This window comes from Manis pentadactyla, chromosome 6 (genome assembly GCF_030020395.1).
Source record: "Manis pentadactyla isolate mManPen7 chromosome 6, mManPen7.hap1, whole genome shotgun sequence".
Lineage (NCBI taxonomy): Eukaryota > Metazoa > Chordata > Mammalia > Pholidota > Manidae > Manis > Manis pentadactyla.
Window position 1 is genome coordinate 12,842,055 of NC_080024.1, and position 144,179 is coordinate 12,986,233.

The 144,179-nt window shown below is 36.5% G+C and overlaps 1 protein-coding gene across 4 annotated transcripts; it reads left to right on the forward strand.

The window, feature by feature from the left end:
- The first annotated feature begins 14,721 nt into the window (after positions 1-14,721).
- CUL3 (cullin 3) lies at positions 14,722-121,257 on the forward strand. Of its 4 annotated transcripts, XM_036913750.2 has the most exons (17): positions 14,722-15,242; positions 18,760-18,840; positions 56,413-56,610; positions 74,717-74,830; positions 91,876-92,036; positions 93,025-93,139; positions 95,018-95,246; positions 98,190-98,335; positions 98,914-99,090; positions 100,313-100,483; positions 101,049-101,156; positions 104,676-104,800; positions 105,412-105,508; positions 106,988-107,122; positions 113,797-113,983; positions 117,742-117,887; positions 120,781-121,257. In XM_036913750.2, exons 2-17 carry the CDS (start codon positions 18,793-18,795, stop codon positions 120,910-120,912), a joined length of 2,289 nt encoding a protein of 762 aa, XP_036769645.1. In that variant the 5' UTR covers positions 14,722-15,242; positions 18,760-18,792; the 3' UTR covers positions 120,913-121,257. The 4 variants fall into 4 exon arrangements, with proteins under 4 accessions (XP_036769645.1, XP_036769635.1, XP_036769653.1 ...); XM_036913740.2 differs by lacking the exon at positions 18,760-18,840 and having other exon boundaries at positions 14,723-15,242; XM_036913729.2 differs by lacking the exons at positions 14,722-15,242; positions 18,760-18,840 and adding an exon at positions 48,062-48,175.
- Positions 121,258-144,179: the final 22,922 nt, after the last annotated feature.

A 144,179-nucleotide genomic window follows, 5' to 3' on the forward strand; every position in this document is an offset into this window, starting at 1 on the left:
TGTTTTATTTTAGTTCTGTGTCTGGGACAGGAAGTAGCTGTATCAGTTACTAAAAATTACTTGCTAATAAGCAATTGGGCAAGAACACCTAGAAATTTTGGTTGTAGAGGGTAAAACACCCTTTCTTCTAAAGTGCCATCTCCTTTTGTTCATTTGCTATGTGAAAATAAATAATCAGATCACATAGAGATATATAGTATTTGCACAGAACTCTATTAGGTTGAAAAATACACTTTCACATACCCTATTTCATTTTATTCTTAGAGCAATCATCTCAGAAATAGAGCTGGCATTATACTCTGTTTTATTAATAAAATAGTAACTTAAGATCCAAACAGTTGTGGGTAGTTGAGGGAACATATCTCTGATTAAATATGTTATTTTGATGTGTTTTCTTTAACTGAAATCTGAATACTAAATTCCATGTACTGACTCTCAGGTTACAAACTTGCAATTATAGCCAAAACCATATTTTATGTTTGACTCCTGCACATCCCTCAGATCTCAACTCAGATGTCTTTTCAAGGACACCCTGCCTCTATTCATCAGGCTGGGTCAGTCTCCTGAGTATATGTTCTCATAATGTCTGGTAGCTTTTGCACAGAGTACTTACCACAGTTGTCTCTTGCGGACATTTTTTTGTAGCATTATTTGATTACTGTTTTGTTTTCTTGGCCAGAAAGCATGTCATTCTACCATGGTATTCCTAGAACTTAGCACAGTAAGTATTCAACGAATACCATAACCTTAATATGTAAAGAAACAAATAAATGTTGAATTTTTAAAATGGAATTTAAAGTCCTAGAAGACATTCAAAGAAAAAGTAAGAATGGCGATTTCTCTTCAGAGGATGTTGATTGACATTTACACTTCAGAAGAACTCAGAAGAGTTTTAAAATTTATGTAAATGTAGTAGAGATAGAATTCAGTTTTTACTAAGTTACATTATTTTTATAACTATGGGAACTAAAAGACTACTTAAAACATTTAAAACTCTTAAAATCCATAAATCTGTAATCAATTTGAACTTATTTTTATAAATTTGATTTATTTTATGCTTTATTTATAAAATTCAGGTTATATGCTGTATTTCATTGGTTTTCCCTAATAGCCTAAGTAGCCTATGTTTAAGATTAAAGACATTTGAATCATACTACTATATTTTATTAAACTGATGTTGAGCAAGGAAGAAAATGTCTAGGAAATTTCAAGAAATGAAACTATGTAACAGTATATGTGGATAAATTACAGGAAACTTTATTCTAGCTCTTCCTTAAAAAAGTTTTATAGAGCAATAAGATGTAAAAAATTTTAAGGAAAATTAAAAGTTGACTAATGGAAGAAAAGAAAGTTTACAGGTTTTTCCAACTTTTCTTGGTCCATAGTAAAAATTAAACACCATTTAATAGAATTCAAATATGAGACATTCAAGTGTGGAAGAAAAACAGCTAAAAATAAAATATGCCTCACTAAAAATGTCAAAATTTAATGTGGAAGATTATCATTAATTTTCTTTCAGCTTAAACACTGATAAAATGTTTAAAAAAAGAAAAAATTTCTTAATTTTTCTGTTATTCACATATATCCCATACTAGGGTATCCTTAGATGTAGATAAAGATAAAAATAAATGATCAACTGCAAAAATGAAAAAAGGATTTGGGGGAAGATTCTTGAGATAATTTCTTTACTTGCACAGATAATATATAAAAGTGATAGATCTTTAAATAAGGGATTAAGAGCAAGCCCAGAGGACTGTTTGATGAGAATAGAATGGAATGGAAGTCAGGGTGTTATTCAAGCAGGAAATAGGCAAACCCATAACCTCTGAAGAGTTGGTTTCCATAGATATGAATCTCTTCCCTGGCAAGGTATAATTTCCTACTTATGTAGTTCAGATACATAGTAGCACTTTACCTTCATTAAAAGTTAAGTAGTTTCACTAAAATTTTTGAGTGTTTTATTTTGGTGCCTTCCATAGTTATGATGATGTGGATTCACAGGCACCTGACGTAAATGATACATAATATTAGAAAATTGAGTTTAAAATACTTCTCTTTTATACAAATATAAAGCACTTCTCTTTCATATTCTCGTTCCCATAATAGAAGAATAGAAAATTGAGTCTAATGCTGCTATGTTACTGACACTTCAAATAAGATTTAATTATGTTCTTTGACAAAGCAGTAAATCTTTAAATTAAAGAGTTCAGGTGTACTTAGCCCCATAAATTCTCTAAGGAAATTTAAATAGGGATAGTAAGTTTTAAACACATCTTTCTTGGTGCTTCCCACGAGGCAGCCAGTGTTGGGCCTTGACAAATGTCAAACATAAATACACCTTGAATCTATAAGAGTTTATTTCAAGCATTTGGTTATAAGAAAATTTCATGGTGTTAAGAATTTAGAAGTCAGCTTCCAGAATATTAGAGAATGAGATAGACAAAATACCAGTCAATAAATGTCATATTTTCCTTAAAAAATAGCATACACTTACTAGGTGCTTATGAAATGCTGTAGCATGTTTTAAGTGTTTAACATGGATTGAATCTTTCTTTAGTCTTTCTATCAACCCTATGTGGTTGGTGCTATTATTATTGTCCCCATTTTCTAGATGAGCAAACAGGCACATAAACAGGTTGAGTAACTTCCTAAGAATATACTGCTAGAGGATGACTGCAGCTAGGACTGTGGGTGTGCCCAGCACACTCCCTTGGGCTTTAACAATGGAGTGCACACCAAGGCCTCACTTTCACCTCCCAGGGCTACTGCAGCCCACTTTGTGCTGTATGCAAGACAGGCCAGAAAAACCAGAGCTCGAATCTGCACTGACCATTCCCAGGAGTCCTCAATCAAAGACAGGTAGAATTTGGTATAAAATATCCCAACTCCTTCACCCTTTAGGCAGGATAATTCACAAGCACATGTTATACATTGACTACTAAGAGTTCCCAAGCATAATTAAACTTTTGTTACATGCAATCATATCTTACTTGAAAACTCATCATTTATTGGCTGTCTACCCTGCCCTTTATTATTTCTGCAGTCCTTACCAGGGATTACTGGGATCACTTCCCAAGTACACTGTTTTCACCCATATCCTTCCCTTAGAGCCTGTTTTGGGGGAAACCCAAACTAAAAGGGAGCCCTAGGCAGGATTAGAACTCATAGTCTGGCCACAGAGTCTACATATTTAATCACTAAAACATAATGGTATCCTCCCAGAAAGTTGACATATATCTTGTAAAACTTGTCTCAAAACATGGTAAGAGGACAAATCATTGTCTGCATTTTATATCCCAACTGCTTATCAAGAACTATGAAGGGTCTGAGATTTTACTCTTCTTGCCAGCGAACAAATGGGCCTGCCATGGTTTGATGAAGGCTGGTGGAAGACAGGAGACTCCTGGGTCAGAGACAAGAAGCTCTATTACATACGGCAATAGCAATAGCTAAAGAATTAGCATTTGCACCAATTCCCCGGGGACAGATAGACAAACCCAGATAGATAACTACACATGCAGTAGACTGTTATAGGACAGGGCGTCTGAGGTTAGGGAAACCGAGTCTTTTATACTGTATGACAAGTGTGCCTGGTGTTTGCTCTGGAAAGACACACTATCTGTCCTTCCAGGCTATTAGCAATACAAAATTCTTTGAAAAGAAAGTCCATAATAAAGGCAATCAGTGCATTCCTCAACAGGTAGCAGATATGCAAGAGACCCTTGGAGAATTGTCTTCTATGTTCTCAAATCAGGAGAGATATTCATGGTTTCATCATGTAATGAAAGATGAATTATGCCTTACAGAGAATGGCAAAACCTAAGAAATAAGAAACTTTAAAAATTGTTTATTGCATTGTTCCTAGTCTTTACATTTTTGTTATTTTTTTCAAAGCATACCTATGTTTTCATTTGACGCCCACAATAATCCTCTCAGGTTAGTATTTTATGGCTGATGGAAAGGTGACCAGGAAGATAAGGAATTCACTGACACTCATCTAGTGAGTTGGGGAGTCAAAAGTTACACCTAAGAATTCTAATTTCAAACTGCCAAATAATAGCCCTAGAGTAAATGAACATCTGCCTAAAAAGTAAAACCCAGGATTAGAACCCAGAGTCTGGCCACAGAGTCTACATATTTAATGACTAAAACATAATGGCATTCCATTTGATGGATCTCTTTATTTCTTCAATGCTGCCCACTCCCGTGTCGGAATTTTGGAAGTAGGACTGAAGACATGAACTAGGTTGAAGGAGAGATGCAAGCAGAGAAAAGGACATAAATAAGTCCTCTTTGTTTTTTAATGCTCAACTTCCCCTTTCTGTGTTCATATTTTTCTTAAGGTGGTTTGCAATGTGTAAATCAGTCATTGCTAAAAAAAATAAATAAATAAAAGCCCCAGGAAAGCCACCGACTAGGAATTGAGCTATGAAAAAGAGTTCGGAATTATATTTTCACTCAAATGGATGAAATACATATTTATTTCAGAATTTCATGCACTTTTATCACAAGGGAAATATGCTCAACTAAAGCACATTCAAAAGCTCAAATGAATGCTACATTTTTGGACATAATGTTTATAGGATCAGGGTGCCATTGCTTATGACATATATGATAGCTGAAAAAAGTATATAGATCAAATTCTACTATATGAAATTATAGTTAAAGTGCATTATGGAAATTTGTTACTTAAAGGAATCTTACAGTGAATCCATCTTGTAAAAAACAACTGCACTTAAAGACACATTGTAATTAGTGGCAAAAACCTTAGCCAAAGAGTATAAATTCTGGGATTCTAGTGCCACTGACCTTTTGGGTCATTTGTAACAAAGGGCTGGGAAATTGAACTAGATAAACTCTAAATGTCTCCAGTTCAGATTTCTCTTACCTGGAGTGCAGTGACTAACGAACGGCATTGCCCATACACTCAGAGATGTGCTTTGACGCTCAGCTGTGCCGCTTATTGGATATTCACCCTCCTGAAAGTTATGTAACCTTCTCGTACCTTTTCTTAACCTGTAAAATAAAGATAATAGTGCATGCATCCAACAATACTTGTGAGTATTAAATTAAATTAGATAACATTTATTAAGCACTTTGTACAGTGCCTGGCATTTGCTAAGCACTCAATGAATTACAGTCAATAGCATGGTTTTTTGACATTTTCATGTATCAAGTTCACTTAATGTGAGACTTTGGATAATACATGCACAGTCTGGAATCTTCTTTTAAATAAAGTCTGAATCTCTCTCTTATGATTTACTTATGGGATGACCTTATGCAAATTACTTAATCTCCTTCTGATATGACAAGTTACTTACTCTCTCTGAGATACATTTTCTGACCTGTAAAATGAAGAAAAAAATAAAAGAATCTGACATTGACAAGTGCTTATTATTTGCAAGGTGCTAAGCTAAGAGCATTTAATGTTCTTTAAAATTTAATCCTCACAACAATCTCAAGAGGTAGGTACTGTTATTAGCCTCTTTTTATAATAATACCCAGATCATTTAGCTAATTAGTGGAGTGCTTGGAGTTTAACCCAGAGCTCTTCATCACGATTCTAATGATGCTGAATTGGACAAGACTGCTGTGAAGACAAGGTGAGCGAAGCTGAGTTGTGAAACAAGCATGTAGCAAATGTTCAGTCAGTGGTAGACCTGCCTTCATGTGCAAAAGTGGATCCAACTAAGAACACTCAGAAACTGTACTTCAGATATTTTCCTACTAGGAAGATAGTGAACATAAATGTTTTATTTTATTTTATTTTAATTTTAAGGCAATAAGTTAAGAATAGATGTGACCCAAACTACTGACTTCTATTCTCAAAGGGAAGTTTCCTTGTTACACTAGCTCTTTATATCTTCAGAAGACACATATGCCTTCGCTACCAAATAGGAAAAACAGGATTAAGAGCTAGAAGGGTCCCAGAATGATTGATAAACATTTTTTCACCAATCAACTATAAACATCTCTGAGCTAAACGTTTCAGGACAAAGTTCTCACATACCTACTTATTCCCTTGAGGAGGGTCTAACATGAACCCATGTCATACTTCATTCTTGGGAAGCATCCTGATTAATTTCCACTGTAACTTAGAGAGGAGCCAGCCTCGTATTAACAAGCAGGAGTGGAGTGAGGAAGGGAGTCCTAGGATTGCCTCTAGAGAAGCAGACGAGGAGAGGAGGAGGTCCAAGAGGGCCACAGAGTTCCGTCTCCCACGGGTCTTAAGTTCATGGTTTCTTCCATCTATTGGCTCGACTAAGGTACATGTTTGAATCTCTTGGTCAAATTATTTCCCCATGTGTTTTACATAGACATGTTGTCTTATTGGAAATCTAAGCAAAGTGATAAAGAACTTGCTTTTCCCTTTTTAAAGATCCTGCCCATCCAGGGAATTTGCTGGTTTCCAGGTACACTCACTTTCTGTGATATAATAATTAACACTAAGTTGCTGGTGGCTTATTGTAGTCTTCTTCCCACAGCATTTACTTTTGAAAAGACCTTGGATAGAGCACAAAGTCTTATCCAGTAGTGGAACTGGGGCTTTTGGGTGTAGAGTGGCATCATATGGGGTTCAGAGAGACAACACAAGGCCCTGCACATCTTGTCCCATATCTAACCATCTTACCACCTAAGCAGATGGCTAGTTTGGTCTCTCTGTGCTTTTGTGCATTTGACTTGTTTTATTTTGTCTTTGGGGTGGAGGGGTAGTTTGAAGCATAAAGGGGTCTCTTCATCACCTATCATTGCTTATGTGGGCAACCACCTCGTCCTCATTTGCCTGTAGCTCTCCTCACCTATAGATCTCTTTCAAGCAGGGAACAGAGAACAAGATTTCTCCAACCCCTCTGAAAGAGAAGCCTGCAACCCCTGAAAAGAATATGCAGGAGTCCATGTAAATGTGCATGCCCATGATATCTTTTGAAACAAGCTGCACCTTTTGTGGACGAGGTGGTTTCCCACATTCTTCTCTTTGATCTCCTTATCTGTGTTTGAGAGCTAGCATTCAGTGTAGTTGGGAGCTGAGATCATGCCCCTTCATTAGTCAAACACCCCAATATCAACACATGCGCGCTTTCCTCCACACCCTCAAACTCATGCATCTCCACGTAAAATCTCTTCAGAGATAAACAGGTGTGCTCTGTATTAACAGCTGATAGTAGCTGACTCCCAAGATCTATTGTATCACAAAGATTACTATAAACTATGCCCATTCCCCCTGTCACTGGGTGGGTGGGTTAAATATACATGTTACCTAGTCTTGGCCAATGAACCATGGGACTCCGTCTGGGAATAGTTTTTAGCTCATAACACAGAACCATAAAAAAGAGACAGTGCTTCTTCTTCCTCTACCCTAGACACTGTTGTGTCTGTAAGTGATACCTATGATGACTACCACCTTACCATCAGCCCAAGGCCAGTGCCAAGAGAATGGCCACAAAGCTGGGCAGGAGCCCTGGTATACCATGCCTGGAACCCAGACTAACTCTGGACTTCTTGTTTTGTGCGATAACAGATTTGGTTATTGCTTATGCCAGTTTGAGTTGGATTTTCTAGTACTCGTAGCAAAAAGTAATTTAGCTGACTCAGATGTGCCCTTTTCTGGACAACTTTAATTGTTAGCAGTCATCTAATTTCATAGATTTCTTCAGTTGCTCATCTACTAGATTGCTTTGCTATAACTGCATGATAATTGCTAATATTCCTTGAATTCAAGCTACATGCCAGGTATTGACATAAGGGAGAGTCTGCTGGCTTGTTTCAAAAAGTGGTATTGCTTATAGTCAATGCATTTGTAATCCTTCCCCATAGTTACCCATAGTTTCTTGTTAGCATGTATCACTGGTGAGTAACACTTGTGGCAGCCATGTAAATTCACCAAATACTGGTGGTGAATGAGTTGATCAAACCAAACCTTGTGGACCATTTCTTTTGTTTCTAAAAGTCTGGGCACAATTTTGGAAAGAACTGCCTTCTTGTCAGTAGGCATAAAAGATTGTTTCAGGTAGTACAGTATCATACTTTTGATTGAAATTTTAAGAATGAATTGAATTTGCCATGTGCTGAATATTGACGGGAGACTCATCATTTTTCAATTATTGTACAGACGTCAGGTCCAGCTTTGCTGTTTTCTTGTGCATGACAAAAGGGACAGGGCAGAGGGGAAAGAAATGAAGGGGCACAAATGATGATGAATCAGGTCACATGTAACTTACACATCCAGGGTTTATAATTTGCATGTTTTGGAAAGAGAATGCAGTATAAGACCATGAGAAGTGACAGTCAGGATACATTGCTTTGTGTGTTTATTTTTTTAAAGTTTGTGGGGTAACCTTAAGATAAGCATAATAGATTGAAAGTTTTCATTCTAGAATAGTGGTGAAACCAAATCTTAACCGAAGTGCAGGGAGGGTGTCTTACCAATTTAAAGCCTGTTGAAGATTTTGACCTGGTTTGAAAGTCATGGAACAGTTCCCATCGTTGTTTTTTTTCAGTTGTTTTTAGGAGCTTTGCTGCCCCTGAGTCACCCTGGGAGGATAGATCACTCAGGAACTTCCTCCATAGATAAAGAGACAGTGAATATGCCACAAGAAGCAAAAGTTTCAGGGAAGATGAATGCTAATTGGAAAGTGATGTGTTTGAGAGGATGGAAGCACAGGTACCAATTTAGATGACAGGTAGGCCACAGTGTAAAGAGTGGTGGGACTGGGCATTGGGGAATAGACTGAGCAAAATAGATATTGCAGTAAATACTCAAATACAGAAACTAGTAAACACTTGTCTGTCATTGACAAAATCTAGCCTGAAGTCAAAAATGGTATTAGAAATTAACCATAAAATAATCGGTAATATTCCTTGGGTTCAAATACCAGGTATTGTCCTAAATACTTCTTCTATATTATTTCATTTGATCCTCATACTAGCCTTGTGAAGTTGGCGCTGTTCTTAACCTAGTATCACTGATGACAATAAAGAAGGATCACTTAATACACTATAGAACCCAGCTTAGAATTCAGGTAGTCTGATTTCAGAGCTGACATTCTTAACCACGGTGCTATATTATTTCACAGTTTGCAATACTGGTGTGCTGGCAATGCACAGCCACTGCTAATCTATATGATGGTTTTCATGCAAATCAGAAAAGGCCCAATGGCCCTGCCTACCACCCAGAAAAGTCCAGTCCCATTTCTTCACAGCTTAGAGGGCAGTTGATATCTTTGGTCAAGGAAATACACGTTCCTTCTTTCAGGTCATGACAGCGCTTGCCAATGCACATGCTGTGTACCTCCCTACAGCACACATGAGGGGGCTTTTAAAAAAAGTAATGTACATTTTACTTTTACCAGTCAAAAGTCTTGTTCACAAGCACTCTCCATGGATATTCCTTGTTTGCCTCTAATGATCTATTCTCCACCCTCTTCATTCTGCTCTGTCTTGGAAGGCTGACCTTTATGGGCTCCATCCATGGGTTCCCTTGCCTTCTGGCTTCCAGTTAGGTCATCCAATGGGAGGCACCAGCCAAAAATCCGAGGAGAAAAGGAGAATGAGGCTGGGCATTTTGTCCCTGGGCTGCTTTCCATCTGAGCCAGTAGTTTGGTCCTCTCCAAAGGCCTCAGCTTGTCAGGCAGTCCTCTTCCACAGCTGCAGAGAGAATTCCTAGCGCTTCTAGCCTAGCAGGGGTGCAAGGCTCTACTGTTGCTAGTACTGAGATGCTTCATCATTCTTTGATCACACCCTAACTCGGCCCACACTTCTGTAAATAGTCCCTGAATTAAACTCGCCTCAATTTCCCTGTTTGAGTGAGCCATCTGTTTCCTGCCAGGACCCTGATGATACACAACGGAAATACATTTTGACTACTTTAAGCAAAAATGGAATTCAGAGAAGGCATGTTTGGAGTGTCAGAAATGAGGGGAGATAGAAGCAACAGTGTTGGAGAACAAGCAACAGGGTTGAAGAACATACAGGGGATGGCTGGAAAGCTGAAGAGCAGGAAATGACGGCTCAAGTCCTTCAGAGGGAGGAGTATTAGACCACTTGCTGCTAGTACTTGCATGTCCACCAATTATCCCTGTGTTCTTCATTCGCCTCTGTAAGAGTTTCTGGGAAAGGTTCAGACTGCCCAAGTCAATGTTATACATCTCCCTGCTGATCTGGGGAGTGCAGAGAAAGGACCAGGCCCCTTTGGCTATTGTGATAGGAAGGGGACACCACTACCCACAAAAACCACACCCAATGGGTGAATCCTTTAAATCTTTTAAAACAAGAAATTAGACTTTGAATAGGAAGCACCCCCACCCCTTAAAATGGACAAATGTCCCCATAATAATTAAAAGAATGTGGAAGCACCTTAACAATCCAAACATTGAAAGCAACTATTCCCCAAAATAAAGGTTCATGCAGAGACAGTTCAACAAGGATTTCAGTAGCAGAGGGATAGCATTTCTTAAGGTCTCATTAATGAAAATTCTTTAAAAAGTTTTTAACTGGGTTAGATATACAGTTGTTGGTTTCATCTTAACAAAGTGTCCATTTGTCCCTTTCTTAGAACTGCCCATTCAGTGGGTCTTCTGCCCAATCAATAGCTGGTCACTCAAGAGCTAGAATGTTCAGAAACTGGTAACTTCAAATTAACTTACTTGTAGAAATTAATTCATTATAGCAATCTGAAGCTAGAAGGTGACGCTTATTCTTCACCTCTACCAGCATTCTTTTGCTTTACTCAGATTTTGATTTTCTACTAGTTCAATATATAAGAATAAAGAATACAGTTTTACTGTGAGCTAAAGACAAATAGATTACTGAAGGAGTTTAAAGACAGAGTTATTTTATTATATTTGCTGACTGTTGTTTTCATAATTCAGACAATTATGAAATCTAGCATAAAATTTAGACTGTTTACTTCTGTAGCTCTTTGGAACTGTGCTTTATCTCAACCCCAAAATTAACGTACTTCACAAGTTGATGGAGCTGGGGAGTTAGGAATTTCAACATATACTTTCCTTGTCATGAATGAAAGCAATACATATTTGTAATTGTCTGTCCCCTGGAGATTTCCTGATACAGTTACTCTTATCAATACGAGGAAATACGTTTTCTTTGAAGTCCTTCTCTTCAAAATAAAATTATAAAATTATATACCCGTCTATGATTTTTAATCAAGAATTTAATCTCAATTCTGTTAAATCAGATGAGTTGGTTATATATAGAGAGATATTTTAATTTCCAAAATATTAATTTACTGGACAAATGTGGAATAAACACACTTTCCAGGCCAACTAGAAAGTTTCCAGAGCTACCAGAGAGATTATTTTATTTGGTAGGACAATGTGATGAAAAACTGAGATGGGTATTATGATAAAACAGATATTTAAATTCTTTAATTCAAGATGTAACTTGCTTCATATGCTTCTATGTCTTACAGGCTTCTTGTCTCAATGACATATATAAGGAAAATAGTAAGGACAAAGTAGGAAAGGTACATGGAGAAGACCTATAGTTTTTATATATGTTAAGTTTTCATGGTTATGTTTTCAATGGGCTACTCCTATATAACATCATCTTATAAAGCACATATGAATGCTACTACTCTAAATATGTACTGATCTAATGGACTACCACACTTACTAGTTGCCTGGTGGAGACAAGGAAGAAAGTAGATCTAGCCCTTACTTTCAAGGAGATGATAATTCCACTAAATCTTCCCTCTCCAATTTGAAAAACATACCTCTTTCCCTAACAGTCTTTGTAGGGGCCACAGTTCAGTGTCAGGACATGGTCATAAGTAGGAATGCCAACCACAGGCATGGAACATCTAGTAAGTTCCTCTTCTAGCACCGCTTTCTCTGTTAGATCACGTTGACAGAGAAACTAATATCCTGAAAGTTCATTTGCTATATGCAAGTCAGGGAACACCAATGGACATAAAAGAATAGTCTAGCACTGCTTTAAAGAGTACTTCATGTACATTTTGAGGATGCTGATTTCCTAGGAAGAAAGACCTCTGATTTCTGAACTGGAGGGTATGCTAAGTTGTTGTCAAATCGAACTTCAGTCTGTGGCTTCCAAATTTTGAGATGTGATAAAGGACTATATATTCTGTGATGACAGGTCTCATCAGTTTTATTCCCCTTAGTGTCTGACATTTGGCAGCCATCAAATTCTTTTCTTGAATATTTCTCAAATGAATGAATGAACAAATAGATGATCAGATTTCTTAATAGCAATGGCATACAAATTTATTGTGAAGAGTTATTCTGGGTCTTTGTGGATAAAAGCCTAATGAAAGACACAGTTGATAGCAATTCATTTAAATGCAGCTACATTTTGCTTAAGCAAACCAACAGATGAAAATCTGGGTTCACAATACAAATACTTTAATACAAATTAAAGGGTGCTTACATGGTTCATAATTACATGGAAACACTTTAATACTTTAGTGAGTTCCTAAATGCTGGCCCATGATGTTTCCTCAAGTTCACATTGAAGTGAGAAAAATTGGCTCATGTATTATTTTTCAGTTTGAAAAACTATCCTTTACTCAAAAATTGACCTTTTCCCCTTTCTGTGGTTAAAACACTTTAAAAAATAAAAATAAAACAACAGCTATTTTTATGTCAATACTTATTCTTTTTTAATGCCCATACTTGCCAAATAAAGTTGCCAACCCTTACTGGATTCCCAGTTTTTGGAAAAATATTTTATTGGTTTGTGAAATTCAAGTGTTGGAGACTAGCTCAGTTGTAAAGTAAGATTCATTTTACAAAAGCACATGATTACTTTTTTTGAAGCTGACATACTAGATAAAGGAAGATAGTATAAATGTGGCCTTAATTTCTCATGATAATTAGAGCCAACAGGTATTGAGTGGCTACTCTTGTGTTGAGCACTGCTAACAGGGCTTTTGACAATGTATTAATCACCTAAATTCATAGTAGCCCAAGAAGGAAGTATTATTTTTATCCCCATTTTACAGCTGAGAAATGCTAGTCACAGTCAAGATATTGCCCGCAAAGACAGAATACAGCTAGTAAAATGGCTCCAGAACATATCTTATATTACCAAGAAACTGGACAGTACAACCAACAGAAAAATGTTGGTTGTTAGTATATTCTAATGATTGTGGAAATGGAGGTTCAATCAGCATATGGATTATAAACTGCTATCCAAGCCTCTTATCTTACTTATATTTAAATCAGAGCCCTTCCCAATAGTATCTTATCAACCCAGTTCTTGATGACCTATTTTTAGCTTCAATATTTACACAGATATTTTGCTTCAAGCAACTGCCTTGTTTCTTAAACTGGTGTTATTGATTAGCAAATACCAGAAAACAAGACAAGAAAATATATTTCCAACAAGACATTTCAACCAAGTAAGGAATGAAAGCACAACACTGGTAAATTTGGTCATCAGGATGCAGTTAAGGCAAATTCAACTCACAGTAAACAAAAAGTATATTTTCTGTTTACTTATTTGAAAAACATCAAACTCCTCAGCTTCCAAATGCTGAAAAAATGATAACACCCCAGCTTTAAAAAAGGTATTTTAAAAAGTATTAAAACCTGAGCTTCCAATGTAGATACCCATCCCAACAACAGGCTATTTAAAATATCACAAACTTTAGTGGAAATTTACATATTTAGCTGCAAAGTCAGAAATTCAAGTACAACATCAATTGGAGGAAGAGGTAAATTAAGAAGTAAAATCCCTAACAACAACATGCAAAACTGATTAATCAAACTAGACCTTTTGACTACAATGACCAAAACAAAACAAAAGACATCTTCTAAAGTCACAGCGGACTGGACTCAAATACAATAATTTGACTTTCAAAACCTACAATACTGTTGGTAATGGTAAAAAATGATCTGTCAGACAGATTTCTATCATTCTATCTTCTCCTTAACACCGTTTACCAAAATATTGCACTACGTTAAGGGAATTATTTTATTTCAATGGTACGAAAAAGAGATTTTAACACTAGTAAGTCATGGGTTCCCCCGAAAATATCAGTGAATCAGTGAAGTCCTGAAGCTTCTACTGTTTAAGGAAATTTTGTGGATTACCATCTCCACCCCTAGGTCCTGAAGAGTTGTAGAATGCACATCCAACCCAAATATCTTGTTAAGCATACAGGACCCTAATTCCTGACACTGCAAGTAACTCCTGCCAAGACTGTTCTTTCAACTTCTGGGCTTCTACTAAAGAACCCATCCCTGGTCCACATGCCCCAGAAAAACATAGGAACCAGTTCTAGTACTTGGTTATTCACCTCACACCCCACGCTCCTCCCCGTGACTATCGTCTTCCCGCCCAAGCCCAGCCCAGCCCAGCCCAGGCCAGCCCAGGCCAGCCCAGAGGAGGCCCGGACCACAAGGTCCAACACTGACTCCCCAGAGTTCCCCCGCCCACTCAGCCTACGTGACCAGAACCCCCTCCCGCCTGCACCAATCGGCAACCACCTCCGTCCAGCTGGTCCCCGAAGTTTCCCTTTCAAAAAAACAGCTTATTCCTCCCCCCTCGGCCACGCCCCCTTTCCACCTCCCGCCCCTCTGGCCCCTCCCACTTCCTCTACTCCCCGTTCCCCTCCTCCCCTCCCGTTGCCCCTGCCGTTCCCCGGCTTCGCCCCGCCCCACCCGGGGCAGCGCGCTCTCCGTCATCTCGCGAGATCTGAGCGCCCCGCCGCGGCCGCCCGCCCCCGTCCCGTCTTCCCACCCCCCTCTCCCCAATCTCTCCACTCTCCGGCTTTCCTCCCTCCCTCCTCCCCCCTCCACCCTCTGGGCCGGATCTCGTCTCTCCGAGGCGGAGGAGGAGAAGGAGGAGGAGGAGGAGGAGGACGTTTGGCCTGCGCAGTGAGATGTTTGTCCGTCGCCGCCGCCGCCGCCATCGCGGAGAAGCGCGATAAAGGCAGCCGAGCCGGGAGCGAGGGGGCCCCCGCGGAGCCGCCGCGCCAGCGCAGCACCCCCAGGCGAGCCCGCGCTACCGGGGCCCGAGCCGCCGCTGCCCCCGCCGCGGCCGCCGAGGGGCCGGCCAGCCCCCCCAGCCCTACCCGGGGGCCGCGCCGCCGCCGCCGCCCCCAGCGTCGCCCCTCGCCTGCCCGCCCGCCTTAAATGTGACACCGGCGGCTCGGAGCGCGACCCGAAGCCGCCGCCGGGGAGGGGACGAGCACCATGTCGAATCTGAGCAAAGGCACGGGCAGCCGGAAGGACACCAAGATGCGGATCCGGGCCTTTCCGGTGAGTATCTCCTCCGCGCCTGGGACGCCGGGGCCCGGGGCCCAGTCGGGAGCTGCACGCGAGGCCCGGGCCGAGCGCCCCCAGCAGGCCTCGGGCCCGGCCTCCCCTCCCCCACGCCGCCGGCTGCGGGGCCGAGAGCCTTCCCGGCAACGGGGAGGCGCGGGGCCGCAGCGCGGCAGGCCTTCGGGGCCGTGCCCCGCGCCCCCGCCTGGGAGCTGCACCTCCAGCCACCCCGCTGGCGTCGGCTGCGCCCGGGGCCCTTTTGCAGGTCCCAGAACCTCCCACGTTGCCAGGGTGTAGGCCCAACCCTTAGCGCCGCTCTCCACGCTGGGTTCCTGGGACTCCCGGGCCTGCAGGGATGGGGGTTGCCGAAGTCGTCCTTGTAGGGGCATGTGTGTAACTTCTCACGTGCGGTTTCGCTGTAGTTTAAAAAATAACAGCCTGGAAGATGGCCAGCCAAACCTTTAGTATGATGAAGAGAACTGTCCTTGTCTCTTCCCTCCTTAGGAAGGACTGTACTATCAACCTACCCCCGATGCAGTGATAGTGGTTCCACATAATGCTCAGTAGTAATATAGTAATAGCATCAGGTTTATTATTTACAGCATCTTTAATCCACGATCTTCCAGAGCACTTTACAAACTCTTGTGCAGGAATTGGTTCCCCACTCATAGGAGGGTCACGGGGAAGCCAGAGAAAACAAATTAGACAATTCGTTCTCTATTTCTTAGCCCAAAAGAATGAGCTTAGTGACAGGAAACATTCTGTTTAGAAACTTTCTCAGCAGTATGTTCATACGCTTGTTGTGTGTAGTACAGAGGGTATAACTTTGGATGTCATAATCTGATTCGGATAGCCAATGGCAACCAATTAAAATGTACTGTTGTTAACAGAAACTGGACATACTTGCTCAAGTCGTACAGTATCAGGTATACGTCAAGATAGACAAACTAGCAATTGAACAGAAGATTGTAAAACAAAACCAGAGAAAGATCTTGAGTTTCTTAGAATCATAAACACATTGTGTGAGAGGAGGAAAAGGGAGTTTGTACTCAGCTTTTTAAGCATGCTTTTTTTCTAAAGGGTCGTTTGCAGTGGGGAAAGACATTCTGATGTCCTTACTTGAGACACTACCCAGAGAGCTTGAGGACCTCTGAGTTCATAAAATTTTTAAAGAATATACTTGATGCAAAATTTTGAAATTTTAGCAACGTAAATATTAATATCAGTGTGTAGGAACTTCTGCCTTTGTGTAAATAAAGGTAGGGTGTACTCAGGAGAATTAAGCGTTTTGATACTAATTAAAGGGATTTAAAAATTTTGAAGCTACTTTCTAAATAAATGTGAGAAACTATGAAATGAGAAATGCTGACAGAAAAGCAGTATTGAACTTAATAGCATTAGTTTTATACAAGTTTTCTAGGAAAAATTTGCAGTTGAAGTCTGAGTTCTACATTAGACTTTTACTAAAATGTAGAAGAGCTCACATTTGACATCAACTTAACTTATGTTAATACTCTGATTAGCCAGTTGAACCTTTATCTGTGTGTGATCAAGTCTGTAATCTCTTCAGAGTTGCCTGTTCCTACCTGTTCCCATTCCTTCCTTCATTCAACAAGTACTGAGTACTGGGTGCTAGGCACCAACCGTCCTGGGGGCTTGGGATTTATCAGTATAGCTTGAAAGACTAAGATCCCTGCTTTCTGAATTTTGTATTGTTGGGAGGACAGGGTGGGAGAGAATTTTATTAATCCTTTAGCTGAAGAGAATAATAATATGTGATAGGTTAGACATAGTATGAAAGTGATTTCTTTTTAAGTAGCATTATAGCTGTAATTTGGACCCTTTCTGTCTATAACTTGTCCTCTGTTTTTCTAAAATCCTATAATTAGATGTTCATCAGTGACTAGTGTTTGATAGTCAGCAGTTATTATCTGCTAATTTTTGAAAGTGTAAGAATTTTTCATGGTTTCACTGTTTCATCACTCATAAGTAGTTCCTACTAAAAAGAACCATTAATTTTTAAATATATTTTAAAGTCAGTTCTTTGAGCCTTTATTAAGGATAGAGATATGCCTCAGTGGTGTGGTATTTCACTGACTTATCCTTTGGTAAATGTTTGAGAACTTAACAGCTCTTTGAAATTTTCTTTTCTTCCAGGTTAGCAATCTTTTATATAACTATAGTCTGCTTGGATTGCTAGTCAAAAGTAGTAAATTCATAGTATTACATGGAAAAAACACTGCTTATGTGTATACATATTTACAACTATTTTATTCTACATTACTATTTGGATATATAGTTACTTTAATTTAAAGGAAACTGTAGTTTAACCAAAGGTCTCAAGTGCTTATTTCAGATTCTGTTTTGTAAAATTGATACATAAAAAGTAGAAAAATAGGTTTTGGGATTTTTTTTTTTTCACTGCAAAATAGGTAAATGAACTCACAGGATACTTTGTATATTTGTAAGCCTACTCCCAATACAGTCCTATCAGTAAAATCAGGTTCTATTTTTACCATCTTGAATGCATATTTTAAGTGTGCATTCATTGTTGTTCACAAGAGTCAGTTATGTCATACCAGTTTATATACAATTTGCATTTTAAGTAGACCTTTTCATAAGATCTCAAGAGAAATTGGTTGTTTTCAAGATGGAAAACAATAAGGAACTCTCTGTATTTATAAATTGTTGATGAAGGAAAAGTTTGTCCCAGTTTGTAAGCTTTCCTGCAGTGCACAAAATATATGTCATTTCATGTCTTGCTTTTTTTTTTTGGTACCCACAATAACAGCAAGGGCCACAGAACTTTTTAAAGGAAGGATGCTTCACGTAAAATTCCTGTAAACTATGGATTTGGACCAAAGAATGCTTCCCCCAAGAAGTTCCCATTCTTCTTGCCTCGCTGTGTCCATGTGTCTTACTCCTGAGCCTTTGTTCCACTATGTAGGATTAGTTGCTTTCAGATGAATCTTTTGTCTTATCTTTGAAAAGCTATTCCTCACCATCTGTACTTTCCAGAGTTTTGCCCACTTTGGCTTGAGAAACTTGATTGGATTGGAGGAGGTATGTTTGAATGGAAATGCTGGCCTCTCCTCTGATTTGCCTTTCTTGGCTTAGCCTTCAGAGTTTAGGAGACATTATGAAAGTTATTGTCTTTAGAGTGTGATTTGGAAATGGCTTCACTTAGTAGTTTATAGAAGCATGCTAAATCCGACAGAATCTCTGGTCGTGATGTCCACTCCATAATTATAGGTGAGCTTCACAGAGCCCTCTGTGGTGTGGATGGTGAATGATGTGGAAGTTACAGGTATATGGAACCCACTAAGCACCTGATGTTCAAAAGAGATGAGTTTTAAGGTTATTTGTGATATACTTAAGAACACAAAGTTCAGTGACAAATGGGGACAGTTAATGTTTTTAATGTTTTTGTTTTCTGTTTTTCTGAGCTACTGTAAAATTTGCCAGATTTGGGGGAACAGCTTTTTGATCTTCATAATAGGTTTCTCTTCCTTAGGGAAAGTAATTGTTGCCTACAACTACCTGGACCATGCATACAGGAAAGCTGAATATTAGTCTGGCAAATCATGCAGGGCAGGTAATTAACTGTTAAGTTTGTTTTTTATTCCCTATTTCTTACAGAGAAATTATGGAGTAAGGTTTAGCAAATTAATTAAAGTGTTGCTTATACTTGGACTGATTTTTATTCTGTTTAATAGTTGTGGGTTGCCAGTTGTGTTGTAGCTATTAGTACCTCCCTGGTTTTAGAAGGTGAAAAATAGAATCATAAATTAGTTTCATAAATGCATTCATTTTGCATTATCTTCCTAGATAGCAGTTCTGGGGAGCCTGGAAAATTATTAGTACCAATATTGAATTTGAAACAATTTTAGTAGAATAGAACATAATATGAGAATTTGTTCTTTTATATAATACATTAGTCATGTGGTCGATTCATTTAAACAAAATAGAGAAATCTTCATTTGTATGTTGTTTATTAAATGTAGCTAAGTAATAACAGCATTTCTGTTGTTCAGGAAGGTTATACAGTTGAGATGAGGAACAATAATAGGCCTTCCCTCTGTATCATAAACAGGGAGAACTTAGGGATAACTTTTTACTGTTACTTTCATTCAAGATTATTTGGATGTTCTTTAGTGGTATTGTTAGATTTTCATACAAGTTACTGGACAGTTGTTTTAAATGTAGTTTTAAAGATAATTGTACTTACAAAGTCAGCACAAAAGTTAAAGGTGTTACTAGTAAAAAATCAATGAGACGAAATATAAATTACAGTTAGTGTCTAACTGTTATTGTGAAAACTATTCAATCATAGTCTGTCAAAGCAAAAATTCATTCTAGGGCTTTTCAATGATGCATATTCATGATAGAAAACCTAATAAATATATAAATTTATAATTAAGGAAATGGAAATCACCTGTAACCCTACCACTTGGGAATAATATTAACTTGATGTATTTGCTTTTAATGTTTCATACTCAGATGAACACAGTAAAATTGACATACTGTATGATTTTGCCTATTGCCTTTTAAAAAACAGTACATGTATTTCCATATTAAATATGTCAAAAACATAATTTTATGTGTAATGCCCTCAGTTTGCTTAACTATGTCCCTTACACAGGTATTTTGATTGATGCCAGTGAATCCATATTTCCTCTTATAAGTAATGCAGCTGACTAGGCACATAAATATTTAAGCACATCATGATTATGGAATTACTGGGCTAAACATAATTGATACATATTATCAAATTGAACTCCGGAAAGGTAGGAATAAAAATAGCTAACACTTACTAAATGCTTATCATGTGCTACACGCTGCTCTCTGTGCTTTGCATGTGTAAACTCTTTAATTTGTACAACTCTAGAATACTATAATCAACTGTTTTACAAATGAGGCCTTGAGAAGGGAAGTAATTTGCTTAAGGTCACTATACTTGTAAATGGCAGAACTAGGATCCTAGTGCAGGCAGTATGGCTCTAAAGTGAATGCTCATAAGAATTAATTACACCTCTCAAGGTTATATCAGCTTAATTTCTACTGTGTAGCAGTGTCTTTACCAACATATCTTTAATTTCATAGGTGAAAAAGGAGTACTTCATTGTTTTGATTTGCATTTTTTTGACTACTTGTAAGAACAAAACTATGGATATGGATAGTCTGTAGGGAATTTCATTTAGTTTTACATTAGAATATTCAGTATATGTGTTAGAAGGAGAGTGACTAAAAAGTAGAGAGATTACAAGCATAATAGTTAACACTGTGGGCTCTGAACTGCCAAGGTTTGAATATCAGCTTCACCTCTAGCTATGTTATTTTTAACAGGTTATTTAACCTCTTTTAGCCTGGGTTTTCTTTTTTGTAAAATGAGCATACTAATCAGAGCAACCCTGCAGGGTTATTGAAAGATAAAAAATTGGATGCATTAGAACAGTACCTAGCACATAGAGTGGCTATTATTATATCAACATTTAGCCATGATTGTGCCATGATTTAAATAATAAAATTGAATGTTATTTTTTGCAGGTAGTTTACATTGTAATACTAGACAGTTACTTTCTGTTGTTTTGTAATACAGTTTTTAGAAATTAGATTTTGAAAAATCTGCAGGGGTTGAAGCATTCTAAACATCAGTCTGAAAGGATGTAGGTCTGGTACCACTGGAGCACTTCAGAAGAATGTTACCAGCATTTCAGGGGTAGATTCAAAACAGAAGTTTCAGTAATGACTTTCACATGATCATTGAAGTAAGTATGTAAGCTCTGTAGGTTACTTTATTGAAGAAATAAACACTCAGAGATTCAAGATCTTGGCGTGAGAGGTGAGACAGAGAACTCCTCCTAAAACCACATATTGCAAAAATTAGTTAATACAGCTAATCCGAAAAGAGCAACAGGAAAGAAGGCTGCACCAGACTGCATACACCTGGAGTACAGAGCAGACCTCATGAAACAGAGTAACATACCAAAGCCTTGATCCTGCAGCACCCAAGCCCTTCCCCAACCCCAGCTCACCGGCGGGAGGAAGAGAAACGGAGTGGGGGGGTGGTGGAAGCCTAGGATTGCTGAACACCAAGCCCTAGATATCTGCTTTGGGAGCACAAACCTACATTGCATTGTGCTCTGGTAAGTGGTGTTGGAAAGCTAAGACAGGTGGAATACTTGGAGAGACTGAGATTGCAGCCATTTGTGGAGGACAGGGATCCACATTCGGCTGCTCTTGGACAAAGGAAAGGTGGGCGGTTTGAGAGGCTTCCTTGCAGAAGGGGCGGGGTTTGCACAGAGCTTGCTGCATGGGAGAAGGGATAGGTGGACAGTGTTGTCGGGCATGCTCTGCCCAGCAGGTTGGGAACTTTTGAGTACGTTCAGGTGCTCCATCCCTCTGGCTGGATCCTCAGCTCCAACACCCCCCCACTGTGATATGCAGCCTGCTGTGCATTCCTCCTGGCCTGCCAGCACCAGCTCTCAAACCAGCAGTCCCTGCCCTGGTGTCAGGCCAGCCAAAGGGAGGCCCGGCCTGCAACAGCTACAGACACAAAGCACAGAGGCTTACACCTGTGTGCTTGGACCACTAGTTCTGACAGTGGAGACAGGCACTATAGCCAGGAAGCAGGAAACAGCTCTTTCCACCCCTGAGCCCCAGTGACATGACCCTGTGACCCCTGACATGACTCGAGAGACTAGAGCTTCTGGCACTAGAGGGCGCCACATACAAATATGAAACATCCAAGGAACCTGGTTCAAACAAAAATCTCACAAACACCACAAAGAGGGCCAAATGAAACAACTCACCAATCTTCCTGAGAGTTCAAAATAAAAATCACAAACATGCAAATGGAGGTACAGAAAAATATTCAAGAACAAAGGGACGAATTTTGGATGGAAATTCAATCATTAAGAAATTCCATATCTGAAATGCAACATACAATGGAGGGATTTAAAAAGTAGCTTCGATGTAGTAGAAGAGATGGTAAATAGAATAGAAATTAGAGAAGAGGAATACAAAGAAGCTGAGGCACAGAGAGAAAAAAGGATCTCTAAGAATGAAAGAATATTGAGAGGACTGTGTGACCAATCTAAATGGAACAACATTCTCATTATAGGATTACCAAAAGAAGAAGAGAGAGGAAAAGGGATAGAAAGTGTCTTTGAGGAAGTAATTGCTGAAAACTTCCCCAAACTAGGGGAAGGAGATAGTCTCTCAGGCCATGGAGGTTCACAGATCTCCCAACACAAGGGACCCAAGGAGGACAACACCAAGACACATAATAATTAAAATGGCAAAGATCAAGGATAAGAACACTATTAAAAGGCAGCTAGAGAGAGAAATAAGATCACATACAAAGGAAAACGCATCAGGCTATCATCAGACCTCTCAACAGAGACCTTAGAGGCCAGAAACGAGTGGCATTATATATTTAATGCATTGAAGCACTAGGGCCTCGAACCGAGAATACTCTACCCGGCAAGATTATCATTTCCATTTGATGGAGGGATTAAACCATTTTCAGATAGCAAAAGCTGAGAGAATTTATCTCCCACAAACCACCTCTGCAGTGTAATTTGGAGGGACTGCTATAGATGGAAGTATTCCTAAGGCTAAATAGTGGTCACAAGGGGAAATAGAACCACAGCAAAGAAAGTAGAACAATGAAGTACTAAACAGATGCAAAATCAAATCAACTATCCCCCAAAGTTAGTCAAGGGATAGATAGTACAGAATATGATACCTAATACATAAAAAATGGAGGAGGAGGAAAAAGGAAGAGAATAAAAAAGAACCTTTAGGTTGTGTTTGTAATACCATACTGAGTTAAATTAGACTGTTAGATAGTAAGGGAATTACCCTTAAACCTTTGGTAACTGCAAATCTAAAGCCTGCAATGGCAATAACTACATATCTATCGATAATCACCCTAAATGTAAATGGTCTGAATGCATCAATCAAAAGACAGAGAGTCACTGACTGGATAAAAAAACAAGACCTGTCTATATGCTGCTTACAAGAGACTCACTTCAAACCCAATGACATACACAGACTGAAAGTAAAGGGATGAAAAAAGATATTTCATGCAAATAATAGAAAAATGCAGGAGTTGCAGTACTTGTATCAGACAAAATAGTCTTTAAAACAAAGTAACGAGACAAAGAAGGACATTACATAATGATAAAGGGGTCAGTCCAACAAGAGGATATAACATAATCATCTATGCACCCAAAACAGGATCACTTATGTGAAACAATACTAACAGAATTAAAGGGGAAAATAGAATGCAATGCATTCATTTTAGGAGACTTCAACACACCACTCACTCCAAAGGACAGATCAACCAGACAGAAAATAAGTAAGGAGACAGAGGCACTGAACAACATATTAGAACAGATGGACCTAACTAACAGACATCTACAGAACACACCATCCAAAAGCAGCAGGATACACATTCTTTTTTCTTTTTTTTATTAAGGCATTATTGATATATGCTATTATGAAGGTTTCACATGAAAAAACAATGTCATTCACCCATGTTATCCTGTCTCCCCAATACCCCATTGCAGTCACTGCCAATCAGTGTAGTAAGATGCCACAGAGTCACTATTTGCCTTCTCCGTGCTACGCTGTCTTCCCCATGATCCCACACACACACCATGTGTGCTGATCATAATGATCCTGAATCGCCTTCTCCTTCCCTTCCCATGTGCCCTCCCCTACCTCTCCCCTTTGGTAGCTGCTAGTCCCTTCTTGGAGTCTGTGAGTCTGTTGCTGTTTTGTTCCTTCAATTTTGCTTCGTTGTTATACTCTACAGGTGAGGGAAATCATTTGGTACTTGTCTTTCTCTGCCTGGCTTATTTCACTGAGCATAATATCCTCCAACTCCATCCATGTTGTTGCAAATGGTAGGATTTGTTTCTTATGGCTGAATAGTATTCCATTGTGTATATGTACCACATCTTTATCCATTCATCTACTGATGGACATTTAGGTTGCTTCTGTATCTTAACTATTGTAAATAGTGCTGCAATAAACATAGGAGTGCATATGTCTTTGAAACTGAGAAATTATATTCTTTGGGTAAATTCCTAGGAAAGGAATTCCCGGTCAAATGGTATTTCTATTTTTAGTTTTTTGAGGAACCTACATATACTGCCTTCCACAATGGTTGAACTAACTTACATTCCCCACCAGCAATGAGGGAGGGTTCACCTTTCTCCACATCCTTGCCAGCATTTGTTGTTCTTAGTCTTTTTAATCCTGGCCATCCTAACTGTTGTGCGGTGATATCTTGTGGTTTTAATTTGCATTTCCCTGCTAATTAGGTATGTGGAGCATCTTTTCATGTGCCTGTTGGGCATCTGATTTTCTTCTTTGGAGAAGTGTCTGTTATCATATCCTCCTCCCATTTTATAATCAGGTTATTTGCTTTTTGGGTGTTGAGTTATTTATATATTTTGGATGTTAACCCCTTGTCAGATATGTTGTTTACACATATATTCTCCCATAGTATAGGATGCTTTTTCTGTTAATGGTGTCGTTTGCTGTACAGAGCTTTTAAATTTGATGTAGTCCTAGTGTTCATTTTTGCTTTTGTTTCCCTTGCTCGAGGAGATGCATTCAGAAAAAAGTTGCTCATGTTTATATTCAGGAAGTTTTTACCTGTGTTATCTTCTAAGAGATTTATGGTTTCATGACTTAAATTCAGGTCGTTGATCCATTTCAAGTTTACTTTTGTGTATGGGGATAGACAATAATCCAGTTTCATTCTCTTGCATGTAGCTGTCCAGTTTTGCAAACACCAGTTGTTGAAGAGGCTGTCGTTTCCCCGTTGTATGTCTATGGCTCCTTTATCTTACATTAATTGACCATATATGCTTCGGTTTATATCAGGACTCTCTAGTCTGTTCCATTGGTCTATGAGTCTGTTCTTCGGCCAGTACCAAATTGTCTTGATTACTGTGGCTTTGTAGTAGAGCTTGAAGTCGGGGGGCATAATCCCCCCAGCTTTATTCTTCCTTCTCAGGATTGCTTTGGCTATTTGGGGTCTTTTGTGGTTCCATACACATTTTAGAACTATTCGTTCCAGTTTGTTGAAGAATGCTATTGGTATTTTGATAGGGATTGCATTGAATGTGTAGATTGCTTTAGGGAGGATGGCCATTTTGACAATATTAATTCTTCCTATCCATGAGCATGGGATGTGTTTCCATTTATTGGTATCTTTAATTTCTCATGAGTGTCTTGTAGTTTTCAGAGTGTAGGTCTTTCACTTCCTTGGTTAGGTTTATTCCTAGGTATTTTATTCTTTTTGATGCAATCTTTGTGAATGGAATTGTTTTCCTGATTTCCCTTTCTGCTAGTTCATTGTTAGTGTATAGGAATGCCACAGATTTCTGTGAATTAATTTTGTATCCTGCATCTTTGCTGAACTCAGATATTAGATCTATTAGTTTTGGAGTGGATTCTCTAGGGTTTTTTATGTACAATATCATGTCATCTGCACACAGGGACAGTTTAACTCTTTCTTTCCAATCTGGATGCTTTTTATTTCTTTGTGTTGTCTGATTGCCATGGCGAGGACCTCCAGAACTGTTGAATAAAAAGTGGGGAGAGTGGGCATCCTTGTCTCATTCCTGATCTTAAAGGAAAAGCTTTCAGCTTCCCGCTGTTAAGTATAATGTTGGCTTTGAGTTTGTCATATCTGGCCTTTATTGTGTTGAGGTACTTGCCCTCTATACCTATTTCGTTGAGAGTTTTATCATGAGTGGATTTTGAATTTTGTCAAATGCTTTTTTGGCATCTATGTAGATGATCATGTGGTTTTTGTCCTTTTTGTTGATGTGTGGTTGATGATGTTAATGGATTTTCTAATACTGTACTGTCCTTGCATCCCTGGAATAAATCCTACTTGATCATGATGTATGATTTTTTTGATGTATTTTTTAATTTGGTTTGCTGATATTTTATTGAGTATTTTTGCATCTATGTTCATCAGGGATGTTTTTCTGTAATTTCCTTTTTTGTGGTGTCTTTGCCTGGTTTTGGTATTTGGGTGATGATGGCAGTTTGGAAGTATTCCCTCCTTTTCTACTTCTTGGAAAACTTTAAGGAGGATGGGTATTAGGTCTTCACTAAATGTTCGATAAAATTCAGCAGTGAAACCATCTGGTTCAGACGTTTTGTTCTTAGGTAGTGTTTTGATTACCAATTCAATTTCATTGCTAGTAATTGGTCTATTCAGATTTTCTGTTTCTTCCTTGGTCAGCCTTGGAGGGTTGTATTTTTCTTGAAAGATGTCCATTTCTTCTAGGTTATCCAGTTTGTTAGCATATAATTTTTCATAGTATTCTCTCATAACTTTTTTATTTCTGTGGTGTCTATAGTGATTTTTCCTTTCTCATTTTTGATTGCTATGTGTGTAGACTCTTTTTTTCTTGATAAATCTGGCTAGGGGTTTATTTTGTTTATTTTCTCGAAGAACCAGGTCCTGGTTTCATTGATTATTTGTATTGTTTTATTCTTATCTATTTTATTTATTTCTGCTCTAATCTTTATTATGTCTCTCCTACTGCGTTTGGGCCTCATTTGTTGTTGTTGTTCTAGTTCCATTAATTGTGAGTTTAGACTGATCATATGGGATTGTTCTTTCCTGAGGTAGGCCTGTATTACAACATACTTCCCTCTAAGCAGGGCCTTTGCTGTGTCCCACAGATTTTGCGGTGTTGAATTATTGTTGTCATTTGTCTTCATATATTGCTTGACCTCTGTTTTTATTTGGTCATTGATGCATTGGTTATTTAGGAGCATGTTGTGAACCGTCCATGTGTTTGTGGGATTTTTCATTTTCTTTGTGTAGTTTATTTCTAGTTTCATACCTTTGTGATCTGAGAAACTGGTTGGTACAGTTTCAATCTTTTTGAATTTACTGAGGCTCTTTTTGTGACCTAGTGTATGATCTATTCTTGAAAATGTTCCGGGTGCACTTGAGAAGAATGTGTATTCTGTTGCTTTTGGGTGTAGAGTTCTGTAGATGTCTGTTAGGTCCATCTGTTCTGTTGTGTTGTTCAGTGCCTCTGTCTCCTTACTTATCTTCTTCTGTCCGGTTGGTCTGTCCTTCTGAGTAGTGAAGTGTTGAAGTCTCGTAGAATGAATGCATTGCATTCTATTTCCCCTTTTAATTCTGTTAGTATTTGTTTCACATATGTGGGTGATCCTGTGTTGGGAGTATAGATACTTATAATGGTTATATCTTCTTGTTGGATTGACCCCTTTATCATTATGTAATGTCCTTTGTCTCTTGTGACCTTCTTTGTTTTAAAGTCTGTTTTGTCTGATACAAGTACTTCAACACCTGCTTTTTTCTCCCTATTAGTTGCATGAAATTTCTTTTCCCATCCCTTCATTTTTAGTCTGTGTATGTATTTTGGGTTTGAAGTGAGTCTCTTGTAGGCAGCATATATAGTTGGGTCGTGTTTTTTAATCCAGTCAGTGACTTTGGGTCTTTTGATTGGTGCATTCAGACCATTTACATTTAGGGTGATTATCAGTAGGTATGTACTTATTGCCATTGCAGGCTTTAGATTCATGGTTACCAAAGGTTCAAGGTTAACTTCCTTAGTATCTAAGAGTCTTAACTTAACTCACTTAATATGCTATTACAAACACAATCTAAAGGTTCTTTTTTTTCCCCTCCTTTTCTTCCTCCTCCATTCTTTATATATTAGTTATCATAATCTGTACTCTTTGTCTATTCTTTTTTATTACCTCTGGTGACAGCTATTAAACTTTAGGAACACTTCCATCTATAGCAGTTCCTTCAAAATACACTGTAGAGATGGTTTGTGTGAGGTAAATTCTCTCAGCTTTTGTTTATCTGAAAATTGTTTAATCCCTCCATCAAATGTAAATGATACTCTTGCTGGGTAGAGTAATCTTGGTTCCAGACCCTTCTGCTTCATTGCTACTTGATCATGATGGATGGATGACCTTTTTGATGTATTTTTGAATTCAGTTTGCTAATATTTTGTTGAGTATTTTTGCATCTATGTTCATCAGGGATATTAGTCTGGAATTTCTTTTTTTGTGGTGTCTTTGCCTGGTTCTGGTATTAGAGTGATGCTAGCCTCATAGAATGAGGTTGGAAGTATTCTCTCCTCTTCTATTTTTTGGAAGACTTTAAGGAGAATGGGTATTAGGTCTTCACTAAATGTTTGATAAAATTCGGTGGTGAAGCCATCTGTTCCAGGAGTTTCGTTCTTAGGTAGGTTTTTGATTACTAGTTCAATTTCGTTGCTGGTAATTGGTCTGTTCAGATTTTCTGCTTCTTCCTTGGTCATCCTTGAAGGGTTATATTTTTCTAGAAAGTTGTCCATTTTTTCTAGGTTTTCCAGTTTGTTAGCATATAATTTTTCATAGTATTCTTTAATAATTCTTTGTATTTCTGTGGTGTCTGTGGTGATTTTTCCTTTCTCATTTCTGATTCTATTTGTGTGTGTAGGGGTTTATCTATTTTGTTAATTTTCTTGAAGAACCAGCTCTTGCTTTCATTGATTCTTTCTATTGTTTTATTCCTCTCAATTTTATTTATTTCTGCTCTAATCTTTATTATGTCCTTCCTTCTGACTTTGGTCCTCATTTGTTCTTTTTCTTGTTTCATTAATTGTGAGTTTAAACTGCTTATATGGGATTGTTCTTCTTTCTTGAGGTAGACCTGTATTGCATACACTTTCCTCTTAGCACAGCCTTCGCTGTGTCCCATAGATTTTGCAGTGTTGAATTGTTGTTGTCGTTTGTCTCCATATATTGCTTGATCTGTTTTTATTTGGTCATCGGTCCATTGGTTATTTAGGAGGATGTTTTGAACCCTCCGTGTGTTTGTGGGATTTTTCATTTTCTTTGCGTAGTTTATTTCTAGTTTCATACCTTTGTGATCTGAGAAACTGGTTGGTACAGTTTCAATCTTTTTGAGTTTACTGAGGTTCTTTTTGTGGCCTAGTATATGATCTATTCTTGAAAATGTCCTTCTTTGTCTCTTGTTACTTTCTGTGTTTTGAAGTCTATTTTGTCTGATACAAGTACTGCAACTCCTGCTTTTATCTCTCAGTTGCTTGAAATATCTGTTTCCATCCCTTCACTTTTAGTCTGTGCATATCTTTGGGTTTGAAATGAGTCTCTTGTAGGCAGCATATAGATGGGTCTTGTTTTTTTGTCCATTCAGTGACTCTGGGTCTTTTGAGTGGTGCATTCAGTCCATTTATATTTAGGGTGAAAATCGATAGGTATGTACTTATTGCCATTGCAGGCTTTAGATTCGTGGTTACCAAAGGTTCATGGTTAATTTCCTTACTATCTGATAGTCTAACTTAACTCACTCAATATGCTGTTACAAACACAATCTAAAGGTTCTTTTCTTTTTCTCCTCCTTTTTCTTCCTCCTCCATGCTTTATGTATTAGGTATTATATTCTGTATTCTTTGTCTGTCCCTTGATTGACTTTGGGGATAGTTCATTTAATTTTGCTTTTGCTTAGTAATTAGCTGTTCTACTTTACTGTGGTTTTATTACCTCTGATGACAGCTATTAAACCTTAGGAACACTTCCACGTATAGCAGTGCCTCCAAAATAGACTGTAGAGATGGTTTGTGGGAGGTAAATTCTCTCAGCTTTTGCTTATCTGTAAATTGTTTAATCCCTCCAAATTTAAATGATAATCTTGCCAGATAAAGTAATCTTGGATCCAGGCCCTTCAGCTTCATTGCATTAAATACATCATGCCACTCCCTTCTGGCCTGTAAGGTCTCTGCTGAGAAGTCTGATGTTAGCCTGATGGGCTTTCCTTTGTATGTGATCTTATTTCTCTCTGGCTGCTTTTAATAGTCTGTCCTTATCCTTGATCTTTGCCATTTTAATTATTATGTGTCTTGGTGTTGTCTTCCTTGGGTCCCTTGTGTTGGGAGATCTATGGATCTCCATGGTCTGAGAGACTATCTCCTTCCCCAGATTGGGGAAGTTTTCAGCAACTACCTCCTCAAAGATACTTTCTATCCCTTTCTGTCTCTCTTCTTCTCCTGGTATCTCTATAATGCGAATATTGTTCCATTTGGATTGGTCACACAGTCCTCTCAATAGTCTTTCATTCTTAGAGATCCATTTTTCTCTCTGTGCCTCAGCTTCTTTGTATTCCTCTTCTCTAGTTTCTATTTCATTTATTGTCTCCTCCACCATTTCCAACCTGTTTTTTTTTTTTTTTGGTATCATTAATCTACAATTACATGAAGAACATTATGTTTACTAGGCTCCCTCCTTCACCAAGTCCCCCCTACATACCCCTTCACAGTCACTATCCATCAGCATAGTAAGAAGCTATAAAATCACTACTTGTCTTCTCTGTGTTGCACAGCCCTCCCCGTGCTCCCCCCACACCATACATGCTAATCATAATGCTCCCTTTCTTTTTCCCCACCCTTGTGCCTCCCTTCCCACCCATCCTCCCCAGTCCCTTTCCCTTTGGTAACTATTAGTCCATTCTTGGGTTCTGTGTTTCTGCTGCTGTTTTGTTCCTTCAGTTTTCCTTTGTTCTTATACTCCACATATGAGTGAAATCATTTGCTACTTGTCTTTCTCCGCCTGGCTTATTTCACTGAGCATAATACCCTCTAGCTCCATCCATGTTGTTGCAAATGGTAGGATCTGTTTTTTTCTTATGGCTAAGTAATATTACATTGTGTATATGTACCACATCTTTATCCATTCATCTACTGATGGACATTTAGGTTGCTTCCATATCTTGGCTATTGTAAATAGTGCAGCGATAAACATAGGGGTGCATCTGTCTTTTTCAAACTGGGCTGCTGCATTCTTAGGGTAAATTCCTAGAAGTGGAATTCCTAGGTCAAATGATATTTATATTTTGAGCATTCTGAGATGGCCGGTTAGCTCAGTTGGTTAGAGCGTGGTGCTAATATTTTGAGCATTCTGAGGAACCTCTATACTGCTTTCCACAATGGTTGAACTAATTTATATTCCCACCAGCAGTGTAGGAGGGTTCCCCTTTCTCCACAACCTCGCCAACATTTGTTGTTGTTTGTCTTTTTGATGATGGCGATCCTTACTGGTATGAGGTGATATCTCATTGTGGTTTTAATTTGCATTTCTCTGATGACGCGATGTGGAGCATCTTTTCATGTGTCTGTTGGCCATCTGAATTTCTTTAGAGAACTGTCTATTCAGCTCCTCAGCCCACTTTTTAATTGAATTATTTGCTTTTTGTTTGTTGAGGCGCGTGAGCTCTTTATATATTTTGGATGTCAACTCTTTATCGGCTCTGTCATTTATGAATATATTCTCTCATACTGTAGGATACCTTTTTGTTCTATTGATGGTGTCCTTTGCTGTACAGAAGCTTTTAGCTTGATATAGTTCCACTTGTTCATTTTGCTTTTGTTTTCCTTGCCTGGGGAGATATATTCATGAAGAAGTCACTCATGTTTATGTCCATGAGGTTTTTGCTTATGTTTTTTTCTAAGAGTTTTATAGTTTCATGACTTAAATTCAGGTCTTTGACCCATTTCGAATTTACATTTGTGTATGGGGTTAGACAGTAGTCCAGTTTCATTCTCCTACATGTAGCTGTCCAGTTTTGCCAGCACCATCTATTGAAGAGACTGTCATTTCGCCATTGTATGTCCATGGCTCCTTTATCATATATTAATTGACCATATATGTTTGGGTTAATATCTGGGGTCTCTATTCTGTTCCACTGGTCTGTGGCTCTGTTCTTGTGCCAGTACCAAATTGTCTTGATTACTATGGCTTTATAATAGAGCTTGAAGTTGGGGAGTGAGATCCCCCCTGACTTTATTCTTCCTTCTCAGGACTGCTTTGGCTATTTGGGGTCTTTGGTGGTTCCATATGAATTTTTGAACTATTTGTTCCAGTTCATTGAAGAATGCTGTTGGTAATTTGATAGGGATTGCCTCAAATCTGTATATTGCTTTGGGCAGGATGGCCATTTTGATATTAATTCTTCCTAGCCAAGAGCGTTGGATGAGTTTCCATTTGTTAGTGTCCTCTTTAATTTCTCTTAAGAGTGTCTTACAGTTTTCAGGGTATAGGTCTTTCACTTCCTTCATTAGGTTTATTCCTAGATATTTTATTCTTTTTGATGCAATTGTGAATAGAATTGTTTTCCTGATTTCTCTTTCTATTAGTTCATTGTTAGTGTATAGGAGAGCCACAGATTTCTGTGTGTTAATTTTGTATCCTGTAACTTTGCTGAATTCCGATATTAGTTCTAGTAGTTTTGGAGTGGAGTCTTTATGGTTTTTTATGTACAATATCATGTCATCTGCAAATAGTGACAGTTTGACTTCTTCTTTACCAATCTGGATTCCTTGTATTTCTTTGTTTTGTCTGATTGCCGTGGCTAGGACCTCCAGTACTATGTTGAATAGCAGTAGGGAGAGTGGGCATCCCTGTCTTGTTCCCAATCTCAAAGGAAAAGCTTTCAGCCTATCGCTGTTCAGTATGATGTTAGCTGTGGGTTTATCATATATGGCCTTTATTATGTTGAGGTACTTGCCCTCTATGCTCAATTTGTTGAGAGTTTTTTATTTTTTATTTTTGGTAGATAATAATTTTTTATTGAAGGGTAGTTGACACACAGTATTACATTAGTTTCAGGTGTACAACCCAGTGATTCAACATTTATATACATGATAATTCTAGGTACCAGCTATCACCATACCAAGTTGTTACAATATTTTAACTATATTCCTTATGCTATACATTACATCCCGGTTACATATTTATTTTACAATTGGAAGTGTGTACTTTTTTTTTTTTTTTTTGTGAGGGCATCTCTCATATTTATTGATCAAATGGTTGTTAACAACAATAAAATTCTGTATAGGGGAGTCAGTGCTCAATGCACAATCATTAATACACCCCAAGCCTAATTTTCATCAGTCTCCAATCTTCTGAAGCATAACAAACAAGTTCTTACATGGAGAACAAATTCATACATAGTGAATAAGTTACATGGTGAACAGTACATGGGCAGTCATCACAGAAACTTTTGGTTTTGCTCATGCATTATGGACTATGAACAGTCAGTTCAAATATGAATACTCATTTGATTTTTATACTTGACTTATATGTGGATACCACATTTCTCTCTTTACTACTATTATTTTTAATAAAATGCTGAAGTGGTACGTAGATACAAGATAAAGGTAGAAAACATAGTTTAGTGTTGTAAGAGAGCAAACGTAGATGTTCAGGTGTGTGCCTGTAGACTATGTGTTAATCCAAGCTAGACAAGGGCAGTAAAACATCCACGTATGCAGAAGATTCCTCTCAGAACGGGGGGGTGAGGTTCTAAGCCTCACCTCTGTTGATCCCCAATTTCTCACCTGATGGCCCCCTTGCGACTGTGCCTGTCTTAGGTTGTTCCTCCCTTGAGGAATCTTACCCGTCTCTGGCTAACCAGTCATCTTCCGGGGCCATACAGGGAAATGTGAAGTTGGTAAGTGAGAGAGAAGCCTTATTGTTTGAAAAAGTTAGCTTTTTACTTCTTTGCATATTAATGCCCTGTGGCTTCTATCCCCAGCATTGGACTTGAGGTATCTTTACCACTTGGAGGAATTATGATACTCGATAAATTTGATATGAGGCACGGATTCTATTTAAGGGTTGTAATTAGGAAGGAAGAAGAAAAGCTATAGAAGTAGCAGGCGGCAGAAAACATGGGAAGATTGATTATTTCTTTGACATATCTTCTTGTAGAGTAACTTCAGCATGTATAGGTTTTAAACTACTAATTAAATTGCGCACACACATTAACATAATAGGAGTATAGTTACATAACCAAAGCATACCTGTAATTACCAGCCATCTCCAGTGAACCAAGAAAACCAGTTAGGCACCTTAGGCCTTTGTGAAAACTTATCTATGATATGATGGATATTGTCCAACTGAACTTGAACAGTCTGAGAGAAATCAGACAAATTAAAACAACCCATTCCTGGGGACTGTTCACATCCCATATGTTCTTTTAACAGTAGATAGTCTGTAGTTGTAAGATTTTGGAGCACTACAATTTGCACTTCTCCTAGTTCTTGGTTGAGTTCCAACAGTATAGATCCAGTCAAATTTGTTGTTTTACTGTATGCAGAGGCCGACTTAGATATCTCCTTCTTCATTCCCATAGTAAGTCCAGGAACCGGTGGGATGAATGCATCTACAGCTGTAGCAGCGTGTGGATCTTTGTTGTGGTTTTTTGATGATCATCTTCTGGCATGAGTCTTCCAGAGAGTGCTGATGTTGGAAGTTCTTTTTCATATCGTATCTTAGTTCATTTTTGGGGTAGCCCAATTAGGCTTTGATCCTCTGTATAAACACAAACAGGCCCTTTGCCTACACTTTTATATGCCCTTTATACCCTTGTGTAGAACTCATTGGAGGTCACCACACAGGAACTGCCTTTTTTTTTTTTTTTTTTGGTATCATTAATCTACACTTACATGACTAATATTGTGTTTACTAGGCTCTCCCCTATACCAGGGCCTCCCTATAAACCCCCTTACAGTCACTGTCCATCAGCATAGCAAAACGTTGTAGATTCACCACTTGCCTTCTCTGTGTTGTACAGCCCTCCCCTTTCTCCCACCCCCCCATTGCATGCTAATCTTAATACCCCCCTTCTTCTTCCCCCCCTCCCTTATCCCTCCCTACCCACCCATCCTCCCCAGTCCCTTACTCTTTGGTACCTGTTAGTCCATCCTTGAGTTCTGTGATTCTGCTGCTGTTTTGTTCCTTCAGTTTTTCCTTTGTTCTTATACTCCACAGATGAGTGAAATCACTTGGTATTTCTCTTTCTCTGCTTGGCTTATTTCACTGAGCATAATACCCTCCAGCTCCATCCATGTTGCTGCAAATGGTAGGATTTGCCCTTTTCTTATGGCTGAGTAGTATTCCATTGTGTATATATACCACATCTTCTTTATCCATTCATCTATCGATGGACATATAGGTTGCTTCCAATTCTTGGCTATTGTAAATAGTGCAGCGATAAACATAGGGGTGCACTGATCTTTCTCATACTTGATTGCTGCATTCTTAGGGTAAATTCCTGGGAGTGCAATACCTGGGTCAAATGGTAAGTCTGTTTTGAGCATTTTGATGTACCTCCATACTGCTTTCCACAATGGTTGAACTAACTTACATTCCCACCAGCAGTGTAGGAGGGTTCCCCTTTCTCCACAGCCTCGCCAACATTTGTTGTTTGTCTTTTGGATGGCAGCCATCCTTACTGGTGTGAGGTGATACCTCATTGTAGTTTTAATTTGCATTTCTCTGATAATTAGCGATGTGGAGCATCTTTTCATGTGTCTGTTGGCCATCTGTATTTCTTTTTTGGAGAACTGTCTGTTCAGTTCCTCTGCCCATTTTTTAATTGGGTTATTTGTTTTTGTTTGTTGAGGCGTGAGAGCTCCTTGTATATTCTGGACGTCAAGCCTTTATCGGATCTGTCATTTTGAAATATATTCTCCCATACTGTAGGGTTCCTTTTTGTTCTATTGATGGTGTCTTTTGCTGTACAGAAGCTTTTCAGCTTAATATAGTCCCACTTGTTCATTTTTGCTGTTGTTTTCCTTGCCCGGGGAGATATGTTCAAGAAGAGGTCACTCATGTTTATGTCTAAGAGGTTTTCGCCTATGTTTTCTTCCAAGAGTTTAATGGTTTCATGACTTACATTCAGGTCTTTGATCCATTTTGAGTTTACTTTTGTATATGGGGTTAGACAATGGTCCAGTTTCGTTCTCCTACATGTAGCTGTCCAGTTTTGCCAGCACCATCTGTTGAAGAGACTGTCATTTCGCCATTGTATGTCCATGGCTCCTTTATCAAATATTAATTGACCATATATGTCTGGGTTAATGTCTGGATTCTCTAGTCTGTTCCATTGGTCTGTGGCTCTGTTCTTGTGCCAGTACCAAATTGTCTTGATTACTATGGCTTTATAGTAGAGCTTGAAGTTGGGGAGTGAGATTCCCTCTACTTTATTCTTTCTCAGGATTGCTTTGGCTATTCGGGGTTTTTGGTGTTTCCATATGAATTTTTGAATTATTTGTTCCAGTTCATTGAAGAATGTTGCTGGTAGTTTCATAGGGATTGCATCAAATCTGTATATTGCTTTGGGCAGGATGGCCATTTTGACGATATTAATTCTTCCTAGCCATGAGCATGGGATGAGTTTCCATCTGTTAGTGTCCCCTTTAATTTCTCTTAAGAGTGACTTGTAGTTTTCAGAGTATAAGTCTTTCACTTCCTTGGTTAGGTTTATTCCTAGGTATTTTATTTTTTTTTGATGCAATTGTGAATGGAGTTGTTTTCCTGATTTCTCTTTCTGTTGGTTCATTATTAGTCTATAGGAAAGCCACAGATTTCTGTGTGTTGATTTTGTATCCTGCAACTTTGCTGTATTCCGATACCAGTTCTAGTAGTTTTGGGGTGGAGTCTTTAGGGTTTTTTATGTACAGTATCATGTCATCTGCAAATAGTGACAGTTTGACTTCTTCTTTACCAATCTGGATTCCTTGTATTTCTTTGTTTTGTCTGATTGCCGTGGCTAGGACCTCCAGTACTATGTTAAATAACAGTGGGGAGAGTGGCATCGCTGTCTAGTTCACGATCTCAGAGGAAATGCTTTCAGCTTCTCGCTGTTCAATATAATGTTGGCTGTGGATTTATCATAGATGGCCTTTATTATGTTGAGGTACTTGCCCTCTATACCCATTTTGCTGAGAGTTTTTATCATGAATGGATGTTGAACTTTGTCAAATGCTTTTCAGCATCTATGGAGATGATCATGTGGTTTTTGTCTTTCTTTTCGTTGATGTGGTGGGTGATGTTGATGGACTTTCGAATGTTGTACCATCCTTGCATCCCTGGGATGAATCCCACTTGGTCATGGTGTATGATCCTTTTGATGTATTTTTGAATTCGGTTTGCTAATATTTTGTTGAGTATTTTTGCATCTACGTTCATCAGGGATATTGGTCTGTAGTTTTCTTTTTTGGTGGGGTCTTTGCCTGGTTTTGGTATTAGGGTGATGTTAGCTTCATAGAATGATTTTGGGAGTATCCCCTCCTCCTCTATTTTTTGGAAAACTTTAAGGAGAATGGGTATTATGTCTTCCCTGTATGTCTGATAAAATTCCGAGGTAAATCCATCTGGCCCGGGGGTTTTGTTCTTTGGTAGTTTTTTGATTACCGCTTCAATTTCGTTGCTGATAATTGGTCTCTTTAGATTTTCTGTTTCTTTCTGGTACAGTCTTGAAAGGTTGTATTTTTCTAAGAAGTCCATTTCTCCTAGGTTTTCCAGCTTGTTAGCATATAGGTTTTCATAGTATTCTCTAATAATCCTTTGTATTTCTCTGTTGTCTGTTGTGGTTTTTCCTTTCTCGTTTCTGATTCTGTTGATGTGTGTTGACTGTCTTTTTATCTTAATAAGTCTGAGTAGAGGCTTATTTATTTTGTTTATTTTCTCAAAGAATCAGCTCTTGGTTTCATTGATTTTTTTGTATTGTTTTTTTCTTGTCAATTTTATTTATTTCCTCTCTGATCTTTATTATGTCCCTCCTTCTGCTGACCTTAGGCCTCATTTGTTCTTCTTTTTCCAATTTCAATAATTGTGACATTATACTATTCGAGATTGTTCTTCCTTCTTTAAATATGCCTTGATTGCTATATACTTTGCTCTTAAGACTGCTTTCGCTGTGTCCCACAGAAGTTGGGGCTTTGTGTTGCTGTTGTCATTTTTTTCCATATATTGCTCAATCTCCATTTTAATTTGGTCGTGATCCATTGATTATTTAGGAGCATGTTGTTAAGCCTCCATGTGTTAGTGAGCCTTTTTGCTTTCTTTGTACAATTTATTTCTGGTTTTATACCTTTGTGGTCTGAAAAGTTGGTTGGTAGGATTTCAATCTTTTTGAATTCACTGAGGCTCTTTTTGTGACCTAGTATGTGGTCTATTCTGGAGAATGTTCCACGTGCACTTGAGAAGAATGTGTATCCTGTTGCTCTTGGATGTAGAGTTCTGTAGATGTCTATTAGGTCCATCTGCTCTACTGTGTTGTTCAGTGCTTCCGTGTCCTTACTTATTTTCTGCCCAGTGGATCTATCCTTTGGGGTGAGTGGTGTGTTGAAGTCTCCTAGAATGAATGCATTGCAGTCTATTTCCCCCTTTAGTTCTGTTAGTATTTGTTTCACATATGTTGGTGCTCCTGTATTGGGTGCATATATGTTTATAATGGTTATATCCTCTTGTTGGACTAAGCCCTTTATCATTATATAGTGTCGTTCTTTATCTCTTGTTAGTTTCTTTGTTTTGACGTCTATTTTGTCTGATACTAGTACTGCAACATCTGCTTTTTTCTCTCTGTTTTTTGCCTGAAATATCTTTTTCCATCCGTTGACTTTTAATCTGTGCATGTCTTTGGGTTTGAGGTGAGTCTCTTGTAAGCAGCATATAGATGGGTCTTGCTTTTTTATCCATTCTGTTACTCTGTGTCTTTTAATTGGTGCAGTCAGTCCATTTACATTTAGGGTGATTATTGAAAGGTATGAACTTATTGCCATTGCTGGCTTTAGATTCGTAGTTAGCTTCTTTATTACCTTACTGTCTATTACCTAACTTGCTTATTAAGCTATTATAAACACAGTCTGATGATTAGTTCTCTCCCTTCTTTCTTATTCCTCCTCCATTCTTCATATGTTGGTGTTTTGTTCTGTGCTCTTTCTAGGAGTGCTCCCATCTAGAGCAGTCCCTCTAAAATACGCTGTAGAGGTGGTTTGTGGGAGGCAAATACCCTCAACTTTTGCTTGTGTGGGGATTGTTTAATCCTTCCTTCATAGTTAAATGATGATCGTGCTGGATGCAGTATCCTTGGTTCAAGGCCCTTCTGTTTCATTGTATTAAATATATCATGCCATTCTCTTCTGGCCTGTAAGGTTTCTGTTGAGAAGTCTGATGATAGCCTGATGGGTTTTCCTTTGTAGGTGATCTTTTTTTCTCTGTCTGGCTGTCTTTAATACTCTGTCCTTGTCCTTGATCTTTGCCATTTTAATTATTATGTGTCTTGGTGTTGTCCTCTTTGGGTCCCTTCTGTTGGGATTTCTGTGTGCTTCCATAGTCTGAGCACTATTTCCTCCCCCAGTTTGGGGAAGTTCTCAGCAATTATTCAAGACACTTTCTATCCCTTTTTCTCTCTCTTCTTCTTCTGCTACCCCTATAATGCGGATATTGTTCCTTTTGGATTGGGCACACAGTTCTCTTAATATTGTTTCATTCCTGGAGATCCTTTTATCTCTCGCTGTGTCAGCTTCTGTGCCTTCCTGTTCTCTGGTTTTTATTCCATCAATGGCCTCTTGCATCTTATGCATTCTTCTTATAAATCTCTTCCAGAGATTGTTTCACTTCTGTAATCTCCCTCTGGACCTCATCCCTTAGCTCTTGTATATTTCTCTGCAGCTCTGTCAGCATGTTTATGATTTTTATTTTGAATTCTTCTTCAGGGAGGCTGGTTAGGTCTGTCTCCTCAGGGGTTATAATTTTGGTCTGTATCAAATTCATTTGCCTTTTCATGGCGATAGAGATAGTTTGCGGAGCTAGCGCAAGTGATGGCTGGGAGAACTTCCCTTCTTGTTGGTTTGTGGCCTTCCTCTCCTGGGAGAACAGTGACCTTTAGCGGCTTGTGCTGGGCAGCTGCACGCAGATGGGGCTTCTGATTCTTGCTAGGCCGCTATGGAGTTTAGCTCCGTGGTTGCCGTGGGCATGGCCTGCCTTGGGCAGCTGCTCTGGTATGGCTGAGCCGCGTCGGAGGGGAAACGGCCAGGAGGCTGTTTGTCTCTGTGAGGGGCCTCTGAGCTGCCCTGCTGTCCAGGGGGTTAGGGTGCCCAGAGTTCCCTGGGATTCTCAGCTGCTGGTCTAAGTGTCCTGGGACACTTCTGTCCAGCTGTGGGGTCCGTGTCCATTTAAGACTTTCAAAAAGCACTCACTTTTCTTTGTCCCCAGGGCGCCGGCTGCAGGGACCTGCTCACAGGTATTAGTGTCCTGTTTCCCTAGTTTCCAGCACCCCATGCACTGTGTCTGCGCTCCGGTGTGGATGGCTAGGGCTGGGTGTTTAGCAGTCCTGGGCTCCCTCTCCCTCCCAGCTCCAACTCCTCTCCTCCTGCCGGGGAGCTGGGGTGAGAGGTGCTCGGGTCCCTCCGGGCCGCGGCTTATATCTTACCCTCTTCGTGAGGCGCTGGGTTCTCACAGGTGTGGTTGTAGTCTGGCTGTTCTCCTGTGTCTTCTGTTCTCTTCTTTAGGAAGAGTTGTATTTGTTGTATTTTCAAAAATATATGTGGTTTTGGGAGGAGATTTCCACTGCTCTACTCATGCCGCCATCTTGGCTCCCCTCCAACCTGCTTTTAATACCCTCAATTGTGCTCTTCAATGATTGGATCTCTGACCCGAATTCATTCCTGAGTTCTTGGATATCTTTCCTTACCTCCATTGGCATGTTGATGATTTTTATTTTGAACTCCCTTTCAGGAAGAGTCACCAGGTTCCTTTGGAATTTTGTATTTGTATATGGCGCCCTCTAGTGTCCAGAAGCTCTATTCTGGAGCTGCTCAGCCCCTGAAGCAATGTTGGAGGTCACAGGGGTGCGGTATTGGTGCCTGGGGGGAGGGAAGAGCTGTTTCCTGCTTCCCGGCTGCTATGCCTGTCTCCACTGCCTGAACCAGTGGGGCAAGCACACAGGTATAAGCTTTTGTCCATGAGCAGCTGGCTATGGATCCCTGCTTTCCACAAGTGGCTAGAATCTCAGTCTCTCCAGGATTTCTGCCTGTATTAGCTTTCCAACCCTGTAATCACACGAGTATCATGAAAGCACCATGAAATGTAGGTTTGTGCTCCCAGAGTACATCTCCGGAGCTAGGTATTCAGCAGTCCCAGGCCTTCCACTCCCTCCCTGCTCCATTTCTCTTCCTCCCGTTGGTGAACTGGGGTGGGGGAAGGGCTCGGGTCCTGCCAGGCCACAGCTTTGGTACGTTACCCTGTTCCGTGAGGTCTGTTCCTTTCTCCAGCTGTATGCAGTTTGGCACCATCCACTTTCCTGTTGCTCTCTCAGGATTAGTTGCACCAACTATGTTTTCTAATTGCATACAGTTTTAGGAGGAAGCCTGTGTCTCTCCTCTCACTACGCCATCTTTAATACTCTTTTCTTATAATACTTGAATCATTGGACCCACATACAGTTTATTGCCACATCCATCATCCTCTTCTTTGTTTTGGGCCTTTGTAAAATATTCTTTTGCTTGTCCCCTATGATCATATAATCTCCTACCTTCGTGCACATGCTCTTTGAGTTACTGAAGAATTTCATACCTTCTTCACAGACATTCTCACTAGTTCATATCTTCAGTTTTCCTAATGTCTGTGGCTATAGTCATTCATTTATTCAATTTAAAATGCATTTATTGTATATTCCTACCAGGGGTCAGGCACTTGGTAAACAGATGCTCAGACTTGGTTTCTTCTGTTTCACAGTGCTCTTCACCTACCACCTTATGAGGTAGGTACTCTTGTTTTCCCTCAACAAAAAAATCTCTTATTGATTGTTTCCTTCTCACGTTAATATGCTCTTTGGATCTAAAGAAGATCCCTTTCATTCTCCCAAGCCATGGTGCCTGTTGCTAGTTGCCCCTTCTTTCCTATTAAACTTCTTCAGAGCAAGGCCAAAAATATCAGCAAAAAAGTATTTTGGAACATTCCACCCTTCTGTCTTCACTGCACATGTTTCTTAGGCTGTTGTGCCTAAAAGTTGCAAGAGAAAATTGCAGGAGAGTCGTCTCTAACACAGCTGGACTCTCAGTGCCTCCGGGCAGGTTTTTGTGTGCCTGGTAGGCTCCTGCTCCCCTTTCCTGCATGAGCTTTTCCACACTTTAATCACTGTCCTTAAGCTCAGTGTTGAGCATTCTCTTATCTCTCTTTCTTCAAGAAACCTAACTGCTTCTTCACTGAAAAACTATGTTATCTTGTATCAGTTCCTTCAGCTTTCTTCCCTTTCAGTTATACTCTTCAACCTGTATTTTTGTTCATTCTCAACTCCTCCCCTCAAGTCTCGGAAGGGAGATAGATGTTCCTTTTCCTGTCTTCCCTGTCATAAGTGATTACCATGCTATCTCCCTTCATAACCCCAGATCATCAAAGAATGGTCTGTCTCTCCTTTATTAAAACATGACTTTTCTTTAGAGGAGGCATCAAGTCTCTTTGTAGTGATCTGTGCCAGTGCAGCCCAAATAGTATCCCAACAATGCTGAATGAATGATTTAATAGACTCTTTCATTTGTTTTCTCACCTTTAAGATGGGAACTGTAGCATCTTTCTCACAGATTAATTGTGAGGATTTTTTTTAATGTGAGAAAGTGCTTTCTAATAAAGTGACATCACTGAAAAATAATTTTCTAGTCATAAAGTTAGAGTTTTGAACTAAAAAGTAATATGTTTTATTTAGGACAGTTATTTTCCAACTCTCAGAGACTCTCCAGGACTCAGGAGGCCTAGGAGTGGAGTAGGTATCTTTAAAGATCTCCCTCTGTGGTCATTTAGAGCAGTTAATATGTATAAATGATTTTATGTAAAAAAAGTTCTATTAATTATTGCTTTACAATCACTAGTCATTAATCCAGCCTTTTTATAATTGAGGAGAATCCTTCTTGCCCAAATTGATACAAATAATAGGAAATTGAGAATTGATTCTGTAGTTGCCTTAACTCCTAATCCAGAGCTTTTGATACTAGAAAGCATTTCTTTTTTTTTAAGTCAGTTTTAAGTTGAAAATGTTATTAACTAAAACTTTCTGAGTTCCCTTCATTTACTACTTGCAATAATTGAGAAAGGAATGGACCCAAATTTGCTCTTTAAATGAAAAAGGTTACTGCAAAGCAAATGAATAAAGACTTCAAAGGGGAATTTCTACCTACTTTAAGAAAATAAAAGATTCCTTAAGAGATACTTTTCTGTGAATGCAAGCCATCATTGCTAAGAGGTATGCGTTCACTGATTGAAAGTCATGCTTACCAAAAGTTGCTCTTAATCGATCAAATTTAGCCTCTTCTATTTGTCCTGTCCTCTTGAAATTAATCGTGAAAAATTATTTTTCCTTTGTCCAATTTATTAATAGTACAGAAAGTTGCTTTTCAGATTAGTAATTACAACTTGTTGAATATCTGCTTTGTGTTAGGCTCTATTTTAGTTACTTTGAGCTAAAATTATCTCATGCCCTTAACAACAGTCTTTAGATGTTGTTAGATCTCTCTGCATTCACAAAGACCTCAAGATATGTATACTATTACATTTTCATCTAGGAAAGGGCAGAGCTGAGATTCAGATCCCAGGTGTGTTTTAACTAAGACATTGATGTTCTTTTTATTATACCACACTGCCTAATTGTATTCTGTTAAGAATTTACTAGATTCTGCAATACTTACGTTCTTAATAAGAATATATTGGAAAACGAATCCTAAGGTTGTTATTTAAATTATCAGCCAGGGGCAGAACCCAGGGGCCCTGAAGCTTTATACATTGCACTATGCATTTCATTAAATAATTCAAAATTAGTTTCCTGGCCTTTGAAGGAGCTTTTACAAACTTTAAATGTCACTAAATTCAAGGCAAATATACCTCTCATAAGATAATAAAAGTTATAATAACTTGGGACAATTTAAGTATATGTTCAATAAAAATTGAATGTATATATATATATATATATATATGTTTTTAAAGAAAAATCAGTGTGTATTGACTTGAATAAAGCAGTCAAAATCTTATAAGAAAGACATTAGTTGACATATTTATGAGTTAACAAATTATAAGACTGATAGCACACATTTTATGACTTTTTCAGTTAATAGAAATTTATCTTGTTAAATATATGCTTAGAAGTCATTCCTTGAAGTTAACATGTTTAAATACTTTAATACAATCTTTAATTTTTTTTGTCTGTGAGAATATGCTAAGGAGTAGGTTAAACAGTAAAATGAATTTTGAAACAAAGATCAGATACTTTAAAATAATTACTTTTTCTTAGGGTTTATGCAAATGAGACATGAAAGAAGTATGTTCTTTTGTGAACACTATCATTAGCCAAATGAAAAGTAGCATTTGCTGCTGTTTGTATTTATATTTTTTGTTTTTAAAAGCTAAAGGGCACTTTAGAAATAATCTGTTTTGATCTTATTTAATAGATGAGGAAACTGACAGCAAGAGAGGGGTGATTTAGCCAAGGGATAGTCTCATGACTTGAATTTATGGAAGAACCATGACTTAGAAGTCTGGTTTCTGATTAAAAGGTCTTTTCTCTAAACTAAGGTGAATTAAGCATCTACCTATAATAATTCAGTGTTAACATCACCTTATTCAATTATGAAATGATTTCTTAATATTGAACATCCAGGTGATCTGAGGTGACATTGATCTCATCAAAGGACACTTAACTTAGGACACTCAGTTGCTTTAACTAGCTGTGTGATCTTGGGTAAGCAACTGAGCTGTAGTTTCCTCACTTGCGAATTGAAGAGATTTTAAGTTGGGGTTATCTTAGGCCTAGTCCAACTCCAAAAATTTGAGTAAAGACAGGATAAGGCCAGGAACGGAGCAGTGGTGTGTTCTCCTGTGGCCTGAAATATTTTGTGTGACTTTGCATAAGTCACCAGTCTTTTCAGCCTTAGAATTTTCCTTAAAATAGGGATGGTATATTTCATTGATGATGGCTAATTCCTAATATGAAGCAGTGGGAAAGTTAACTGTTATTGCATACTTTTATGTGAATTGGTAGTTTTACAGAAATTTAGAATAGATTTGATATCAAATTTTATAATACAGGCATATTGCAGACTTGGAAATGCTGCTAGTTTGGTCCCAGACCACCTCAATAAAGCAAATATCACAAGAAAGTCAAATGAATTTTTTGGTTTCCCAGTGAATATAATAAAGTTACATTTATACTATACCTAGTTTTTCAGTGTGAATATTATTATGTCTAAAGAAGTGATGTACACACCTTAATTTAAAAATACTGTAAAAAAATGCTGACCATAATTTTACCTTAGAGTGAATGTAATCTTTTTGGAGATGGAGGGTCTTGTCTCGATGTTGATGGTTGCTGTCCTGAACCAGGGTATGGTTGCTGATGGTTGGGGTGGCTGTGGCAATTTCTTAAAATAAGAAAATGAAGTTTGCCATATTGGTTGACTTTTCCTCTCGCAGTCTCTCTGTAGCAAGTGATGCTGTTTAATACCATTTTTGCCCACAGTAGAACTTCTTTCAAAATTGGCCAGTCCTCTCAAATGCTGCTTTTATTGACTGAAGCTTATATAATTTAAATCTTTTGGTTTAATTTCAACACCCTTCATAGCATCTTCACCAGCAGTAGATGCCATCTCTAGAAACTACTGTCTTTGGTCATACATAAGAAGCATCTCCCATCTGTTCAAGACTTATCATGAGATGGAGCAGTTCAGTCATGTCTTCAGTCTCCACTTCTACATCTAGTTGTCTTTGCTATCTCCACCACATCTGTATTTAGTTCCTCCACAGAAGTCTTGGACTCCTTAAAGTCATCTGTGATGTCTAGGTAACTTCCAAACTCCTGTACTTGTCAATATTTTGACCTCTTCCCTGAATCACAAATGTTAATGGCATCTGGAATAGTGAATCCTTTCTGGAAGGTTTCCGTTTACTTTGTCCAGATCTAGCAGAGGAATCAGAATTATGGCAGCAGTAGCCTTGTGAGATATGTTTCTTAAATAATTGGACTTGAAAGTCTAAATTACTCCTTGATCCATGGGCTGCAGAATGGATGTTGTGTCAGCAGGCATGAAATCAGCATTAATCTCTTACCTTAGAATGCCTCCAGCAGAGCTCTTGGATGACCAGGTACATTGTCAACGGAGAGTAGTATTTTGAAAGTAATCTCTTCTCTGAGCAGTAGGTCTCATAATGGGCTTGAAATATTCAGTGAACCATGTTGTAAACAAATGTGCTGTCATCAGATTTTGTTCCATTTATAGAGCACAGGCAGAGTTGATTTAGCATAATCTTCAGGTCCCTAGGATTTTTGGAATGGCAAATGAGCATTGGCTTCATCTTAAAGTTACCAGTTGCCTTAGACTCTAACAAGAGAATCAGTCTGTCCTTTAAAGCTTTGAAGTTGGGCGTTGACTTCTCTCTAGCTATGAAAATCCTAGATGACATTTTCTTCCGATAGAAGACTGTTCCCTCTGCACTGAAAATGTGTTGCAGTTATTAACTTCACTGGATATTCTGGGTAACCTGCTATAGTTTTTACATCAGCATTTGATGCTTCACCTTACACTTTGATGTTATGGAGATGGCCTCCTTCCTTAAACGTCATGAACCAACCTCTGCTATCTTCCAGCTTTTCTTCTGCATCTTGCTCACCTATCTCATCCTTTATAGAATTGGAGTTAAGGCATTGCTCTGGATTAGGCTTTTGGCTTAAGGGAATGGTGTGGTTGGTTTGATCTTCTCTGTATTAGTAATAATGTAGTTTTGTTTTCTTATTGTTCATGTGTTCAGTGGAGCAGCACTTTTAATTTCTTTCAAGAATTTTTCCTTTGTGCTCACAACTTGGTTAATTGGCACAAGAGGCCTTGCTTTCAGCCTCTCTTGGCTTTTGACATGTCTTCCTCAGACTAAGCTTAGTCAGTTCCAGTGAGAGACACGCTGCTCTTCCTTTCACTTGAACACTTAGAGGCCATTGTGGGTTATTAATAGATATAATTTTGATATTGTTGTCTCAAGGAATAGGGAGTCACAAGGAGAGGTGGAGAGAGAGACAGACAGACATGGGGGAATGGCTGGTTGGAGTGGTTAGAATACACACATTTATGGATTAAATCCGACATCTTATGTGGTCATGATTCATGATGCCCTGAAACAATTACAAAGTAACATAAAAAAAAATACCACTAATCATAGATGACTATAACAGTAATGAAAGTGTTTGAAATATTATGAGAATTACCAAAAGGTGACACAGACACAAAATGAGCACATGCTGTGGTAAAAATGTGCTGGTAGATTTGATTAGTGCAGGGTTGCCATAAACCTTCAATTGTAAAAAATACACGATCTGTGAAATGCAATAAAGCAGAAGGTTTGCCTGTAATTTTATGTGATAGGCGTTTTGCTGTAATATGCATTTGGTTATATATAGTTAGATTCATTGAAAGACAAAGCTAAGACAGTTTATCATTTCCCTTTTTGTTCCTCTTCCTTTGGATTGTATAGTTGATTCTCATGTAAACTAATTTGTTACTGTCTTACAGTTTATAGAGCTTTTATACTTGATCAGACTTGTGGAAAAACTGGGCGTACTCCATTAAAAAAAAACAAACCTTAGTGACTTAAGCTAAAGAGAAGAAAGTGTTGTCACTTGATTACAATTAAATAATTGCATGCAATTAAAGTATTTTCTCTCTGTAATAGTACTACTATTACTACTTGAAATTCCATCTAAAATATCTGATTCCTGCTTTTCTATTCTATTTCCCAGATGAACATTTAAGTTAGTTTTATACACATGACTCTTTAGTAGTAGTGTTTGGGATTTAATAGTATATTGGGGAATACAGCAAATATTTTTATTATTTTTAAAGTGATGATCTTATAGATGTAATGACTAATTTTCTTAATAGGGAGGGTCTGTAATGATGATGTTTGAAGATGTCTAGTCAGGATGGATGTGGTATTCTCTGGATAACATACTTCAGGTAGCCAGGGACAGTCTTCTGTTTACCAGCAAACCGCACCCGTGGGACAGCAGCACACCTCTCGCCTCAGTGAGAGTGGCCCTGATTGCACCTTACTTCTGGTCATCGTCAGACTATGAAATGTTACACATATATTTTTTCATATATGCAAAAATAAGTCAGAGAGACATAGTTGAAATATTGTTATTAGTACTCTTACATTACTTGTGACTTAAGTGGACTTTAATAAGGTAACCTGGAGGATTCACCTGTGTTTGAAAAAAATGTTTCAAAGTTTTCAGACTGATTTTCAAATAGCGTACTCATGCTGAAGACTGAAATGCAGATTATAATATAACCTTCTAGTGATGATTTAGTCTTCTCATTATAAATGTTACTATTCTAAAATTTAATGTTATTAGAGGCCAGTTGAATGTATATCAGACTTAGTTTGTGGCTTCACAGAATTGTCCTAGGCTACCATGCATTTCTAATTGATACCTTTTTCTGTCCTTCCTTAACATCAGTTACTACTTTTGGCAGCACAGTTCACTCCCATTTGATAGCCTCTGTAACCAGTTACCTCAGAAACCAGTTGCCCAAACTGTCAGTGGCCTTAGCTTTCCATTCACGTTTAAGCCATTAAGTAAGGCTGTATAATAAAGAAAGCTCTTCTGTGTAATAAAGAAAGAAACACATCTATTGAGCAAGTGCTGTGTACCAGGTGCTCTCACAGACTTTATTAATTGCCACACAATACACAATCGGTTTCCATTTCTTCTGCCACTAGCAGATAAGGAAAGTGAAGTTTGGAAAGTTAAATAACTTGTTCAAAGTCTGAGTGTGTCTCACTGGGTTGTTTTCCTCAAAGCTTGAATCTTTGACTATATTTTTGATGGTTCAGATCACTTAAAGATTAACTGGTGAATGAATGGGATTGTTGTAGATGTCATAGATCATTTCATAGTTATTGGTCATCAAATAAGATTCATTATTAACTGTACATGGACTGCATTGAAATTACATTTTTTGAGTGCCTTCTGGGCAGTGTGCCATGTGTTATAAAGGATGTAATACAGTAAAGGAAGAGAGACTTTATATTACTCTGGAGTGCTTATAATCTGGGAGGGGGCTTCCTTGCATAATTTATGGCTTAGTTATGTCTGAGAAGAATACTGTCATTCCTCAGATACTTGTACCAAAGCACCTTTTTTTTTGAGGCTGAAGCTTAAAATTAACATCAAGCATTTTTCATTGTTTATTTTTTCGAGCTGTGTCATTCTGAATTGCCTGGAATTTCAAATTCTCACCCTTTTCTCCCACCCACCCTGTTCTAAATTTCTTGTAAAAAATTATTCACAGGGAACTGAAGATTTCTTGTCCTTTGTATGTAGTGGATGTGAAGGAGACAGTGGCCTTCATTTTAGTTTTAATTGGCTCATGCTGTAGTTCTCTCCAACTCTTAATTATTACCGAACCTTCAAGATGTGTAAGTATATAACAGACTGACATCCTTTCAAATTCAGGGATTTTGAAGATTATATTTTTTTTATCATTTGAAGTAATGATGAAAAACCAGAGAGATGTTAAAGAAAATAAAGACCTTTAGCCATTTTTTTATTGATACTTACTGGGAATTGTAATCCCAGTTTGGGGAGATATGAGGAAAGTGATTACTTTTTAAAGTGATTTGGTTTACAGTCTCACTAAACCATAAGCATTTAAGAATACTTATATTGTTCCTTTAAGATAGAGCTTTTGTTTCTTCTCTTGCTAAATGAATTTACCGTGCTTGCTGATAGTTTGTAACTTGAGCTTCTTGGGGAAGGGTACTATATATACTTAATAATTAGCAAACATTAAATGTGTGTGTAAGTAGGTGTGCATTTTATAATTTTATTGTTGTGCTGAATTGAAGCATTGTTACCAGATCCCTTCCTGAGTGTATTTGCAGTTATTGCAGCCTAAGTAAATCAGTTTCATCAATTGGATTAAAATCCTGCTTGAATAATTTGGAATATTACTTTAAAAGACTGTTTTTAAAAGTGGACATAGTGTTAGACTGGTGTTTTTATGGTGTAACATATTGATGAAATTAGAGTTTACCTTAGTCCTTTTAACTCACTTTGGCAGTTAATGGGTTCTTATTCAAGAATGGGTGAGAAATTAGAGTTCATCAGTAACATAATTATTTTGCCACTGTTGTTGACACATTCATTTGATGGCCAACACCAAAGCATGTATATGTAGGTATCTGTACTTGAAGCCATTTCCTTTGGCACATATTTTTCAGACTTGTTTGATTTAGGGAAAGATCACAGCTTATGGATTTTTTCCCGGAGGGCCTTTCCAGCCACTGTTTTTCTACTAACTAACACTTATGAAGAAAATTAATGATTGAGCAGCCTTCTGAGGCATTTAGTTAGGTGAATGGAAAAGTCTGACAATACTGCAGTTGACCCTTCAACAATGTTGGGGTTGAAGAGCCAAATAAATCCTTGCACATTCAAAAATCCAAATAACTCTTGACTCCCTCCCCCTAAAACTTAACTTCTAAAATAGCTTGTTGTTGACCACAAACCTTACTGATAAAATAAAGTCAGTTAACACATCTTTGGTATGTCATATGTATTATATGCTGCATTCTCACAATAAGATATACTAGAGAAGAGAAAATGTTTTTTTCAAATTGCCACAAATCTCAAAAATTTTTTCTAATGTATTTATTGAAAACAACCTGCAGATAGGACCTTTGCAGTTCAAACTCATGTTGTTCAAGGGTCAGCTGTACTCATGAAATTTGAGGGCCTTGCATGCACATTATTGTACTTTATTTCTATTTGAAAAAGACATTTATGTTAAAATTACATTAATTGCTGTAGATAAGCACATTAAAATATTTTTCCATATCACCTGCTTAGTAATTCATATGTTTATGTTTTCAAAATTGCATTGGTGTTACAGGTAAAACAATACTCACCAGACATTTGTTTATGGTCTTCTAAGTGTCATTGAAGAAAAAGGCATAATCCCTTAGCTATTTTATAATAGTCTAGTGAAAGAAAAGATGCACAAGTAGGTAATCATGAAGCAGTATGTGGGAGTGTAGTGAGAGATGCAATTTGAGTATTATGAGAGAGCTTAGGAGTACTTAGCTTTGCTTGAGGAGGCCAGGGAAGAATTCCTGGAGAATATGACACCTGAGCTGTGTTCAGAGGATATGGGAAGAATCAGATAAAGAAAAGGCAGAAGAGGGGGACATAAAGAAAACATGGGAGGGAGGTGTGACAGTGGACAGGAATTACCATTGGTTTAATGTTGTTAGGGAATAAGTGTAAGATAATAGTAGTGAGTTAAAGATGAAGTTAGAGAAATAGGCATAGACTAGATCTTGAAGGGTGTTACGTTCCCGTTTAAAGTGTACCCCCCATCTCTGTCATTACTGAGAGCTGAGTTTTGAACAGGGGTGTGATGCTCATGTTTATTTTAATGGTGATTTTGAGGAAGATAGATCCAAGAGATTACTAGAGATCATGATAGTTGGAACCCTGTTGTAGTGATCTAGAGTAAAATTTTAGGATAATAGTATTCAGGGTGAAAGACTGTGAGCGTATTTGGGAAATAGTTTGGCTCTGGTGTTAGCACTTGATTGGATGAGAAAGGAATGAGAGAAGAAGAAAAGTTAAGGTTTATGCTTGTAGCTTGTATAACTAGGTGGTTTGTGTTGCTACTGCTGAACTGGAGAATCTAGGCAGATGTGGGGAGTTTAGAGTGTGAATTTACCAGGGATTTTGTACATGATAAGTTTGATCTCTGTCTGGAGCATTTGGTTGGAGGTTTCTAGTAGGTAGTTGAAGGCAGTAGTTTTAGACTTTGAGGGAACAGCTAGGCTGGCAATAAAGATTTGGGAGCAGTTAACAATATAAGCCAGTAATTATCTTCTTTGAGAAGTGGGCCAAACCTCTTGGGAAATCTGATAAGAGCTAGGGACCCAGCATCCAGAAAAGACATGCACACACATTGTATTTGCAAAATTTTATGTACAGTTTTAGAAGGCTTTTGCCAGTCCAGAGTTTTGTAAGTTTTAGAACCCTAGATGTGTGGGTAGTAGTTGTAGTAACCATGATAATGAATGAAAATGCATAGGGACCCAGTGTAGGGTAAAAAGAGCCAAGGAGAGAGCATTGGGGGTTAAAATGACTTAAGCATTGGAAGAATAGGAGGCATGAGTAGGGGAATACTGTTTCTGACAGAAGGCTATATTATACTGACTTGCATTTAGTATAATTATATTTTTAAGGTACTTTGGTTTTGGTGTGTATCTGTTTAGTTGCTAAACTTGAAAAGCTCTATTTCTTTCTGACATTTGATGCCCACAGATGAGAGTTTAAGATTCTATCATTGAACACTTTTAAGTCAACATGTGAGGGATTGTACTGTGCACAGGGCCAGGCTGAATTCTACTGACTTTTTCATTTAATCTTCATGACAGTATTAAATCCACTTTACAGGTGAGGAAATTAAAGGCTTAGTCGGGAATAATAGGCCCAAGGTCACATGACTTGTGAGTTGAGCAAAGCCATGACACAAATCCAGGCCTGTCAGACAGCAAAACCCATGTTCTCTGCTGATACACCATACTGTTTACCAAGATAATCACACTAACATTGTGATACTACTTTACCATATTAGCAGGTTAGTTATCTCTGGAGTTTATAGTCCACGTTAATGTTGCTCTTTCTTTGACGTCTTTCTAAATATTCTGCTTTATATGTTGTTACTTAACATCAAGGGATGGTGTCCTAGTCTGCTTTTTTATACCCTCTGCATATGCTGTCAGCAAATTAAAACCACATTGCACACACATGGACTGTTTGAGGCCATCATCATGTGGGCTTGTCTCTTTTGTAAAGAGTTATAAGTAGCCGCATATTATTTACATTTCATATGGTTGGCATCATATGTATCAGGATATCTGATAAAAGTAGTTTAGATGTAAGGGTAAATTCTCTTAAAGCCACTTCAGAAAAGTCTCTGTTAGACCTGGGATTGAGTAACAGGCAAGAAGTTCTGTTAAAGAATTTACTTTTAAGCTCTCCAGAAAAGATAAGTATTAGAAGACTCAGTTTGAGTCATCTGCTTAAGAATCCTCTTAATTGAGAGTTAAGCTGGTATTTTATTGCTAGAGTGACTAAAAGAACTATTCTGCCTATTTACACCTTCCTCTTTCACATTCATACTCATTAGACATGACTTGCAGATAATTTTTTTTAAACCACTTTATTGGGGTATAACTGATACACAAAAAGCTGTACATATTTAATGTATGCAACATGAAGAATTTGGAGCTAAGTATTCACCTGTGAAACTTCACCAAAATCTATGCAATAAACATACCCATCACCTCCAAAAGGTTTTTTTCCTATCCTTTTTGGAGAGGATTCTACTAGCTCAGTTATTTCTGTCCTGTTCAGGTCAGAAGTATGTGTGAAGCACATGGGTAATTGTTGCAATGTTTCCCAGGTTGTGAATGCAAAACTGGTAGGTTTTGTATGACATAAAAAGACCTCCTTAGAAATAATTATTAAGTCAACAAGTGTAAATGCCTGTTATATTCCAGGTATTATTTTTGTAGCTGAGGGATTGAGCATTTAAAATCCTTGCCTTAATGGAGCTGACATTTGGCAGGGAGGAGGGAGGTCAAGGAAAAAAAATAAGGAATGTGGGGTTGGGATTTGGTGGTGGTACTTGGAGGAGGTTGCTATTTTAAATAGAGTGGACAGTTAAAGCTTCAATTTAAGGTGACAGTAGAAGCAGTTTTGAGGTTGATAAGTGAATGAGCCCTTCAGATATATGGATAAAGAACGTTCCAGACAGAGTAGCACATGCAAACGCCTTGAAGCGAACTTGTTTAGACATATTCCAAGGAACAGCAAGAAGGCCCGTGTGGCTGGAGCAGAGTGAGCAATGCGAAAGATTAGATGAAGTCAGAGTATCAGATTGAATAAGTCTTGATAGGAAGGACAAGGCCTTTGACTTAACTCTCTAACAGAAGTGAAAAGTCATGAGGGTTGCGAGCAATATTATGACATGATTTGGTTTATGCTTTCAGAGGGTCACTCTGGTTCTCTTTGATAGTGCGCCAAGAGCAGAAACAGACTGGTTCAGAGGCTACTGAAATAACCTGAGAGATGGACTAAGCTAGTAGTAGTGGAATAGTGAGAAGGAGTCAGATTCTGGGTACATTTTAAAAATAGAGACAACAGAATTTCCTGCTCGATTAGAGGTGAAATGAGGGAGTAAAGAGGATTACAACCTTTTTGGCCTCAGCAACTGGAAGGATGAAGTAGACATTTGCTCAGTTGGAGAAGACTTCAGGGGAAGCTTATTTAGGGGGAAAGAGTTAAGATTTCTGTTTTAGACTTAAAATTTGAGATACCTAGTAGGCATTCAAGTAGAAATATTGAGTAGGTAGCTGAATATATGACTCTGGTATTAAGAAAAGAGGGCCAAACAGGTTATAAAAATTTTGAGGTTAACATAAAGCCATTGAGAATAGCAACTTCACCTAAAAACTTAGTGTGGATAGATAAGAGGCTCAGAACCTGAGCCTTAGTTAGGGTTGAAGCTTGTGCTTTGGTGATGAGTAAGAACCAGTAAGCAAACTGACAGAAGGTGGTAGAATAGGACGAAGAACAAAAGATTGTAGTGCTTGAGGAATTGAGGAGGAATCTGTTTGAAGGAGTACGAATGATCAGCTTTTTCAGTACTAACATATAGGTCAAGTAAGAGGAGAACTAACACTTTGACCTTGAACTTTAGCAGTTTGGAATTCAGTGGTGATCAAGAGTAGTGTCAGTGAAATGGTAGAGATGAAAACCTTATTGGAATGGATTCAAGATAAAATGAGAAAAATGGTACTTGGAGACAGTCAATGTGGAAATTCTCTCCTCCCTCACCCCTTGATTTTGTTGTAAATGGAAAAAACAAATTAGGTGGTGCTGAAAAATGTGTGGAGTTGTATTTGTTTGTCCCTAAGATGGGAAACTGATGGTTTTGAATGTGATGGAAATTATCCAGCAGAGAAAAAAAATTTCATGGTACTGGGAAGAGAGATTGCTAAGGGGAGGTCCTTGCATAGGTGAGTGGAATGGAACTAAAGCTTGTTAAACTTCATTCTGTAGAGGTCCTGGGGTTCTTGCTAATGTGAAGATTATGGTTCTTTAGGTTGAGGATAAGGTCTGAAATTCTGCTTTTCCAACAAGTTCCTAGATGATGCCTATGTTTCTGGCCCCTTTGCTCTAATTTGAGGATAAGAATTTGGCACAGAACTACCAGATTATATTGGTATACAGTCAGGTTAGTGGATATGGTTGGAGTCCGTGAAGTATCTTGTCAGGTTATTACTGTATTCTTGCTGGAATTGGAACAAGTCATTATCCTAGAGTGAAGATGGAGGAGATGTTGTAAAATCATCTCGGAGTGTAGAGTCAGTGGACTGGAAAAGTAGGATTGAGATTGCATGAAGGGCCCACTTACGGATAGTGGTTACGAATTTAACATGAGAAAGACCAAATATGGATTATAAATATTATTCTTCATTTATTTTCAGCTATTACATAGGTGCATATGAGGAGTAGGTGGGCAGTTGGGATTTAGAATGGCAGTTGTGTCAGAGGGAGGAAGAGAGGGGCATGTGATTTATAGGTGTGTACAAGGTCCTTACAAATGACTGACCGTGGAATCTAACAGGGAAAGAAGGGGAAAATAGAGAATGCTGGGTTAAAAAAGGAAAATGTATGTATTTTGTTGTTCTGGTTTGATTTTTTTTGCTTTTGTTTCTTTTGTTTTTAATTGCAGGTCTTTTCCCAGTCTTTAATTTACTAAAGAAATCTGTAAATCTTCAGGAGAGGAAAATTATTTTTATGTCCCCAATTCCTTTGATGAAGTAATCCTTTCTGTCTTAGTATCTATCTGAGCTTGTATTCTGCTAAACAAATTCAGGGAAAAAGATGTCTCACACTTTTGACTGAAGCAGTATTTAACATCAAGGTTTATAATTTTATTTAAAGGGGAAGGTTCTGATGTACACAAGAAAGAAGTGAAGTCTTAAAGGATTTTTAAAAAATTGCTTCTTTCAGCTCTAACATTTATTTTTAAATGTATCCTGTTATTTCTGCTAAAACAGATTGTTAACATCCTTATATATAAATCATGCAGATTTACAATCATAGCCGTATAATCATATTTACTATATGAACAAATATAGAAAGATTTTCAACCATTGGTATTCTTTTTTTTCTCTTTCTCTCTCTTGGATATTACAGATGACGATGGATGAAAAATATGTAAACAGCATTTGGGACCTTCTGAAAAATGCAATTCAAGAAATCCAGCGTAAGAATAACAGTGGCCTTAGTTTTGAGGAGCTCTATAGAAATGCTTACACAATGGTTTTGCATAAACATGGAGAAAAGCTCTACACTGGACTAAGAGAAGTTGTTACCGAACATCTCATAAATAAGGTATTCAACTTTAAAGGACTGTTGCTAATTATATTGAATCTAGAAAATCCTTTAATACTATATTTTATTTTGATGAGAAGTATTACTTTCAAAGGCTCTAGGAAGCCTATAGGAGTAATAATCAATTAATGGCTCTATTATAAAACCTCACTCAGAACTTTTAATCAGCTGAATCAGGATTTTTGATAATTGAGGGAAGATGAAGTTTGTGATCTATGATAAACATAATCATAAATAGGAAAGCAAACTTTCAGCAATTTACAAATGCTTGATCCATGTTAATTACGGATCCTTGTCTTTTCCCTTAAAAATCTTAATCAGCCCATTTTAGCGTTCTCTACTTTCTCTGTGTATTTGAAAATAATAAAACTACATTGTTTAAAAGATATTGTCTGACTTTTCACCAATTGAAATTGACTGTGTTCATTTTAGCTGAGTTTTAACTACAATAAATCTGAATATATTTATTTAAAGATAAATTAGTGTTGGGCTGTTAATATTATAAAATGGTTCTTTGGTTCCAAAAAGATTTATTTGTTTTTTTTACAACAAACTGTTTTTATAGAACGAACTTGCTTTTATAAAGCAAGACAAACATGTCTTGCTTTCAGATTGTAAGATAAAATGTAAAATACCACAGATAAAAACTTCTCAGTTACTTTGTGGTAGTAGAGTATTGGTTTTCTAAAATCTTAGTTTGAAAAAAATGGAAAAGTTTCATCAATAGTACAATAGTCTCATATTGTATATTCGCCAGTTAACGTTTTCCCACATGTTTGCCAATCTTTCTATTGGTATTTGTTATTACTGTTATTGCTGAATGATTAGAGAATAAGTTTTAGATTCATTCACACTCAAATACTTTGGAATATTTCTAAGAACAAGGAAGTTCTCTTAACCAAAGAACAATGTTCAAAATAAGGCAGTTTAACATTAATAATACTGTTATCTAATACAGTCCACATTGAGATTCATTAGCTGTCCGGTGTAGCAGTGATGTCCTTTACTGCAGTTTATTTTCTGATCCAGGATCCAATCCAGGATCACACACTCAATTCCTCAGCCTTTCTTTGTCTTTCAACACACTGACATTTTTGAAGAGTATAGGTCAGTTGTTTTGTAGTTTGTCCCTCAGTTTTTGGTTTGTCTGATTGTTTCCTCATGACTAGTTTCAGGTTATGCATTTTTGGCAGGAATAATACATAAGTGATGTTGTGTCCTCAGTGCATCACATCAGGAGGCACATGATGTCAGTTTATCCCATTATTGGTGATGTTAACTTTGATCACTTGGTGTCCGCCAGATTTCTCCACTGTGAAGGTACCTTTTTTCCCTTTGTAATTCATAAGTAATTTGTTCAGATATATTTTGAGACTGTGTACATATCCTGTTCCCCAAGAAACTTCATGTGATGGTTTTAGCATCCATTGATGATTCTTGCATGAATCATTATTGTTATGGTGGTTACAAAATGGTCACTTTTCTATTTCTGCTATTTCTTCTGTCATTCCTTTCTCTTAAGTGGGATTACATGAGCAGGTGTAACTAATATCTCATGAAGGAAGGTGATAGTATTCTTCATGCCGTTAGCAGTATTTTATTAAGTGCCTACTCTGCACAACTTCCTAGGAAAATACAGTGGATACAAAGAGATAAAGTACTTCCCCTGTCTAGGTTTGTTTTTGCTCTGATGTGAGAGATGGTAACACACATTGAGATACCAGTGTGAGCATTACATAATTAAATGGCAAATGAGTAATATAGGCAATAAATTATTTAGGAATTCAAATGAGGAAGAGAATTACCATAGGCTGTAAGATTTCTTGAGAAAAAATCAAATTGAACTGAGCTGTGAAAGATTTGGGATATAAGTGAACAACGTGGAAGGCATTTCAGGGTGTTAGATGTCACATGATTATATAGAAATAAATGGTACACTTAGGTGGTCTAAGTAGAGTTTGACTGAGGTATGTAATTTATGAGGTTTGTAGGTCATGTTGTGAAGTTGGTCGGGGAATGGACTGGAGAAAAACTTGAACTCTAAGCTAAGGAATTTGGACTTTATAGTGAAGGTTTATTGGAGGTTTTTATGGATTACAATATAACAGTATTTTAATATTAAGATGAGAGTAATGTAAATGTAGAATTGGGAAGATGTTTGGTAGAAACAGGAGAAGACCTAGAAGAATCTGAATAAAGTAATAGGCTAGAAATGAATGGATGATGTTAGAAATTCTGATGTAAGACTAGATAAAGTTTGGTTAGTGGGAGAATTATGGTGGAGGTTAGATTCATAACAGTTTTAGGACTAAAAAATATCTAGTTTCAGGTTATGCATTTTTGGCAGGAATAATACATAAGTGATGTTGTGTCCTCAGTGCATCACATCAGGAGGCACATGATGTCAGTGTGGAGTTAATAATGGAAAATTGATTTGGAATGGGTGGAGGAGATGACATTTTGTTCTAGATTATATTTGAAATTTTTGCAAGTACCTTGGAAGGTACCTTAGAAATCTGTTATTGAGGAAAATTGAGTGTGAGATCATAATAAGTTGCTTAAGTAGAAATGTCATATGTTTGGCCGTAATACAGGTTTAGAGCTAGGGCAGGAACTCAAAACTGGACATTAAGGTTTTGCATTTGGTAGCATATATTTAAGAGTAAATGTTGGAGTTTCAGAGAATAACAATCCCAGAGCCAGGGGATGAATCTTCAGAAACAGACTATGGTAAATAGGTGTGAGAAATGAAAAAGACTAATTTAAGAAGGTTGGCCCCTAAAAGAAAGAACAGAAGTAGAACGGAAGAGTTTTGCTTAAAGCTGGGCTACAGTTAGAAATTCTTGGATATGAAGAGAGTGTGGAATTGAGAACAGTAGAGAAGTAAAGGTTAGAAGAGAGTTGTGTTATTTACCAGAGGTGCTATAGGGAATGATAATAATGATCATAAGTAACTTTGATTCCATCTTGTTTTTTGTTGGGTTTGGGACTGGTCCTTTTACATGTGTTTCCTTATATTTTAATGGTCACAACCCAGTGAGCCAGGTGCTACTATTATCATCTTTTTTACAAGTGAAGCAACTGAGGCACAGAAAACTGATTTGTCCAGATGCATATAGCTAGTAAGTGGCCTACCTGGAACAGTGTTCAGGCTGTGTGGCTTCAAGCTGAATCCTTGACTTCTCTCTAGATCTCCTGAGGCATAGTGAGTGGATGGATCAGGATGCACTAAATATGCTGAAATTGTGGGTGCATGAGGACTTCAAGTTAATTGGCTCAGTGTTTGTAAAGCTATAGTCCTTTACATTCTAGGTCTTAACTTATTTGTAATTAAAATGAAGGAATTAGCAGTAGTATCTCCTGAGATTCTTTAGTCCTAAAACTGTTATGAATCTAATCATTAATCCATGCATCTTCTGAAAATCAGATGAAGAGATTTGGAGTAGCCCTTGTGAAGAATATACTGAGAAGTGTGAGGAGAAAAGATAGCTTCATAAGAGTTGGCCTGAATGTGTGCTTTGTCTTTCCTTCCTTTTTTAAAAATTATTTCGAGGCAGTGCTAGGTTGGGCACAGATGCAGAAAAATCATCTGTAGTTATGTGCTGTGGTTGAGAATTGCCTCGTTGAAAGAGTAAGGAGAGGAGGGAAGGGCAGAGTGTGAAGCCAGTGTTTAAGGGACTGAATTTTGGAGTCTGAAACGTGGTTAGGTAGAAATTGAAGTCATGTGGATAATAACTCTGTGGTAACTGTTAAGAGTTTCAGCATATTTTGTGGGTTGCTTAAAGTGGTCTCATATCTAAGGTTAACTGTCATTACTCCAGAGAACATGTATTCAGGTTAATTATGCTAAAGAAATTAAACATATATATGCTGAATTCTTAATTTTATTTCTCTTCTACAGGTATTAATGCTAGCATCTGAAAATGTTGATTTCTTTTTTCTTTCTTACTTTTGACCAGCTTAAACTAGTTAAATCTAAGAAATATACCAATATCAACATATCAAATGATTGAGTCAATTAAATTAAGTTTTTGAAGCTCTGCTAGTATCTGTGCTTTCATTTTCATGTTTTCCATTTATCTTATTTCTCTTATACTCTTATTTTATGAAACACTTTTAGTAACTGTACAGATACAGCACAACTATATAAAGGGGACAGCACCCAAAGAAGTTTACTGACAGGCAGGGCCATCGTACAGTAGCCCAACATGTTTGTTCCCCGATATATAGGAAGATTTGGTTTGTTTTACCAAATGGGACTTAAGAAGAAGTTCTGATAAAATATGCAGAAGTGTAGTTTGCATGGAAATTGATGTTGCTTGTCACTCCATTATACCTTCTGACTGGAAAGGAAGAGAATGGCTTAGGATTCTGTGCTATCAAAGTAAATAACTATCTTCAGTCTTAAAGCATATATTCCTTTTTGTGACTCTGAAAGCGTACTTCCTCGTCTGTTCATCACATTTATGTTCACTGTGCTTTTAGCAGTTAGCTGAACTACCTAACAATGTATGTATTTTTGAAAGCAAAGTTATTTCCTACTGAAGTGAATGAACCTTTTAGTGGTACGGCACAGACAGCCAGGACCTATCTTTTCACATTGAAGAAGTCAAAGAAAATAAAATTTTTACATGGAATCAAGGCTAGTTTATTATAGCTCATTAGTTCCCTGGTTTCAAGATGAGAATAGCGTAAATAGGAACATTTTGGTAGGGTGGAGTAGTACAGGCTACCAGAGAGAAAATGGAGAGTGCTTATTTGAGATGAAAGTAACTGATTATTGGCTGTGGAAATCAATTTCAAGATGAAGCAGGCATAGAAGAGCTAAATGCTATTTCTTTTACTTGGTAGTGTATTCTTCCTCCTTTAGATAGGAATTCAGTAAATCTGTGAAGACGACAAAGCAACATTTTGGGTGTGATGTGGCCTTTGTGCCTCACCATAAGAAAAATCTTATTTTAGTATATATGAAAACATTTGAGAATTCACAAGGATTATTGTTTTTTTCTTTAACATTTTTCTAAATAAAACAAATTTTAAAAGCATGGTTATCCTGGGGGTAAAAATCTCTGGTACTTTTCAATTTTAAGATTATTTGTCAAAGCCTCAAAAGTATTTTAAAAAGCCTCATACACAGAATTAATTCAACATTCAAAGGTATTTATTACTTGTCAGAATATGATTAGGTGTAAGAAATACATTGGTAAATCGAATGTTCCTGTTCTCTGTTCTTATGGAACAGTTAAACCCGTAAACGTTCAGTTATAAAATATAATGAAGAAAACAGGATATAGTGATAAAAATGATAGCTGCATAGACAAGAAAGGGCTTTTTCAGGAAGTGGTGATGTTTAAACAGGGACTTGAAGCATGAGAAGGTGCTCATGAGAAAAGTGGGTTGAAGAGCATTCAGGCAAAGAGAAAGGCTAATAGGACATTTTTTTCCTGTAAAAGACCAGATGGTATTTCCAGCTTTCTGAGCGATTCTCTGTCATAGCAACTGAACTCTCCTGTGCTGTAGAACAGCAACAAGACCACAAGGTAGTGGAGGGGAATGGCAGTTTTCCAGTACAGCTTTATTTTAAAAAGACAATAGAGTATTCTTTGTCAGTCCCTGGACAAGAGAAATTGGGGGTGGGGGGAAGGGAAGCCTGTTGTGAATGGGGAGTTAAGAGTTGGTAGTGGGGAAGAAAGGGACAATATGAAGTTGGAGAGAGAAGCAGAAGCTAAGTAGTGTCAGGCCTTAAAGATGGGATAGAGGCTTCATACTTAATTTATGTATATACTTTTAAGAAGACATTGACATGACCTGATATAGGTTTTTAAAATATTACTCTGGCTGCTATTGGTAAGTAAGTTAGAGGGCCCAAGACTTGAAGCAAGGGGGACAAGGAGGAGTAATCCAGAAAGGTGGGTGAGGGATAGTGGTGATTTTCACCAGTATGGTGACAGTGGGGAGAGAGAAAACTAAGATTTGCAGTGCATTTGGATGTAGAAAGATAGTACCTGCTGATAGAGTGATTGTAGGGAATGGGGAAGAGAGAAGAATCCAGGATGACTTCTAGGATTCTGGCTCTTGGACAACTAGGTATTTACATTTTTTTAATGTAAGATTTGGGGGTAGAAAAAGCTCCATATGGACAGTTTAATTTTAAGATGTCAGTGAAATTAGATATGCACATCTAGTTCTCTGAAAGTTTGGACTGGAAATGTAAATTGGAAATTGTGAGCGTATAGATGATACATAAAGCCTTGGAAGTAGATAAAATCACACAGTAAAAAGAAACAAGGATTCCACATGGCAACGTGAGGAATTTCAACATTCAGGTAGATTGAGAGTTGGGATGGAGACTGAAAGATGGCAAATCATTAGCGGTACTTTAAGACTCAACCTTAAATTATAAGTAATTTAATTTTGACATTTATTTAGCAGAGTTGTTTTCACAACCATTTTGTCTGTGTATGTTTAATGTTAAAAGGTAATTCAAAAAAATAGTGTAGTGCTAAATCTGTTGTTACTTGTGCAGGGTTAGGTAAGAGTGGAGCCATCTTTTTTTTTTCAGTTTTATTGACGTATAACTGACAGAACTTGTAAAACACTTAAAAGTGTTTTGTTTTGGAGCATCTTCTTTTAGAGGATTGCGATTTGGGATTGAAACTTGACAGGAAGTCTCTAAGCTTATAGTAAAGTAAGCAACATCTTCCTTTGTGACCCGCTATTGAGCCCTCCGTGTTTAATAGGAAGAAGTAACAGAAGCAGCTGCAGTGGGAAAAGTGCTGGGTCGAAGGTGGGGAGAGCGGGCTTTGAGACCCGGTTCTGCCGTGATCAATCTTGAACAAATTAATAGACTTCCCAGGACTTTAGAGTATTAATTTATAAAATGAGATGGGGACTGGTTTTGTTAGCCTGAATGAGCTTTGAAATTACATAACAAATATGTGTCATGATAATTTTGTGTTATTAAGACTTAGGAAGGTAATAGGTTTTATAGTTCACTGTTCTTTTTCTGTGCCACAGTGTGCATTTAGAATAAAAATATTTCCATATTTAGTTGTTTCTTAAAGTCAGAGGCAAAACTTTGGTTTTAATGTGGCAGGAATTTTATTATCCCATTTTTGTGATGCTTAGCAGGTTTCTTAGATTTGCCTTAAGCTTAAGTGCCCCTTCTCTTTCAAGTTACTACTGTAATATGGCCGCCTCATAAATGAGCTTATGAAAGCTGCTTGTTCTTTGAAAGTTTGTTTTCCTCTTAGAAACACAGCTGAACCAAGAAAGATGTTGACGTTTTATTTAACTCTACTATAAACAGCTCCTTACTGCTAAAAAGAACACTTACTCCAGGGTTTTCAAAGTCTTTCTATCATCCATATATCCTGTTCTTCAAATATCTTACTTTGACTGAATGGGAGAAAAGCAGAATAAGAGGAGCTTTCACCCTGCTCACTTTTTATTCTTTCAGAAAACTGCCAGTTGAGGACCTATAATGAGCCAGGTACTGGTCTAATAAGCATTTATCATCTATCCAAGATCCCTGCCTTTGCAGAACTTATGCTTTGGACTTACATACTTCGGTTTGTGCCTTGTGATCCTGATCAATTCTAAGCACTTTGTTTTACAAAAGGTAGGGAAAGTGAAGCTTTGAAGGGGAATAGTTTCAATTTTTAAATGACTTTATGGTTTGAATTTTTTTGTAAACTGAAGTCTTTTTGTAGAATAACACCCTACTGTTAATTTTTTGTATGTAGATTCTCATTTACTAGAAATGAAGTCTCTGTAAATTATTTTTTTAGTGTATTGATTTTTCTCCCCATTTTTAGAGGGAGAATGAAAAGAGCCACAGTTTTAAGTATTATGTTTATTCATAGGTAAATTAAGATGTTTATCTGAGGGTACTAATTGCATGTGGAAATGAAGTTGGTAATTTTGTGGTAAGCTCTGGACTGTTTTGTAATCCAGTTACTTAAACAGATTTAGCTTTTATAATAAAGCTTTTTTAGTGATTTTCCTTCCTTTCTAGGCAAATATGAATGAATTCAGAGTTTTTTTTAAATGGCATTAAGTATAGAATAGGTTATAAATACAATGGTTACAGTAAGTTTCAAAGGACATTGAGAGAAACACTCATGAATAAGGTTTTCATTAGCAAAGAGATTCAGGGGCCCACAGATACTGAGTCTCTGCTGTGTTTCATCCATCAAAAAATAATTAAGACACCATGCCTATCAGCAAGCAGCTCCCAGTTTTAGTGAGGTGATCGGATTGGAATGGGAATTATTACACCTGAGGCATTCAGGAAACAGAGAAAGAGGAGGTCACTTCTGATGAGCCTTAAAGGATTATTAGAGACTCGGCATGTGAACAAAGGTAAAAGACCTTCTCAGTAGGGAAAATGGCATGAGTAAAAAAATGCAGGTGGGTATGAGCATAGTGAGATAAATCAGTGTATTAAAGGGCTTCAAATGCGTTTTGAAAGGAGAATGGTAAAGTTAGGTGGACTAGGTTTTGAAAAACATTGCGCAAAGGGGTTTTATTCTGTGGGTAATGGGAGCCAGTAATCTTCAGAGACTGAAGTGAAGATGGCGCAGAAGGTTTTAGCAGGAGTGCCCATTTCCAGTGTTTCATTGCTGCTTACCTTTCATTCTCCTGCCATCTTGTCTTGTCCTCTTCTGTAATTTAAAGTTGTTGGAAGAAACTAAGAACCATTACATTGAATATTGGAGTTGTTTAGGGTAATGACAGGAGTCAGAAAGAAGAGGAAGGCACTGAGCTAGTGTACAAACTCTGAATGAATATGATTTGGAAGAGTGACTTGAATATAAATAGGGTAATCCCAAAAGAGGAAGAGATTATTGAAGATAGGGTGGGGAGTAGAAACTATTAGAGAGCCAGGAAGGGAGCAGCCTGGGATACCAAGGGAATGGGAGCGTGAGTAGCTTCTACTTTGAAAGGCTTGGAAGAGAAATACCAGCCATTCCCACTTAAATGGTTGGGTAACTATAAGCACAGTGAGGGCCGGCACCCCTCTCTATCTGGTGTTCTGTTGTAGTTTTTAGTAATTTAAAAAAATATTTATTAAATAAGTAAAACAAGTTAGGGCCTGTTTCATTCATCTTTGTGTTTCCTGCTCCTTCGTTATCATGGCACTCAGGAATTTATCTGTTGAAATTAATGGAGAATAATATTAGCATTCAAATGGAAACCATCACTGTTTGTATCCACTGACTGCAGAGTTCTGTTTTTGTCATCTCTGTGGGGTGATACTTCTGCCTACCCAAGTTAATCACTGAATCTAACCACTGTTTAAACAGAGTGTGTTTTACCATTTAAAAAGCACAGTGTAATTTGGGTACTATATACCTCTGATTTTTTGAGACTGGAGTCTGTCAATCTTCTGGGAATCAGAATGTATGACAGGTTTTTTTCTCCATGATCACCATGTTGCCATTCTTTGTATTTGTTTTACTGCTCATTATGTCAGTGTCCCTGTTCAAAGTTTAACTATGGTACTGATGCTGTAATGGCTTTTAATATGTATGTCTTACCCATTAAGAATGGAGTATTTTGCAAATGAAAATTCGTTGTCCTTCTCTCTTTCTTTCTGCTTTCTTTTCTAACCTAGGTAAAAAGCTACCATGTTTCATGGCCCTACTTTGTACTCAGAGAGAACTCCTGATTTTCTAATGCTGTGGTTTTTTTTTTTTAAGTTAAAAAGAATATTTGAACTAAGAATGTATTTTTTAAAAAATGATGCCAAATTTAGGTGATTTACTTGCTTTAACATAGCAAATTTTCTTTATGTATGAAATAATGAAAATGTGTTGTCCTAATTCCAACTGGGTGCCCCTGCTCTGAATCTCATGACTTCTCTAGTGCTATTATTCATTGTATTCCATTTTGTATTGAGGTCATACGAATGCTAATATTAGGTGCCTCTTTTCTCACCTCCCCCCTAGAGATTGTAGAGTGGCTGAGTGCATTTTGAATCCCCCATAGTACCTAGCACCCTGCTTTGCTTGTTGGAAGTAATTATTGAATATTGGAATTGTCAGTTTGTGGAAAGATTTTTTATGTGTTCTTTAACTTAAGTGCATCATTTTTGACACAAGCAGAGAGTGGTGAATATTGCCTCTAGGAATGAAATTAAGATTTTGAAATTGCAAGTAGTATTACTAATTTATGTTCATTAGTTGAATTATGTATAGAGAATCTTCTGACAGCAATCAAGAAGAAAAGTTTTCCCTGCTGTGGCTGTCTGTCTTGTTAAAATGGTGCTGGTATGATTCCTCTAATCAAGATTACCACCTTTATTCTAAAAGTTAATGAAAACAGTGAGAACAATACTGTCAATCTAGAAATACCAAGAGGGTCGTCAATATCATTTTGGAATCACTTGTCATCAGTGAATTGTTGGGAAATTTAAACTTACCTACAGAAGTTAAGATTAATTCTCCTAACTTCAATAGAAGCTTGCTTTGAAATACAGAAATCTCAAGGCCACATATATGTATTATATATATGTACATATGTATTTTATGTCACTTTTTTTCCTCAAAATTTAAGGCACTTACGAATTTTCTGGGGATCTTGTTAAACTGCATATTCTGATTCAGTAGGTCTGAGATAAGACCTGAGATTGAGCATTTCTAACAAGCTCCCAGATGGTGATCATCTTGACCATGATACTGCCCTTGTGGTCCACACTTTGAGTACAAAGATTCAAATATGCATATGAATAATACTAAAAAATGTAATTCAAGTAATATTATAAATAGCAAATGCTTATATGGATATTTACTATGAGCTAGGTACTGTTCTAAGTATTTTGTATATGTTAACTCATTTTATCCACACAAATGCTCCTTGAAGAAAGTGCTATTATTCCTATTTTATAAAAACTGATAAAGAAATTAAATAAATCGCTCAAGGTCACACATCTACCAAGTGTTGGATCTGTGACTTGAATCAGGCAGACTGACTTTTTAGCATCAGTACTCCTGTGTTGCCCTAGTCACTGTATATGACTGTTACATAAAAATAGCAAAATGTAGCACAGTCTTTTTAATCTTCTAAATCAGGAATTCTTAGGGTAAGGGGAAGAGCTGTGTAGCTTTTTTTTCAACTATTTGTGTGAGAGAGTTGTCCTCTGTACTCCATGGCCTGGCTCCCACTGAGATTCACTTCTGTAGTCAGCCCCTTTTATTGGTAGGTTTATGGCACATCATCTTGGTGTGATAAAGTAAAAAAATTTTTGATATCTTGAAGAATAATTCTTCAGTGTCATTCCTTAGAAATAGGAGTCAACATAATTGGTATGAATTGTAAAGTGACGGGCCTCCAGATTACATATGCCACACTCTGAAAAAGTTCACGTTATCGTGGGAGGTTCTGTTTTTGATCATGGTAAATGTTGCATATTTATTTAAATACTCAGTTTTCATCAGCTGAAGCAAGCAGTTTAAGTTTTAGAATTTATTGCCGGAGGGTTACTTAGCAGACATCAGTAACGTTCAGTTATTTTAAAACAGTTATATTTAAAACAAAATCCCATTTTTAAATTAATTCAAAACCAATATAAATTATATTTATATTTATTGAATCAGGGAAAAAGGAGCCTGCCCTGCCATGGTACTAAGGCATCTTTGTGAACCATGGAGTTCATGCCATTGATTAATCAGCCCATGTCATATTACAAATAAGAGGAATTACAGACCAGACAGGTTAGGGTTAAGTAACATGGTTAAAGACCCAGATAGTAACTGCCCTGGGCAGTTGTCTGGAAATGCTGATTTGATTATTTTAGTTCCTGGGTAAATGTTAAAATAGTACAGATTTCTAGGTCACACCTCTTACAATTATATTATCTCTGTGATACTTTTTAATGTTCTTTGTATGATTAGTATGTGCATGTTATTCATGACTCATTTTGTTTTTAATACATGATGTGAATTTCATTTCAAAATAATGCTGAATACAAATATCTGTACTTCAGAGATTTTTCTGTATTTGAATTAAATACTGTTCTGAGTTTTGAAACTTCTTAAGAAGGGAGTCCTTAATTTTTAGTAGTCTATATACCGTCCTTAATTATATGGCACAGTTCTAGTTTCAGTGAACTTTAGAACTAAAATCTTCATGATTAGTTTTGGTTGATGGATTTCTTTGTGTTACCTATGTAGATATTTAATTAGGATTGGCTGACAGGGATTTTGCCGAAGGCATTGAAATTTAGAGGGTGAAAAAAATTTTAATTAATGATTAAAAATAATTATATGTATGTGTTAGAGGGTCGGGGAGTATGTACTGTGCAGATTATTAATGTCCATCAGTTCTCCAGCCAGCCAAGAGCTGCTGGTCCAGGGTCAGTCTTTGTTGATCCATGAGGATACTTGGATGTGAAAATTCAAAGACAGAGACTGGGAGCAATCTTTCAGCCCCCAGTCATGCTTATACCCAGCTGGCCTCTCCTGTCATCCTCCTTTGCATCATCCTCCTCTGCATCATTCTCCTCGTCCCTTTGCCAGATGTTTGGTTGCTTTGAGGATGTGTTTCTTGCAACTTGGATATTAATTTATCAGCAGCCAACAGGTTTTATTACAATGCTGAAAAAATAAAGATTTCTTTTTGACTTAATCCCATTTTAACTTTTGCTAAGGATGTAATAAAAAAGAGGATAAGCTATATTTACAGAAATGAAAAATGTATGTGGTATGCTTATGTGAATTATTGCAGTCATTTATAAGGGTGATATATTCAGAGCAATTCTTTCATTGTTTAGCATTCAAATTGCTTTATTAATAAAGATTCTGGCATAGCTTATGTTTATGATACAGTAATGTAAAGACGGGACCCATCTTGAGAATCATAATTGTTGCAAGGTTTTAAAATAATCAATGCACAATAAAAATTCGCCTTTTATTTTCTTTACAGTTCTGTGAATTTTAGCCCATGTATAGATTGTGAAAATCAGTATCACAGTCATCATAGCACATTTCTTCTCCGCAGAAAACTCCCTCTGTTTTTCCACTATAGTCACACTCTTCTCCTACCCCTAATAAATACCTAATAAAAAACAGACCAATTACTAGTCTGTTCTCTGTCACTAGTTTTGTTTTCTCAAGGTCATGTAAGATGAATCCACACAGTTTATATCCTGTTAGGACCAACTTCTTTCCATCATTGTAATTATTTTGAGACTGATCCAAGGTGTTTCTGTTTCAGTAGTTTGTTCCTATTTATTGCTGAGTGGTGGTCTGTTGTATGATTATACCATAGTTTACTTACCATTTACCTATTTACTTGTTGAAAGACAATTGGATTGTATAGTTTCTTGTGATTACGAATAGAGCTGCTGTGAACATTTTTGTACAGGTTTTTGTGTGAATGTAAGTTATTTCTGTAGGGTAAATACGTAGGAGTGGGATTACTAGGTCATATGGTAAGTGTATATTTTTCATAAGATAAGGTCAGACTGTTTTTCTGTGAGGCTCTACTACTTTGCATTCCCACCAGCAATATTTGAGAATTCAAGGTGCTCAGAATCTTCATCACCACTTAGTATTGTTAGTGTATTTTATTTCAGCTATTCTAATGGCTGTGTAGTGATACCTCATCATGGTTTGAATTTGCATTTCCATCATGGCTAATGTTGTTGAACATCTTTTCATGTGCAAAATTGCCTTTGTATATCATCTTTGGTGAAGTGTCTATTCAAGTCTCTGTCCAGTTTTTAATTTTGTTTGCTTTCTTTACTGAGGTATAATTAAAAAAATATTTTTTACTTTTCTGGATATGTCATTTGTTTTCTCCAACTCTGCAGCCTTTTTATTGTTTCAACAGTGTTTGCAGAACCAAAGTTTGCAATTTTGATGAAGTTCCATTTATCGTATTTTTCTTTCATAAATCATGTTTTTGGCGTTATGTTGGAAATTGTTTAAAATCTCAGATGACTTTTTTTCTTGTAATATGAATTTTTTCTTTGAATTACTATGGTGCTTTAGAAATGAATAGCTAGATACTTTTCTTCTAAAGCAAAAGTTAGAGCTGAATGTTAATTGATGGCTTAAAAAAATCAGAACTCAGAATTGTGTCAATACTATTATTACAGCTATAAACGTACACATTTAAAGAAATTCTACAAAGTGAAAGAACACAAATGGCTAGTGTAGGTAGCTCTTTTGAGCCAGTGGTTCCTAATCCTGGCTGTTGTATTAGAATCACCTGGGTAACTTTTTTAAAAACAAAACAAATTGTTCTTTTTCTTAGGATCTTAGGTGGGCCCCAAAGTCATTAAAAAAAAAAAGAGACTTTTTTAGAGCAGTTTTACGTTCACAGTCAAGTTGAACAGAAGGTACAGAGATTTCTCATATGTCCTCATACAATGCATAGCCTTCTCTGCTAACAGCACCCCATGACATAGTGGACATTTGTTGTTACAGTGATGATCCTACATTGGCATGTCATTGTCACCCCAAGTCCTTAGTTTACATTAGGTGTCACTCTTGGTGTACATTCTGTGGGTTTTTGGCAAATGTTTAATGAAATGTATCTGTTATTATAGTGTCAGACAGAATAGTTTCACTGCTGTAAAAATCCTTTTTGCTGCGTTTACTCATCTCTCCCTTGACCCTAACGCCTGGCAACCGCTGATATTTTTAGTTTCCTTAGTTTTGCCTTTTCTGGAATGTCATATAGTTGGAATCTCATAGTAGTAGCCTTTTCATATTGGCTTCTTTCACTTGGCAGTATGCACTTCATGGCTTGATAGTGCATTTCTCTTTAGTGCTGAATAATACTATATTGTCTGGATGTACCACCGTTTTATCTGTTCACCTACTGAAAGGACACCGGTTGCTTTCGAGTTTCAGCAATTAGGAGTAAAGCTGCTATAAACACCTATGTATAGGCTTTTGTGTGGACATATGTTGTCAACTCCTTTGGTATTTATACCAGAGAGCGTAGTTGCTGGATTATATTTTAAGAATATGTCTAGTTTTGTAAGAAGCTGCCAGCCTGTCTACAAAGTGGCTGTACCATTTTGCATTCCTATCAGCAATGAATGAGAGTACTGTTGCTCTGCCAGGCCCTTGGTGGTATCAGCAGTCCTTACCAGCATTTGGTGGTGTCAGTGTTTTAGATTTTGACCATTTTCATAGATGTGAGGTGGTATCCCATTGTTTTAATTTGCAGTTTCTTAATGATCAAATGTTGAACATCTTTTCATACGCTTATTTGGCATGTGGACACATTTTTGGTGAGGTGTCCAGGTCTTTTGCCAGTTTTTAAAATTGGATTTGTTTTCTTACTGTCGAGTTTTCTGAATTCTTTGTATATTTTGGATAACAGTCCTTTATCTGATAGGTCATCTGAAAATATTTTTCTCCCAGTCCGTGTCTCATCTTCTCGTTCTCTTCATTGAAATCTGTTGCTCTTCAAATGATTCTAATTCTCTGCCAGGTTTGTGCTCTTCTGTTCTAAACTACTGCCTGTGTCTTGCTTTTATCCTTTTGCAAGGCTAAGTGCCATGAATAGCCAGACATCAGTTTTCAGGGGCTCATTTTAGCCTCTTTTTCTCAGCTGGTTTCATCCTGCTTTCATCTTCCATGGCTTTGTTACTTGTTCTTCCTTTTTTCACCGTTCATATTCCAGTTTTAATTTGGATAACCTTCATGTAGATTTTCTTAAGTAATAAGGCTGATCCTTCTTGCTACGTAGCTCCTTTGGTTCTGTAACACCTCTATAACAATGTTCCTTCCCGTTTGCCTTTGCTGATGCAGTAACTAATGGTGGTCATGTTAGAGTATAAGATAACAATGTTACCACACACATGCCCCCACTGTCTAGCTTTTAAAATCTTTTGTATTGTCATGTTAATTACTTGTCAAACAAAGGGTAAATCTTTATTTTTTTCACTTAATGTGTATTTTTGGTTTGTATGCTAGCTTCTTTTAAAAAGTCTTTTAATTTTCATAATCGTTGAATTTTCACCTCATTCCTACTTTTTTGTTTTATATATTTGAACAAATTTTTCATGTATGAAAGTAGAAAGATATTTTTCTGGGGCAGTATTACAGGAAGAATTTTTTGCTAATACAGTTACTTGAATAATTAAGAGATTGCAGCAAGTTTATCTAAGGCATTTTATGTCTTTTTGGTCATACATTTGCATGTGTATGCATAATCATTACAAAAAAACTTTAAATTTAATTGGTCAGTTTTTCATTCATCCAGCACATACTACCAAGCACAGTTTTGTGTTCCAAAATCAGGGTGACTTTAATAAAGTTAGCACATAACTTGATATTACAACAAAGGAGTATACAAAAGTTCACTTAACTCCTTAAGAGTAATAAATTGCTAGATATTCTGGTGTTTAGAATTTCTGTTATATAGTACAATGGTCATGAGTTTAAATTGCTACTCAAAATTTAGTGGTTCAGTGAAAAGATACGAAGCTTGGTGAAGAAAAACTAATGTATTACCAGCTTTGCATAAAAGCATTTGTTCACAGTACTGTCAACTAACTGATGTGAATGTTTATCACTTTTGATACAATCAACATATTTATTGAGTGATTTCTGGGTGGTGTATTTTGAAGTCAGAGAGGTTAGTCTTGTGAATAAAAGATTAAATATACAATAAAATTCTAAAAAAAAATATGTGGCATAGGCTAGTGGATTTCATATTATATTTAGTAAAATAGATGTCCCATCACTAAAATGTCTTAGTGACCTATTTTCCACTACACATATAAGAAAAAATAAATTTGATAAGTTTTCTCAATTTGAACTTGTTTTCCTAAGTGTTGGGAATAGCTTGTTACATGTATTTTATTTCATTTTTTGGCACTTCCAACCACTTGTTTAAATTAGTTCTAATATGCAATGACGTTTTATTTATGTGTGTTTTAGATTTCTGGTGAACAGATACCTGTGTATGTCAACATACATATCATAGTTTGTTTCTTTGGAAAACATCATGACTTCAGATTCTCCCCAACCTGAAAAAGTTCAACCACTGTGACAGACTATCTGTAGTAAAGGATGTTTGGAGATAGATGATGTTTGTTTAGGCTGGAGTTACGGAGAGTTGAGCTAGACCCAGAGGATGGGTTAGGTTTGAATGACTAGAGGGTTTGGCAATGTAATCCCAAAGTGTTACAGGAACTTAGAGGACAAATACACTACTTTAAAGATAGAACCAGAGTCTAGATTCTGTTGCCTTGTCAAATCGTCTTTCCATTGGACTGATAGTATAGCAGGATGAAGTGCAGTGGTCCAGAACCTCTTACTGGTGAAGGTAGCAGTGTGCTTGTGGACTGTGGAAAGGAATTCCTGAAGTCTGAGTAGTCTTAGCAGGACTGCACTAGAAAAGGCATCTTAGAGTCAAGGGGATGCTGTGCAAAGGCACATACCCTGAAAGAGCTTAACTGTGTTGGAGATGGATCATTCTGTTGAGGGTGGGGATGAAATAAAGGGTCTTACATATGTCAAGCACTGTTTCTAGCGGTAGGAGAGACACATGGGAAAAACAGAATCCCTGCTGCTGTGGAGCATACATTTCAGTGGGAGAAACAAGGAACATAGAGTATGTAAGGGAAAAGAAAGTGTAGGGTAGAGTAGAGATAGAGGTTGTTGCTTAAAGTAGGGTGGTCAGGGAAGACCTCTGCAGAGGAGAAGTTTGAGCAGAATAAAGTGAGGGAGTGAGCCACGTAAAGCAAGGCAGAAGAAATGGCAGCACACATTTGCTGGGTACATTGTAGACAGAGAGTATTCAGTTAATGGTTTATGCTCATTGAGTATTTACTGAATGCCAGGCATTTAGGATTTTGTTTTGACTGATGTTACGGCATTAAGACGATTGAGAAATGACAGGAAGTTGCTTTATGATTCTGGAGGTCAAGAGATGGGTCAAGACTATACAAAACATATTTGTTAGTCATCTGAATATAGGTTATAGCTTAAAATATTTTACTGGCTTATAACATTTCTTTTATTTAAAATGGAAGATTCCACTTCATTATTTTATTGTACAGATAATGTGCATGTATACATTTCAGCGCGTGCATGTGTGCGTCTAAACAAACTGTAATGAACTCTTCTGTTAATAGGTGCGAGAAGATGTACTAAATTCATTGAATAACAACTTTCTTCAAACGCTAAATCAAGCTTGGAATGATCATCAAACAGCTATGGTGATGATTAGAGACATACTAATGTATATGGTAAGTAGAGCTTTTTGTTGCTTTTCCTTAAACACACCTCCTTTCTGTCACCTTTAGTTGGATGGTACATGTCAGTATGGAAGATCCTCTTTTGTAAAGTCCTCTTTTGTTTTAATGATACTTCCTTTGCAGGGGTCAATCAATCTTAGCTAATAAAAGTAAAATCTTAATTGTTCGTATACTTAACTATTGGAATGGAAGACTGAAAAGGAAAGATTTAATTTTTTTCCCTCAATATCTAAAACTTATGCTTCAAAAAGGTAAATATTAAAAAGCCTTATTACCCTCTCATTTAGAATAAGGGTGGTTGAATGACAGCATGAGAGGTGAAAGCTGAATATTGTCTAACAAGTTTTTAAAACCTAATGTCCTTATATCTTCAGTTATAGGGGATGTCATCTTAATACAAATATTTTTATATAATTATGCTTAATAGCTGCCATCTATCGCTTAATAGTAAATCCTTGCAATGTATATATTCTTTAGATATATAATCCCTTTTCCCTCTTATTACTATTTCATGTGTCACTATAGAATTATAAAGTCTCATAACTTGTTTTGTTATTTCAGTGTTTATGCTTGGGAATTGGACATAATGATTTTCTTCAGAGGTTTTAGTCTACTTTTCAAATTTTTTAGTTTCTTTAGTTTTTTTAGTTGCGTGGGGAGAGCTTATCTTTGTTTCTTTAACTTGACAAAAGAAAGCAATCTTTGGAAAGAATTTCCAATGAGATCAAACAGCTATAAAGTTTTTGTTCCGCTGAATGAATTCAGTCAGGCTTATTAACCTCTGGGTTTGTAGGCTTAGTGGCAAAGAAATTGGGGAGGCTACTTCATTTTTCTTTTTGATAAAAGGTATAACAAATTACTTAGCCTTTCTGAGCTTCATTTTCCTCTTTAGGATATAGATTTTGAGCTTGCGCTGACATTTTTAGGTAAATGAGAGTGAAAACATAAAATGTCTAGGATATAAATGTGAAATAAGTCAGCTTACTGCTTGTTTTTAAATTCTGAATTTGATGAGTCTTTGAATTCCAGCAGTTAGGTAGAAAACCACTTGTAGTCTTATGGACCCTTACTCTATTGATAAAAGAAGTATTTTAAAATTAATATACACACTTATGTTATTTTTTAAATTTGTGTTTTATTTCAGTTCCTTTTTGTTGTTGTTCCAAAATTACATCTCAGACCTTGAATCCTGGCTGTTAGGTGACCATAGTCAAGACACTAGTCCATCTAGTCCTCAACCTTCCTTATTTATAAAATGAAAATAAAATTTTTTAAGTGAAAATTGGGTAGGGTAGCTGAGAAGCTTAAATTGCCATTCACGTAAAGCACTTATTAGGGCCTGGACCATAGTAATGTGCTCAGTGAATATTAACTAGTATTAATATTTCTTGTACCTTCATCCTTTCATCAGACTCACCTGGTAGTATGACAGCCCTGGGTGAACCGAGCAAACTGAACCTTTCCTGGGCCTCTTCAGGAGGAAACGCCACACTGAGTAGATTAGTGCCACCATTTGCCCATTGTCACAGACCTGCCATTGGCCCTCCACACTGCCCAGCAGTCTCCTCGCTCTAGTCAGCTCATTCCCCCGCTTAGAAACAGTTGTTTTTCTTCAGACCTCCAACTTTTCCTGCTTGTCCCCTCACACTCAGTAGATGATCTTGCCTCTACCTCTCAGAAAAGAGAAGCACCCAGTGGAGACTGTTTATTTCTTGCCACTGAATCTATAACTTTACCTGTATTTTCTCCCCATTTGTGGTTTTTTTTTCATTTCCTTTCCTGTTTTTATGGAGGGCATAAAAACAGGAATGTTTTTAAGACACATTTCTTTATCTCCTCTTTTGTCAAAGGCCAGTTCTCCACCTGTGCTAAGGATCACGTCCCTTTCTGTCTTATAAAAAACTTGAAACATTTTTGGATTCTGCCTTTTTACAGGGTCTTACTCATCAGCTTTAGATGTGTTTAGGCCACTCACATCCTCAAAATAAAATTATGATTTTCTCTTGGACCCTGCACTGATCTCCTGGGGTCTCTCATTGTCGTTTATAGCTGAATGTCTCATAAAGATGTCTTGACAGTTGCTATCTCCCTTTTCTCATCTTCCATTCACTTTAAATATGTTCCAGTTAAGCTTCGACCTCAGTTACTCTGTTCAGTCTTGTTCTTACTAGAGTCTCCATATCTGCGCATCTCTGAAGGCAGAGATTGCTGTTAATCCTCATGCTCCTTGACGTTTTTTTCTGGCAGTATTGGGCCCAGCTGACTGCTCTCTCCTTCTAACATGTTGGGTCCTTGGTTTCTGTAACACTAAAGCACTCTCTTGGTATGCCTCCTACCTTTTTGACTATTCCTTCTTGGCCACGCCTGTTTCTCTTCTGCCCCTGAAATAAAGGCATTCTTAGATTTCCTTCTCCTGGTATGCATCATTTACTGCCATAGCTTCATTTAGTTCCTCTGTGTAGACAATTCCCCTCCCAGTAGCTGGTCTTAGAATATTCATGTATTCCTCTCTCTCCTCTTTTTCACATTGCTCCTAAAGTTATTATTTTAAAGCATATGATCATGTTACTGCCCTGCTGAAATCCCTCCCTCTTATCTTGGAATCTTAGCGTGTGTTTTCTGTCTGAAAATGTTTGCATAATGTGTCCTCACTTACGTGATTTGCTTGCTCCTACTTATCCTTTAAGTCTTAGCTTAAATTTCTGATAAGCTTTCCCTCACCCATGCTCACACTGCCCACTGGCCTCAGTTGTTCTCATTGTACCCAGTACTATTTGTGTGCAGCATTCATCACAATCACTATCAACAATGGTCCACTGCCTCATTTCCCTACCAGACTGAACTTCATGAGGAGGTCCCAGTTCCTGTGTCACCAACACCTTGCATAGCTCTTTGTACAAACTAGGTACTCACAGCCATCTTGAATGAATTAAAACACAGATTATTTTTTAATAGATCATCTTTTTCAAAATGCTTAATAAAATAAGCTATTTTAGATTCAGAAAGATAGCTTCACATTATACACAATACAGTTCTTCCATTTTTCATATCCCACATTCTCTTTATTTTGCCTTTTTTCTGTATAGTATTCTCTGTTAAGGTAAAATTAGTATATTGAAGTATGCAGAGCTCAAGTATTAAAAATTACTCTTGACAAATACATGTAACCATATGACAAATACTTTAGTCAAGATAAATAAATGCTTTCAGTTTTCCAAAAATCAAAGTTTTTCCTATCAATGTCTACATTATTTTCTTTGAAGACTTTACTTTCATTCCAGACTTCTCAGGTTGCATTACCTGCTAGATAGGGCATTTTACCTCATGTACACTGGCTAAACCTTTATGGAGCCTAGACACATTTCTTCTCTTTCTATGAATACTGGCTCTAACAGTTGGAATTTTAGATCTCAGTCTCATAGAGGGAGGAGAGAAGATGCTTCACTGTCTAACCACCTACCACCTACTCAGCCAGCTTTTACTCCTTACAAGGAGAAGTCTGTATCTATAATGTCAAGCATGAACCTTGGTATGTAGATACCACAGGACATACTGACTTGCAAAATGAAAATGGAATCACAGGTTAGAAATGGAAGTAGCCATTGGTCAAAATTTGTCTCAACTAACTTTGTTGTTTGGCAGGTTCAGTGTTTCAAAAAGAAAAGTATACATGTCTCTAGATGGAACATGTGACCTCTAGTTTCTGCCACTCCACCCTTCCTAATATTTGAGACTTGTATTACCTGTTTGGCCCCTAAAGGTATTAGTGTGTGTAGTCTCTGCTCTACTTAAACTTGTTATTTTTCTTTAAAATTGGTTTGGGACTACTTAGTACATAAGTCTCATTTTCAGTTTTAATTATTTAAGACATTAATGATTGGGGAAAGAATTGAGTATTTTATGGAGAAAGTTTGTTATTTATATAGGTTATATAATTACTTAATTATTGATATAATCCATAAATACATATCAACATATGGTTCATTTTTTTTCGCCTTAAACTATAAAAATGAACACAACATCAAGGGAAAATTGAATTTATAGGTGGTATTCCATAGACTACTTTGGAGCAATTAAAATTAATGTCAAAGGAAATAGAAAAGCATTTCCTATAGTGATTTATAGGGCTCATAGAAGGTTAATAGAGGACTTTTTTTGCATAAAACTATGGTGAATTTCAAAGCTATTTTCATATTTTTATTTCCAGTCATTTTTCACAAATAGTAAAGGTACAGCAGTATTTCAGGTTTCCTTAAAAGATTAGAGGCTATAAATTCAAAGGCATGGGGGAAGAGTTAACCCAGGAAAGGAGAGTCACCACTTTTTTTTTTTAGCTATTTGGAAAGTCAGCAAGTATGGATCAGAAGGTTAGGAGGAAAGTAGCAGTGACTTTGTGAAGAGGAGAGAAACTGAGGATCTCTGCTGACGCGCTCAGTCTCTTTAGTAAAGTAGAAGGTGGGACCATCCATTTAGAGTGACAGAGGGTAGGTGTTGAGGAATGTGATAGGCTGAATGGTACGCACAGCATTCCTCTCCCACCCCCAGCCCCTCACTGCCAACGTGTTCATTACTAATCTCTGGAAACAGGGATTGTTACCTTATACAGCAAAAGGAACCTAAAAGCTCTGATTAGGTTAAGGATCTTGAGGTAAAGAGATTGTCTTAGGTTATCCTGGTGGGCCCACTGGAATCACAGGGTCCTTAGAATGGTTGCAGGGGGTCAGTGACAGAAGAAAGCAGTGTTGACAGAGGCAGGGTTTGGAGTACACTTTGAAGATGGAGGAGGGACTGCAGCCAAGGGATACAGATGGCTACTTGAATGTTTAAAATAAGGAAAACCCACTGATAAAAATTACCTTATTGGGTAGGGGAGACAGTTCTGAGATAGTAGCATTGTTGAAATAGTTGAACGTGAGTCTGTGGTGTTTAATAAGAAGGCAAGTGAATTATAAGATTCTAGGAAATAGAAGTATTACATATTAGGGATGAGTAGACCTGAAGATCCAGTGAGAGTAAGGAGCAGGTTCACTTTGTGTAACAAAGTAGGATGGGTGGAAGAGAAAAGTTTGTCAGGGCCAGAGATATTTGATGTCTTCTAATGATGGGGGTTCAAGATTTTCCCATCCCAATATGTGGGTGAAGGAAATCCTGATAAGATGGGAGATGAAAATTTAGGCATCTGTAAAGAGTATGTCAAATTCATGATATCATTAATGTTGCAATTACCAAAGGTAATAGGTGGCAAGGAGCATAGTGAAAGGAATAACTTAACTGCTGAAGCTACCAAGGATTTGTGTGTCCTTAGAAGAAAGAAGATAGGGTGAGAGCATGAGATGGTGGAATTTGTGAGTCTGTATTTTCTCCAGTGGACTTTGTTTTTTCTAGGTTCAAAAAAACATTTCTCATTTATAATACTCTATATTGCATATTTGGAGAAGTTTGGAAATAACTATACTCTGGAAGAGCATAGATAGGTCACTTAAGAGTCATTTTAGTACCTTCTCTGATTTCAAAATGACTTCTTAGAAAAAAATAGGATCCAGTGGCTTTGGGCTATTAAACTTCACACATGTTCAATATTTCTACTGGCTTTGCTTTTGCAAGATGGGTTTGTTCGACACAGGTGTTCCCCATATGTGCTCTAGTTTTTGCATTTGTGACTGACTATGTAATACCTTTGCATCTTTTTGTGGTTAGGTCAAAAGCCAAGTACCTAGGCCTTTATGTAAAATAAAATCAGGGCATCATCATAGATATACAGGAAGTTTGGAGTAGTGAGAAAATTATTTAATGATAAATTAAGAGACACTCAGCTTTAATTCCTGCTTTGTCATTAATTGGCTTAAGTCATTTAACCTCCCTGGGTAAGACTCTTGTTTCCTTATCTGTAAGGAATATAAGTTAATTGAATAACAAAGCTCTGGTTCTTATTTATTTGGTATTATAGACCCCTTGGTGGTCAAAATTCATAGACCCTCTCTTAGAGGTAGGCTCCTGTGCATCTGCATACCACACGGCATACACTTTTATGTGAGTTTCAAGGGGTTTATGGGTGAGGCCTAACTGACATCTGGCTGGGTATTGGTTAGATCATTATAAGTTTAGAGCTCTTTCAGCTCTGAAGTTTTATACCATTTTAAGACTGAAAGTAAACAGCTCCAAGTAGTGTCTGGGGAATGGTAATGAAGGAAAAAACAGGTGTGGGTAGATTAGTATTAAGTTGATGACAGTTTCTTTAATAACTCTTCAAGTGAGTTGATAGAGCCTTGGTTGGTTATGAGTCTACCCAATGCTGTTCCTTGTCATAGCAGATAATGGTTTCATAGATCTTAGTATGTGCCAGGCACTGTTTTAAGCACTGAAGTCTTTTAATTCATTTAATCCTCACAGTATCTTTTTATTGTTATTTTTAAGCAATAGTTTGGGAAAGCATAAAACTTTTACTTTTATTTCTTTGAAAAAGTAAAAATATTCTTCTGAACACGTAAAAGATACCATTTATTTTTATATGGCTATATCCCTGTGCTAAATGTAAATACCTGTCTTTCCAGGTGAACACTGTACTCTCCATTTTGTGAATGAATAAATTGAGATTAGAGAGATTAACCTGCCAGATCCATTATCACCTTACTGAGTAGTGAATTAAATACAAGTCTTTTTTTATTCCAAAGCCCATGGCCTTCACCACATTGCTGTACCACCTGAGTGCAGGAGAATTATATATAATGACTCTGCTTAACAGAATTTATGATAATTTACCCAGAACTGAGCTAACATTCATTCTCCTTTGTGTTTCTGAGGATAAATGTATTCATTTAGCAAGGATACAGTGAGTTTATATTAATGTATCAAGCACCATTCTAAACAACTGGTTCCTTTTTCCAAGCTCTTCTATCATTGGGTAAGTTTATGATAATGTACATCCATTTGGGCTTATAACTCGGGTTTCCCAAGCCTAATTTAAGAATAGTGACATCTGGGGAAGGCAGTATAGCACAGAGAAGACAAGTAGTGATTCTATAGCATCTTATTATGCTGACCGACTGTGAATGCAGTGGGGTTTGTGGGAGGGAACTTGATAATATGGATGAATCTAGTAACCACAATATTGCTCATGTGAAACCTTCATAAGATTGTATATCAATGATACCTTAATAAAAAAACTAAAAAAAGTAATAGTGACATCTGTAAGCTATTGAAGCATATTAGAAATCCTTAGTATTTGTGTTACTTTTCTCATTTTTTCTTTTGAATCTGATAACTTAAAATCCTCATCGAAGAAGTGACTTTCTAAGACTTTAGATTGCTACTGTCATCAGAAGTTATTTAAAACTATCATTATGGATTTATTATTAAAACTCACCAAATACATTGGGTACTCTGGCAGTTATTCTATCCATTTGCTAGGACACTAGCCCTTTGCTAATTTGAAAGTCCTCTTCTAATTTTTTAAAAAACATTTTTTGTTGGTGTGTAACATAAGTACACAAGTCTCTTTTGCCGTGTGTTAGAAATGTGGGTTCTCTGGAAGTTTTTTTGTTTTTAGTAATTTGTGGGAGTTCTTTTATAAGTATTTTGTCAGGTATGTGTATTGTTAGATACATTGTCTCTTCCTTCTGGGCTTCCCTTTTCTCTCTTAATGGTGTCTTTGAAGAGAAGCTTTTGAATTCAGTTAATTCTAGCTTTTCAGTATGCCGCTGTTGGTCATATTTATCAGCCTTGTTCAGATCTTCCATGTGTTTACTAAATTTTTTTTGTCTGCTTGTCCCGTCAGCTATTGAGAAATGTTAAATTCTTCAGATTTGATATTGTGTTGTTTTTTTCTCCTTTTAGTTTATATATTTTGAGGTTTTGTTACAATGTTAGTATAAATTTAATCTGCCTGTTGAGTTGACTTTTATTTTTATGAAATATCCTTTTCTTTATTTCTAGTGATACTTCTTACCTTAAAGTCTACTTTGTCTAGTATTTTACTATATGAGGTTTTTTTTTGGTTAATGTTTGCATGGCAGATTTCTTGCCATCTTTTCCTTTCTCCCTTTCTGTGTCCTTATATTTAAAGTATGTCATTTGCAAGCATCGTACAGTAACATGCTTTTTAAATACCATTTGATAATCTTTGTTTTAAAATTGAAGCATAGAGTTCATTTACATTCACTGTAATTATTGATGTGTTTTGGTTTAAATTTTCCATCCTACTCTTTTTTTCTCTCTCTTTACTGATTTTCCCAGCTTTCTTGCTCTTTTAGTATGTTTTATTTTCTCATCCCCCTGTCCTATTAGCTGTTATTTATATATTCTTTACTATTTCTGTGTTTACCTTAGGGATTACAACATAAATCCTTGTCTTAGAGTTTACCTTATATAGTTTTTTTTCTAACCAATTCCTATTGTCTTATACATGATATAAATGCTGTATAGCATTAAGAGTCTTAGCATACTTTGACTTCTTGGGTTTTTCCCCTTGATTTTTAGACATTTGATCCTGGGTGTTTTGTTTTGTTTGAGGGCAAGTCTTGTGATTTTGCCAGTATTATACAAGAAAAGTTGGGGAGGTCCTTAATGGTATTATCTTCCTTCAAAGGAAATGTAATTTTCTTCTGACAGGCAGGTACAGTATCAGACAGATCACTGTGGTCTAGTTGAAGCTGACTTGCGGGCTTTGCTAAGGTTGATGTCTTTTTAGTTTGCCTTGTTTGCAAGGATGTATCTTTATTTATATGGAAAATCCTTTCTGGGGTCTCAGCTAAAACTAAAAGCTTGAGGTGTTTGCCAGTTTTCTTTCCACAGTATCGTGGAAATGCCTTGAATTCTAGTTTTAGTCTCCTCACCACTGCAAGTCTGCCAACAGTCTCTTTTCAATTCTTTAGCCTCCCAGTATGACTTTCTATTTGATGTTTTGGTGTCTCACCCATGCTAGGTAATGTGGCAGTATCTTGATGAGAATTTCGGGTTTTTCTTTGCATTTCTCTCCTCTTAAGATTTGGCCTCGTAAGTCCCAGCTTCTTGATAGCCAGCCCACTTGTGGCTTTCAGCTTGGCCTCTTACTGCTAGTCCTCCAAATATGACAGATGACCCAAGGGAACAAGTGGGGGCAAAATGTGGGGCTCCTCTCAGGACGCTTGCCTTTTCTCCAGAATTTTGGCCCCACAAGTCCAGGTTGCCTTTGTCACTCTTTGATGTTTTAAACAGTTGGTGGGTTTTTTTCTTAATTATTGTAAAATAAATGTAACATAAAATTTAATATCTTAGCCATTTCTAAGTGTATAGTTAAGTGATATGAAGTTCTTTCATACTGGTGTGCAACCATCACCTCCATCCATCTCCAGAACTTTCATCTTGCAAAACCAAAACTCTGTATACCCATTAAACAATAATAGCCCTCATCCTTCCCATTTACCCTCCCAGCCCTTGGTCACCACCACTGTACTTTTTTTTTTTTTTTAGATAATTATTTTTTATTGAAGGGTAGTTGACGCACAGTATTACATTACATTAGTTTCAAGTGTACAACACAGTGATAAAACATTTATATACATAATTCTAGGTTCCAGCTATCACCCTACCAAGCTGTTACAATATCTTGACTATATTCCTTATGCTATACATTACATCCCGGTTACTTATTTATTTATTTTACCATTGGAAGTCTGTCCTTTTTTTTTTTTTTTTTTTGTGAGGGCATCTCTCATATTTATTGATCAAATGGTTGTTAACAACAATAAAATTCTGTATAGGGGAGTCAATGCTCAATGCACAATCATTAATCCACCCCAAGCCTAATTTTCGTCAGTCTCCAATCTTCTGAAGCATAACAAACAAGTTCTTACAAGAAGAACAAATTCTTACATAGTGAATAAGTTACATAGTGAACAGTACAAGGGCAGTCATCACAGAAACTTTCGGTTTTGCTCATGCATTATGAACTATAAACAGTCAGTTCAAATATGAATACTCATTTGGTTTTTATACTTGATTTATATGTGGATACCACATTTCTCTCTTTATTATTATTATTTTTAATAAAATGCTGAAGTGGTAGGTAGATACAAGATAAAGGTAGAAAACATAGTTTAGTGTTGTAAGAGAGCAAATGTAGATGATCAGGTGTGTGCCTGTAGACTATGTGTTAATCCAAGCTAGACAAGGGCAATAAAACATCCACGTATGCAGAAGATTTCTCTCAGAACGGGGGGGTGAGGTTCTAAGCCTCACCTCTGTTGATCCCCAATTTCTCACCTGATGACCCCCCTGCGACTGTGCCTGTCTTAGGTTGTTCCTCCCTTGAGGAATCTTACCCGTCTCTGGCTAACCAGTCATCTTCCGGGGCCATACAGGGAAATGTAAAGTTGGTAAGTGAGAGAGAAGCCTTATTGTTTGAAATGGTTAGCTTTTTATTTCTTTGCATATTTATGCCCTGTAGCTTCTATGCCCAGCATTTGTCTTGAGGTATCTTTACCACTTGGAAGAATGATGATACTCGGTAAATTTGATATGAGGCACGAATTCTGTTTAAGGGTTGTAATTAGGAAGGAAGAAGAAAAGCTATAGAAGTAGCAGGCGGAAGAAAACCTGGGAAGATTGATTATTTCTTTGACATATCTTCTTGTAGAGTAACTTCAGCATGTATAGGTTTTAAGCTACTACTTAAATTGTGCACACACATTAACATAATAGGAGTATAGTTACATAACCAAAGCATACCTGTAATTACCAGCCATCTCCAGTGAAACCAAGAAAACCAGTTAGGCACCTTAGGCCTTTGTGAAAACTTATCTATGATATGGTGGATATTGTCCAACTGAACTTGAACAGTCTGAGAGAAATCAGACAAATTAAAACAACCCATTCCTGGGGAATGTTCACATCCCTTATGTTCTTTTAACAGTAAATAGTCTGTAGTTGTAAGATTTTGGAGTGCTACAATTTGCACTTCTCCTAATTCTTGGTTGAGTTCCAACAGTATAGATCCAGTCAAATTTGTTGTTTTACTGTATGCACAGGCCAGCTTAGATATCTCCTTCATTCCCATGGCAAGTCCAGAAGCTGACCACCACTGTACTTTATGTCTTTATGAATTTGACCATTCTAGTTGCCTCATACAAGTTGAATCAACAAGTGATAGATTGTCCTTTTGTTACCCAGGGTTCGTCCATGTTGTAGTGTGTGTCAGAATTCCCTTCCTTTTTAGGGCTGAATAATATTCTGTTGTATGTATATAGCATATTCTGTTTCTCCATTAGACACTTGAGTTATTTCCATCCTTTGGCTATTTTGAATAATGCTTCTGTGAACATGGGTGTACAGATATTTCTTGAAGACCCTGCTTTTGATTCCTTTGAATATATGTTTGGGTAGTGGAATTGCTGGCTCACATGGTAATTCTATTTTTAATTTTCCAGTAACTGCCATACTGTTTTACATAGCAACTGCACTGGTTTACATTCCTACCAGCAGTGCTCAAAACTGCCAATTTCTCCATATCTTTGACAACACTTGTTATTTTCTGAGGGTTTTTTTTGTTTGTTTGTTTCTATCTTTTCAATAGTAGCTATCTTGATGGATGTAAGGTGGTAGTTTTTTATTTTCATCTAGCTTTTATTATTGTTCTTGCCAGAGGAATTGATCTTAGAAAAGCTATTCTTTTAAGAGTAGAAGTGGTAATACATAGAATAGCATTTTGAGGTAGACGTTATTTTACAGGTGAGGAAACAGACATAGATGTTAAGGTCATCCCTAGTAAATTGCAGAGATAGAATTGAAACAACCTGTTTGGTTCTTAAATCTGTACTCTTAGAACTGCTTCTCTTATATTGCTTCTCTAATACAGGTTTCTTTCCTAAAAATCTTATAACTTCATTGCTCTATGACCTTGAGGGTGATTATTCTTATGGTTCTAGTAGATTCTATTTATTTTCTAGTATGTTTTTTTCTACCTTTATATCATGAAACTTTGGAATAGGGAACAATGCTTTTGTTTTATGATTTGGTGCAATTTACATAGCTTTAGAGAAACATAACCTGGGTTTTTTTGACTTGTTACATAACCTAGACACAATTCTTAAAATAAATGGAACTTATTTTTCAGTAGAATTTCTTACAACTACATTATTGTAAAACTTTTCTTGCCCTGAGAAAGAGGTTTTTGGGCCATTTCAAAGTAGTGGAAACTATGACCTTGAGCTTTATCCATGAAGCTAAGTTTTCAAGCCAGGTTTTTTGATACCATATTCTGTTTTTTCCAGTCACTTGGTACCCATAATGTTGTTAAATCCAGAAATGTTAATCTGGCTATACAATTCACTGTTTCATTTCTTACTGGTGCCCATTTGGCAATGTATTCAGGCACTAGCATTGTGGAAAATACTAGGATAGTTCTTTAAACTTTGATTTAATTAGACTTGTTTTTTCCCTACTACATCTCTGTAGTAGAAAATTCTTTTTCTTTTCTGGGTTTTTTTGTTGTTTTGTTTTTTATTTTCTATTTCTGTCTTTATTGTGTTAAGCCATCTTTACTTGTATTTATTTCATGGTTTGAAAGCAAAAACCCTGTTTGGAAATACTTATACTTACTACTTGTTGATAGATTGCCTAGTGATTAAGCTTGGGAAAACAGGTTCAAACACGTTCTAAGTCGGTAGCTACTTGTTACAGTTATTTGCTTGTTTTTTTTTTAAATAAGTTTACTTTTTCATGGTTTATCTCTAGTTTGTGAGCAGGATAAATATTCAGTACTTGTAAAGATTTTTAACGCTGTTTACATTCCTCTTATTCGCTTTTCAAATAATAAACGAAAACACAGTTATATATCCTCTTGGTATGAGGACAAGAAACTGAACGAATACTTAAGAATATGAGCAACCAGCTTGACAATTTGCTTGATAAAGCAGCTTTCAGTGCTCTTCACTACTATTTTATCAGTGGTTTTTGCATAAATCAATATACCATTGGCCATTAAGGCAAGGGTAGATGAAGGAGTGCTAATCCACAACTGCCCTTGGGTCTTTAGTGGTGTTATTAAGGTACTGAACTTTAAAGAAAAATGTGTACGGAGCTTCCTTAAACTATCTAATTCAGACAACAGACCATTGTATTTATATTTGTAATACTAAGTTAACCCAAAGGTTAGTTTTAGAATTTACTTCACAAATACCTGTTTAATTTTGCAAGAAGACATTGTTAAATAAGATACTAGATATGAGCAGTTACTGAAAGACCTTTTAACTTGTTTCTTTCCTTGGAGACACCATTGATTGCTGTGTGTATTACCCATTTATCCTAGCTTGCTTTACTTTAACATAATGACTGTTGCTTAAAAATACTGGCTGAGCCATTTCTTGAAGGTGAATTAAGTTGTAAGAGTTATATTTTGAACTAATTATAAAATTTGGTTTTTGCTTTTGTTTTATTTTGATTTGTTTTTAATATCATTCCCCGAATAATGAAGCTGTTTGGCCTGCTTACAAAGGCTTTCCTTGACTTAGCACAGGTTAGCTTGTCTGAGCTTTCGTAAGATCTGTGTTTTTGCATAGCACATCTTGATACCTCTAAGAATAATTTTCTCCATGCTGAGTGTGATCTTTCATACATATGTTAAATATGTACATGTCCTGGTGTAGCTGTCCATTAAGAGGAAAAAACAAATATTTTCTGAGGTGGTGGGAGTAAGAATATTTGCGGCCTTGTTTGGCCAACCACCTTGTAGGCTGATATCCTTTTATCAGTTGGGAATGTGAAGAGCCCTGGGTCATGAGTAGGCATTTGCCAAAGAAGTTTTATATGGATATCAGCTGGTTGAGGTTCCCTTTCTTGTAGCAGAAGAAGAAAGACTCTCCTTGTCTCTCTACCTTGACTCCTAGAGACTTACTTGTCCTACTTGATGCTTTTAAACAGGTGGTACTTTTTAATTTCTTACCTAGTTTTTGTAGTTGTTTTTGACAGGGAAGTTGGTCTTACAAGTCAATTCTTTTAAGAGTATAAATGGAAATAATGTGGAATATTATTGTGAAGCAGGTATTGTGTTACAGATGAAGTGCTTCTAACTTGGTTTATCAAGCTGACTGTACAGGTGAAGTCAAATGACAATACAGTCTTCTTGCCTGCTCTGTGCAAACAGGGACGATGAGATGGTCTCATTCTTGGTTTCTCCTCCTCTCCCCCAGGCTCCCTCTGGCTTGTAAAGTTTCTTACCCATTGCATGTAGGTTTGCTTTCCTAGGAAACTCCTGAGAAAGAACCATAAATAGAGATAGAAAATGTAGATTACCTCTGTAGTGATGAAGCCATATCCCTTTAGTAAATCTAATGTTTGACTCAAACATTAGGCTTTCATAGTTGGTTTTCAGAACATTTTATATTTAAAATCCCTGCATTTAGGCTTAAAAAGGCAAATAGAAGCAACTACCAACTCTGCTGAGCTCTGAAACAGTAGATAGAAGACAAATGTTGGGCTCATACAAACCAGATTTTGTTGAAAAAGCCTGAGATTAAAATATTTATTGGTTATTCTTTAATATTTTTTTCTTCATTTGATTTTCATCTTGTCCGTACTTTGAAGTTGAATTCTTTTAGCTAGTTAGAGGTTAACTAGACTGGAATTTTAAATAGATCTTTTTAAAAATTAAATATTCACGTAGAAACATATAAACAATAAAAGCGCTACAGTGATCTAAATGATTAGAGCTCCATTAATACTGCATTACAGAAAATTAGTCACTTATTTTTAACAGAGAGGCCTGTTACAATCTATTATGAAAATGCTATTGTATATTGAAAGGCTGAATTCCTTCTGATAGTGCTAATCAGTAAAACAGAAAATACAGCGTGTTCAGCAAATATTTTAATACATATTGTGCTGTTTTCAGGTTTATTGTGAATGATGTGTGCACTTACATTTAACATTCGCACACATAAACACTCAGGTGTATACGTGTATAGCTTTTATTTTGTTTGATGATAATCATACATGCCAATATTTAATACAAATCACTAGTATCACTAATTTAAATAGCCACACTTGAGTTTGTGGGTTTTCCCTTCTTCATATATTAGCTCTATGGTATCTATTTCAAACTTCAGGGTTAACAGCTTTTCTTAGTATTCTATGCCATTTCCTTATAATTGTTATGTATACCTTGACAGTCTCACATTAAAAGATTTAGCTCTTACACTACAACATCTCTATTTCCCTTGTCCCTAGTCGTCTTCCATGGACTTAAATGTTCTATGCTCTGCTTATACACTGCAACCATGTGTTCCCATTGTACCTCATTTCCTTTACTCTGAAGCATAATTCCCCCCATGTGTAGTATACTTGAAGAATTCATCAGCTGCCTCTGACTCCTTTTCTGCCTTTTTGCCAGAAGACTTGAGATGGCAGACATTGCAGGCTAACAGTTGTACAGAGTCATTACTTCACTAATGATAGCATCACTGCATAAGATTGAGAAAAAGGAACCAAGCCATGGGAGACTGATAGCAAATAGAAAGGGAAGAAATAGTAGTGAAATGTATCTTGATCCCTAGAATATATTAATTTTTGATAAGAGAATTAAGCTCCATAGGAAGTCATATTAGAGTTGTAGAGATTGTCTTTACCAGCCCTTTGTGATACGTAGGTCCAGTGTGGATAAATGACATACTCAAGGTCACATAGCCAATTAATGTACAGCTAGAGATCATACAAAGAGCACTTATTAATTCCACATCTAGTATTTTTGTATTCAAAAATTTACTGTAACTGATACATCCACCTTAGAAAACAGTTTGGCAATTTCCAATTTCTGTGTCACCTAATACTTCCACTCCTAGAAATCTGCCCAAGAAAAATGAAAGTATGTGTTCATAAAAAGATTGTACCTAAATATTCATAGTAGACAAAAACTGGAAGAAACTGGAAGAAAATAAAAATGTCTTATCAGCTGGTAAGAGGATAAACTAAAGGTGGCCTATTCATATCATGGAATACTATCCAGCCCTAAAAGGAACGAAATACATGTTAAAACACTAATGAACCGTAGCAACTTTATGCTTAGTAAAAAATCAGATACAAAAGATTACATATTACATGATTTCAATTATATGGAATGTCCAGAAAGGAAATTTATACAAAGAGGAAAAATGCAGGGGTGCTAGAAGTGGAGATCGACTGCAAAGAAGCTCAAGGGATTTGGCAGATGGGGAGGTGGGGGTTGATGGAAGTATTCTAGAACTAGATGGTGGCAGTGGTTATTACAACTAGAAATTTATTGTAAATTATTGAACTGTGTTCTTAAAATGAGTTAATGTTGTTGTGGCATATAAATTATATTGCAATAAATCCAAAAAAAGGGGAACATTAAAATTTTTTCTCCAACACTCTTAATTTACTCAGAAGATTACACTGTGTGTACCTTTTGTTCTGTAATTCTTATAGGTAGTGCCCTTGCATTAAAAACAATAAAATCTTACCTAATTCTTTGACATTTCTTTTAAATTAAGAACATTTGGCTTCTTAAGAAATATGTTACTATCTTACTGGACATATGTTAAATTTGGTAATACCTACACACACCCTGTAAGATTTGCTTAATGTCTCATTGACATGAAGTATATACAGTTGAAATTATAGTTCTTGCCAGAATTTTAAGTAATTTCTGTTCTAGCTGTAAAACAGCCTGGCTGATACAAAGTTGTTTCACTGCTATTCAGTACTTGCCAGTATATCTTCTCTGCTGTCCTCTTACCAGTTGAACTTTATGTTTACTGAGATCCAGTTGTATTTGTTTTCAAACCTGTTTTATGCGAGTTGTACTTCTTGTTACTATAATATAATATTGTGCACATTGGGTAAGAGTGATTCTGTATATGGTATACTTTTCTGTACCACAGAAATTTATGTCCAAAAATGTAAAAATAAAAATTATTTTAATGATTGATTTATGCAGTACTGATTTTTTTAATAATAAAAAGGATTCTTTTTGCTTTTTATATTACTAGATTTCTGCCAATTTTTATTGAATGAATTGTACTCATATTAATATTTGTTTTTAACTGTAGGACCGTGTATATGTACAACAAAATAATGTGGAGAACGTCTACAATTTGGGATTAATTATTTTCCGAGATCAGGTTGTACGTTATGGATGTATTCGGGATCATCTGCGGCAAACGCTGTTGGATATGATTGCAAGAGAGCGGAAAGGAGAAGTTGTAGACCGGTATAATTATCTTTTTACTCTGCAGGTTTTGGTTTTTAGTGGTTATATATCTTGAGAACCTATTCACTGTCATAATTTTATTAAAATAAAGTTTTTCCAGCATACTATGAAAATCCTCAAAAACTAATGTCAGTTAACAAAGTTACCTAGATTTTAACTTAAAAGCACATACCTATTTTTAGAAGAAACCATCCTAAGCTTTTATTTAATACTCTTTTTAAAAGCAGATCAGCCATTAGTCTTTCCTTTTGATTTTTCATGTACTTTTTATGATGGTATTTTGTTCTTTTGCTGTGATAACATTTTTGTTCTCTTCATCTTTTTCTTTAAGGGCTTTTAACTAGCCTTCATTCTTAGCATATTTGAAGAAAAATGTTGAACACAGTCTAAAATGACTAAGAACTATTGTATCCCTTCTGTTAGGTCATAGTGCCTTCCCCTTTCTAACATGATTGCAGTGCCATTTTTGTGACTCTGCAGTTACAGTGGCTTAAACTGTAAGACTGCTTTCTTTGATTCTATGTATTCAAAGGAGCTATTAGATAAAAACTTGTAAAGTTATTTTTACTTCAGTTTTGGTGCTTAGTCAGGATTGTCTAGAAGCCAATTTGGTACAAAAAAGTTATAGCCTAGAAGTAACTGTTGTACCCATGGCAAGCAATACAGCCCCCCTCCCCTCCTCTTCCTGATAAACAGCCTTTTTCTTGTGTTTTTAAACACACAGGAAGATTTAGACATCTTAAACCTAACTTCCTTTAAAAAATTTTTATATTGTCACAGCATGAGAACAACTTGAGGTGAATAGCTGTGCAGTCAAGATATGCCCTCCAATTAAAATTACTGCAAATCCTAATGTTGCAAGTGAGTGGCTTATGCAAGATTAGTCACTTTGATTAAAAAAAAGTTCTGAAAGTCTAACTTCCATTGTGTTTTTTACATGAAACATGAATGTGATTTGATTGTGAAGTGGTTTAACTTCTTTTGACAGAGGCGCAATAAGAAATGCTTGCCAGATGTTAATGATTTTAGGTCTCGAAGGACGATCGGTCTATGAAGAAGATTTTGAGGCTCCATTTTTGGAAATGTCTGCAGAATTTTTTCAGGTAAATCAATGAAGATATAAATAAATACCTTTTAAAGATGTTCTTAAAGTTATTGAATGTTCACTAATTCAAACATTTTGACTTTTTTTTTTTCTGAGGCTCTTTTGAGGATAAGGGTGCAAAAAATACCCTTTGTCACACCTACCCCTCATTTGCACATTCCAGTGAAACAGCTCATTGAAAACAAATTAAGAGTGGACCTAACACACAGTTTTTTTATTACATGTCATAAAACATGTGAACTCAGAAATGACCTTAACAGTTCATTATATGTTAAAAATTACTTACTATAAATCCACAGGCAGTGCATCACCATTGAAGTCTCACTATTCAGGCTTTTGGTAATATAAGTTACTAGTAAAATAAATACAGGAATATGCATGATCCCACAGTCCATATGTTTTAAAGGCTATTGATTAAAAAAGTATTGGTCATTAAGTACAATTGATAAAAATTTGCAGCAGTATATACAACCCAAAACCAACTAAATTGCTAAAAGTAAAGCTAAAACTAGTACTGATTTGTAATGAACTGATAACAGTAACTGAATACCATGACAAATGTTAGTATTTATAAGGTAATGATAACCAAGCATCCTTCCTGAAAGCCTCAACTATCTGAGCAATTTACAATAGGAGCTTTGTGGTGTTGCCAAAACAGACTTAATTGAATAATACTACCTTAAAGTTTTTATTCCAATAATACGTTTTTTTAAAAAATGAATGATATGAAATTGTAATAATATGCAGTAGTAATTCAGTAGGCTATATTCACAAAAGCCTTTGGTTGTGTATAAAAATAGAACTCAGTCAGTTTTGGTGTTATGTACCCATAAAGAAACAAAGAATGGACTTGCCCTTCTTTTTTTTTTAAATCAGTTTATAGCCCATCAGAAGACCTTTGTGGCTGCTCTGGTGAGCCTGGACCATGTTTTATGAACTTTTTATAATGTAGGAAACAGTCTTAATTTTCTAATAATGCACCAACCTTATAATAGATACTTGTTTTAATTAACTTCCTTACAGTATAGAAATATCAATAGAAGATTTAATTGTCAAGGTTCCAAAATGTGCTGTAGTGACACATGTATAGTGTGTGCTTATTATACATAATACATACTACTTTTAATAGTGAGTGGAGAGATGGTCTCATCAAGATTGTTATTTGATGTGTTATCTCTTCTTAGAAACTTGATTATTTTCAAGGATTAAAACTACTTTTTGTTAAGAAGGAGTTATTAAAATTTTACATAGTTCATAATCAACATGTCTTCTAGTACAAAGAAATTTTCAGATACATTTGTTAATCCTGCCAGATAGGTGAAAACCAGTTGGGTTAATAACATTTATAATTTAGTGGAACTTCTATAAGGCTGATATTAGCATACAAGGCTAATAGGTATTTAAAAGTTCTATTTCTCAAACTTGAGTATATATACTTGAGACTGGGAGTGGGGTGATGGGGAGGACTTTAGTAACTAACTAGTAGTATGCCAGCAAGACTGAATGACAAACATGATGAATCCTAGGCATAATTACACATTAAATCAAAGACAACTTCCTACTCTTACTTGGGGTCAGGTGCTTCATTCTGTACTTTTGACTCTTATTAGCATGTTCTTATTATTTTTTCTGCCATTTGGAGTACACTGGCAGAGTTTGAAAAACATTGCTTAAGGATAATGTATTAATTTAGTCTTATGTAAGTAATACTTTAAAGGATATAATTCCCAGTATATGAGAATATGTGTAATAAGAAATAAAAAATGTCAGTTGCAGTTAAGATATTTAATTTGGTTTATGATGAACATTATAGAAACCCAGGAAAAAGCAGAAACACATTTTGCATATTTTTTAAAATCGTGATTCTTCTTTGCAGATGGAAAGCCAGAAATTTTTAGCAGAAAACAGTGCTTCAGTGTATATTAAGAAAGTAGAAGCTAGAATTAATGAAGAAATAGAACGGGTGATGCACTGCCTTGACAAATCAACTGAAGAGCCGATTGTGAAGGTGGTTGAGAGGGAACTCATTTCCAAACACATGAAAACTATAGTAGAAATGGAGAATTCTGGGCTAGTGCACATGTTGAAAAATGGAAAGACAGAAGGTAAGTATTGGCAATTGAAACATAAGTAAATTCTTATAATTCTACCAGGTTCTCAGTAATTTTTTTATTTTCCTATAATTAAAATTTTTGTAAATGTCATATCATTAATTTATCACTATTGTTACTTTGATAGGTTATAACAGTAAAGCCTTATACTTAAGAGAATTTTAGATTTTTCTTGTGAATTGAATTGGTGCTTTTTTTTTTCTATTTTTCCATCTTATATCTCCTCATTTTGCATTTTAATCCAGAAGTAAGTCTAATATTATTGGTGAGGCCCCTGAGCTCCTCATCTGCTCACGTACTCTGTTTTCATAGACCATAGGGTGGGACTCTCTCTATTCCTATATACACTCCTGTAATTTTTGTGATTCTTTGAAAATCTAAATTTCCAATCTTATTTTTGTTTTCTTTCCTTTGGGAGTTGGTTGTGATGAGAGCACCAAAAATGGAAAAATGTTTATCTTCCTTGTCAGTGTATTTAGATAAATTGGTGAATTGGTTTTGGGAACCCTTAGGAAGAACTCTGAAGTCACAGACTAAAAAAAGGAGAAAAGAGAATTATATAAAAGTAAACATTTGGAGTAACTGTAGCCTTTACTCTTTTGGGGCATTTCCCTTTACTTTCCTGAAAACTATTTTTCTGACAAGTACTTGAGAAGAAATTGTAACTAGAATAATTAGCAGTCATGTCTTCATTTTTAATTTTCTAAAGCTTTGTTTTAAAACTATGGCTTTATAAATCACTAATGGTATAGTATTAAAAAGTAAACTTGATACTCTTAAACTCATCTCCTGCTTCTCAATGAAGGGTTACTGTTTTAGCCACTCACTTCTTATAAAAGAAATATACCTAGGGAATGAAAATAAAAATTTTAAGTGAGTTAGAGAGAAGTATATAAAAGAAGGGAAAAGAAAGATTGTGGAGAGGTTGTACCTCTAGTGGAATCCTAGCTTTGTGTTTGAAGTAGTACTATTTATACATTTGTGTTAAGTTCCTGAAAAGTTGTCTGTAAATTTGTTGCTTTATTAAAACAGAGAAAGTTACATTTTAAAAGACCCTTCTGCTGTTTTTTAAAAGCAAACAAAAACAAAAATCAGTCATTTTTAAGTGTGTTTGTCATGTTTTCTTCTAGACGTCTAAGGTTTAAGTTGGGTCAGCACACATTTTTTGCAAAGGGCCAGATAGTAAATACTGTAGTCATGTGGGCCATACGGTGAACCACTCATCTCTGCTGTAATAGTAAAGAAAGTAGGCATACACAATAACACAAATGAATAAATCTTCACTATGTTCCTATGAAACATTGATTTCTTCTTTCAACCACTTAAACATGTGAAAACTATTTTTAGTATGTGAGCTGTACAAAAACAGGCAGTGGGCATAAGTCCATGGGCTATATAGTTGACCCCAATCCAAGTGCCTGCTGGCAGACTGGGACTTTATGAAAAGCAGTTTCCTCCAATTAAAGAATTAGAGAATCAGTAAATTTTCTAATATACATTTTGGTTATTGAGTTAATGTTTTCTTGCATACCTTTGAAGGCTGGTTGGGGAAAGATTAAATGGGTTGGAGATGAGGAAACTAGGTAATGTTTGATGGAGAGGTTGTTGGGCATGCCTGAATTTACAGCATCTCTGTAACCTGTATGGAGACTTGTGCCAAAGGCATTAAGTTTGCCTAACACATGGCAAGCACTTAGTAAGTACATAAATGAAGAAATATCAGCATAGCTACTTACTATAGTTCTCTATTTGGTGCTAAATATTTTCAGCAACTAACCAGTCACCTGTGATTCCAAATTAAAATTTTAAATCCTAGTTCCAGTTGTCCTGACTTTCCACTAGCAATCTAAGTGCAAAATGTCTTAGTTGTGCTCGGCCATGCTCTTGAGCAGTGTGTCAAGATATTTATTACCTAATACTTTATAGACAAAATCCTTGATCTGGAAACCACTGTTCTAACTCCCATTTTCAAAAGTCCTGATTGTAAAACTTTTTTATATGATTGTCAAGTTCTGACACTATAGTCTCCCAGTAAGCTCTTACTTTAGAGAAACACTAGACATATAGAAAAGTATTTTAACTCCAGATTTTAATCTTGTGAAAAATGATATAAAAAAATGGACAGAGTCCAGAGTTTTCATTTTAAATAAAAACAATATAGTGAGATAAACCAGTTTTTTAAAAAGAGATGTTACTGGCTTAGGCCATTACCTGGGAAATACTAGGAATTGCTCTGAGGAAAATATTAAAGAATAGGAATTTATGCTTTAATTCATAATTTCATATAGACTTTATCATGGGAAATACTAGGAATTGCTCTGAGGAAAATATTAAAGAATAGGAATTTATGCTTTAATTCATAATTTCATATAGACTTTATCATGATGTGTAATGAAATAAACCTTAGTATATTTTTTGTTTGTTTATTGTCCTGGTTGGTGTTTGAACTTTTGAGATAGGAATGTTGAAAAATATCTAAGATTTTAAGTTGGTTTTTAAATTTCTTCCTTTTTATGTTGACTACCAGTTATACCATAATTAAAGTTATCTTTTTGATTGACATTTTGTAGAATAACCAGGTTCTAGATTAGAATTATATAGGATAAATTACGTAGAAATTCAAAACAGGTTTCATTTATTTGTGGCTTTATTATTTACACTCTTTGGGCATCTTTTCCACGTAAACTGAAATTTTAACGATATTATATTGATATTTCAAAGCGCGAATATGAAAGCTGCATTTCATGAGTTGAAATAATAATCATTAGCCCTAATTTTTTTTCCCTTTCCAGTTTGGTGGAGTTTTTTTTTTTTTTTCCTTTCAGTAGTTTTTCCTGTACCAAGGCCTTTTCAAGTATCACAGATCAGCATGATCAAAGATTAACATATTTTTTCCTAATCTTTAATGTAGCTGGTTTTTGTGTTTTCTGATTACAGACCTTGCTTGCATGTACAAGTTATTTAGTCGTGTGCCAAATGGTTTGAAGACAATGTGTGAGTGTATGAGTTCCTATTTGAGGGAACAAGGTAAAGCCCTTGTTTCTGAGGAAGGAGAAGGAAAGAACCCTGTCGATTATATTCAGGTCAGTAAATAGAGAAGATTCTCTTTTAAGTTTATGACAAAGTAGTTTTGACAAGTGCTAAAATGGTCACTTTTACTAAGCTATATATTATGTATTTTTGACTTTGTCCCAAGGGTAAATTAGTATGTGTAATTATCCTAAATATTTTAGAATTTTGCGAAGTTGGCCTATTTATATCGGGTAGCAGGACTCAGCTGCTCTTCTCACTTACTGACCTATTTGGTGAAGCCTTTATATGCCTTAGTGTCCATACACCTCCTGTGCAGAATGAAACTGTTACTTTTTGTTTCAAAATGGTTTTGCTTTCAATTAGTATTATGAATAAATTATGCTGCAGTTTTTCCATGTTTTAAATATAAATAAGAAGCTTTTTTTGAATATTTTTAAAGCTCTTGTTGGATTCACCCATTAGTTGAGACAATGAAATGAAAATAAGTTGAAAACAAAACATAGAATCTATAAGTTTAACACTGAATGCACACATTTATAAGCAAAATGATAATCATACGTGATCCACAAGTCTATTGTTAATAGAAATATTATTAGTAATATATCCTAAATTTCTTTTTTTTTGAAAGGGCTTATTGGATCTGAAGAGTAGGTTTGATCGCTTCCTCCAGGAATCATTTAATAATGACCGGCTCTTTAAACAAACTATTGCAGGTGATTTTGAGTATTTTCTCAACCTCAACTCCAGGTCCCCTGAATACCTCTCATTATTTATTGATGATAAGCTGAAAAAGGGAGTAAAAGGGGTAAGTATAAATGTGTGTGAAAACACATTAAATTTTATTTGTAACTATAAAATTAGTGTATTTTGTAAGTATGAACTTAAGCATACATTATTCTTTGCTGTACTGTGTACTTCGCTTGCATGTATACTGTGATCTTTGAAAAGGATTGTTTAAGTATTTGAAGTGGTTAGTAGTACTTTGCCATTTCCCTTAATGTGCAGTTGACATAAAAACAAAGAACCAGATCACCATAGTTACTGAACAGTCTACAGACAGCAAGAGTCAGATATGCTATAGAGATGTAACTAGAAAACAGATATCTGCAGCACAGAATGTTGTTTGCTGTCATCTGGTTCTGGGGTCTGTGTATCAAACAATAGCTGGATGCCGAGAATTTGAAGGCATAAACTAGAATGGCTATCAAAAAATAGTTTGAAAGCATATACTGAAGCTCATTTTTAAGCCTTTATTATATATACTGGGACCTTGGAAGCTCACCACAGCATAGAAAATCATATTAAGCATATTGTGATCACACATAAAATTTTTTTTTTCTTTACCTTCATTTTGGAACTTGAAGCCAAAAGGAAAAAGAATTGGCTGTAGGTTCCCAGGCAGGCAGCTGCAACAAAGAAACAGGAAGAAGATGACCAAGGACACAGAATAGAAAAGACACATCTGTTTTGGTCTTCCATAATTTTTAATACAAGTTTTATACCACTTGCACCAGTATCATCTTGCCCTTACTTAAAAGATAAGGGCAACGGACAAGGGGTCTTTTGACTCTCTTAATTAATAACAAATTATTGCCCTTCTTTGGCAAAATTTACGTTTTGATTGAGCTTATATGAAAATGAGCAGTCCTTTGGCTGTGTAAGTTTCTACCCAAATATTGTGCAAAGGCATTGCAAGATTTTTGTGATTAAAATTTCATTGCATCTGTTCTAAGCCATCATTTAATCCTGCTGTGTATCACTTCATGCCTCCATTTCAGCAGAGCCTTGGGGACTGGAGCTCCACTCTGTCCCCACATGAGGGCTGTGCTGGGCAAGGATGTGGGAGCTGTGCTCGTGCTGTCTGAACAGGAGGCTGTCTTTCAGACTGGTTCCCTCCTACTTAGAGTTCTCAACCAGATGATTTGTTACCAAACAGTACTGGTTTTAAATTACAGATGAACTATGGTGCTGTTTTTGTAGAACTGAAATGTTTTAATTGTTAAATCTTCTTTTCATTGATTTTACAGCTAACAGAACAAGAAGTAGAAACAATATTGGATAAGGCAATGGTCCTTTTTAGGTTTATGCAAGAAAAAGATGTATTTGAACGTTACTATAAGCAACACTTGGCAAGGAGACTTCTCACAAATAAAAGTGTTTCTGATGACTCAGAAAAAAATATGATATCTAAGTTAAAGGTAAGGCGTACATAAGATGGAATGGAGTCTGTCCAACCAACTAATGTTTACCACATGATTAAACAAACAGTAGTAGCATATGATTGGAAAATACTGACTTGATTTAAAATATTTTTAATTAGCAAAGGTAGTTTTTTTTTTTTTTGGAGCAGGCTGTACTTTTGTTCAGGTTCAGGGGCATTCAGAGTTGGCTAGAATTTCTCTTGGTATGACAGGATACGTTCATGGAAATGGGGAAGGATTAGTACAAGGGAAACCAAAAGAGGGGAGTATCACCGTATAGTTCTGTTTCACAAAGTATGGTCCGTAGACTACCTGTACCCATTGCCGCCTGAGGTGCTTGCTAAAAACAGAGTTCTGGGCTCTACCATCAGGAATGTATATTGGAATCTGAAAGAGCCTGGGAATCTACATTATAAAATAGAATCCTTGGGTAATAACATAGAGCAACTCTTGGAAAGATTTAGAAAAGATGGCAGTAGCATGGAAGAGTTTATTTCTTTGTACATTTTCTCATCGAAAAATCCATAATTTATTTGTGTGTATTTGTGTTTTTCCTCCATAGACTGAATGTGGATGTCAGTTCACATCAAAACTGGAAGGAATGTTTAGGGATATGAGCATCTCAAACACAACTATGGATGAATTCAGGCAACATCTACAGGCAACTGGGGTAAGACTCTCCACTTATTTCTATTCATGTAAAGTCTTTTTGTTTTTAATTGAAGTATCGTTGATAACATAATATTACATTGGCTTCAAGTATATGACACTGCTATTCATCAGTCCATGTAGTCTTCTGCAGTGGGCATTTTCATCCATTATCAGAACTGAATTGCTGGGGTTGGTTCCTTAAATGTCATGAGAGACAACATATGTATTGTCTGAGTGCTTTAAAAATCATTTTCCCCCATATAACCTCTTCTTTTAACTATCAGTGTTAAAATACTTACTTCTTCCTCTTCTAGAACTTAGTTTATCCTCCCCACTTGAAGGAATGCACTGAAAATTTAATTAATGAACAATGATTCTGGTGTTATAACCATTCTAGATCACAGAAAGAATCATGGGCTGAGGCAGGCGTCCTGAGTTTTAGTGCCCTTGCTTTCACTTTACCCCAGCACCCAGCTTGTTGCCCCGCTATCCTATGCCTCAGTCTCCTCATTCACATTCAGATCAGCCTAAATGGGCCTGACATCTGATGAACTGAATATTTAAACACTGACACCAGTGCCTTTTAAATGTGGTTTTGTATTGTGACTCCCAAAAGGCAGTAAGCTAGAATCTGTACAGCTTTGGAGTCCAGCGGGGGTTTTTGTGAGGATTCAATGAAGTTCAGAATTTTGTTTCTTTTTACTGTTTTTCAACTTCACCTTTAACCTTAAGTTTTAGAGAACTCCAGCTTTTCTTTGACATTTTCTCATATATACTGATTTGTAATTAAGACATGTCACACCCATGAAAGAAATTTGGAGATCTTCCCTTTGATATTTAAATATGAGATCACTTCTACTCGTTCCAGAGCCTCTTCACAAGTAAAATATGTGAAAATACCTAATTATGTAGAAATGGCATTTATATATATTAAGGCATTACTGGGACTTCTGGTCCCTCTCCATTTTAAATAGTTGTATTATTTGCCTCATATTTGTAGTGTAGAAGGGCTGAGAGCAGGAAAGATAAAAGTCTGTGGTAAATAGAAATTCGGGTGGGGAGAAACTGAATAATGTGATGATCCTAGATACTTTTGTCTTTTTTAGATTGTTTAGGGATTTGTAATTATATTCGAATACACTGACACATATTTTCATGTGATTCAGTTTTTTTCTGTTCATTCTTATTCTTCCACTAAGTTTACATATATTGAGGGTTACATATATTGAGGGAGATAACTAGTCGGAATAAATACTCTGTTGAAACTACCTGTAAGGGAGGTTCAGCACCCTTACTGTTTAAAGTATTGTTGAAAATTACCTGGCCTGTGATCTTGAAGTCCCTTGACAAGAAAATTAGGTTCTTTGCTCTTGACTACTTTGTTGGGGTTGTCTCATTTAAAAGAAGGAGAGAATGATTATTCAACGTAATGATTTCATCAGATCTGTTTGCCTTTCAGTTGTTTAAAGTTTGTGAGTTTTCCAGACTTTAATCTTGATTGTTCAGACATATCTTTCACTCTGGTAGAGTATTTGCTTAGTAATTTGTTAACTACAGTAAGGAGAATACTTATCAAGATGCTCAGTTTTTTCTGTTAATTTGGTTGCAGCTTCCACTTAACTATAAAGCCATTATTTACAAGGAATTATTGGTTTTTTAAATAATTATTTATGCTAAGGACCTTAAGCTCTAAGTTTCCTAAGCCTTAGTCTGCATTAGACAGATTTGATGAAAAGTGACAGATTAATCAAAACAGATCTGAGCTTTCTGAAATCTTTGAGCCCTTTTAAAATATCACCAGTCCTGCAGTTGATGATTCTTTGTAACGTTCTTAAAGGTTCTCAGTCTGTTGAAATATACCAAGAGATTGGATCTTCACTTTCTCTTAGAAGTCATAAAATAAGTACTTTCTTGAAATTCTAATGATAATGAAAATATTTTATTTAGATAAAAAGCTGAAAGAAATTTAAGTATTTGTCCATTTTTCCTTCTGTTTTTATTTTTATAACAGGGACAGGGTGAGGAAAATCATCTTACAATCATATTTCTGTTTATATCACAAATCATATCATAGCCTAACAGACTTTTCCGGTACCTCTGTCTGTGTATTTGCCCTGTCATGTGCTATCTGAATATAGACTGAGTGGCCTCAAAATATTGCTAAGATAGTTAGAAAAAGACAATACAAACTTCTAGTAATGATTCTTAAAGGTTTTTTTTCCTTCCATTTAACAAGTAATTCATCAAGTGTTTTCTGTGCAAAGCATTGTTCTAGAACTGGGTATACACAGCAGAGAACAAAATAGACACAAATCCTGCTATGATGGAGCTTACATTCTGATCTGGGAGACAGATAATGAACCAGATCAATAAACAGAGCACCTTAGCTGCTGATAGGAGATACAGAGGAAATCTGCAGCAGGGAAAAGTGGTTAGGGAAGGCCTCCTTTAAAAAAACAATAACATTTTGAGCAAAGACTTGAATATTAAGAAATTGCGTGGATATATGGAAGATAAAAAGACTTCATTGTCTAGGATGTATTTGAATCAAGTTGTGACCCCCCACTCCCAGTCCCCAATTTCAACAAATACAAACAGTTATCCAACCTACTGTTTTCATCCTCTGAGAATCTCTCCTATGATCATCTCTCCTATGCATCATCTAAGATTTCTAGTTGCAGTTTTCCTAAGTGGAGTAAAGAATTAGTAGATGTGTGGGGAGAAATCTGACTGTGGAATACTTCTTTATATTACAGACTCAATTCCTCTCTTTTAAGAATCTGTTATCACCAAATCATGAAGGTTATATAAAAATGGAGTAATGGTTTAGAACAAGCTGTGGATATCAATAATAAAGATTATACTTCACCCTTAAAAATTCCTATTGATACACTTTGTTTTCTTAAAAATTAAATTTGTTCAAAAAATAAATAATTGTGACACTATTGCTAACATATATTTTCTAGAGGTAGTCATACATTATGCAAATATTTAGAGCACCTGCTATGTAGAACTGGATATACAGTGTCCCATGTAGAGGTTGTTAAAATGTGAACTACATGTAAAAACAAGTTTTGTCAATGAGTTGAAATGTGAATGGGATATTAGAAATATGTTGTTTGTATGTTAAGGTGGTTTAAAACATTTAAAAGCTGAGATAAAAGATACTATCCTAGAAATTTCTTTAAAATGATGCCGATATATGGTCCCTTGATATTTTATCTGAAAATTAGCTTACAAGCCAAAATTTTACACTACTCAGTGACACCTGAGTAAGTCAGTAAGACTTTGTTCACATGCGTAGAGTTATCCTTTGATTAGTATTTTATAAAGCCAACAATATAAGCAGTAATTATAAATATTAGCCAAGATAGTTAAAATTTGGAATATACTGGGATGGGTCTAACCTTTAAGAAGAGTTATGTGCTAGATATTGGACATGGAGCTAACTAGTTTGATAACTCTAACACAGTGTCAATGTGGAATGGGTAACAAATCCTAGTTAATTGGGGGGCATATCTCTTTCTCTTCTGCACAGGTATCTTTAGGTGGTGTTGACCTCACAGTCCGGGTGCTAACGACAGGATATTGGCCCACTCAGTCAGCCACACCAAAGTGCAACATCCCACCAGCCCCAAGACATGCTTTTGAGATATTCAGAAGGTAAACAGAAATACAGCTTTGTTTTTCTGAGTGTAAATAATAGTCCAAAATTGAAATAAATTTGAGCATTGGTAGTGTCCCTGATTGAGGCTGTACTCCATTTTTAACCTCATGTTCTAAAGGAGAAGTTATTATCCCTGTGCTTTTTAATTTGTAAGAAAGAGCTGTATATATTCTGCTCAGAGGAATATTTATTAATGTCTTTTCTTCAGCATTCAGTGCATGGTTAGGAGTATATTTTGTGTGGTTGATGTCTGCCAGTAGCTTAGGGTGAATTGATTATGAAGAAAGGTGGTTTTAAGAACAGCAATGACTGAGCATCAAGCCAGGGGCAAGTGCACCAGTAGAAATTATTTAGTATGCTGCATTTCTCATTTAATACCTAGCTGCATGAGTCACTCAGGCCTTTTTCCCTCTCCCTCCCTCTCCCTCCCCTGTCCTTTTATTGTGTCCTTTTCTGTAAGTTACTGGAGCTGAGCTTGATTCCTGAGATTTCCTTTAGCTTTTAAAGTCTCCTTTATAGACACCTTTGTTAAAGTTGTTATCCCATAGTTATAATTTCCCACGTATAAATTGCATGATTCTCTGAAACCTGATTTGATTTGCTAAAGGTTTTACTTAGCCAAACACAGTGGCCGACAGCTCACGCTCCAGCATCATATGGGTTCTGCAGACCTCAATGCCACCTTTTATGGACCAGTTAAGAAGGTAAAAATTGACAGTTTGAACATAAATTTTATATTAAGTAACTTAAAAGTAGTCTGTAGAACTGATTTGTGGATTTTGTGGATGTGGATGAATTATTAAAAATAATTTTTAGTAATTTTTAAGTAGGTTATATTTTTCTGTTTCAAATATTAAACAGGGTGGGGAAACTTAGCTCTTTGATTTATTTACTTCTATTCCTTCAGTTGCTAACTTAAATTTGACAGTATAAAGACTATACCAGCAATCTTCCTTAAGGAAAAAATAATAGATAATTACACATTTTATTTATAAGATTAGACTTGAAATAGTACTGCATAAAATAAAATGTAAGTTGATTTGAGTGGATACAAAGCTGTGAGTCTTTTTTAAATTCTCAGTATCCTGTAATCCTTATTTCCAATAAATAAAAATCAGGAAAGTTAACTTGAGATTTGTGAGATGTACAAAATGTTACTAAAATGAGTATTTAAAAATTAACAATATTCTAGTGAACTGCCTTATTTTTACAACGTGATTGCTTTTTCATATCTAAAATCATGAGGTTTAGAGTAATAATTTACTTGTATTGCTTGATGTAATCAGTCATTGGCCTTAAAATAGAAAAATAATTTTAAAAACTATTAAAACATTAAATAAAAACATGTAAGTTGTCATCTAGGCAGAAAATAGTAGTTTTATTCTGTATTTTAAATACAGCCTTACTAGTTTTATATGATATTATTGGAAATGTCTGTACATATTCTAATTTTTATATTTAATTAAAATGGGAAATACTCCTTAAAATTCATTTAGGTGAATAATGTTTGACAGTATTATATTAAAGTGTAAGTGGGAAGGTCATACTGAAGAACTTAGCTTTTAATTGCTTGTTTTTGTTTTAAAGGAGAGATTTTTTTTCCTAAACATGTTATATTTTGAAGTTTTATTAAACAGATCAATAGGTCTTAAAAACAATCAATTGTTAATTACTGAAGATGTAAATTTCTACTTTGTACTTCATGAATTATAGATCAGGAACAGACTTTAAAAAGAACATTTTTTTTCATTTCCTCTGTCTTCTGTTGTTGTTTGATCTCATCCTATGATTAGACCACACAAAAAGCTAACCGTTTAGTTTTGGTAGTGGTATGGCAGTGATGTCTTATAAGTCCATCATTATCCCATTGGGTACTGTTAAAATAATTTTAGCTCTAAATATAGGAATTGTTGATTCATTACTTGCTTAGAAATATTAAAATGCTCACAACGGGGGGAAAAAGAGGGAGTCCTAAAGAAAGAATTTGTATGTGCATGTGTGTGTGTACACAGGTATCTATGCATCTATGCATATACATTTTTTAACATTTCCTTTTTATATAGAAAAAAGTTGCATAGTTCTGTTGAAGTGGGGGTTTGGACTTCACAGGGGTTGTTTTTCAAATGTGTTGTCAGTTTTCCAGGAGATAATTATGTCTTTATAATTTTTTAAAACTGAAACAGGAAGATGGATCTGAAGTTGGTGTTGGAGGGGCGCAAGTAACTGGCTCTAATACCCGGAAGCATATACTGCAAGTTTCTACTTTCCAGATGACCATATTAATGCTTTTTAATAATAGGGAAAAATACACGTTTGAGGTATGAGTTGGTTATATAAATTTTAACCAGTTGTTTCTAATTCCCACCTGTTAGTTGAGTCTTTTTTATTTGAGTGACCTTTGAGTACCATTACAGCATAACATTGGGCTGTGGAACTATATGAACATCATATGCATATTAGGTCATATTTCATTTGGTGTTATAGAAACAACTTTATTAAAGTATATAGGTCTTATGTAATAAAACTTAGCCAGTCTAACTGCAGTATTTGATGAGTTAGCAGATGGATGCACCTGTATAACTAACATCACAATCAAGGTATAGAAATACTACCCTCTCTGCAAATTTTTATACTCCTTTGCTGTCATATTACTCCCACTATCCCCAGACAGCCAGTGATCTGTTTTATATTACTATAGATTAGATTTGCTTTCCTAGAAATAAATGTAGTCATAATATGCATCACTTTTCTCCAGTTTTCTTCACTTAACTGTATTTTTAGGATTCATCCATGTTTTGAGTATATAGTTTCAATAGCTCATTCTTTTTTTTTTCATTGCATTGTATTATGTTATATAAATCTCTGTTTTCTTTGTCCATTCACGAATTGATGGGCATTGGTGTTATTACTGAATTTACGCTGTTATGAATAGATATATATGTTTAACTGATTAAGAAACTGCTAAACTGTGTTCCAAAGTGATTGTACCATTTTACATTCCTGACAGGAGTGTGGGAGAATTCAGTTCCTCCACAGCCTCTTCAAAATTTAGTATTGTCAGTCTTACTCATTTTAGCCATCTTAGCTAGTGTATAATTATATCTCATTGCCTTGATGAATATAGTGATGTTGAGCATCTTTTATGTGCTCATATGCCATTTAATATGTCTCATTTGGTGAGATGTCTGTTTGTGTCTTTATTGGTCTGTTTAAAAGCTCTTTATAAATTTTGGGTAAAAATCCTTTATCAGATCTGTGTGCTGTGAATATTGTATCACAGTCTGTCACTTGCCTTTTCATTTTCTTAGTGGTATGTGTTGAAGAGCAGAACTTTTTAATATTGACAAAGTCCAGTTTTCACTTTTTTCCTTTTATAATTCATGCTTTTGATATTCTAAGAAATATTGTCTACACTAAGGGTACAAAGATTTTCTTCTCAGTGGTTTCTTGATTAGGCTTTTACATTTAGGCGTGTGATCAATATCAAGTTAATTTTTTTGTATAGTTGGAGGTAAGGATTATTAAGAATTATTTGCTCCTCACACACATACTCACTTTGTGCATTCAGGCATCATTTGTCAAAAGCACTATTCTTTCCTTTTGAGTTACCTTGACACCTTTGTAAATAAAACTCGATCATATATGCATGAGTCTATTTCTGTACTCTGATCTTTTTCGTTGATTTCTACATGGATTCTTTTGCCAGTTTTACACTATCTTGATGGTGTCCAGTTTCTGCACCCATCTTTATTCTTTATCCCTGTTAAGTCATGATTTGATTACATTATATTCAGTTACTCTATTCAGTTTTTCTCCATACCTTTAAAGGGTGGCTTAAAATTGAAATGAATATCATATGATTCTTACTAAGTTTAAATATAAGATAAAACATATTTTTAAAAGTTGTAAAATTCCTGCCATATATTTGAAAGCCAATTATCAGATACAGGTGAATAGAAAGAAGTAAGACATTTAGCAGAAAGAAGTTTAATAAATTAAGAGCAAGGTTAAATTCCAGGCCTATTTAGTACTCCTCTTCATATTTCCATTTATGTGATACATTAATTTAAGAGATGACCAGTTTTAAGAGATATGCCTCAAGGAAATACTTTGAAGCCTAAGTTTTTTAGGTCAGTGGCTAATCAAAAGGTTTGGTTCTTTTATATTTCCAGGTGTGACTTACCTAGGGAATAACCTTAAATTTCAAGCACAAGTTATATGTGATTGACTCCCAAAAATACTGATTAAGCAAGTATCGAGTACCTTAACTCAATCATTGTAAGCCTTTTCAAACAGAGATGGAATTAAATATCTCCTAACAGCTTGGATGTTTTAATCTTCAGCTCTCACAGATAATATATTTTAAGCAAAATAAGTTACTTGATAAATGCTAGAGTTGGTTTTCAGAGTCCTCATTTATAAAGACCTGGCCAAAATAAGAAGATAAACAAAATGTAAATTCATTTTCTAAAGCCATTATTGGAATTACTAGTAATTTTAATGTTAAAGTTTACTTTTTTTCCCTTTTCTAACCGGCTTGGGATCACTGATGCTAATGAGTGATGATTAGATAGAAGGTAAAATTAAGTTGAGAATTCCTCTGGTATTTCATATTTTAGTTAAGGCACAGCCCAGCAGCCTGAGCATAAATGGCATATGCAGAATGCCATACCTATGGCTGCAAAGCCTTCTGGCTACCTGCATCTTGAGCCAGGGGCATTGTGAAAAGGCACTTTTCTGTTGATAAGAAGTCTTAGTTTCTCTCTCTACAGGGGTCTTAGCATGTGGCTATTGATTATCCTTTTGTCCTGGTGGCCACCTTTCGGTAGAGCAAGCAATCCAGGAGGGGTGGGCAGAACCTGCCTTGCCATTGGAATTCACGTATTGTCAGTTCCTTATTTTCTTGATCACCCAAGTCAGCCCTAATACAGTGAAGGAGCCCCGCAAAGTTAAAGCATACCAGGATCATTACGGGTCATCTTGGAAACTGCCTGCAAAAGGGGGCATTTATTTGTAGTAACCCCATTATTTGTAGTAGTAAGGCTGTTTAAGGCTTTTCCCATATGTTTTTTGAGCAAATAGAAGTCCATATTGTGATTAGAACACCTAAAATCAGGAAATACAATCAGTGGTAGTCTTCACCTTGATTTTAATAACTAGCGTTTAGTTTTTGAAGAGGCATGAATATTAACACTTTTTTTGAATGTTCTTTATTAAGTTTTCTGAGAATGAGTTTGAAATATAAAAACTAATTTTGGACTATAGTAAACTTAATATCAGACAGTAGTATTTAAATAGAAAACCATTAAACAACAGTGACAATTGATATTTCATTAAAATGTTACAACGATCATTAATGACACAACTTCACAATATAGAAAGAAAAGTGGTTGTAAGTACAAGGAAAAAAAGACAGTTCCACACTCAGAAATCCCTCACAAATGTGCTCACTGGCCAGACAATAAAAAAGGGGATATGAAGATTTCAATAACACAGATTAAAATGAAAGCTATACAGAGGACTTTGACCTGAGAATGCAAAATACACATAGTGCTCTTGGGAAATATCTGGGGGTGACAGAACTTTATTACTAAAACTGAACCAGGAACATACAAAAAAAAGGAAAAGCATGCTCTAGGTCATTCAAATTAAGTGCACGAATATTAAATACTAGCAAAAGTCATAATCAGCAAAGTATTGAAAGATTAATCTACTACATCCAGATAGGACTTATTCCTGGATTACAAAGAAGGAATTTAGTAACAGTTACTAAGATCTTATAATAATAAACTGAGCACCTGCCTTATTGCTGGGCAGTATTTGAAGGAGAAAAGTCACAATTAGTGATCTCTACTGATGTACAAAAGCATTTGGTAAGAGTCAGTCTCCATTCCTTATTTCCAGGCTGGGGGATTAATCAGCCACCTAAGAATATAATGAAATACCCTTTATGTCTTGTGGATGTTACCTTGCAAGGTACTTAAGCAGTAGTTGTAGTAAAATATGAGACACCTTCCCTTTAAAGGTGGGATACCTGCCTTTACTATTACTACTACTGAGTTTTGTTCTACAGGGCCTAACTAACACATTAAGAAGAGAAAAAGGAGCTATTTATAAGCTTATAAATACCAGCAACTGACAAAATTTGTAGATAATACGATTGTCAACTATGGTAAATGAGAAACCATTCTCTGAGAAGAGTTTGGTTGAAAAATACTTTTCTGTAAGTCAGAATTAATCAGAAAATGACAGGAAAAATATTTTTGTAAGAATCACAATCTTCATAGGAATTATTCTAGCAAGAAAGGTAGAAGATTTATACCAAAAAGGCAATAAAAGCAAAAGAATATGAAAGGGTAAATGTGCCTGAATGGAGAAACTACATGTTATAAGAGTTGTTTTGTTTTTCTTTTAAGTCACCTATGAATTGAATTAAATGCCAGTCAAAATCTACAAAAGGTTAGTTTTCTATGAAACTTGACAGGTTGTGACCACAATTCATCTGGACAGGAAAATGCACAAAAATAGGCAAACATTCCGTTTTGGAGGGCCCATGGGTTTGGTTATGGGAAAGCCCAGTAAAAAGGAAAGGCATTTGTCCTAATAATGTACCTTTAAGTTAACAATACGTACACAAATAGCTCATTTGAACAAAATAGTCCAGAAACAGATTAAGGTAGAGAATGGTGTTTGGGTTGTGATAAATTTGTCATTTCTAATCAAACTAAATTAAAACAGTTTCTTCTTCTGTGGGAATGGGTAGAGAGTAGTATGGGGACCTTAGTGTTCTCTATGTTATGTGGAAATACACCAAATACAAAACCAAATTTCAGATAGATGTAAGCAGAAATCTATAAAAGTAATAGAAGAAAACAATATTTTGGTAAGCTTGAAATGAAAAAGACTTATTTTCAAGCCTATTCATAAATCACAAAGGAAAGGAATGACAAGTTTAAACAAATTAAAATAATAAAACATCTGTGTGATGACATATTATAGTTAAAAGAGAAAAGATAAGCTAGGAGGAATTATTTTACAACATGTAACAATTAAAAACCCATAATATATAAAGAGCACCTATAAATTAATACAAAGCACAATTGAAAACCTGTAATACATAGAGCACCAATAAATTAATACAAAGCACAATTGAATAGAAAAACATGAAAGGAATATAAATATTTAGACAAAGCATGGAAGAATTACAAATTCTTCAGTAAGCAAAAAAGGGTTTTTTTTTCTTCTATTTGTCATAGAAATAGACATTTAAAATAATGAGATAACCATTTTTAGCCCAACAAATGAGCAAAAGAGAAAGGAAATTCTGTGTTGAGGGTAGAGAGAACAGATACTCAAAGAATGTTGTGAAATTAAATAGTTCAGCAACTTGAAAGGCAGTTTTGTCAGTATATATCAAATATAACATCTTTATAACTTTGAGGAAACAAGTGCATTCCTAAAAATCTTCAGAAGACCTGGTTTTTGTGCTCAAAGACAGAAATACAGGATTCATCACAAAACTGGATACATTCTCAATCTCCATATCATGATAGAGCAGTACTATGAAATTTCTTATAGCTTTAAGCTCTTTATGCTAAAATGGAAATTCTCCAAGAAATTAATAGAAGAATTCAGATGGTGTGATCCTTTTTGTTTTGCATTAATACTGATACACAGTTGGGCATGTTTGTGTACGTACATGTATTTGGTACATTTGTATTCCTGTATGTATATGTAGATGTTTTGAAAAAGGCAAAGAAGGATACATACTGAACTGTGGTAGTTTTACATCTAAGAATTATCTGTAATTGTAAAATAAAACTGAAGAAGGTATTTCCATTTCTTGGAATATAATGCTTAAATAGTAAAATATTTAGGTAACTCACTTTTAGCATGTACAAAATAATAGCAGTCAACACTGTAATAGCAGCACCAATTTGATGTTCTTAGATTAACATTTATAGTCTTTGAAATGTCTAATAAGCAGACATAACCAGAGATAATTTGAAGCAAAGGACTGCTCATCATCACTGAAAGTTGCCATTTCTCTCAATGCTCACTTACCTGACAGGCCTTAGAAAAACCTGAACTGTTGTGCAAGATGTTTGTGAAAGGAAGAGTGACTCTCTTGAGACCAGTTACATAATCTGAATATCACCATCTTCATACCCAGTCTTCCTAAGCTGCTTTTGAGAAAGAACTTTATACATGCATCAGAAGGAAATATCTTAGTGTGAAGATATGTTATGTCATATATCCCTGTAGATGTATAGGGACTAAATCATATACGTGTACATTTCTCTTATTGTCCCACTGACATAGAAGTAGGAAAATGAATTTAAAAATTATACTTTTTTCCCAATTGCTGTTTTTTTTCAGTATTGTATTTTATGCTTACCGTAGTGTATAGTAATAATTCCCAGTAATGCACTTCAAAACAGGTTTCTTAATGCTTTTCATGTTCAATATTAATTACCAGGTATTTGATTTTTTTTTTTTTCATTTGATCATATAGGCAGTAAATATGGTCAGCTTGGATTGTAAATTTTAGTGAGATGTCAGGAGGCCTTGCTCAGGCTTACTTTGCTGCTTTCCATGAAAGATTGTTGTGCAATAATAGTGTGCATAAACTTGTAAAGAACATTGCAAAATATTTCTAAAATTACCAATCATATGTTGATTGACACTTTTTTACCTAAATAACTAAACAGGTGCCTAATAATCTCTGCCATTTTTCGAGTAGGCTTTATGTCCTCTGAAACAAGAAAGTACATGTCTTTTTTGTATTTTGTAGTTCGATGCACCATTTTTTCTAGTTTGTTCAAATAAGTGAGATGTTAATGAAGTCATAATAATCAGGGAGTCCTTTATTGTAAATTATTTAATGGAATTACCTCTAAGTACTGCTTGGTCAATTTTATAAACTTACTAATTAACTAATCTACTTTAATCTTTCGAAAAGACTAATTATGTCAATCTGATAAAATTTCAGGAAATTCAACAAGAGACAGATATCCCTGAAAGAGAACTTGTTAGAGCCCTGCAGTCCCTTGCCTGTGGTAAACCAACGCAACGGGTTCTTACAAAAGAACCCAAGTCAAAGGAAATAGAAAATGGTCACATATTTACAGTTAATGATCAGTTCACATCCAAACTACACAGAGTCAAGATTCAAACAGGTATCTGGGATTATGTTTTTCCTCCTAAAAAGAAATGACGTTTTTTTCCTCTAAAAAAAATCTTTTAACCTGTTGGATTTCTATCTTTTAAAAAAGTAATGCTTTTCTGTTGCTGCTTGACACATAGGCTTAAGAAATAAAGCAGTTTTTATTGATGTGTATTCTCTCAAAATACAATTGAGTACAGGTACAGTAAGCATTTAAAAATGTCAGTGTGAACAATGAACAAGGTACTTATTTCTGTGTGGTTTTCTTGTGCAATGCAAATTTTATGAACATGCAATTTTATGAACATATTAATACTTAAAAATACCTGTATTCAACTTGAGTTAACTATAAATTGTGGATGTCTGTTTTTGAAACTGATTTATAGATTTCTCAGAATTGGGAGTTACCTGTCTAAACTTTGATCTTCAAATGCAGCTATATATTTTTTTATAAATATTTAAATTTCAAAACCTTTAAAATACATATTCTCAAACTTACAAACACAGAAATGACCCTCTTGTGAACAGTGCTTAGTATGACCTTATTTTTAAGTTACTAATGAGCCATCCTATTCATTGCATGATAGAGGGAAAAAAGGCAGTCTATTCTTTGCTGATGCTTAATGTACATAGATTATCTGATTTCAAAATTAATACTAAGAATACTAATATTCTTAGTATTAAATAAGCTCCCCATTATTACTAATCAGTACTAATTGATCTATTATGACTAATATACCTGTATAATAAAACAGTATTATAAAGATTACATTTTTAAAGGTACTGCCTTTTTCTGATTTAAAAAAAAAGCTGTATTTACATTTACATTAGTAAAAAGATAGTCTTTTTAAAAATTATTTTAATATTAATTAGACAGTTGATTGCCAAAATCTGTTGACTCAAGAACTTTATATACATACATTTGTTGTCTTTTTTGACACTGGTTGGTTATTTATGCTTTGTAAGCAAGGTGGTATCTGTTAAAGCCATGACATCTCTTTGTGCCATAGTTGCAAAACATGTCATTTTGTATATTAATCACAAAAAGTGGCCCCTTATCTTTGGGACACAGATGGATATTAAAAATAAAACAGAACTATGCTAAGGAGAGTCATGGAATAAAATTTCTTTTTTCCTCCAGTGCAAGACAGAAGATTTTATAGTTCGGGGCAGATAAAGGTTTTGGGTTTCAGAACATACTTGTATTCTAATTTGGAGGAAAATGTATGGTAATACATATCTGAATTACCTAGCCTCATCCTGCTTTACCCTGAATAGGTAAACTGTCTTTGTAATCCTAGATTCAATCATGCCCAGCAATAATATTGTCAGCTATTATTGTTTTTATCAAAAAATACGTAGCCTCCTCTTGATGGGTTTTTCATTTTTGGTGTTAAGGGTGTGTGTGTGTATGTGTAGTATTTTAGCTTTGATTAAAATAGGAATATATTTACATATGATGTAGAATTTGGATGATCTCTCAGAGTTCTTTGAAGAATAAAATCCTGTAAAATAACTGTTTCTCACTTTGAAATGGTATCTTAAGTTCTCTTGGCTGATTTCATGTTACATTAAAATTTTCCTTCTGATTATATAAGTTATTGTGACCATGTAAGTTATCAAAGTACATCTTTGTCTTTTTGGCTCATAATCAGATACTCAGAAACTCTGACTCGTACCTATTTAAATATGCTGCTTTTTGCTTTAATTAGTAATAGAAGCTTAAGCAAAGAGGTTAAAAGTTAAAAGTACTACTCAAATAACACAACCTTTGGAAAGAATTAAGATTTATTAATTTACATAGTTTGTCTTCCCCACCACCACCACTCACCTTCTCCCTTCCTTTACCCCGAATACATCTAGATACGTATGTATCCACTTACATAAGCAGACACCTCTGTTCTGCCATTCTTAAGTGCAGAGTATTGTAGTAGGCTCTGGAAGTTAGCTCCTGCCCTCACATTTTTAAGAACATCATAACTGAATGTATCATATATCACAGTGTTCCATTTATCTTGGTGTATGCCTCTTTAGGTGACCAAATCCAGATTAACCAAATAGATGATTCAGAAAATTTTTTTTCTTTTATTTTTTTCTCTTATTTTATTTCTCCAAGATAAAAACTTTTCTTTTTAAATATTTTCAAATTCACAGAAAGTGAGAGACATTACAATAGACATCAGTGTGGACATCACTTACGTTTACAAGTTACTAAAATTTTGCCATGTTTGCTTGGGCACCACTGCCACCACCCTTCCCCCTATGTGTGTATATATATATATATATTTTTTTGCTATAGCATTTTAATTAATTAATTTTCAAACAACATAACATTTCCCCCTAAATACTTCATTTATCTATCTCCTTGGAATATTTTCCCACAGAATTGCAATTCTCTATTTATATCACACCCAATAAAATTAATTCCATACATCTTTATACCACTCATATTTACATGTCTATAATTACCTCAGAAATGCTTTTCATACCTTACTTTTTGGATCCAGGATTCAATCAAGGTTTCCATGTTACATTGATTTTTATGCCTGTTTAGTTCTGTTTTATCTAAATCAGTACCTCTATCTTTTTCTTTAATGATATTGACCCTTTTGAGAAAAAGCATTATTCTTTGTTAATAGACTATTATAATAGCATTTCACTCTTTTTGTTAATAGACTATTTTAATAGCATTTTACTCTTTTTTGTTAAGATACCGATTGTTAACATGGGAGAAGACACTGAAAGTAGAATTCTTAAACAAGTGATTCTAATTGGAAATAGTTGAATGGATGTGCACACCAGAATGATCTTCTAAATTGAATTATCAGCTGCCTCTTGGGTGTACCCAGGCCTAAGTTAGCAATGTCCCATGCGGTTTTTTGTGATTTCCCAGTTTCTGCCTCCAGAAACTTTGTGTCTATCTACCCTTGATGACCAAATAAACAAAAAACAAAAAACCAGTTTGTCACTTTTCTTTCTCTGCTACTTCAATCAGAGCAAAGTTGCGGAGAAAGGGACTTCTGTATTTAATCCCTTAGCAGTTGCCTTGAAGACTATAGAGGCTAACAGAGTAAGACATCTCAAGATTGGAATATAGTATGTATTAATGATAATGAGATTGTGACAAAAAGAAAGTTAGATATATGACAAAAAATTGTTAGCTAAGTGGTGAGAGGTACAAATGAATTACTTGTTAGGGAGTTGTTAAAAATAACATTCTAGTGGTACTTTTTAATTTTTTATTGAACTTACTAAATCTTGTAATACATACCCTTTCCACCTTAAAGATTATAGTAAGACATCACGTATTCTCCTCTCTGAGATAACTTCTGGTGAGATTTAACTTGGTAAAACATGGCAGTAAAATTCTAGTTGACTTCTGGAAGGCACAGGCAATGAAAATTATTTCTTGATAATTTTACTACTAAAGATATCCAGCTACCATTTTTCTTCCAGGAAAGGAATCATCATATTTTATAGAAACAAAATTGGTTTTATTATCTCTATAAAATTAAATTCCTGTTTCTTAAAAAGAGTAACTTAGAAAGCAGGGTTTTTATATCACTGATTGTTAATTATTTAGAGATTCTTAAAATATTGAACTGGGTACTTTTGGAATGTTTACTTGAATTAATTAGTATATGTGTATACTCAGAGGTTGAAATTGGTTTTTCTTTATGGATAATTTAAATTACATTAAGTTTATTTAAAAACCACAAATTTTTCATTACATTTGAAATTCCATGGTAAATGTCTTTATTTTTCTTTTAGTTGCTGCCAAACAAGGTGAATCTGACCCAGAAAGGAAAGAAACGAGGCAGAAAGTAGACGACGACAGAAAGCATGAGATAGAAGCTGCTATAGTGCGGATAATGAAATCTAGAAAGAAGATGCAGCACAATGTGTTAGTAGCAGAGGTGAGGAAACTTCAGGACTGGGTTAATGTAGGAGAGGCAGAATAACATCAACAGTTTAAATTGAGGAAAGTACTACATTCAACTAATGTAAAATGTAATCCTAACTTAGGAAACTGTGGTCAGATAACATGTATTAAAAGTGTGGCATTTACTTGATGATTATATACAGCAGTATATTGAAGTATCTGCACACTCTAAGAACTAACCTGTTTGTAATGAGAATCATAATAGAATATTGCCACATGAAGAATTAAAAAGATTTCACTGCTATTTAATACTTCAGTGTAAAACAAAGCACCTTTATGTCTAAAAGTTAGTAACTTACCATTTATTTATTATGAGTGTTTACATATACCAAGTTAGTAAACTAAAGGGGAAGACGTGTTGAGAAGTCATTGAAATAATGTGATAAGAGGTAATCAAGGCTGAATAAAACATTGGTATTGGACAGAGAGCTGAAGGAAGACAACTCAGAAGTAGATTTTATGGGATTTATTGACTGATCATGGGAAATAAGAAGGAGTTGAGGCTGATTCCTTTGGTTTCTGGCCTGAAAAGCAGCTAAATAGAGGTTGGTCCCTTAAACGTAAGAGGGAGGGGGGATGTGCTGCTGTGTTTTCCACATGTCAGTTAATATCTTGTACAAGTTGACTTTATATCACATGACAGAAGAAGGGAATTATAAGGAGTGAGAAGTCACTATTTCAAAAATCCTAAAAGAACACGTTGAATAAACACTTCAGATATGTTGGCAATTAGGTGACTGGTTATTTTCCCCAACATTTTCATTGAACTGTTAAGAGTGGACATTTGATGGCAGTGCCCTGAGAAATAGATGGAGGTGAAGCCAACAGAGTGTCTAGCCCTTTCAGATGTTGTCTCGTGGAAGGGCAGAGAGAACAATACTAGGGGATTATGTGCTAAATTGAAGGGTTCTAGATTGTGTTTCTCTAGGTGGGAAATGTGTATATCCTAAGGATAAGGAAGAAATGCTTAAAAACAAAAGGGGAAAAATAGGATGAGGGGATAATTGATGTAAAAAAATGTAGAAAAGGAGAGGCAAGAAGATTGTGCAGGGAACACGGTAGGTGGTAGATGTGTTAACAAAGATGTTAACTGAACGAATACACTTCTTCTGGAAAACCCAGGGCAGGGTGTAGGAGTGTGTGCTAATCAAGGATGGATGAAAATACGGATAAATGTATTATGTAAGGTGGTAGGACTTTGAGGAATTTCAAACTGAAGTGGCCTCTTTTGCCTGTGTGAAACAGGATATGAAGTTAGGGTGCTTAGGAACTTGGTGCACTTGAATATTATAAATTTGTGCAATCAATCTATACCACAGATTGGCAAACTTTTTTTTTTTTTTGGTATCATTAATCTACAGTTACATGAGGAACATTATGTTTACTAGACTCCCCGCTTCACCAAGTCCCCTCCACATACCCCATTAGTCACTGTCCATCAGTGTAGGCAAACTTTTTTTAAAATGGCCAGTTGCAGCATGAAAGTAGCCATGGATAACAAATGAGTGTGGCTATGTTCCTGCAAGAATTTATAAGAAGAGACAACAGGCTGTATTTGGCCTGTTGGCTGCCATGTTTTAATGCCTGGTCTATGCAAAAGTTATTAAAAACTACAGATGTACTCAGCAGAGAACTGAGTAGATGTTGAATGATATAGTAAATGTAGAATATGTGTTTTTATGATACAGAACCAGAGGAATCACGGTTAAGGGCGTTATTGAAAGTGAAGTGATCTCATGCACAGCCTAGACTTGTCAGAAAGGAGACAAGGTCAAAGGACATTATTAGTAGCTTAGAAGGTAGGGTCCGAGCATTAGAGATGCCAGGGGGGTTGAGAAGAAGGTTACTTACTGATATTGGAGGAACAATGGTAGTGCCCTGAGAGAATACTAGTGCTCTTCAAGATGTAGATTTTAGTTGGAGAGTAAAGTGCTGAAGTTTCAAAATTCAAAGAATTATCAGCCCATTGTGACTTAGGAAGTGAGTGAAAAAAAGCTGGCATGTATAGATGGGTGATCTGCAGGAAGGCAGATGGATTAGTGGGAAAAGCATGTGTGAACTTTGCATGCAGAAAGGTTTAGATTCTCATCTCTTAACTACTGGCTCAGTTTACCACGTGCTCATTTTAGCTTTCCTTTTCTGGTCTATTTTCCTCATTTGTAAAATGAGTCAGCAACTTAATGCTCTATTTAATGTAAAGCATTAAATAAGTTAATATATACAAAATGACTGACAAACAGTGCATAGTGAGACTTCAGCTGCTCCTCTATTAACTTCTATAAATGACTGATGTCCCAATACCTAGAATCCTGTCAGCAGCTGGAGAAAATAACAGTAGCACTAACCAGGAACTGGGTATTTCCTAAAGCACTGAATCTGTTAACTCGTTTCATACACACAACAACTTGATGAAGTGAAGCTACTTTCCCAAGGTCCCGGAGCCAGTGATTTGGAACAGTTAGGGTTCAGATCCAGTCACTCGGGCTCCAGAGTTTGTGCTTCTAAACCCATGATTAATCAAATTCTGTGAATTAGGAGAGTAATCCAGAAGTCAGTAGATTATAGCGTCAAAATGGTTAAACTGTGGTATGGTATATGCTCATATATCCCAACCATTTCAAGTACTAATCCACTTTATGATTCACACTCTGATGTGAAGGAGGTGTAGTCTAACAATACATTACATTTTCAAATAAAACCTTTTATTTTCTGTATTTTTAACTTTGGTAATCAAATTACTAACGTTTGACCTGAGTCTTAAAATGACTTGTCAGTTCTATTCAAAGATTAGAATTTTTGTGTGTGTGTATGATAATGTTGTATTTTTTTTTTATGGTAGGAATTAGTTTGTTTACCTTCTCTTTTAGGTAACTCAGCAACTGAAGGCTCGATTCTTACCAAGTCCAGTTGTTATTAAGAAACGTATTGAAGGACTTATTGAGAGAGAATATTTGGCACGAACACCTGAGGATCGCAAAGTGTACACATACGTAGCATAGAATGCGTTCAGAAATTTGATTTATTCTTGGATTGTACTCTTCGCATGGACTGGGAAGTTCTTTTAAATCATTAAATATTAAGACGACCATCTCTTCTATTAAATTACAGTACATGTTCTAGACCATTCAGATCAAGCCTTTACTCCCTTTGAGAGTTTTCAACATCGATTGAGCTTCAGGCTTTACAACATTTATCCCTGTAGAGATCATCTTTACAGTTCCTCGGGAAAATGTGAATGTGCCGCGTTTTGTTTTCAATACTGTATGAAAACAGGAAAAAATAAAACAGAAATTTAGAAAACACAGCTCATTAAAATAAACTTGTTGGATTTCATTTCCCCAGGTCTTCAGTGTTGACGTAAATGTGTTTTTGTAGTGTTGCTTAGCACTTTGCGCATTGTATAAGTTGGGTAACAAAAATGGTAAAGAGAAATGACATAATTCCCGATTATCTTGCTCTGCTTAAAGCATTTCTTTAGCTAATCTTGCTTAGTTTAAAGGTTCGATAAATACACAAAGACCCAAGCATACAATTTGAGCATGCTTTTTTCTACCACTTGCACTTACTAATCTGATAGCCTTATGACCAGGAACCTTTGTTTTGGGCTTATACATACCCTGATTTGGTTTTTCCCTCTTGAATTTGAGATTTCTCAAATTAAGTCTTATGATGATTAGGTCTTTACTCTGCATTATCTCTAGAGAAGGAAAGTATTTTAGTATGTATAAATTGTACAATAATTTTTGCTGTTGTACTCACTGCTAATAGTGGATTAATATAGGGCAGTGTTTTTATTTCATTTATTGTAGACAAAAATAAATTTAGTATACACATATCCCCTAAGTATGTCATAGCACAAAGTTGGCAGCTGGTTATATTTAATTGAGCCCCTTTGAAAAGCACATACAGTCTATACTTTGTCTATATATATCTTTGGTTTTCCCTCTCTCAAATATATGTTATGGTGAAACTGGGGTGCACTGTTATTTTTCTGTTTCAAAATGCATTCTAAAGATGCAATAAATAATTACCTTGATGTTTTTAAACAAGATCTTCAGTTATTGCAACTAACTGTGTTTTTGGAAAGTGATGAAGCAATATTTTTTAGACTTGATGATTCTTGGATATTTAGCTGTTGTCCTCCAAAGAGTCATTGTTTCATGTTTTCAAAAATGTACTTTGTGCTGAAGATTCATGTTAGTTAATCCTGTGCTTCCAACTCTCACCAGTGTTTTTTACCTGACTGATTTGCCAAGGATTATGGTTTGCTTTAACTTCAGAATATTTTTATCTTCAATTTTATTTAATTTTGTTTCATTTTATTTTCATAAGACAATGTTTCAGCACTGTGCAAACCATTGTAGGTTTCTGTTAGATAGAAAATGAAATGTTACTAGTGAGATAAAACAACAACAGACCCTTGACTATCAATACTGTTAATACATTTATTAGAATGTATGTCTCAGAAGAGGTTTCTGTTTAAATTTATCCAAGTTAGAGCAACTAAATTCTAATATGGATTAAAAGCTCCACATAAATATTTTTCCCCATACGTCCTGGGTTATAATTTTCTTTTAGACTTGCAAATTTGTTCTTACTGCATTTAATTTTGTCTCCACTTGTACTGTAGAATTATAAGCCTTATGCTCCTAATCTCTACATTTTCCGCTTTTACGTGATGCAGTTAAGATACAGATGAAAATCATTCTCAGGACACTTTTACCATACTTGAGCTATAGTAGGTCAGGTGTACCATGGGAAGCTGAAGGGTTTTACTTTCTCATTTTTACGTAGTTTGAGTTAATATTCAGTAGGTGTTTATTTACGGGAAGATTCTGGTATCTCAGATTTCAGAATTTTTGTTGCCCTCAATTCCCAATTAAATGATATATAAATAAATACCTTGGGAAATTGGGCAACCCAGATTGCAAGTAAATAAATATGAAAGATGTAAAAATGTCACTTGAAATCTCCTAAATGAGGCATTAAAACAATTTAAGTGCTAGTTAAACTATTAAAAATCAGTAAATTTATGTCATTGTCTCAAGTGTGGATGTACAAATGTAAACTCTAGAGTTCACAGAGACATGCTTGTTAGGGAGCACCGGCTTACTATTTATGCTTCTAAATAATTACAAACACACTGAAATGCATTTCTGAGTTGCAGTTGAGTTGAATGGTCAGAATGGTACTATGTAGAACAAAATTGGGTCACCTAACGTTTATATGATATAGCTCAATGAAGCTCATAATGATATATTTTGATGTTCCTTTCTTTTCAGCAAGAGGTCATTGATGCTGTTTTTCTGTTTTTTGATGTCTTAATTTCAAAGAATAATGGATCATAACCATTCATTTAATCCTATTGATGTGAATAAATTTTGTTGACTTGAAGGATTTTAAGAAGGGTGGATACATAGTTTTCCAACTGCAAAAATGATGTAATTGTTCACTTGTTAAATTGTAATTTTCTGCTATCATTTTCAAATCCAGGACAGTGTTTATTTTGAATTGTTATATAGTTACATTATTTAAAAATTAAAAATTCATTGCAATTAGGGAACACACAGCCTCACAAAATAAAATGTGGTTGTGATTGCAAGGATTCTTTATGTCAGTGAATTTTAAAAGGGAATTGGGGAAGGAATGCATGTCTCTGAAGGATATATTAGAATCACCTTTGTGATGCTGTAAATGTAGACATGTACCACTCCCAGACCCACAGAATGCTGATACACTTCTTGTCATAGTAAAGCTCTGTTGATGTTCCATTTCCCTCCTTGTGTATATGTGTTGGGTAGCAAGAAAGGCTTAGGTGACAATCGGTGATTTTAATATAGTGCCTGCATGCCCAGAATACTAGTACACTGACATCATCTCAGGCTTCTAAATATCATTTCCTCCATTTATATATGTTAAATCCAGATAGCCCTGCTTTTTGTTTAGTTTTAAATATTCATTTTGAGTAACTGACTAGTAGTATTGGGTTTATCTTTGTCTACTGTAACTTAAGACTTAATTATTAATAGCCAGATTTTTCTCAAGCTGTCTGATGTAGACTACTGTTAGATTGTCTTGGTCTTGTTGTAGATTCTGTATTTTACCCTCTGGTGCATATACTCAGTCAATAAGTATTCTGTACTCTGTTGACATGAATGTTAAAATAACATTTCAGGTTAGCAAAATTGCTGTAAATCATCTTCATTCTCCAAAACAGTAATTAAATTATAAACAATAAGAGCATTTAAGTGATTTTTACCACATGCCAGACACTCTTCTGAGTGTTTTAGTGTGTAATTTAAAGGTCACTTTGACTCTGTGAGGTGAGAGCTGTTGGACCAGTGTCACCTAAGGTCACTGCTAGGAAATGGCAGAGACAGGAGTTGGAAGGAGGTTTCATCCTGCACTGGCTCCTGAGCCTATATTCCTTCCACAGTGAAAATTTACATGATTTTCCGTTTATACATGCTAATTTACTTTGTGCCTCATTCACATGAAGAAAAGTTAATTAAGAGTATAATATGGTAAACTAAAGTAAATACATAAATACCTCACTATGGAACTTAAAACACTGTAACCCATTTGATTATATCAATTTTTGGTAGGAAGGAAAAAAACAATAGCTACTATTCTGAAATCTTAGTGAAAAGTTTACATATTTTAGTGGGTAATGTGGATATAAGCTTAATATAAATTCAGATCTTGAATTTGAAAAGCATTTTCCTTACTGCATGCCTTTCCAAGTTGTTTAGCTACAGGAGGAGACCTAAGAATGACAGTGAACTTAACAAGTGATGATGTAACAGATTGGTCACCAAGGTAGCTTAGGAAAGCCAACAGCTGGAAAGTCATGAAAACCTATTTATTTAGTAATTTTAGAAGTAGTGAATCTGCCCATTAATGTGTCATTTAAATGGTTTGATTCCCCCCCCAATCGGGGTCTAAGTTGGATCTCCAGTGAGACATGCAAGAATTGCTTTATAATTACATGTGATGAGCTTGATGTAACCTTGTATTTTTTTTTAGTAACCATGAAATTGTCAAATTTCAATATTTGGATAACAGAACAGTTAAACAGTACATGAAACAGGAATTCTTGGCAGTGTAGGAAAATTAAAATTCTAATTCTTAAAATGTCTTTCTTCAGTCGTGATTCTTAAATGCCTCAGCACAATGTCTGGCATGTAGTGGGTATGTGGGCGTAGGCACTCAGCAAATCTTGGGTGAATATGCTTAATGATCACCAAGTAAGTGTCTTGGAAAAATTTTTAAAGATAACTTGAAATCTATACTGCATTATTGGGGGTATGACTGCACTCATAAGGGTTTTTTGTTTATTTTTTTACTTTTATAAATTGAAATAATTTGATCTTCAGTTTTCAACTAGGTAAAAAGTGGAAAATGTAGACCAGCTGCTGGGCATTTTGAGATGGTATTAAATACTGATGTTAAAGCTCTGAGGACTCACACAGCATCCTATGGAAATCACATTTGGTGAGAGAAAAACTGATTCAGGATCCTGCTGACACTTAATGGGGAGCAGAAATTTGGGCCCAAGTCTGTCTGATTCCAAAACCTGTGTGTGCTTTTAGTGAGTGGTAATGTGTCCCAGTAACATTTTTCGCAGACTGGACAGTACTTTATAAATTGAATTTGTATCTGAAAGACTTCCTTGGTGCGTATGTTGGTGGAAGTTTGTGTTGATTTATTAAGAAAGTGTTCCTTGGAAAACTGGAAATAAGCTTACAGATCTGCGTAAGAGATTGGTAATAGCTGTGCATATTGGTGTATATGGGCATATGCAAATTGTTTTATAAAGTTCATAGACATAATGTCAGCTTTCACTATCTGTAGAAATAATGTATTTCCTATATGAAACCATCCTGTGTTTATAAAAATAGCCACTAGACTGGTTTTTAAATGGAGTGGAATTGTGGGCCAAAAAACAAACAAAACTTTACCTAAAAGGCATGTAATCAAGTGGGAAAGGGCAAAATTTGCGTTTTGTTCCAGTATCTCTAGGAATAGCCTGACAGTTTATGTATAAATATAACTGTGAGAGTCTATCAAAAACCTATTGGAACTTGAACACGCATCTGAATGGAGGAGGAGGTAGGAGGGGAATGCCCTTCAAAATAAAGATATACATATTTATCAGTATTTTTAAAACCCCTCTTAAGTTTGCCTGCTAAGCTGTTTTGCAGTACTCCTAAGGAAAGCATTCTATTTTTGACCAAAATTAGTATCATCCGAATTTGTAATAAGGCACCTATATTCACCAAACTGACCAAACTGGCTTGAGCTGATTAAAAATAATGCAATTCATCTTCAAAGAAATGGAGCGTTGTAATCATGAAGGTTATGCAAGAGTCTGGTACAGACTTTGAAAGGCTGTTCCAAAAGAGGACTGGCAAAACATTGGTGTTTCAAGACCCAACTGCACACCAGAATTACCTAGGGAAGTTTTAAAACAACTAATTACCTCATAGATTATGACTTAGTAGGTCTTGAAGTGATTCTTTATGTGCAGTTAAATTTGGGAATCATTGCTTTAGGTTATAGGCATTCTAATAAAGCATATAAACTCCCAATTTAACACAGATTAGAACATTGTTTTGGCATGATAATGCAAGTTGTGAGATTTTCTTTTAACATCTTACATGCACTTAGTACACCTCAGCTGGCTAAGGCAACATGTCAAGTCAAGAGATGATTACAAAGTGTGCCATTAATTTCAAGCTACTCAAGGTCACATCACAGTGCTAATCACAACCGACCATAATGAATGAATCCTTCCAGTGCAGTGGGGGTGTCCTCATAGTCAAAGGAAGACCTGTAGTCTTAACAGTTAATGAGGCATTCCCACTGGGAGAAACTGAGTCTAGAAACCAGGTGTTCAGAGCTCAGTGATCTCTATACCATTAGTATGAGTTTAGATAGTTAAACTAAAAGTGATCCTAAGAAGTGTCTACTGAACAGATTTGGACTTGTTTGCCCTATAAGAACCGTTGGTTGTGAAGCGATTTAGTGTTAAAAGTTGGTATGTTTGTGCTGCCAGCTTGTAAGATCATAAGCAAGTTTAAACCACAGTCCTGGCTATTACCAGTGTAATACAAACGGTGCAAAGTTTCTGATGAGGTTTAGGCTTCAGCTTGATGGTCACCACTTAATCTGACATGAGGTGGACTTCCTTATGAACATGATACTCCCCTAATGCCCAAACCTGACTTTTGGATGACTTCTCAAGAGTTTTCATAGAATCATCCACATTCATTTACCAGTTAAGTAAAATACACGTATTTATTTTCTTTCTTGTTCTTGAAACAAAATTGAGACTCAAAAATAGCTCTGTTAGCAGATTGGTACAGGTCTAAGTGTGTAAGGAAACCTACGAGCTGTTCCCCAGGTAAACTCCCAATCTTCAAAGTTGGTGAAGCAAGGAGGCCCCTTCCAGCCTGTACTTGGGCCCCTACAAGTGCACTTTGGAGATGTCTCACTAATGATTCTCGTTCTCACAATCCTGGCTACAGTAATTGCTGCTTCAACCCAAGTGTGGTTACACAGTCTAGTAATACTTACTGCTCTTTATCCCTTGTACTTCTCCATAGGCCTCAACTATGAATCTGGTGGTGGATCTGGGTGGCAAACGACATTATTGGTCCTGAGGGAGACTTTTCACTCTCTAGCTTCTCTCAGAAGATGTCGAGGTTGCATTTACCAAAGGAGGAGCTGGCAACATGCTCTTACTATTATGCCTGCCCCTTAGTAAGTTCTCAATAAATGCTAAATTCATTTGAACCCATTAATTAACAGCATTCGTTTTTGAGATAATGGGTAGGGTATAAGTAATTCTGTGTAGTTGATTTCCCTGCATATGAATGCAAGCTGTTGGAATAGCCTTACTACATTATACTTGAATCAACTGAGCTTATTCTCTAGAATTTATTTATTTATGAACTAAACTAAACTAGTTCATACTAGTTCACACTCCTTTGAGCTAATTGGAAATAAAATGCTTAATTACTAGGAACTTCCTGCAGTCATTCCTTAGGAGTCCTATTTTTCTATTTTTTTGCAATCAGTATGACCAAAAAGTGAGTTACTAAAATAGTTACATCACATTTTTGAAACCCAGTTCTGTGTAAATAATTCTGCACATATATGTATGTGCATGCGATACCTGTGTGCACGTGCACAGGGCTTGCATAGTTGTGTTGTGTATGACAAGTGATGTTGGATCTTAAAAGTAGTAGATCGGTCTATGGGTAGATTGAACATTTCTGTTATAAATTACTGGATATATAGTTCAGCAAGTGGCAAACCACATAAGAATAAATGAATTTAAACCTGTTTTATTTCACTGTTGTCAAGAAATGGTATTATTAAATATCAGTAAAATTCTACATTAGACAAATGTATATACAAGTCTACATAGATGGAACTCCAGGAAGTTTGTAACTAAGAAAGTTGTATTTGTAAGTTCCTATAGTTAATTGTGTCATTGTCTGATGTTATGAGATAAATAACTCCCTTTGGTTAAAAAAAAAAGTTTGTACTAGAAATGTATACAAAACATGTTACATTTATGTAGCACAGCAGATTTATAATTTACATTCTTCGCATAATTTCTGATGTCAGTTTTCTGTAACTGTCACACATGTCTACACCTTTTTGATCAGAAGTGGGTGGATATATGACTTGATTGGTCTTGAACTGGGTGGATGGGCAGCTGGTGCAGTAGTTAAGTTCTGTACCTTGGGGACTGTCTCTCCACCAAGACAGAGACGTCCGAGTCACCTTCTTTCTCGGTGTACTCTCCTCTCATGGCCCCTTGTTTCTGTGCTGGAGACAGAGACAGGCTAACAGTTGCCATTCAAGAGTACATGGGGCTCAGACGGAAGCAGTAGAAGGCCTGGTTTTGTGAGAGTCTGTGTAGATGTTGCCCAGCAGTTGGGGTTGAGATTCTGAAGTCTCAGCCCCCAGAGCTGTGTAGTGTCCAGCCGCCTCCCTACACTAGCTTCTGATTCCTTCCGTTTCAGTCTGTCAAGGTTTATTTACCAAAAAGAGTGAAGAAATTGAAATGGGACCATGGAGGGATAGGGTGATGATACCACATCCCATGGAGAATTCTCATTCATTCCTTGATTTACTCAAAACAAGCATGTGGGCACAGTTTGTAAGACCAGGCCTGTTGGTGGCTAGAAGTCCCATTCATTTGCAGGATTAATCGGGGGGTTGTTGCTAAATGAACATTCCCAGTCTGTTAGCTACTTCATAACCTATTAAATTTAGAGACTACATAACCTGTCATGAAATACATGACACTCATATTCTTTAAATTTAGCAGGTTATGTATATTGAACAGTATTTCACTTTTCATAGAATTCAGTTCAACCACATTTATTAGGTATCTTTAAATAGTTAACCACATTTAATATGTATCTTCATAGATATCTATGTATATGCCTTCTATGTACTAGATAGAGTTTTAGGCCCTGGAGACTGAGCAGTGAACAAAATGACAGAAGCCTTGCCTTCAAGAAGACTGCACTGGGGAGAATTGCCAGACACAATAAATTACATGACATCAGAATGCAATCAGTGCTGTGAAGGGAAAAAAAGCAGCTTTGAAGGCATGACAAGAGGCCTGGTGGAGGGGAGGGAAGTCAGAATCAAGTAGGGTGGTCAGCGTGGGCCTTACCCAGAAGGTTACATTCGAGTTAGATGGGACTTGGAAGTGGGTGAGCAGGCACGCCATGCCACGGAGTCGGGAAAGAATGTTGCAGGGAGAGAAATCAGACAATTCAATTCCTGCCTGGAGTGTGAGCAACAGAGGGGAGGCTGGCCTCCCTGGCACAGTGGGGAAGGAAGAGAGCCAAACAGGAGATGTCGAAGGGGGGGGGGGGCAGACCACGGAGGCTATGCAGGCCTCTGAAAAGAGCGGCTTTTACCCGGAGCGGAGTTGAGAACATTGCAGGCGCACTAAGCCCAGGAATGACCCCCTCAGACTCATTATTTAGGGAGTCTTAGAGGAAGATGGCTCTAGCGGCCCTGCTGTAGGACTGTTCACCCAAGGTGAAAGACGGGAGCTTGGCCCAGGGTAGTGGAAGCAGACGTGGTGAGCAGTTGTCAGTTTCTGCGAATTTCTTACAAGGAGAACAGGATGGGGAGCACGAGAGAAGGGTGACGCCAAGGCTTTTGTCCAAGAAACTGGAAAGACAGAGTCATCATTACCCAGTAGGGGAGATGCTAAGGATCAAAATTGATCATTTTGTTTTGAAGGAGGGGTGGGTTGAGTTGGTTAAAGCCTGCTACATTTCAGTGTCTAGTAGACACCAAGTGTGGCTGTTGAGGAGGCAGCTGAGCATCTACGTCTGGGTCTGGGGCACGTGTGGGCTGGAAATACACGTCTTGGAGCTTAGAGCCGAGAGACTGGAGGAAAACACTAAGACTGTCCATGGGTGGCCTCTCAGCTCCAAATGCACTCTTCATCTGTGCAGATGAGTCCGAGTCCGGTGCCATCTGACACGGTTTTAGGCTTTGTCAGTAGAAAGTACTGAGGAGACAGTGCGGGAGGGATGGCTTTCCAGAGTGTTCTGTCCTGAGTTGGGTGGCTCATATACCAGGTTCTGGAGAAGGCCCTTTTGATCCGCCTCTCCACTTGTGGGTTTTCCCATGCTAGGTGCCCCCCAGGGTGTGGCTCTTACTGGCATTTGGCCGCTATCCCCCTTGTTTCTTGAGGCCTTGAGCTTGGCTGGGAATCCCAAGCAGTGGTGCCCTGCACCCCAGCCAAGGCTGATGCTCCCTCTCCCTCGCCTCAGCCATCCCTCCCCACGCACACACACTGGGGGGTGCAAGTAACTGGCAGCCTGGCACAGCTTTCTAGCCATCTAGGCCAAGCCATGCACAGAAGCTCACGAGGTCCCAGCAGTTAGGCGTCCAGCTCCAGTGGGACCCTGATCCCATGCACACCCAGTGCACTTTGTGCAACCAATTTGCCTCAGCTCACCTGCACCTGGGGTTTACTTTACATGGTCTTCCTGGAATGGGCACCATATGTTCCAGGCCTCACACCTGCAGCAGCATCCCAACTCCCTTGCACACCCACCCTTGCTCACCTGCACCCCAGAGTGATGCTCCTGCTGTGGAAGATGATGGGCTGGCAAATTTCTCCTCCTCCCTGCAGGATGCTGCCACACCTTCTTCAAGAGGGGGAACCCCCCTCCAAGTTTGCCCTTCGAGCACTCTACATCAGCCCTGAGATGCCTGTTAGAGTTCTCTTGCAGTCTTCATAGGTGCCCTCCAATGGCTAAATAATACCTTATTTTAGATTTCCCGTTTGTGTGTGTATGTGTGTTTGTGTGAATATATGTGTGTGAATGTAACATATATATATATGTTGAGGTACAATAAAATGCACAAATCTTAGTGTACAGCTCAATGAATTTTGACCCGTATATACACTCATGTTACCATCACCCAGATCAAGGTATCAAACATTCTTCCTAAATTTTTTCCCACTCACCTGTTTCGCCCATTCGCCCACCCCTCCCCCATGGCACCGCCTTTCTGTGCTCTGTGTCTCTGAGTCTTCCGTCCCCCGTTTAAATTACTGCGCCGCATTTATCACCGGAATAGCCCCAGACTGGTGTAGGAGTTGAATGTAAAAAGATAAAAGAGGAAGTTTATAAATTTGAGCTCTGGAGCTCCTCACTCTTCAAAGATTGGGAAGAGAGACTAGTAAGAAAGCATATAAGCAAATGGCCAGGGGAAGGAGAAAAAAAAAACCCAAAAGAACGTGGCATTTTATCATAGAAGCCAAGTAAAGAACATGCTTACAAAGAAGGATGTAATCCACTGGGTTAACAATGGCTGGTTAGTTGTGTATGACGAGAATTGAGGATTAAATCTAGGATGTAGCAATGCAGAGATCAGTAACCTTCACAGAAAGCACATGCACAAGAAACCTACATGGAAATTGGAAGGAATATAGAGTTCATCTACCAACCTCCTACCCAAGGCAAGACTGCTTTAAAGACCCTCTGGCAGATCTTCCACCTGTATATAAACACCCAGATTCACTTAGAATATCACTATTGAGTTAAGTCATTCTACTTATGAACATTAGAGCTTTGTATTATTTAAAGTCATCAGAAGCATCATTTATTTTAAGTAGAAAAAGCATAGAATATTGAGATAAGCCTCCCTATACCTCTTTATGTATTAACTAATATTTACCGAGCATCTATTGTGTTGCAGGTATTGGTCCAGGAACCAGGATATGGTGGAGAAATAGGGAAACAAAGAGCTCACCATCATGAAGCTTACATTTTGGTGGAAGAAACAGGTAATAAACTAGTATACAAATACATCAATTAGTATGCTTTCACAGCAATATGTGCAATGAAGGAAATAAAATGGAGTGAGTGGCAGGAATAGTAGGGAGTTACAGTGGAATTAATACCAGAAAAATCCTCCCCAAAGAAATAGCATTTGAGTTAAGACCTAAATATAGAAAGAGGTGGATGGAACTCTGGTCGAAAGCATTCTAAGTAGAGTGTGTGGCAAATAAAAAGGATCAGAGAGAAGAAGTTTTGTGGATTCAAAGGGACAAAGAGCAAACAGCTGAAGCACAGTGTGAAATCTGGGAAAGAAATAGAAGATAAGGGATAAAGATAGGCAGGGGGGCTCCCAGTGTCAGCCATGGTGGAGTGACAGCGACAAGATTTACACTCCAGCCCTAAACAATTAGAAAGCTAGACAAATGATATATGAGCAATGGTTTTCAGATTTTGGACGATACGAAGCTCAGAACTGTGTTCCCTAAGGAAGCTTGGCGGGGGAACAAGGTGATCCCCACAATTGCATTAGGTTATTATGGGGAGACAGTTTCCAGGCTGAAGTACAGGGAGAGAGGGACCCAAACAGAGCCTGGTCGTCTTTCTATGTTGAAGAGTCCAAGATCAGAGTCTACAGAAGTCAAAGATTGGCTGAGAATTGTGGGTTGTAGTCCAGAAAGGATGGGACCACACCTGGAGAGAGCCCCGGACACCTGCAGAGGTGTCCTCTAGCCTTTGGCTGAGTACTGAGCTGAACATTCATAAAAGGAAATTACCCAAAGTCAAGGAAAAGTCTGCCATAAAGAAGACAGAATAGTCTCAGAGTCCACACAGGATTGGTGATAGCTTGTTCCCCATTAACCATAGATGAAGATTTATTTTCTTTATGGTTAGAAGCCCAGTGAATTTAAAGACCTCCGCACAGTTGTATACTGAGAGTTGATCAGAACAAAATCACAAGACGTCAATTTGAGATCAGCCATGTCAATGCCCTTCGTGTTTTTGTCACATTGCTCAGTTTCTTTTATTCTGTTACTTCACAATACAGCACATTATTCCTGAATTACTAAAAGTCCTTTTAATCTGGCTGCACAGTTCATTTGAAGATAGTGTGTAAGTATTTTGCCAGTAGAAAACTCATGTGAAGTTAGGCCAACCATATAATTTCATGTCTTCATTTTTGTCATGCTGATGGCATTGTGTTTGACAATTTTCATTCTTGGGTTTGAAATGTCCAAAATAATTTGAAGAATTGGCATAGAATCAGGTTGATGAAGCTAGAAGCAAAGAGTGCACTGCATGCAAGGCACCTGGCTGGCTGCCTTAGAGAGCATGCCCTCCCACCGGAGAGGCAAGACCAGCCCCCTGAATACGAGCGATGGGGAATGCAGGCGCTGCTGAAGAAAGCCAGTGCAGTGGATAGGAAGGTATAGTTCTTTTTTTTTCAATTAATGGACTATTTTCCAGAACGGTTTTAGGTTTGCAAAAAATTTAGCAGAAAGTACAGAGTTCCCACACATCCCTTCTCTCTACTTACAGTTTCCTTGTATCTTGCATTAGTGTGATACGTTTGTTACAATTAATGAACCAGTATGGATTCACTATTATTAACTAACACCTGCATTTTACATGAGGGTTCACTCTGTGTGGTACAGTTCTGTGAGTTTTGACAAATGCCTAATATCACGTATCCACTATCACAATGTCATACAGAATAGTTTCACCGCCCTAAAAAATCCTCTTATTCATCCCTCCCTCCCGCCTCAAACCTCTGACAGTCACTGATCATTTTATTCTAAGACTGACCTTTTCTAAAAAGTTATATACCCTGGACCATGTAACATGGAGCCTTTTCTGACTGGCTTTATTCACTTAGCAATCGGTATTTAAAGTTCCTCCATGTCTTTTCATGGCTTGATAGCTCATTTCTTTTTATCACTGAATAATATACTGTTGTCTGGATATACCACCATTTGTTTATCCCTTCACCTATTAAAGCACATCTTCTTTGCTGTCAGTTTTTCTCAGTATGGATAAAGCTGCTATAATTGTTAGTGTGTAGGTTTTGTGTGGACATAAGTTTTCAGCTTCTTTGGGTAAATACCAAGGATTCCTGGATCATATGTTAAGCCTATGCTTAGCTTTGTAATAAGCTGTCAAACTGTCTTCTCAAGTGGCTGTATCATCTTACATTCCTACTAGCAATGAATGAGCATTCTTAGTGCTCCACATCCCACAGGCATTTGTTATTGTCAGTTTTTATTATTGGGGTTTTAGCCATTCTAAAAGGTGTGCACTGATATTTCATTGTTATTTTTAATTTGCATTTCCCTAATGATGTATGATATTGAGCATCTTTTTGTATGCTTGCCTACTATCTGTAATTTCCTTGGGAGAGGTGTCCAGATATTTTGCCCATTTAAAAATTGAATTGTTTTCTTATAGTTGATTTTTTAGAATTTTTGGTATGTTTTGGACACAAGTCCTTTATTAGTTATGTGTTTTTTTTTAATCAAACAAAGGTTTTATTTATTTGTTTGTTTTGGTATTGTTAATGTACAATTACTTGAACAACATTATGGTTACTAGACTCCCCCTATTATCAAGTTCCTCCCACATACTCCATTACAGTCACTGTCCATCAGTGTAGTAAGATGCTATAGAATCATTACTTGTCTTCTCTGTGTTATACTGCCTTTCCTGTGTCCCCTCCCCCTACATTATGTCTGCTAATCATAGTGCCCCGTTTTTCCCCTTATCTCTCCCTTCCCACCCATCCTCCCCAATCCCTTTCCCTTTGGTAACTCTTAGTCCATTCTTGGGTTCTGTGTGTCTGCTGCTGTTTTGTTCCTTCATTTTTTTCTTTGTTCTTACACTCCACAGATGAGTGGAATCATTTGATACTTATCTTTCTCTGCCTGGCTTATTTCACTGAGCATAGTACCCTCTAGCTCCATCCATGTTGTTGCAAATGGTAGGATTTTTTTCTTCTTATGGCTGAATAGTATTCCATTGTGTATATGTACCACATCTTCTTTATCCATTCATCTACTGATGGACACTTAGGTTGTTTCCATTTCTTGGCTATTGTGAATAGTGCTGCGATAAATATAGGGATACATACGTCTTTTTCAAACTGGGCTCCTGCATTCTTAGGATAAATTCCTAAGAGTAGAATTCCTGGATCAAATGGTATTTCTATTTTGAGTTTTTTGAGGAACCTCCATACTGCTTTCCACAATGGTTGAACTAATTTACATTTCCACCAGCAGTGTAGGAGGGTTCCCCTTGTCCCACATCCTCGCCAACATTTGTTGTTGTTTGCCTTGTGGCTGTTGGCCATCCTAACTGGTGTGAGGTGATATCTCACTGTGGTTTTAATTTGCATTTCTCTGATGATTAGCGATGTGGAGCATCTTGTCATGTGCCTGTTGGCCTTCTGGATTTCTTCTTTGGAGAAGTGTCTGTTCAGCTCCTCTGCCCATTTTTAATTGGCTTATTTGCTTTTTGTTTGTTGAGGTGCATGAGCTCTTTATGTAATTTGGATGTCAACCCCTTATCGGATATGTCATTTATGAATATATTCTCCCATATTGTAGGATGTCTTTTTGTTCTACTGCTGGTGTCCTTTGCTGTACAGAAGCTTTTTAGTTTGATGTAGTCCCACTTGTTCATTTTTGCTTTTGTTTCCCTTGCCCAGGAAGAAGTTCATGAAGAAGTTGCTCATGTTTATATCTAAGAGATTTTTGCCTATGTTTTTTTCTAAGAGTTTTATGGTTTCATGACTTACATTCAGGTCTTTGATCCATTTTGAGTTTACTTTTGTGTATGGGGTTAGACAATAATCCAGTTTCATTCTCTTGCATGTAGCTGTCCAGTTTCGCCAACACCAGCTGTTGAAGAGGCTGTCATTTTCCCATTGTATATTCATGGCTCCTTTATTGTATATTAATTGACCATATATGCTTGGGTTTATATCTGAGCTCTCTAGTCTGTTCCATTGGTTTATGGATCTGTTTGTGCCAATACCAAATTGTCTTTATTACTGTGGCTTTGTAGTAGAGCTTGAAGTCAGGGAGCATAATTTCCCCCACTTTATTCTTCCTTCTCAGAATTGCTTGGCTATTCGGGGTCTTCTCTGGTTCCATATGAATTTTAGAACGATTTGCTCTAGTTCACTGAAGAATGCTGCTGGTATTTTGATAGGGATTGCACTGAATCTGTAGATTGCTTTAGGCAGGATGGCCATTTTGACAATATTAATTCTTCCTATCCATGAGCATGGGATGTGTTTCCATTTATTGTTTCCTTTTTTAGTTCATTGTTAGTGTATAAGAATGTAGTTATGTGTTTTGTAAACATTTTCTCCCAGTCTGTGGCTTGTCTTTTCATTCTTTTAGCCATGTGTTTTGCAGAGCTGAAGTTTTAAACTTTAGTGAAGTCTAACATCAGGGCTTTCTCATGGAGCGTACTTCTGCTGTCAAATCTAAAAATTAATCGCCAAACCCAAGATCACATAGATTTTTCTCCTGTTATTTTCTAGAAGTTTTATAGTTTCAAATTTTATGAGTAGGTATATGATCCATTTTAGTTTATTTTTATGAAAGGTGCAAGGTCTGTGTGTAGGTTCACTACTTTTTGCATGCAGATGTCCAGTTCCAGCACTGTTTGTTGAAAAGACCATCTTTTCTCTGTTGAATTACCTTTTGCCCCTTTGTCACACATCAATTGACTATATTTGTTTGAGGCTATTTCTGGGCTCTCTAAGTCTCTTCGATTGATCTATTGGTCTATTCTTTCACAAATACCATGCTGTCTTGATTATTGTAACTTAATAGCAAGTCTTGAAGTCACATAGTGTCAGGTCTCTAACTAGACTGCATAGCTTTTAATACAGCTCTCCCATGCTTCCATGAAATATGATTGCTTAGATGAAATTCTTTCCTGAAAACTTTATATTTTTTCTATGTGAACACCATCTTTTTACATTTCATTAAAGTTCAAAATTCTAAGAGATTTACTTTCTATACTCGACCATATGCAGAACAATTTGATTGGTTTTGATAGACTTTAAATAGAAAATGATTGTTACCTAGTAGAGGAAACAAGGATCTGCTCTTTCTAAACTATGAATGTTCACATAAAATGGATTATGACATCAAAGGCAGTATGCCTGTGTCCCTCCCCACCAATTGCTAATTATCAGGCATATGTGAACAAGAGTCCAGCCTGTGAACATGCTGTCCTGATCTCTCCTAGTGCTTCACCCAGGTGTCTCAGCTAATATGGAAAGAAAATGCTTTCTTACTGTTGAAACTGGAGTGGGTACCATCTACAACTCTAGTGCCATAGGTGTCCACTGAGATGATACAAGTGAGACTGGCATATTCGACATCGGTTACCTTACTGGAGTATGCTCACGTACGAAGTAAATTCCCTCTGACCATTGTAGAAAAGAACAACCTCCACTGGCTGCCTAAGCTCAGGAGGATCACTTTTAGCTTCCAGGAGATTAAAATAACCCCAACATTCTCCCTGCACCTAAGCTGGAGGCTTCTGCAGTCAGACCAACGTGAATACTAACAGAGCCTCCAATAATGTGATTGGGCTGTAGCACCATTGGTGAAAATGTAGACAGACAGCAACAATGGATCCTGAACAGAATCAGCTGCTTGAAAATATGGTGCCACACTCAATAGTCAGTGAATAGCCCCAGTAAGAAAGAATTAATGCAGAAAGCAAAAGATGCAATTTAATAATATTTAAACATATGTCTTCATGCTGATTTCAGACATATTGCAACAATAAATCAATCTTTTCATCAAAAAAGGACAAAGTACAAAAATAAAAAAAGACTTCTTAGAAATAAAAAATAATAATAATTGTCAAAATGTCTCAACTTATTAGAAGCATTAATGGCGAAAACATTCCCCAAAATGGAATTGGAAGGGAAAGTAATTCTTCTAGACTGCAGAGCAAAGAGACCAAGAAAGAATATTTGTACAAAAAAGATGAGACATAAAGTTTTGATCGAAGAGACTCCACATTCGTGAAATCAACCAGATAGAAGCAAAGCAAAGCAAACAAAGATAAAAACAAAACAAATATGCAATGAAATTTTCCCAAGCTTAGGAATTAGACAAATTCTGACTCAAATTCTGACTCAAAATGCCTCACCAGTGTTTGGCAAGATTATTAAAAAAGTAGAAATGAAATGAAAAACATACATTTTCTTTTCTAAGGCTAAAATAAGCCCCCTCCAAAATGAATATAAAATATAATCTGCCCATGAAGGAAAGAGAATCAGGTCGACAATCAGAATTCTCATTTACAATACCAAATGCTAAAGGCAGGGTGAAGCAGTGTTGGCAGATTTCTGCAGAAAAAACATTTCGGAGAGAGCCATAACCAAACAAATGATGGGTCATGTCTGGGGGCAAAAAAAAGATGTTTTCAGACAGACCAGCCTTGTAACTTTCTGAAAAGACTTAACTTTGAAATTCTCCAGCCCAAAGTAAAATTGAATCTAAATTCAATTGGGAAAACATGAGCGAGTGAAAACCACAATATCCAGCAAAAGATGAGCAACGAAGCTCATGCTCCATCCCAGACCTGCTGATTCAGGGTCTTGAGCTTCACCAGATTCCCAGGTGAGAAGCCCTGCTCTTAAAAACATTTCCGAACCCCTTACAACCCCGCCTGCTGAGTGGTGGGAAACATTTTAAATTGTAGTCCAAATTAGTTCAATTCCAATTTTGCTCAAAACAATAATGTGTACAATCTCCAGGCTTAACTCAGTGTATGGGGGGAGGGAGGGCCAACTGGGCAGTCCTACAGTTTCCTTCCTTTCCCCCTGTGTCTGCCTAACATGATGTCTGGAACTTGGGTGGGGTCACCAGCCTCTCATGTCACTTGGGGGTAAAAGAAGGCCCCTGGTCTCAGGTTGGTCCTTGGATGCGCCCGTGGGTCTGCTGAGAGGTGGATAGCCCCACGCTGTTCTGGGCATCCTGCTGGTGTCTATATCTGGCCTCCAGAAGAGGGGAGTTCATAGTTTACTCTTTCGAGGCCCGCTCAGGGCCCAGCTGCCCCTCCGTTGTGCCTCCTCAGCCTCCCTTCACTGAAGCTGAGACCCTCACCCACATCCTCCATCCCAGCTCTCACTCCAGCAATCCGCCCCATAGCCTTTGCCCTTACCTGCGTGTTACCAGCTCTGTGGCCCTCCCTCTCAGAGCATGAACAAGCATGGGGCTGCGGATCTAGATCCCTCCTTGGGTAACCACTTGCCCTCCCTTGTTGCACCTCAGCCACCTTCCACTGTCCCAGGGGGAACAGAGGCCTCCTCCTCATCCTAGCACGGGCTTCTTCCCTCCCTGAGCCAAGGCTCCACGAGAAACTGGGACATTCGCTGAACCCCTCATCCTATGTCCCAATCTTTCTGCCGCTTCGTCTTGTTCTCCATCTGTCTCCCAGGAGCAGACAGACAAACTCCTCTTTGCCGCGCTCTGTTTAATATCCTCCACCTGTCTAGTTCCAACATCTTGGCTAAACTGTACTGGCAAATAAAATAAATCCCTACAAAATTATTTTCTATGAACTTTGGGTACCTTACTGCTTCGTGGTCCAGGCCTAGTATTTGATATGTTAAGTAGAAGCAAAGCCATTTAAATCATGGCTTTGTTTTCAACTGACTTGCCAGCATATTTGCCTATTGTCTTCCTGCAAAATGCCACTTAAATGTCAGAAACTGAAAACTCTTTGTTCATCGTTACATTTCTTCACTACAATTGAATCTTAATAATTCTCATTTTCTAACATCTCTTCACAGAGATGAACACCTTGGACTTATATCTGTGGAAAGGCAGAAGACTAAAGAACTTAAGTATTTTTAAAAACTATGTCCATTATGTTACATAAACTTTATAGTTAAATCTAAATAGTTTTCATAAGGTAGTTATGAAATTTACACATGGTGAAAACTAACTTTTAAGTGAGGAGTGGCACAGTATTAAAAAAATTTTAGTAAAATCTTTGTAGTTCTACCTTCTCTGTTAGTGAAGCAAGGTTAGACATTAATAATAAGATGAAAAAAATTAATCCCATTTGGAAAATTAAGACTTCTCCCCCAAATAACTCCCATAAGAAAAGAAATCAAAACTGAAATTACAAGGTCCTTGGAATTGAATGGCAAAGGCAATATTAGACAGCAATAAGTATGGAATTTGTCCACAGTCATGCACTAAAGAAAATTCGGGATTCAGTGTTTTTATTATTAAATAAATAAAGAGTAAGCATTCAATTCAAGCACAGCATAAAAATGACCACAAAACAAATCAAAAGAAATGAATAGGACCAAATATATATAAAACTAGAAATTAATTGATAAGCAAGTGAAAGTAGAAATAATAGATAAAACCAAGAGTTTGTCCTTTGGTGGGAGTTAGTGGATTAATGACAAATAACATTTTTAACCTAGTGAACTGGTTCTCAAGTGCACCTGAAAGTAAATGGGGACCACTCGTTAAAGATAGACTGGACACCCATTTAATATCTTGCTCTTCCCTAAACTCCTATAAAAATGAGAGTAAAGGTGTTTCTTTGATTTTTGCATAAATCCTCAAGGCCAGAGGGGACAGGAGGCAGCAATAACCAAAGTTTAGATCCACAAAGCAGATGGATAATGGTGCTGACAGAGCAGCTTCTAGAAAGCTGAATCCTAACCTGGCAGTAGAGAAAAGCAAGAAGCAATTGGATTTACATGATAGACCTTTCGATGTCTTAGGATCTGGATACACAAGGAACCTGTGAAAATGGATGAAAAGGTAGAGCTAAAAACCAGAGAGGATTGGTTACCAGTGTGTTTAAGAAATGACCACTCCACTATGACTTCCACATCTGCACAGAGTCTTTTAAGGCTCTCTCTCCCACCCTCAAAGTTGGACAGGAGTTGTTTGTTTCCTGGACAGAATAAAAGAGAAAGCACCAGAATAAATGGTAGATTGGGATATTTTGCTGAAAACTGGGAAGGTAAACAAAGTTGACATACTGAATATGTATTCTTTCTCAACCAAGCTCCCAGATGCTGGCAGTCACGTAGACATCCTCTAGGCAGGATGGTCTGGATCCCTGAAGGCAGGGAAATGTGCAGACCAAGGGAATACACACAAAAACATTGATTTCGGGGGCATTCTAAGGAAATGGCCCAACCAGAGCTTCTCAAAGTGAAGACCCCAGTCACCAAGCCTCATGTGTGTATTCTGAGCTTCCATTTGCTTCTTGGTTACGTATTCTGACAGTCAGAGGAAATCATGTAAGATGAGAAACCAAGACAAACAGGGAAAAAGTTCCTTAGAAAATACAAAGAGACTCTTCAGGGAGTTGTGCCAACCTTTTTTCTCCCCCAACACTGAGTTTGTATGCCTTTGATGGAGCCAGCATTCTCCAGTTTTACCACACTTGGTACCACCATCTTATTTATGTCATGTACAGAGTTACTTGATGCTTTTACATAACCGCTCTGGCCTCTGGAAGCATTTGAGGTTGTGACTCCTGGAATCAGATCTATTTCACTCCAGAAACTGTAATAAAGAGACACTTGCTGAATCCACCAGGGGTCAGCACACTAAACATTATTACTGTAATATTAAATCGAGTTGAACCAAGAAAAAAAATGAGAAAACTGAGAAATACCAAATACTTTTTGAAACTTGGATATGCCCCTAAGTAAAAAAATCTTTTCCTTTCAAGTAAGATTTTGCCAGATTTGCTTGCTTTGTACAGATCTGATGCTTCTCTCTGAGGACCAGGAGCTCAGTAGCCATTAACCCTGATTTGTAGTCAAGATAATTCCACAAGTTAACCTTTTAATCCATTCCCCTTGTTCCAAAGCCACAGCAAAGACAGATTGCTATTAAAAGGGAAAACTATGAAAATAGAATCTGGATCAAAAACAAAATAAATATTTTCATGGACCACATGCCATGCTCTGAACAGAGCCAAAGATACACACAGACCCTCACAAAATAATTATTAAAGAATATATTTCAGCAGAAAGAAAAAGGAGCCTAGAGGGAAAGTATGGAATACAAAAAAGGGGGGAAGCAGGGAAATTGATAATGTGTAAACAAATAAATATTTATAACAACTATTAATTATTTAAAAATCCACTTTTGTTTGTTTCAAGAACTGCAGAACTAAAACTCTAGAACAATAAATTGAGGAGAAAATGTCAGTGGGTGGCTAAAGTAGGCTAAAGGTCTGTGTTTGCTATAGTTTTTCAGAAAAAAAATGAGCATTTTGAATTTCTTAGAAATATGTATGTTATAAAACTAAAGGTAAGCAATCAAAAAAATACTGTCAATAGCTCCCTAACCATAAAGGGGAAGGCACAGAAAACTTTACTAGTTTAGTATAATGCAGGACAGGAGGAATAAAAACAAAGACCAATGAAAGTGAATAGAAAATCAAAACTAAGATATTAGAAATAACTTTAATCAATTGATAATCCAAAAAAAATTCAAAATGGAATAAACTCACTATAAAAAAATAAGAGATTATATAATTAATTTTAATCTAGGAAATAAATTAAAATTTAGGCATGGTCTTCTAATAGAAGATACACATAAAATAAGACAATCCAGATAAGCTGAAGCTAACGGGGTAGAAAATCCTGTCCCATGGCAATAAAAAAATTCTCACCCAAAGAATAGCAATATTGATTTCACACAAAATAAAATTTATGGCAGAAACTTCATATGGATAAAGAAGGAAATAATTTAGGAATAAGAGAATTATATAGAACACATAAACTTTTATGTACCTAACAAAATAGCCTTGAAATCTAGAAGGCAAAATTGACTTACATAAGGAACACAGACAAACCTATAATCATATCGGGATTTGTAACACTTCTGTGCAAGATACTGATTGGTTACATATTTTTTTCAAAAAATGTAAGGAGATATAAATTTCAAAAAAATGAAGTTTGATGAAATGCATTATTTTCAAAAATATCTTCAAAAGAATATCCTTTAATTCTCACACAATCCTATTAAGCAGATAAGCAATCAGAGGCTTCTGGGAGGTTAATAACTAACCTCCCTTCTCCCGTGCAGTTTGGAAAGGACTGAGTTAAGATTCAAATGGCAGTTCTATGGCCAGGAGTCTCACCTGATCCTAATCTCACCCGTTGTGTATGAGCAATGATGTAATACTTAGCCTACTGCACAGGCACATGCTTGTATGCCCTTTGGCAATAATCTATTACTGCTGGTGTTGCTATAAGAGTTCTGCCTGGTGCTAGGGGCAGAGGGAAGCAGGAGAGCAGAGCCTAGAGAGGAAAGTAAGAGAGCAGGAGAGAGGAGAGTCTGGGAGCAGAGGCTGAGCTGGGGGCAGAGACAGGCAGATGGTATTCCAGCACTCCACCTACTGCCATGAGAACAAAGCTTGGTATAAGCCCCTTTTTAACCCCAACATTCCGTTGTTATTACTACATCTGATCAAATCCATAGTGAACTTGCCCAGATCTGGGAATCCCTTCTGCCCAGAGCTACATATACTTGCTGCCATTAAAAAATATAATTGTCATAACTAAAATTACTATTTATAATCATAAACTATTTTTGTGGAAGTCATGCTATAGCTTTAATAGACACTCAATCAATATTAAAACAAACAAACAAATGACCCTAATTCATACGTAATGCTGTCTCTGTCTTCGCAGAGTTCCTGTTCTTCCCTGAAGACAATAATACACAAACCAAAATATTGACATTTTTTAGTTTTGGTTCATTCTATTTAAGAATAATAGAAAAGTTTACAGACTGTGGCATAAACAAGCTGGTACAACTCTGTAATCAAACTTAACAATTGATTAAGCAAAAGAATGAAAAAAGGGAGCAGTCAGGACCACACAGAGCCACAGCTTGCCA

Bases quoted from the DNA above. Each gene is read 5' to 3' on its own strand.
- CUL3 (XM_036913729.2), top strand. From the start codon at position 48,077: ATGTGGTATTCTCTGGATAACATACTTCAGGTAGCCAGGGACAGTCTT. The intron at 74,831-91,875 runs GTAAGTAGAGCT...TTTTAACTGTAG, and splicing joins GAGACATACTAATGTATATG to GACCGTGTATATGTACAACA. The intron at 92,037-93,024 runs GTATAATTATCT...TTCTTTTGACAG, and splicing joins AAAGGAGAAGTTGTAGACCG to AGGCGCAATAAGAAATGCTT.